This window comes from Chiloscyllium punctatum, chromosome 35 (genome assembly GCF_047496795.1).
Source record: "Chiloscyllium punctatum isolate Juve2018m chromosome 35, sChiPun1.3, whole genome shotgun sequence".
NCBI lineage: Eukaryota > Metazoa > Chordata > Chondrichthyes > Orectolobiformes > Hemiscylliidae > Chiloscyllium > Chiloscyllium punctatum.
Window position 1 is genome coordinate 5117506 of NC_092773.1, and position 139266 is coordinate 5256771.

General features: G+C 45.0%; 5 protein-coding genes across 12 annotated transcripts; 1 reads left to right on the top strand and 4 right to left on the bottom strand.

Annotated features, from left to right (window-relative positions):
* The first annotated feature begins 2407 nt into the window (after positions 1-2407).
* LOC140459587 (uncharacterized) lies at positions 2408-7901 on the top strand. Its single transcript, XM_072553835.1, has 4 exons — positions 2408-2681; positions 2874-3691; positions 6792-6875; positions 7004-7901. The coding sequence occupies exons 1-4, from the start codon at positions 2624-2626 to the stop codon at positions 7007-7009; spliced, it is 966 nt and encodes a 321-aa protein (XP_072409936.1). The 5' UTR covers positions 2408-2623; the 3' UTR covers positions 7010-7901.
* Positions 7902-23498: 15597 nt separating this feature from the next.
* LOC140459588 (caspase-3-like) lies at positions 23499-30533 on the bottom strand. 2 transcript variants are annotated; one of them, XM_072553836.1, is made up of 5 exons: positions 29906-30533; positions 29203-29322; positions 28680-28852; positions 25755-25902; positions 23499-24074 (listed from the first exon to the last, which is right to left on the bottom strand). In XM_072553836.1, the coding sequence occupies exons 1-5, from the start codon at positions 30021-30023 to the stop codon at positions 23833-23835; spliced, it is 801 nt and encodes a 266-aa protein (XP_072409937.1). In that variant the 5' UTR covers positions 30024-30533; the 3' UTR covers positions 23499-23832. The 2 variants fall into 2 exon arrangements, with proteins under 2 accessions (XP_072409937.1, XP_072409939.1); XM_072553838.1 differs by lacking the exon at positions 29906-30533 and having other exon boundaries at positions 29203-29824.
* A 4822-nt stretch (positions 30534-35355) lies between these two features.
* On the bottom strand, positions 35356-105883 carry LOC140459589 (cell division cycle and apoptosis regulator protein 1-like). 5 transcript variants are annotated; one of them, XM_072553839.1, is made up of 23 exons: positions 105766-105883; positions 99007-99123; positions 98087-98157; positions 96010-96119; positions 95470-95584; positions 92734-92869; positions 90098-90221; positions 89028-89168; positions 81655-81880; positions 80731-80844; positions 78663-78829; positions 76716-76926; positions 73646-73729; positions 70424-70624; positions 65096-65287; positions 63871-64194; positions 55485-55596; positions 53994-54067; positions 53105-53251; positions 40860-40986; positions 39686-39877; positions 36691-36896; positions 35356-36113 (listed from the first exon to the last, which is right to left on the bottom strand). In XM_072553839.1, the coding sequence occupies exons 2-23, from the start codon at positions 99041-99043 to the stop codon at positions 36081-36083; spliced, it is 3144 nt and encodes a 1047-aa protein (XP_072409940.1). In that variant the 5' UTR covers positions 99044-99123; positions 105766-105883; the 3' UTR covers positions 35356-36080. The 5 variants fall into 5 exon arrangements, with proteins under 5 accessions (XP_072409940.1, XP_072409943.1, XP_072409941.1 ...); XM_072553842.1 differs by lacking the exon at positions 105766-105883 and adding an exon at positions 105390-105408; XM_072553840.1 differs by lacking the exon at positions 105766-105883 and adding an exon at positions 105295-105313.
* Positions 105884-107035: 1152 nt separating this feature from the next.
* LOC140459592 (uncharacterized) lies at positions 107036-115279 on the bottom strand. Of its 2 annotated transcripts, none has more exons than XM_072553850.1 (6): positions 113774-115279; positions 111417-111578; positions 111082-111298; positions 110519-110634; positions 109213-109328; positions 107036-107417 (listed from the first exon to the last, which is right to left on the bottom strand). In XM_072553850.1, the coding sequence occupies exons 1-6, from the start codon at positions 114104-114106 to the stop codon at positions 107396-107398; spliced, it is 966 nt and encodes a 321-aa protein (XP_072409951.1). In that variant the 5' UTR covers positions 114107-115279; the 3' UTR covers positions 107036-107395. The 2 variants fall into 2 exon arrangements, with proteins under 2 accessions (XP_072409951.1, XP_072409952.1); XM_072553851.1 differs by having other exon boundaries at positions 111417-111573; positions 113774-113966.
* A 4306-nt stretch (positions 115280-119585) lies between these two features.
* Positions 119586-133812, bottom strand: pdlim2 (PDZ and LIM domain 2 (mystique)). Of its 2 annotated transcripts, none has more exons than XM_072553849.1 (9): positions 133689-133812; positions 126998-127149; positions 125407-125476; positions 124462-124613; positions 123030-123099; positions 122539-122696; positions 120520-120665; positions 120235-120331; positions 119586-119860 (listed from the first exon to the last, which is right to left on the bottom strand). In XM_072553849.1, exons 2-9 carry the CDS (start codon positions 127063-127065, stop codon positions 119692-119694), a joined length of 930 nt encoding a protein of 309 aa, XP_072409950.1. In that variant the 5' UTR covers positions 127066-127149; positions 133689-133812; the 3' UTR covers positions 119586-119691. The 2 variants fall into 2 exon arrangements, with proteins under 2 accessions (XP_072409950.1, XP_072409947.1); XM_072553846.1 differs by lacking the exon at positions 133689-133812 and adding an exon at positions 133482-133620.
* Between the last annotated feature and the right edge of the window lie 5454 nt (positions 133813-139266).

The following is a 139266-nucleotide window of genomic DNA, read 5'->3' on the forward strand; positions in this document are numbered from 1 at the left end:
GGGGAGGGGGGGAGGGTGTTGGGGGAGGGGGAGGGGGAGGGTGTTGGGGGAGGGGGAGGGGAAGTTTCTCGAAGCCAACCTCTGGAGAAGCCCCGCCCCTGATTTGATTGGATCTGAGCCCAGGTTTCCCGCCAGCAGCCACAGGATGGGCCGAACGGCCTCCCCCTATCTCCCACTGCGTCGATTGTTCAGAGAAAAAAAAATTCATCGCTTTTATTATTAATTGAACAAAATGGTCGTTGACCTGAAGCAGCGATTATCGTCATTCCCACTTGCAGGCCTTCCGCTCCGCAATGTCGTCACATCCGGCCGCCTGCCCCTCATAAAGATGGCCGCCCCCAGCAGGTGATAAACTGTGGAGTGGATCTACATGGATCAGGAATAAGACCGAGCCCTTGAGGCAGGACAGAGAGAGAGAGAGAGAGATCGTTTCATTTGTTTTGGTCACATGTACCTAGATACATGTTTTGTTTTACACACAATACAGGCAGATCATACCATGCACAAGTGCATATGGCTGAAGAGAAGGTGCACAGAGAGTGAAGTCAATATTAAATTCAATATTTGAGAGTCTACCCAGAAGACCAATAACAGTGGGGAAGAAGCTGTACTTGAGCCTGTTGGCACACACCTCTACACTTTTTGTATCCTCAGCCCGACTGAAGATATCAGAAGAGATTATAACTGGGGTGGAAGGGGTCTTTGATGATCCAAGGCAGCAGGAAAGAAAGGTAGAGTCAATGAATGGAAGGTTGGCTTGTGTGATGGACTGGGCTGTGTGCACAACTCTGTGTGGGTTCATACAGTCCTGGGCAAAGCAGTTGCCATACCAAGCCATGATACATCTCAACAGAATGATTTCTATGGTGCACCTATAAAAATGGATCCGAATGTTTACAGACATCATGAATTTCTTTAGCCTCTTGAGGAAATAGAGACAATGTTGTGCTTTGTTGACCGTTGCATCAACATGGATGGACCAGGACAGATTGCTGGTGATTATTACTCCTAGGAACTTGATGCTCTCGATCATCTCCACCTCAGTTCTGTTGATGCATGCCCTCCACCTTGCTTCCTGAAGTCAGTGACCAGCTGTTTCATTTTGCTAACATGGAGAGATTAATATCTTTACCCCACACCACCTAGCATTCTAGCTCTTTCCTGTATTCTATCTCGTTGTTGCTTGAGATCTGGTGCACAACGGTGGTGTCGTCAGCAAACTTGGCGAAGGAGTTAGAATGACATTTAGCCACTCAGTCATGATCAGTCCCTCATGGGTCTTTGCTGCATTCACCAAGTTCATCATATTCCATCATTCCCAGTGCTAGGCTTTTTTTTTATGAGTTAGGAACACTGAGGCTGATTCTCCTGGAGAAGAGAAAGTTGAGCAGAGATATGATCGAGCTGTTCAAAGTCATAAGAGTTCTAGCTGGTCTGGACAGGGATAAATATTTTCTGCTTAAAGTGAATCCTCATCAGAAGTAATGAAGAGAGGATGAGAAACTTTCTTGAATGGTTAAGGTTTGGAAGTCACTGCCTGAATTAGAAATAAACGGATGAAGAGAAACATATTTGTGCTGACTGGGAGAAAGCTGGATAAGAAAGTGAATTCCTCATTTCCTCCATTCATGGGACATGTGTGTGGCTGGCTAGGTCACCATTTGTTGCTTCATTTCTAATTGGCCAGAAGGCAATTAAGTGTCAACAACATTCATGCGGGACAGGAGTCCCATGTAGGCCAGACCAAGTAAGGATGGCAGGTATCCTTCCCTGTCAGACATTAGTGAAATGGATGGTTTGTAATGACATTTGGCAGTAATTAGATGGTTGCCATGAGATCAGCTTCAATTTCTTCTTAATTTAATTCAAATGTAGCCACCTGCCATGGTAGATTCCATCCATGTCCGATAGCATTAACCTGGGGTTCTGGATTACTAGCCCAGTGGCATTCCCAGTGGCATTAGAAAGTTCATCCCTGACTTTGAGGAAATGTAAGATAAAAGCCCAATCAGACTTGCTTGTTCATACTGATTTATGTTCCATCCAAACCTCTCCAGATATTAACTGGACTGCTCTTGAAGATGAAGAAATACACAGATATCCCATTCCCCTTTGGACGAACAGATATCCGCTTCACCTTGATCTGAAGTCACCTCGGGACTGAGACCATAGTTCATGTCTTGGTGGACTTTCTTGAGAAAGGAGCTGACATTTACATGATGGTACAAGGAACCTAATTTATGCCAATACCCAGGGTCCAGTCCACTCATGAAACCACATTGCTCCAGGATCTGCTCCATTCCAAGTCACACTCTGCTTCAGGATCCACTACACTCTGGAATTAACTCTGCTTTAGGATCCACTCTGTGCTGTGATGAACACCACTCCCCAATCAAGTCTGCTCATGGATTATCCCACGTTGGGGTCGATTCCATTGTGGGATCCACACAATGTCTGATCCATTCCGCTCTTAGATCCACAGAGCTCCGAGATCCAGTCCGTTGTGTCATTCATACTGCTCCAGAATCAACTCAGCTCCAAGACACACTACATTTTGAGATCGACTCTGCTCCAGAGCCCACTCCACCCCGGGATCTCCTCCGCTCCGGGTCTGTGCGGAAGGATGGGGCCGGTGCGGCTGCTGCTACCTTTGCTGTGGATCACAGTAATCCTGGATTCCGGTGAGTAATCTACCCCCCGTGTCCCAATCGGAGGGACAGGGACCTGAGGGCAGACACTGAGCCATGTCCCGGGGGTGGGGGGGGGCCAGGATCCTGTAGCCCGTGTATTCCCGGCTGCAGCGTTCCCCAGGCGGCCGGGCTCTCCCACTTCCTCCCGATGGTACATTCATCTCTTGTTTCTTTTCTCATCAGCTCCGCTGGCACCAAATATAACACGGGAAGGGGCCCTTCCAAAACTTGACAGCGACACCGGCAATGGCACCACCAGGAATGGCAGTGTCGTGGTTGGGAATGCCAGGAATGGCAACATTGGGGCTAGCACCACCAGGAATGGCAACATTGGGACTGGCACCACCAGGAATGGCAACATTGGGGCTGGCACCACCAGGAATGACAGTGCCATGGCTGGGAATACCAGGAATGGCAACGCCAGGGCTGGCATCACCGTGAATGGCAGTGCCGCCGCTGGAAATGCCAGGAATGGAAACGCTGGGGTTAGCACCACCAAGAATGGCAGTGCCGTGGCTGGGAACGCCAGGAATGGCAAAACTGGGACTGGCGAGGCTGACACTGGCAATGGCGGAACAGGTAACATGGACAAGCCTGAGGACAAGGCAGGAGCTCCTGGCACTAGAATCCACAGTCCTGCTCCAAGTTCAAAAGAAGCTGAAAATCAAGGTACCGAGTCTGAGAATGGAAACACTGAGGGGAGGAGCAGTGAGAACCCAGCAGGCAGCCAAAGCAATAAGGGGGAGGACAAGGAAGATGATGCTAAGCCAGTTGAGGAAAATGAGGAGACACCAGAAGCAAATAGAGACGCAAAAACCCCCAAGGAGGCTGGGGACAGCGCAGCAGTTGCTGAAGGATCAGTGAAGGCTGGAGCTGGGACGAACATTGATACTGAGTCAGTGCCAAGGGACGAGCCAGAGAGCAGCCACTTCTTTGCCTATCTGGTGACCACAGCAGTCATTGTTGCTGTGCTCTACATTGCTTATCATAACAAGCGCAAGGTAAGAGGTGGGGGCCATCCTGACCTGTTAAATCCCTACAATAGAACAGGTTATAGCAGACTATGAACATGTTTTTTGTATCAGTCTTCCCAGCTAAAATGTCTGAAGAGTTTGTAATCATGAGACAAAGGGAGGGAGGAATTTAAAAAGGATAATCTTATCACTATTAGCTGGGATAATGAATGCAGCTGAAGTGCCCAAGTTCTCCTGCCCTGTGTCCTGGCTCTTAAAAGAACTGGGTGCATTAGACTTAATATTCCAAAATTCAGGAACATCTAACAGCTCTGTAGAAGAAAGTTTCCTCCTTGCTGCCTAACTGTTAAGCCAACAAGGAAATGCTCAAGTCCGTTTATAAAGAGATTGTAGCAGACATTTAGAAAAAAATCATAAAATACAATTAGCTAAAGTCAACATGGTTTTGAGAAAGGGAGATCATGATTATTGCGGGCTGGTAGTTAACTGTCAGTCATCACTAACTGGCACATTCTTCATGAAAACAACTCATGCACTTACCAACCACTCTGCATTCTTATCAGTGTAAACAATAGTCTTCCCTTAAATTGGTATTCTTGTGAATTGTCTTGAGCGCAAAATAGAAAGCTTCCACAAAATATGTCTCCATTCAGAAAGATTGTAGTTTTTTCTGATTGTAACAACAGCGTGGATGAATGAAAGAGAACCAGTAAATGTACTGTATTTAAATTTCCAATCAGCATTTGAAAACATCTACATAAAAGATCACTGCACAAAGAAGAGCTTATAGTGTTGGGCTGTTATTTAAGCACGCACAGAGGACTGGCGAAGAAACAAGAAACCAAGAGTGGAGGTTAATGTCTAATTTTCAAGTTGGCAAACTGTAAGCAGAGGTCTCAGCTATTTATGATCCACATTGACGATGTGAATAAAGGGTCTGTTTTATGTAGTCAAATGTACTGGTTCTACAAAGGAAAGCATGTTGGTGAGAATGACACACAAAGTTTGCAAAGACACATTATTGAGCAAATCATGGAGAGAACACCAGGTTGTTCACTTTGGCAGAACGATTAGGAAGGCAGAACATAATATAGGGACTGGTGAGTGAGTATCCTGGTACATGAATCACAAAAAGTTAGCCTGCAGTTTAAATCACTAGAAAGAAAAATGGGACATTGCCTTTTTGCAAGGAGTGACGGAGTATATCAGTGTAGCGTTGCCTTGCTACCACCATACAGGACATTGATGAGACAATGCTATGTACTGTCTTGGTCTCTTAACCTTAAGGAGATATAGAGTCTGTTTCCGTGTTGTATATATCTTCAGTCCAACTCTTCCATGCTAACCAGCCATCCCAAATTACTCAAGTCTTATTTGCCAGAATTTGACCCATATCACTTGAAACCCTTCCTATTCATCTACCCATCCAGATGCCTTTTAAATGTTGTAATTGTAGCAGCCTCCACCACTTCTTCTGATAGCTCATTCTCAAGCATCACCCTCTGTGTGACAGAGTTTCCCTTCAAATCCCTTTTAAATCTTGCCCCTCTCACCCTAAATCTATGCCCTCTAGTTCTAGACTCCTTCACTTTAGGGAAAAGCCATTGTCTATCGACATTATCCATGCCCCTCATGATTTTATAAACCTCTATAAGGTCACCCCTCAGCCTCTGATGTTCCAGGGAAAATAGCCCCAGCCTATTCAGCCTCTCCCTGTAGCTCAAACCCTTCAACCCTGGCAACATCCTTGGAAATCCTTTTTGAACCCTTTCAAGTTTCACAACACATCCTTTTGATAGGAGGGAGACCAGAATTGCACACAATCTTCCAAAAGTGACCGAGCCAATGTCCTGTATGGTCTCACTAATTACCTCCCAACTCCCTGTACTCAGTGCACTGACCATTAAAGAAAGCATATCAATTGCCTTCTTTACTGTCCTATCTACCTGCAACTCCACTTTGAAACCTGCTCCAAGGTCTGTCTGTTCAGCAGCATCCCCCAGGTGCTTACTGTTAAGTGTATGACTTCTGACCTGACTTGCTTTTCCAAAATGCAGTACCTCGCATTTATCTAAATTAAGTTCCATCAGCCACTCCTCAGCCCATTGGCCCATCTGATCAAGATCCTGTTGTAGTCTGAGGTAACCTTCTTCGCTGTCCACGACACCTCCAATTTTGGCATCACCTGCAAACTTACTAAACATATCTCCTACGTTCTTGTCCAAATCATTCATATAAATGAATAAACCCATCGTAAAACACCTCTTCAGGGACCCGGACACACAGTGTTGTATATGTCTGCAGAAGTTTCACCGTTTCAGACTAATTTTAAAAATGGATATCAATAACTATGACGCAGTGTTTCTTCATTGGATACTGTTCAGAGAAGATTGATTTGCTGACTCTGAAATGAAGGGGCTGTCTTATGAGGAAATGTTGAGCAAGTTTGGGTGTACTGATGGGAGTTTGGAAGAATGAGAGGGGATCTTTTTAAAATAATACTCAGAAAGAGGGTGACAAGATAGCTGCTGTTTTACTCTCATGCGGGGGCAGGGGGAATTGAGAACTCGGGGACATGTTTTAACAATAAAAGTTTTATCTAGAAGACAGAGATGATAAATTTCACTTGGGGGAAGTTAATCTTTAAAAATCTCTACCGGGGAGCAGGGAATGCTAGATCATGCAATACATTTGAGGTTCAGTTCGACAGGGTTTTTGATTGAGCAGAGAGTTGAAGGTTCCAGAAGAAAGACAGGAAAATGAAGTGGGTCAAATGGCCTGTTCTTATTTCTTAAATTGCCTGGGTCTCAGGATGCAATAGGGCTTCCAATAAGAATCACCCATTGGTCCATGTTCCCATCCTCTGGCAAAGTCAAACTTCTGAAAAAGGGTGACCAGACCAGAAATGTTAACTCCGATTTCTGACCACACATGGTGACAGTCCTGCCAACATTTTCCAGCAATTTCTGTTTTTGTTTCAAGCTTGACTTTGGAGAATGGACAGGGAGAGAAAGAGAGAGGAGGAATGTTTGTCCCTGTAAGCTTGGGGTGAGGTTATTCCAATGTTTGGGGGAAGGGGACTTTATTTCACAACAGGGCTGTACTTAATTCTGGTTTTCTGTTGCAGATTATTGCTGTTGTCATTGAAGGTCGAAGGTCAAAGACCAATCGACGCCCAAAGTCAGCAGATTACCAGCGACTGGAACAGAAGGTACTGTTGCCCTACCCAAAACCCCTTTTGGCCTCTGTCCACCAACCTTTCTGTCCCCTTCGCCCTCTGTTTATACCTTCCCCCACTGAAGGCTGCAATTTAATTTCCAATTCTTTTTGTCTCTCCAGCTGTGAAGAGCCTTTGGACAAGGCTGGACCCCCTGCAGAGGAACTTTCTTTCCACTCCCTCCCCACCATCGATCCATCTTCTCCTCTAAACTACAAGGACTGTCTCTTTAAGCACACCGAATATCAGATCAAAAGACAGTTTGACCCAGAACCACAACCGCACGACTCCAGATCGCAGTCTGCTCAATGTGAATAATGGAATTTCCCTGTTTGTAAAATGTTTCTGTGGGAGAAGGGGATGCAGAGGGAGACAATCCTGATTTAACTGATGACTATCTGATTATTTTCAACGTAGGGGGTTGGTTAGGAAAGGGTCAGGTGCTGGGGGCGTGTAGTGGGGAAATGTTGGGCTGGTCAGGGTCTGGGCTGGGAGTAGGTTTGGGCAGATTTGATGGGTGCGTGTGGCTGGGGGTGGGTGAATGGCGGTCACTCGAGATGAGTGGAGGTCAAGTGAACGTGTTTCTCTTGAAAATAATACTGCGGTGAGAGAAGGTGTGACTGGAAATTGTTCCCAAAGGCCAGGTCAGGCCAATTGTGGAGATTCATTTAGAGGTTAATTTCTGACCCAACTTTGGGAATATCTCATGCTCCCTCAAGCCTCTACCCAGGTGGAGGGGGGTTGAGGGGTTTGTGCAGGAGCTGAACCATAAGTCCAGGGGAGGTTTGGAGTATCTTTATGTGGGTCTGTCAGCTGGTCCTTGGCGTATGTCACTGTGACAAGTAAAGGACTAATCTGCACACGGCCTAATCTCCTCGGTAATACTCAGTCTCTTTCTGCTTACACTGTGGAAATGTTTGTAAATTCTTGTAGCAGAAGGCTGTACCCAACATGGGGTGACCCAGCCGCACTATCATGCAATCCCTCTAAAGAGCATTAAACTCAATGGCTATTCAATCACTTCCTGTTGTCTCATGCCTAGTTAGTGCTCCTGTTAGAAATCAGATCATGGAAAATCTATACTGAGACTTTAAGGAGAGGAAGTATTACATACTCTCTGATGATCGATGAAATGCAGTATACTAAAATCTAAAGCAATTTCCAACATAAAAAACAAAATACCCTGGAGAAACTCAGCAGGTCTGACAGCATAGAACATAGAACAATACAGCACAGAACAGGCCCTTCGGCCCACGATGTTGTGCCGAACATTTGTCCTAGCTTAAGCACCTATCCAAGTACCTATCCAATTGCCGCTTAAAGGTCACCAATGATCCTGACTCCGCCACTCCCACAGGCAGCGCATTCCATGCCCCCACCACTCTCTGGGTAAAGAACCTACCCCTGACATTCTCCCCCCCCCCCCCCCCCCCCCCCCAATCTCTTCCACCCTTCACCTTAAATTTATGTCCCCTTGTAACACTCTGTTGTACCCGGGGAAAAAGTCTCTGACTGTCTACTCGATCTATTCCCCTGATCATCTTATAAACCTCTATCAAGTCACCCCTCATCCTTCGCCATTCCAATGAGAAAAGGCCGAGAACTCTCAACCTATCCTCGTACGACCTATTCTCCATTCCAGGCAACATTCTGGTAAATCTCCTCTGCACCCTCTCCAAAGCTTCCACATCTTTCCTAAAGTGAGGCGACCAGAACTGCACACAGTACTCCAAATGTGGCCTTACCAAGGTCCTGTACAGCTGCAACATCACCTCACAACTCTTGAATTCAATCCCTCTGCTCATGAACGTTTCTTTGGAGGAAGAAACATTTCAAGTCTGATTGGACTCTTCATCATGTGGTGTTTTCATCATGATTCTTCCTCATCTAGAGGCGGTTGTTCAGCAAGAAACATGAAAGTGAGTTTTGATAGATACCGCAATTAAACATCAAAGGGAAACAGTAAGCGATAAAGTTGAATAAGAGAGAAACTGAAATCCCATAAATGATGAGCAGAACTTGTACAACTTAAGCATTCTTGGAAGAAATGACAGGAAATTAACATCACGACAAAAACATGGATAGAAAATGGAATTGCTGGAAATATTCAGCATCTGTGGATTTCAGTGCATACTTTCTGATCTAGTGAGTATTTCCATTAATTTCTGCATTGTTTTGCAAAGTATTCTTTTCCTGAGTGGTGTGAGAATGTGTAATATGAGAGATTGAATATTTCAAAAAACACAGTGGGTGCTGTCTTTTCAAAATGCAGGTTTGTATCACTTGATCCCGAGTTGGAATCAGCCTAGACTACGCCCACTCTGACACTGGCTGCTGTCCCTCAGTTTCTGTGAAGTGACCAAGTTGTGGAAAGCAACACCACCTTTTAGCAGTTTTAAAAGTGTCATGGTTGCCATGAACTATCACACATCACCTGAACCACTTCTGTAAACACCACATGAGCACACATACAAACTGACCAGTCTGGACACTTTTTCACCAATTAGCAAATCTCCTGAACTCAGATGGTCAGTACTGAAGGAGTGGGCTGAAGGGTCATGTGATGATATGGCTTTAAGAGATCTATTTTGTTCTGGTTTTTATTGTGAAGAAAGGTTAATGCAGAGGTGCTGATGTATCTATTTAGAGTCAGTAAATAATTTGAGAGACTTTAGGGTTATTTTAAGAAGTTGGAACAATAGAAACAGCTTGAATGGGTGGGGTGAAACTCCCAAAGAACCAGGATTTTTAATTTCAGTTTTTTTGGTAGTATTTGCTAGGGTGTTTAAGCTAGCTTTGGAAACTGCAGTACATCTTTCCCTGCTACTCTGTCTCTGAATTTTTCCTTCCTGGCCTGGAGAATTGTATGTGAGACAATCTGCTTTACTGAATTTGCCTTTGCCAAGGCATATTACTATATTGGAATAATTGCTGTTTATTAGTTAAATAATCTATTACTCTGTTAAGCTTTCCAATAGAGTTCAGTTATTCCGATTTCTTCTTTCTTTTGTTGTATTTTAACTACAGTGTATGAATAAAGTGTGTTTTGCTTCAAGGCTCATAGTTTGACCAATCAAATTCCAACTGGCACATAACGCCTTGCAGTGGCCTTTAAAATAAGTAAAAGTTAGGGTCTCAGCTAGATTTTTAATTCTGAGGTTTGGTTTGGTCCATAACAAATTGGGGGTTTTTGTCAGGATCAAAATCTCTAATTCTAGGTTGGGTTTAGGATTGTTGGACTCAGAGGCAGCGAGTGATGAGTGTTGGTGGTTTTCTTATTTTGGGTGTTGCATTCGGTTGGTTTAAACAGGGTGTGCCGCGTGCGATAATGGCTCTTGCAGTCACTAAGAGTGCCTGGGGGTGGAAGAAGTCACTTAACAAGTTTCATAGAAAGTGAGCAAGGCAAAGCATTTGGAATTGGTAAACAAGCTGGAATTGAGTTGCCTGTGTCTGGCAGGAAAGGAGAGATAATTGTGGCAATCACACAGTATTTGTAATGGCCAGAAATGTCATTGCAATCTTTGGAAATAGCCAAAATTCAATTGCAACTTAAGCAGCTTCAACATGAAAAGCAAATGAAACAGTTTGAATTACGATTAAAAGCAGGAGAAAGGGAGAGAGCTTTTGAACTTCAGAGGTTGGAACTGTAAATGGTGGAGGTAAAGCAAACTGTCGGAGTACTGCCGAGGACAGTGATGGAGCAATCCCATCGTAGCCACAAGCCTGGTGGGACTTTTGCCCGAAACATCGATTTCGAAGCTCCTTGGATGCTGCTCTTCCAGCACCACTAATCCAGAATCTGTTCAAATATGTCCAAGCATTACCAAAGAAGGATGTAGAAGCCGTTTTCATTTCATTTCAGAAGTGACTAAACTAATGTAGTGGCTGCTGACCATGTGGGTATAGTTGATCCAAACAAAGGTGATGGGTAAAGCTAGTGAGAGATTTGCATCACTATCAGAAGAGTTACCTAGGGAATATGATTAGGTGAAAAATGCACTTCAAGTGCATCTGAGCTAGCAGCAGAAGCCTCCAGACATTTTAGGAATCTAAGGAGGGAACCTGGTCATATTGAGTCGAGATCGTGCTGCTGGCAAAACACAGCAGGTCAGACAGAATCCAAGGAGCAGAGTCGAGGTTTCGGGCATTAACCCTTCATCAGGAATGACAGAATCCTGAATGGCCTGGATAGAGTGGATGTTGGGAAAATGTTTCCAATGGTTGGAGAGACTAGGGCCCCAGGCCTTAGAATAAAGGGAAGACCTTTTCGAATGATGATAAGGAGAAACTGCTTTAGCCAGAGAGTGGTGAATCTATGGGATGCATTGCCACAGAAGATAGTGGAGGCCAAGTTATTGAATGTATTTTAGACAGAGATAGATAAGTTCTTGATTGTCAAGGGTTACAGGGAGAAAGTGGGAGAATGGGGTTGAGAATCTTATCAACCATGGTGGAGCAGACTCAATGGCCTAATTCTGGTCCTGTGTCTTATGGTCATCTGACCTTGCTACCACATAGTCAGGAAAAATCCCATGGAATACTTTGTGTAACACCTCAATTGAGTTATTTTCCATTGGCTTTTCAAACATAGTAGGCATCACTCCCTCCTGTGATTCCGCTATATCATGACCAAGGATAAACCGTATTCCTGGAATCCAGAATTTCTCTCTTACTCTTACCACCACTTCACCATTTTTCATTCGATTCTCCAAACTCACTTTATATAATGGAACATTGTTCTTCTCATTGTGAATTCCACATATTACCACCTTTTGTTGTAATACTCCTGAATTACACACCTCTCATCAAAGATTGACTTAACTCCCACATCTCTTCAAATCTTCATTTTTTTACCTGATCCTCCTGGCGTATATGAGTAAACCTTAACCTCGTAAAGCAAATAATTTCAAGGGGTCTGGCATTTACTTCTCAACCAACCCTTCATGAGATTGTACAGTCTTTTGCAGATTCTTGGCTTCCTTTGTATTTTCAACAAAACTCACTGGTGTATCTTGTTTTCCCACATCCATTTTCCCAGTGCTTTTTCTAAACCACCAACACTGCAAATTTATGCGGCCAACGTTATTGCAGGAAAAACATTGGAGCTTTTTTACTTCTCTTTTGCTGAAATGGGATTTCTTTCTACCCTGCGATTTAAAATATCTTCACGATCTTCAGTGAGATCTCATTTTCCCTTAATACCTGAGCATTTCTCTTTTCCCAATGTCTCATCCCTCACAGATTGAAGTTGACGTCAGAAGCCAAATTTTGATTTATGAACCAATTTATAATCATCTGCCATTTTGGCCGCTAATCTTGCAGTCTTAACTCTCTGCTCTTCCACGTGAATTCTCACTATTTCAGGGAGTGAAGTTTTGAACTGTTCTAAATTAATAGTCTCCAAGACCAAAAGACATAGGAGCAGAAATTCGGTCACCTCCTTCAAAGAGCACAATTTCCCCTCCCATGTGGTCAACAATGCCCTCCAGTGCATCTCTTCCACTTCCCGCAACTCCACCCTCAAATCCCTCCCCTCCAATTGCAACAAGGACAGAACTCTCCTGGTCCTCCCCTTCCACCCCACTACCTTTATTTTCCCTCCCACCACCTTATCCCAGATCTAACCTTACAACTCGGCAACACCCTCTTGAACTGTCCTACATGTCCAAGTTCCTTCCCACCTATCCGGTCCACCTTCCGTTCCAATCAATCAACTCCACTTTCATCTCCCTATCCAATTCCTATCTACCTGTTTGGGGAGTATTAAGCACAAGGAAGGAATTTGAAGTACAGGACCTTGAGAGTCATAATCTCTGGAGGTAAGATAATTAGGGAAATAAACACATGGCTAAGTGATTGATGTGGGAAAGAGGGATTCCATTTCATGGGACATTGGCATCAGTTTTGGAATCGGGGGGGGGATCTGTACCGATAGGACGATCTCCACCTGAACCAATCTGGAATCTGTGTTCTAGCGCAAAGGATAAATAGGGTGGTCACTTGAACTTTAAACTTGTGATTCGGGGTGGAGGGAAAGGGAAAGCGACAGGGAGTATGGAGTCAAGCAGAAAGATAAGCAGCAGGTTAGCATGTGTGCAGGCTTTAAGTTCAAGGGAAGACTAGGAATGAAGCAAAAAAGAAGGATAACTTAGGACATATTACAAGAGATGTTGGAAATCATGAGGATAAGAAAACTAGCATTAAGGTGCTTTACCTGAATACTTGTAGTATTTGTAACAAAGTAGATGAATTAACAGCACAAACCATCATGAAAAATTACGAAGTGGTCGGCATCACAGAGATGTGGTTGCAGGGGGTTAAACATTCAAAGATTTACAACTTATTGAAAAGATAGCAAAGTTGGGCAGAGGGGATGGGGTTGCCTTGTCAGCTAAGAATGAAATTAAATCTATGGCACTGAATGCTTAGGGTCAGATAATGTGGAGTTTGTGTGGGTGGTCCACGTTGGCACCAACGTCATAGGTAGGAAGAGGAGTGAGGATGTTAGGCAGGCTTTCAGGGAGCTAGATTGGAAGCTCAGAGCTAGAACGAACAGAGTTGTTGTCTCTGGTCTGTTACCCGTGCCACGTGATAGAGAGTCGAGGAATAGGGAGAGAGAACAGTTAAATGCGTGGCTACAGGGGTGGTGCAGGAGGGAGGGATTTCGGTACTTGGATAACTGGGGTTCTTTCTGGGGAAGGTGGGACCTCTATAAACAGGATGGTCTCCACCTGAACCTGAGGGGCACCAGCATCCTTGGGGGGAGGTTTGCTAGTGCTCTTTGGGAGGGTTTAAACTAACTCTGCAGGGGATGGGAACCTGGACTGTAGCTTTAGGGTACAGGACCTTGAGTGTAGGGAGGTTAGGAACATGGCATCGATCTCGAAGGAGGGTGCCTGTAAACAGGAAGGTGGCTTGAAGTGTGTATACTTCAATGCCAGGAGTATAAGAAATAAGGTAGGTGAACTTGCAGCATGGGTTGGTACCTGGGACTTCGATGTTGTGGCCATTACAGAGATGTGGGTAGAACAGGGACAGGAATAGCTATTGCAGGTTCCAGGGTTTAAATGTTTTAGTAGGGTCAGAGGTGGGGGTAAAAGAGGGGGAGGTGTGGCATTGCTTGTCAAGGATAGTATTACAGTGGTGGAAAGGACGATGGAGGAAGACTTGCCAACTGAGGTAGTTTGGGCTGAGGTTAGAAATAGGAAAGGTGAGGTCACCCTGTTAGGAGTTTTCTACAGGCCTCCTAATAGTCCGAGAGGAGTAGAGGAAAGTATTGCGAGGATGATTCAGGAGAAGAGTGAAAGTAGTAGGGTGGTTGTTATGGGGGACTTTAACTTCCCAGATATTTACTGGGAAAGCTATAGCTCGAGTTTGTTAGATGGGTCGGTGTTTGTCCAATGTGTGCAGGAGAGTTTCCTGACACAATATGTAGACAGGCCAACAAGAGGTGAGGCCATACTGGATTTGGTTCTGGGTAACGAACCAGGCCAGGTGTTAGACTTGGAGGTAGGTGAGCACTTCGGGGGCAGTGACCACAACTCGGTGACTTTTACTCTAGTGATGGAGAGGGATAAGTGTGCACTGCAGGGCAGGAGTTATAGCTGGGGGCAGGGAAATTATGATGTGGTGAGGCATGACTTAGGATGTGTGGATTGGAAAAATAGGCTTCAAGGGAAGGACACAAATGATATGTGGAGATTGTTCAAGGAGCAGCTAATGGGTGTCCTTGATAAAGTATGTACCAGTCAGGCAGGGAGTAAAGGGTCTTGTGAGGGAGCCGTGGTTTAATAAGGAATTGGAATCCCTTGTAAAAGGGAAGAGGGCAGCCTATGTAAAGATGAGGCGTGAAGGTTCAGTTGGGGCGATTGAGAGTTATAAGGTAGCCAGGAAGGATCTAAAGAGAGAGCTAAGAGCAGCGAGAAGGGGACATGAAAAGTCCTTGGTTGGTAGGATTAGGGAAAACCCAAAGGCTTTCTAGAGGTATGTCAGGAATAAAAGGATGGCTCGGGTAGGTATCGGTCCAGTCAAGGATAGTAGTGGGAAGTTGTGCTTGGAGGCAGAGGAGATTGGAGAGACACTAAATCAATACTTTTCGTCAGTATTTATTCAGGAACAGGACATTGTTGCTGATGTGAATATTGAGACACAAGTGATTAGAATGGATGGCTTTGAGGTATGTAGGGAAGATGTCCGGGGAATACTGGAAAGGGTGAAAATAGATAAGTCCCCTGGGCCTGATGGCATTTATCCTAGGATTCTCTGGGAAGCAAGGGAGGAGATAGCGGAGCCATTGGCCTTGATTTTTATGTCGTCGTTGTCTACAGGAATAGTGCCAGAAGACTGGAGGGTAGCGAATGTGGTCCCCTTGTTCAAGAAGGGGAGTAGGGACAGCCCTAGTAACTATAGGCCAGTGAGTCTCACTTCTGTTGTGGGCAAAGTCTTAGGGAGAATTGTAAGGGATAGGATTTATGAACATCTGGATAGGAATAATGTGATCAAGGATAGTCAGCATGGTTTTTGAAGGGCAGGCCATGCCTCACAAACCTTATTGAGTTCTTCGAGAAGGTGACCAAGGAAGTGGACGAGATTAAAGCAGTAGATGTGGTGTATATGGATTTTAGCAAGGCGTTCGATAAGGTACCCCATGGTAGGCTACTGCAAACATTACAGAGGTATGGCACTGAGGGTGCATTAGAGGTTTGGATTAGGAATTGGCTGGCTGGAAGGAGACAGAGGGTAGTAGTTGATGGTATAGGTTCATCTTGGAGTGCAGTTACTAGCGGTGTACCACAAGGATCTGTTTTGGGACCATTGCTGTTTGTCATTTTTATAAATGACCTGGAGGAGGGGCTTGAAGGCTGGGTGAGCAAGTTTGCGGATGATACGAAAGTCGGTGGAGTGGTGGACAGCGAAGAAGGATGCGGCAGGTTACAGCGGGATATAGATAAGTTGCAGAGCTGGGCAGAAAGGTGGCAAATGGAGTTCAATGTAGCTAAGTGTGAAGTCAATAACTTTGGTAGGAGTAATAAGAAGATGGATTAGTGGGCTAATGGTGGGTTACTTGGTAATGTCGATGAGCAGAGGGATCTTGGTGTCCATGTACACAGATCTCTGAAAGTTGCCACCGAGGTAAATAGTACAGTGAAGAAGGCATATGGCGTACTGGGCTTTATTGGTAGAGGAATTGAGTTCCGGAGTCCTGAGGTCATGTTGCAGTTGTATAAGACTCTGGTGCGGCCGCATCTGGAGTATTGTGTGCAGTTTTGGTCGCCATACTATAGGAAGGATGTGGAGGCACTGGAACAGGTGCAGAGGAGGTTTACCAGGATGTTGCCTGGTATGGTAGGAAGATCGTATGAGGAAAGGCTGAGGCACTTGGGGCTGTTTTCATTGGAGAAAAGAAGGTTTAGGGGCGATTTGATAGAGGTGTACAAGATGATTAGGGGGTTAGATAGGGTTGACCATGAGAACCTTTTTCCACGTATGGAGTCAGCTGTTACTAGGGGACACAGCTTTAAATTAAGGGGAGGTTGGTATAGGACAGATGTTAGGGGTAGATTCTTTACTCAGCGGGTTGTGAGTTCATGGAATGCCCTGCCAGTATCAGTGGTGGACTCTTTATGGTCATTCAAGCGGGCATTGGATAAGCATATGGAGGTTATTGGGCTAGTGTAGGTTAGGTAGGTTTCGGTCGGCGCAACATCGAGGGCCGAAGGGCCTGTACTGCGCTGTATTTTTCTATGTTCTATGTTCTATGGAGTTGAGGAACCACAAAGGCAAAAAACCATAATGGGAGTTATGTAGGGACCTCCTAACAGTGGTCAGGAGGACCAGGGGTACAAGATGTATCAGGAAATAGATAGGAAGGCAAGGTCACGGTGATCATGGGGGACTTCAATATGCAGGTGGACTGGGTGAATAATGTTGCCTGTGGATCCAAAGAAAGGGAATTTATGGAACGCTTACAGGATGGCTTTTTGGAACAGTTGTGATGGAGCCCACAAGGGAGCAGGCTATCCTGGACTTGGTGCGATGTAATGAACCAGACTTTGTAAAAAATCTGAAAGTAAGAGAACACTTAGGAGACAGCGATCATAATATGGTTGAGATCAGTCTGCAGTTTGAAAGAGAGAAGGCAAAATCGGATGTAATGGTGGTACAATTAAATAAAGGTAATTACAGGGGCATGAGAGAGGAACTGACAAAAATGACTGGAAGCAGAGCCTAGTGGGGAAGACAGTAGAGCAACAATGGCAGGAGTTTCTGGGTGTGATTGAGGACATAGTACAGAGGTCCACCCCAAAGAAAAGAAAGATTATCCAGGGTGGGTGGGAATGAGACAGCCATGGCTGACAAAGGAAGTCAGGAAATGTATCAAAGCGAAAGAGAGGGCCTATACAGTGGCCAAGAACACTGGGAAATCAGAAGATTGGGAAGACTACAAAAATAAACAGAGTCATAGAGTCTATGACTCTAAATGCGAGAACTTGCATTTTGGAAAAAAAGAATACAGGCATGGACTATTTTCTAAACGGTGAGCAAATTCATAAAGGCAAAGTGCAAAGGGATCTGGGAGTGCGAATCCAGGATTCTCTGAAGATTAATTTGCAGGTTGAGTCCGTGATTAAGAAAGTTGTCATTTATCTCAAGAGGGTTGGAATATAAAAGCAGCGATGCGCTTCTGAGACCTTATAAAGCTCTAGTTAGGGCCCATTTAGAATACTCTGTCCAATTTTGGGCCTCTCACCTCTGGAAGGACATCCTGGCACTGGAGCATGTCCAGTGGAGATTCACATGGGTGATCCCTGGAATGGTAGGCCTAACAGATGATGAATGGCTGAGAATCCTGGGATTGTATTCATTAGGGTTGAGGGGTGATCTAATAAAAATTTACAAGATAATGCATGGCTTAGAAAGGGCAGACTCTGGGAATTTGTTTCTGTTAGGCGGGGAGACTAGGACCTGTGGGCACAGCCTTAGAATTAAAGGAGGTCAATTTAGAATGGAAATGAGGAGACATTTCTTCAGCCAGAGAGTGGTAGGCCTGTGGAATTCATTGCCATGGAACACCATGGAGGCTGGGGCATTAAATGTCTTGCAAGGCAGAGATTGATAAATTCTTGATCTCGCAAGGAATTAAGGGCTATGGGGAGAGTGCGGGTAAGTGGAGTTGAAATGCCCATCAGTGATGATTAAATGGTGGACTCGATGGGCTGAATGGACTCACTTCCACTCCTATGTCTTATGAACTTACGATCCTTTTAAACTCCATCGAGTAAAGTCCCAGAGTCCTCAAACCTTCCTCACGTGTTAAGCTTTTCATTCCTTGGACCATTCTCATGAATCTCATGTGAACATGCTACAGGGCCAGTACATCTGTCCTGAGGTATGGGGCCCAAAATTGCTCACACTACTCTAAACATGGTTTGACCAGAGCTTTATAAAGCCTCAGAAATACACCTCTGCTTTTATGTTCTAGTCCTCTCGAAATAAATGCTAACATTGTACTTGCCTTCCGAACTACTGACTCAACCTGTACGTTTACCTTGAGAGAATCCTGGACTAGAACCCCCAAGTCCCTTTGCACTTCAGATTTCTGAATTTTCTCTCCATTTAGAAAATAGTCCATGCCTCTATTCTTCCTACCAAAGTGCATGACCCCACACATTATATTCCATCTTTCACTTCTTTGCCCATTCTCCTAACTTGTCCAAATCCTTATGCAGCCTCCCCCACCTCCTTAATGCTAGCTGTCCATCTACCTATCTTTGTATCATCTGCAAACTTAGCCAGAGTGCCCTCAGTTCATTCATCGAGATCGTTAATGTATAAAGTGAAACGTTGTGGTTCCAACACGGAGTCTTGCGGAACACCACTTGTAACTGGCTGCCATTCTGTGAAAGAGCCTTCTATCTCCACACTCTGCTTTCTGACAGTCAAGCTTCTACACAGGGGAGCACCTTACCTCTGACAGCAGAGGTCCTTATTTTACTCAGTAGACTCCTGTGTGGGACATCATCAAAGGCCTTCGAGATAACATCCATTGGCTCTCCTTGGTCTAACCTGTTTGTTATGTCCTCAAAGAATTCTAGAAGATTTGTCAGGCATGACCTCGCCTTGATGAATCCATGCTGACTTTGCCCTATTTTATCATACTCTTTCAAGTATTAAGGAATCTTATCCTTCACAATGGATTCCAAAATCTTATCAAAAACTGAGGTCAGACTAATTGGCCTATAATTTCCTATCTTTGACTTACTCCCTTTTTAAATGGGGTATTACATTAGCAATTTTCCAATCATCTGGGACCCTCCCTGATTCCAGTTATTCCTGGAAGATCACCAGTAATGCCTCCACAATTATGTCTGCGTGGGTTTCCTCCGGGTGCTCTGGTTTCCTCCCACAATCCAAAAATGTGCTAAATTGCCCGTAACGTTAGGTAAAGGAGTAAATATAGGGGAATGGGTCTGGGTGAGTTGCGCTTCGGCAGGTCAGTGTGGACTTGTTGGGCTGAAGGGCCTGTTTCCACACTGTAAGTAATCTAAAAAAGTAATCTAATCTCTTCAGCTATCTCCTTCAGAGCTCAGGGGTGTAGTTCATTTGGTGCAAGTCATTTCTAGCACTTTGGTCTTGGTGATGGCCACCATACTCACCTCTGCCCCTGACTCTTTTAAATCTTTGAGATGTTAGTCGTCTCATCCACCGAGAAGTAAGTGTTCAGTTCCTCAGCCATTTTTTGTTCCTCTTTCCTACTTCTCTAGTGTTATTTTCAAGGGGCCCAGTGTCCACTTTTGTCCTTTATATATGTAAAGAAATTTTGCAATTTTCTTAAATATTACTGGCTAGCTTATCTTCATATTTAATCTTCTCCCTTTTTTGTTGCCCTCTGTTGGTCTTTGTAAGCTTCCCAGTCCTCTGGTTTCCCACTGCCCTTCGCTGCAATATATTCTTTCTCTTTCACTTTTGTACTGGCCCTGACTTCTCTAGTCAGCCATGGTTGCCCCGTCCTCCCTGTATCGTGCTGCTTTTCCTGCTGTGTCTCCTGAATTACTCCCAGAAACTCCTGCCATTGCTTTTCACTGTCTTTCCTGCAGGGCTCCTCTCCCAGTCAATTCTTCCCAGCTCCTCCCTCATGCCTCAGTGGTTGCCTTTATTCAGCTGTAATACCATTGCATCTGATTCCACCTTCACCTTCTCAAATTGCAGAGGAAATTCTAACATGTAGTCACTGCCTTCGTAACGGTTCCTTCACCTTAAGCTCTATTAGCAAGTCTACCTCATTGTGCAACACTAAATCCAAAATTGCCTGTTCCCTTGTGGGCTTCACCACAAGCTGCTCCAAAAAGCCATCGCGTAGACATTCCACAATTTCCTTTTCTTGCAATCCATTGCCCACCTTGTTTGCCCAGTCCATCTGTGTATGGAAATGCCGCATGATCCCTGCAACCTTGCTTCTCTTACCCATCTTTTCTATCTCCTGGTATGTCTTGTGCACCAAGTCCTAACTACTGTATGGAGGCCTGCAAGTAAGTCCAACCCTGGTTCTTTTACCTTTGCTGTTTCTCAACTCTACCCATACAGATTCTGCATCATTTGACCCTACATCATTTTGTACTATTGATTTAATTTTATTTGTTACTAATAACACAATCCCACCTCTTCAGACCACTTGCCTGTCTTTTCGATAGGATGCATATCCTTGGGTATTTAGCTCCCAGTCCTGATCCCCTTGCAGCCACATATGGAGCCCACCACATCATTCCTGCCAATTCTGAACTGTGCCATAAGCTCATTTACCTTATTTCATACACTCTGTGCATTCCAACATAACATCTGCAGTCCTGTATTTAATGCCCCTCTTCTCATTGTCATCCCTTTAGCCAGTGTGCCTGATGTTAGATGCCTAACCCTTTCCAAACACTTCCATCCTATTTTGTGTTCTGGACACTTTAATAACTGCTCCTGAGTTGTCCTTCCTTTTCACTTTTTGATACATTTTCATGCAGTCGAATCCAGCCCCATAGATGTTAATCTGCAGCTTTGTTTCCCATTGGCCATTAAACTATTTGGCGTATAACCGAGTTTTGAGAAGATTTGTAGCTCAGGTTGAGGTTTTGGATGGAGGTTTGCTCGCTGAGCCGTAAGGGTCGTTTCGTCACCCTGCTAGGTAACATCTTCAGTGAGCACCCAGGCGAAGCACTGTTGATGATTACTGCTTTCTATTTATGTGTTTGGATAGGTGGTCATTTCCTGTTTTTTTCCCAGGGGATAGTAGATGGGGTCGAATTCTGTTTGTTGATATTACCTTTTCCTTCCCTCCCACTTTCTAGTTTAAAGTCGTGTTGACCACCCTATTCGCCAGAACACTGGTCCTAACCTGGTTCAGGTGGAGACCATCCCAATGGTACAGATCACTCCTGTTCGAATACTGATACCAGTGCCCCATGAAAAGGAAGCCCTCTTTTCAGCCACGTGTTTACTGACCTTATTCTCGTGCTCCTCTGTCAAGGTGCACATGGCTCAGGTAGTAATCCAGACACTATAACCCTTGAGGGCCTATTCTCTGATTTGGTTCCTAGTTCCTGATGATTCCTAAACAAGTCCTGTTTTCTAGTCTTGCTTTTGTTGTTTGCCCTGACATGGAGCACAACTGGATTCCGCCCCCCCCCCTCCCTCTCCAATATCCTTTCAAGCCAGTCAGACATGTCCCTTCCTCTGACACCAGGCAGGCAACAGACGGTGTGGGATTCTCTATCCTGCCTACAAAGGATCCTATCTCCTCCCCTAATTAAAGAACCCCCTACAACTACCACTTGTCTTTTCACTCCTGCTCTTGAATGGTCTCCTGTATCACAGTGCCATGGTCAGCTGGCTCATTCTCCCTACAGCTCTGTTCCTCATCCACACAGGGAGCAAGGATCTTGTATCTGTTGGACAGGTTCCTCTCTTCGTGAATACAGGATCCCTCAGACCCTGCTGTCCCTGGCCACTGACTGAATTTGTGGTACTTAATCTCCCAGGCATAACCACCTCCTGCAACAAAACATTCAGGTAACTCTCCCCCTCATTGATGTGTGTAGTGTGGACTCCAGCACATCCACGCTGAGCCCAAGTTCCTCCAGCAACCAACACTTGCTGCAGATTGTGGTCACTGCAGCTCACAATGGGATCAGCCAGCTGCCACATCATACAGCTGGAGAACATCACCTGCCCAGCCAGCTCTACTTTGTTAGTTAAATTATTACTTAGTTAATCCCTGATAAGTTACACATTTATGAACTAGTTTTGCAGTGTTGCTTGTTCAAATTTAGGCCAGATTTCCTATCAGCCCATCTGGTCACCAAACCTCCTGTGAAGTTACTTTTTCAGTTTGGTTTTAGTATGTGTACTCCTCCCTCTGACTCTGCTCCTGGAAACAAAGCATATAGTTGAGAAAAAATTAAGAACAGGTGAGGACAAAGTGCATATTGATATTTTTAGTTCAGAGAAATTTTCTGAATTACACCTGAAAGATGAAAAAACTACTGAACAGAGACCTTGGAGTGCAGGTTCATAGCTCCTTGAAAGTGGAGTCGCAGGTAGATAGGATAGTGAAGAAGCCATTTGGTATGCTTTCCTTTATTGGTCAGAGTATTGAGTACAGAAGTTGGGATGTCATGATGTGGCTGTACAGGACATTGGTTAGATCACTGTTGGAATATTGCGTGCAATTCTGGTCTCCTTCCTATTAGAAAGATGTTGTGAAACTTGAAAGGATTCAGAAAAGATTTACAAGGATGTTGCCAGGGTTGGAGGATTTGAGCTCCAGGGAGAGGCTGAACAGGCTGGGGCTGTTTTCCCTGGAGCGTCGGAGGCTGAGGGGTGACCGTATAGAGGTTTATAAAATCACGAGGGGCATGGATAGGATAAAATAGACAAAGTCTTTGCCCTGGGATGGGGGAGTCCAGAACTAGAGAGGATAGGTTTAGGGTGAGAGGGGAAAGATATAAAATAGACCTTAGGGACTTTTTCACACAGAGGGTGGTACATGTATGGAATGAGCTGCCAGAGGAAGTGGTGGAGGTTGGTACAATTGCAACATTTAAAAGGCATTTGGATGGGCATATGAATAGGAAGGGTTTGGAGGGAAACGGGTCAGGTGCTGGCAGGTGGGACTAGATTGGGTTGGGATATCTGGTCGGCGTGGACGGGTTGGGGACTGAAGGATCTGTTTCCGTGCTGAATATCTCTATGACTCTAAAGCAATTGAATCAAAAATTATACACCAAAGAATCTGAGTGTATGCTGGAATGTTACTATCTTAAAAATTAGTTCTTGATAAGGAAATGGAGATCATCACATATTCAGGTGATCAAGAAATGGGCAGAAGTTCAAACTGTATTACACGTGAGTTATAGAAAAGTGGTGTTGAGGGTGGCACGTGAGTTAACAGTAGGAGATCATTTGGGAATAAGGAAAGCTAAAGCCAAAATACAAAATTTTTTTTTTTTGGCCTGGACTGCACAGGGATGTGGGTGAATTTTCCTGGACATGCCATATGTGTCAGGGAATTAGAAAATCTCAGGCAGTGATAAAATCAGCACTTTTAATACTTATTCCCACATTTGAGGAATCTTCTAGAGGTCTTAATTGATTGCATAGGACACCTATCTAAAACAAAAAGTGGGAATCAGTATTTGTTGACCGTAATGCACATATCTCCTAGACTTTCTTAACAGTCAGTACTGAAGGAGTGTTGCTCTTTGGAATTTTGGCATTAAGGAAGCACTGTCCTTACCCTAAACTTCTTAACAAAGTTCTTAAGTCACCTTGTCCAATGTCTTCCTTTATTGTCTCTTTATTTGATATGATTCTGTCAAATGCTTTGAGATGTTTTAATTGATTAACAATGCTGTGTATAAATGAAACATTAGTACAATTAGTGGTCATTCATTGGAGACAATGGTTATCAGGCTGGAGTCAGTCTGTCGGAAAATGGAAAAACCTCATGTCGCATCCTACTAACGAAGCAAGGCATCTGCTTTTTGCCCCCGAAATTCAGTCCTCTGGACTCAAAACTCCAGGCAACCAGCCCATTAATCCGAGTCATGATCCGCAGGAGCTCCCAGTGTCTCTGTTCCCCCATCAGCATCTTACATAAACTCTGCAGGAAGATGGAGCCATATCCAGGTCGGAGGAAAGCAGCATGATCTGTAATTACACAGACGTCATCTTAGCCTGGTTTGTGATCATAGGTTGGCGAACAGCACAAATGTGAACATTTGTCCCCCCCATCAGTTTATTATCATCACTCAGCTTTGACAAAATTCTCAGAGGCATAAGCAGATAGAGAGAGAGAAAATGGAAGCACCTAATTCCAGTCAGTGGCTGGTAGCCATATCAGATGAAGTTCAAGGCCAATTCAGAACAATGACCTGTAATGCTCCAGTCAATCTAAGAGTCTGTGTCAGAGATAGTAGAGGAGCCTGGTGATATACCAGAGGCCAGCACACAGGGCAAGTTCCAGCCTTGTTTCTGTAGTTAAGGCTTTGGGCAAGTCTGGGGTGGGATTCACATTGTGTGATGGTGGTCCTGTGACTGTGACCATTGTTTAGAACTAAAATGTTTCACAAGATGCTGATAGTGAGTTTTACATTGCAAGATACCTCACATCTCACTCTCTATGCTTCCCCTCCAATATGGCAGACTGCAATGCCTTCCATGCGAGAGTACCTCCAAATCTCTACGCTTAGTCCATTGTACCCTGAAGGTTGCTGCACAGGTGGATAGAGTAGTAAAGAAGGCCTGTAAGTATGCTGGCCTTCATCGGACAGGGTATTGAACATACGAGCTGGCAAGTCACGTTAAAGTTGTACAAGACATTGATTCGGCTGCATTTTGCACAGTGTGTACAGTTCTAGTCCCATATTACCAAAAGGATGTGGACGCTTTGCAGAGAAGGTTTTCGAGGATGTTGCCTGGTATGGAAGGTGCTAGCTATGAAGAGAGGTTAAGTAAGTTTGGTTTGTTTTCATTCAAACAAAGGAGATTGAGGGGGGACCTGATTGAGGGCTACAAAATCATGAAGGGTATAGACACGGTGGATAGAGAGAACCATTTCCCAGGGTGAATGATTCAATAACAAGAGGTCACGCTTTCAAGATGAGAGGTGAAAAGTTTAAGAGGGATACACGCGGCAAGTACTTCACACAGAGGGTGTTAGGTGCCTGGAATGCATTGCCAGCAGAGGTGGTAGAGGCAGGCACGGTAGATTCATTTAAGATGCGTCTGGACAGATGCATGAGCAGGTGGGGAGCAGAGGGGTAGGATGATTAGGATTTGGGTGACGGGTTTAGACAGTGGATTTGGATCGGCTCAGACTTTGAGGGCCGAAGGGCCTGTTCCTGGGCTGTAAATTTTCTTTGTTCTTTGTTCTCCCTCCCCCACTGCCTTCCTCACCTGCAAAGTAGCATGTCCTCAGGTAGGACAACACTATTAGCTGCTAGTTCCCCAACATAGTTTGGGGACACCAAGAACTCCATTTGAAACTGATTCAGAAACAAATCCTGCTCATCATCTCCATTTGATCAACCTACTGATCGAAAGGACCAGAAGAACTACTAACCCACAGCCCAACGAGTGAGAGAGAGAATACAAATGTGTGTGCGCGTTTGAATAAAGGCTGAATGTTGGACGGACTGAGACTGGGTGTGAATGCATGCGAGACGCTGTCATCTATTTGCTTTACTTTGTATTCAAGTTTCTCTCTCTTTCTTCCTTTCATTCTCCCAATTTTTTCCCCTCTCTCTGTCTTTTTCACTTTGTCCACTGTTGCTCTTGCCCCCACTGCAGTTTTTGTTGAATGTGTGTATTCTACTCTGAGACACCCACCTGAACTGGTAGAGAAATGGACCGTGGTGTCTTCAGGCACTGCTTCATAATGTGAGTAGGCACTCTGTGTGGAGCAGCCACTGTCTGTTTCCATTACTCCATCAGTTTCGAGATAGACACCGTCATCAAGCTGCAACCCTCTACAGGCCTGAGACAAGGACACACAGATTAGAGCAACCACTGGAGAAACAAGCCAATAAAGCAGACTTTGGGTTACAGGATTAATGAGGCACGTGGGATTTAAAACAACATTTAAAGAGCATAAACCATTCATTTGGTCCAACAGCTCCATGCTCGGATTGAATCCCCACATCAGCTTTGTCCCATCTTCTCTGCTCGCTTTGCCCCCACCACCCCTCCCCCCCCACTCCATCTAGTCCTTTCATCCTCTTACCTAAATTTCCTTCAAATGAGTCTAAATTATTCACCTCACCTACTCCTCATGGTACTGAGTTCCATATTCTCACTAATCTTTGGGTGAAGACATTTCTCCTGAATTCCCTGTTGGATTTATAGAATCATAGAGATGTACAGCATGGAAACATATCCTTTGGTCCAACCCGTCCAAGCCAACCAGATATCCCAACCCAATCTAGTCCCATTTGCCAGCACCCAGCCCATATCACTCTAACCTCTTCCTATTCATATACCAATCCAAATGCCTTTTAAATATTGTAATTGTACCAGCCTCCACCACTTCCTCTGGCAGCTCATTCCATACACATAGCACCCTCTGCGTGAAAAAGGTGCCCCTTAGGTCTCTTTCATATCTTTCCCCTATCACCCTAAAACTATGCCCTCTAGTTCTGGACTCGCCCACCCCAGGGAAAAGACGTTGCCTATTTACCCTATCCATGCCCCTCATAATTTTGTAAACCTCTATAAAAGGTCACCTAGTGATGGCCTTGAATTTCATGCTTTCTCACAAGTGAGTGGAAGCACCTTCGCTGCAGCAACTCCATCAAAGTTTTTCACATTAGTTGACAGATCTCGTCACAATCATTCCCTACCCTACCCTTCTCCATTTCTGGTAATACCTGTGTCGACCTTTGTGCATCATCTCCTGGACTTCCAGATTCTTTTCGCGCAATTGTGACCAGAGCTGAATACTATACCCCAGTTGTGATTGAACCAGATTTCACATCCACAGCACCCTGTTTTTAGTTTTGTGATCTTTCCGAGGTTCCATATGCTTTGAATAATTTTATCCTTCTTTCAATTCTCTCCACCTCAAAATTAACCAGAGCGTTTGGTTGGCTTTTTTTCATGTCCTGCATCACAATTAATAGGGAATACTATATTTGTTCTCCCAGATCCTCATTTATATTCCCCTTTTCTTCATAAAACAAAATATGAAGTGAAATACTAAAAAGTCACATTTATGTATGTTGAAACCGATTTCCCAGGAGTCTGTCCATTCTGAAATTTGATGAATGGGCTTGTTGTGGTCCTCCTCAATAGTATTATCATGTCACCCTCCCTCAATACCCAGTGACTTGTTGTCATTGACATCTTGTTGTCAATTTGAGAAGTGGACTTTTGATTCTGAAGTGTGAATCCTTCAGCTAAATAGCAAACTTCTGTTTGGAGAGGGCAATGAATTGATCAAGAAAGATGTTCCCTTTCAAAAGCTGATGTGTTTGTGTTTTCCTTTTACTTGCTCACTATTTTTCATTTCACTCCTTCAATAAACTTTTGCTGCTAAATTGCCTGATCTATTAATAAGAACAAAATAGCACAGGAGCAGGCCCTTTGGCCCATCGTGCTGTGCTGAACTTGACACCAAATTTAATAGACACCTATTGTCTATTGATCTATAAACTAATCCCTTCTGCCTACCTTTGGTCCATATCCCTTCATTCCTTGCATATCCATGTGATTATCTAAAAGTCCCTTTAATGTCCCTATGGTATCTGCCTCAACCATCTGGCAGCATGTTCCAGACTACTACCACACTGTGTAAAAATTGTGTCCCTTACATTTGCTTTGAACTTTCCCCCTCCACGTAAGTGCATGCCCCCTTCTTTTAAACATTTCAACTTGGGAAAAAGACTGACCATCAACCCTTTCGAAGCATCTCATAATTTTATAGACTCCCAACAAGTCTTCCCTCAGCCTCCACTGCTCCACAGGAAACAACCTGAGTTTTTCTAGCTTCTCCTTATAGTTCATACCAGGCAGCTGCTCAGCGACTCTGCATTGTTGTGTGTTTCGAAGTCAGCCTTGGAGGACAGTTACCCAAAGATCCAAGGCCAAATGTCCTTGACTGCTATCTGATGAAAGAGCAGTACTCTGAAAGCTTGTACTTTCAATTAAACCTGTTGGACTATAACCTGGTGTTGTGTGATTTACTTCGGGTCAGACTGATCCATGCTAACTGATGGATTCAGGAACTTGGCTCTATCTTGTTTGATGAATATAGCACCACCATTTCAGGTCAGTTTGTCCTGTTTTAAGAAGGACACATAAATCTCTAGTACTGAAGCCAAGTGTTGAAAGTCAAATAATGATAGTTGACATTTGCCATGATCACATCTGATCATCTCAGTGACCTCTTTAAAGTTTTTTTAAGACCCAAAATCACTCCAAAACAGAGCATTCCATACCTTCTCTATGACCAATCCTTTAAATACAGCTTCGCATTCACTTTTAAATAAAAAATTTCATTCCTAATGTCATATCTACCTGTTAGTTCATTGACAAATCCTTCAGATATTAATATTTCTACTGTTTTACCATTGCTACCTGGAATTTTTATTGAATCTGCTTCTTCAGGGGCTCTATTCCTATCCCAACTTGTCTGTTCTATCTGGTGGCTGTAAAATATTTTCAGATTTGGGACAGTGCACAGAGATGCGAGACGGCGCAGGATAGTGTGACAGGAAGAGGAGAAATGGTAGGTGTTTGACTCTGTCACACATGTACCTGGATGAAGAAGATCTTCGGTTTCCCAGCCAACGTGGGACAGCTCTGTGGTGTAAACATGGAATAAATCTCTGGGAGCCTTATAGGACAACCGTCTGATCCATAAATTACTCCTTCTGCACCATGGCTGGAGATTACTGAGATAAAGCAGGATCCATGAATGCGAAAGCTTTCTGAAGAGAGAGAAAGCTATCTTTGAAGCATAATCCCAAACAAGATGCCTTCACCATTTCAACTCATTCCTCTCACTGCCCACATCCGCTAAAATCCCACTTGGTGTTATCCTACTCACCCCCTTGCACCCTGGATCCTTTAATTTCCCACCCACTCCCTTTCACTCCCATGAATGTCTCATCTCATCTAATCCCACTCTCCCTCTCACTACATATTAATATCCCATTCAGTCTTAATACTGTTCGCCCTCTGACTTGTCACACCCATTAATGTACCACTCTGTCTAATCCCACTGTCCACATACATTTCAATATCCCAACCAGTTTAACCATTTCTTCTAGCCACTGACCTTGCTTGTACTCCTGCAGGATCTCTTCTGCTGTGCAATCGATCTTAAACGTCACCTGGAAGCCCAGTTTGGACAGCACTTTGTGAAGTTCCTTAGTGTCCCTTGAAGCTCCAACCCTTTCTGTGAAGTTTGAGTGTGAATTGAATTTCTGTATTGTTATAATCAGCACTCTGGGTTTGAGGCAATGCCCTGAACCAGTCGGAGAATCTGTCATTTCAGCCATTAACAGGAGACAGTTTACAGTAATCAATTAGTTCAATGTGGTGCAATTCGGAAACACAGGAAACAGGTAATTTGTGGCTCCGCCCTGTACATTGCAATTTAAAGGGATACTGCTGACAACAGGATAAAGTTTAGTCAGATGTTGGTTTTTTTTAAAAAGTTTGTGAATAGAGAAAATGCAGCCCTTGTTTCTGCAAATGTCCAGGTGTGTTTCAGCAGTGGTTAAGATAAACTATTCATCAGATGTTTCAGCAAAACATGCTACTTTAAACAAACATCTCGAACTAGCAACCTGAATATTTAAAAAAAACATTCCAGAAGAACCTAGAACACGGAACCTATAAAATAGAAAGCTGCTTACACTGAACAGGTCAGACAGCTCAGTGGAGAGAGAAAGAAGTGTTCCTATATCAAACTAATGCTTAACGCTTAAGTTCTGACGACACCAAGTCTGATGCTTTCTTTGTAGCTGCTACTTTACCTGCAGTGTATTTCCAGTCTGTTGTACTCTTTACAAAAAAAATCTGGATTGGCAGAAACCATGGCATTTTTACCAATTGCTGGTTTTGGTGTGATGGGGGCCTGTTGGTCTTGACCATTTGATGTGGTAATATGTTGCACTGAGACGTTGACTCACAGACAGGGTGCAGTTGATAAGGTTAGTTATTGCAGATAACAACTGCATTACTTTATGACCAAAATTGACTGCTTGCAGACACGTTTCACTTTTGGTTACGTGAAGACTCTGCCCCAAATCTTACTACTACTGTGGCAGCAGAGGTCATATGATAACACTGTGATTAACCGGGCCAAGCAGTCAACAGCCCAACAGTTCAATCTCTCAAACTGGAAGGGTCTTGAAGTGTCTCTATCCCAAACACAACAGTATCAGTGTCCTCAAAATCATCAATACTGTTAGGATCATCAGTATCACCAGAATCTAGATCAATACTCATAACAATATCATTTGTCCATATCGATATTGATATTCGATGTCGGTATCCTTAGTATCATCTGGATCAACATATCACTAAAACTGTTCAGTTTGGGAAGCTGAACCGATTGGACAGCATTGGGAACCATGACCCAGTTCAGTGCTCAGTGTCCTCTAATGTCCAGGAGTATGGAGACTATTCCAACTTGTTATGAGCAGGTTCACATGTTCTACTCTCTCAAACCATCTCAACCACTTCCTGTGTCCTCAGTGACACCAAACACTTATTCACCCATGGCTCTGGGCTACTTGACCTCCTCCAGATCCCCTTTGGCAATGCCTACCTCAATTAGATTAGATTAGATTAGATTAGATTAGATTACTTACAGTGTGGAAACAGGCCCTTCGGCCCAACAAGTCCACAACTCCCCGCCGAAGCGTCACCCACCCATACCCCTACATCTACATTTACCCCTTACCTAACACTATGGGCAATGTAGCATGGCCAATTCACCTGACCTGCACATCTTTGGACTGTGGGAGGAAACCGGAGCACCCGGAGGAAACCCACGCAGACACGGGGAGAACGTGCAAACTCCAAACAGTCAGTCGCCTAAGGCGGGAATTGAACCCGGGTCTCAGGCGCTGTGAGGCAGCAGTGCTAACCACTGTGCCACCGTGCCGCCCACACCACTGTGCCACCGTGCCGCCCACACCACCGTGCCGCCCACACCACTGTGCCACCGTGCCGCAGCAATTGTGAAATGTTCATCCTTTTTGTTTGCAGGTTCCTCGATGGCCTCCCCTTCCTTCGTGTTACCTCCTCCAATTCCAGTGCACGTTGGCCTCCCATTAATAGGGAAATGCATTTCTGAAATTTAGACTTTACAAATTCCTGGTTGGCAACAGCACATGCTTTCAACCATCCAAGAATTCCAGACCTGACCCCATTATGTCTACCTCTTTCCTCCTGGAACATGTTCTTTCCCCATCGCCTATCTTTTAAAAAACAGGTTTTCGGCAATCTGCTCTCATAGCTCCTTACATGGTTTGGTGTTATGTTTTACTTGAACCTTGTGAAACATGTTACGATTTTTTATTACCTTAAACTTGCTGTATAACAGAAATTGTTCATCACCAACGCGTAACCACAGTCGCCCTGCTGATAGTTCACAGTTCAACCTGATAAGATTACCTTCTCTCACAGTCAGGCTGATTGTGTGGAGAAACACTGATGATTCAGATCCTACCCCTGTAATTCAGCTATAAAAGTGCAGGTAATTGCACTTCTGAAACACCTTTCACAAATTGGATATGTCAACGCACCATACAGCCAAACTGCATGTATCAAGCTCCCTCAAATAGCTAATTAAATAAATGATCAGATCAACTGTTTGGATATCAATTGAGAGATGAATTTACCCTCTCCAGGGAGGAGTGGCAATGTGATATTTCACATCTATCTCAAATTAGGCAGTGCCTCAGTTTTAACATGCCTGGCAGCACAGGTGTCCTCAAGTGGTAGTCAAGCTCTATCTAGTGGGATCTGAATCAGAGTCAAAAAAAGGACAATGCTTGAGCCACAGCGTCGGAGGTTTGACTCTGTATGTGGGGCGCTTTAAAAAGTATTGGCATTGCCTCTCAAATGTTCCTGAAACTAGACACTGTTTGGATAGGATGGCATCACATTGCAAAACATCATAATATGACCATAAGACATAGGAGTGAAAATAAGGTCATTCAGCCTATCGAGTCCACTCTGTCATTTAATCGTGACTGATGGGCATTTCAACTCTACTTATCCGCACTCTTCCCGTAGCCCTTAATTCCTTGCAAGATCACGAACTCTGCCTGAAAGACATTTAACACCCCAGCCTGCACTGTGCTCCGTGGCAATGAATTCCACAGGACCACCACTTTCTGGCTGAAGAAATGCCTCATTTCCATTCTAAGTTAACCTCCTTTAATTCCAAGGCTGTGCCCACAGGTCCTAGACTCTCTGCCTAACAGAAACAAATTCCCAGCATCTACCCTTTCCAAGCCATGCATTATCTTGCAAGTTTCTATTAGATCTCCCCTCAACCTTCTAAACTCTAATGAATACAATCCCAGGATTCTCAGCCATTCATTGTATGTTAGGCCTACCATTCCAGGATCATTGGTGTGAATCTCCGCTGGACACACTCCAGTGCCAGTATGTCCTTCCTGTGGTGTGGGGTCCAAAACTGAACACAAGTATTCTGAGGTATGGGGCCTAACTAGAGCTTTATAAGGTCTCAGAAGCACATCGCTGCTTTTATATTCCAACCCTCTTGAGATAAATGACAACATTACATTTGGTTTCTTAACCAGACTCAAACTTGAAAGTCAACCTTTAGAGAATCCTGGACTACCACTCCCAGATCCCTTTTACACTTCTGCTTTATGAATTTTCTCACCGTTTAGAAAGTAGTCCATGCCTGCTTTCTTTTTTCCAAAAGTGCAAGACCTCACACTCCCTCACGTCGAATTTCATCAGCCATTTCCTGGACCACTCTCCTAAACTGTCTAAATCTTGCTGCAGCCTCCCCACCCCCTCAGTATTACCTGCCTGTCTAACTTTGTATCATCGATGAACTTCGCCAGACTGCCCCCAGTCCCTTCATCCAGATCATTAATATATAAAAGTGAACAGCTGTGTCCATTGTTAAACACCAAAACCATGCTGTCCTGATTGAATTTCTGAAGAAGTGTTTACGCCCAAAACAATCGATTCTCCTGCTCCTCGGATGCTGCCTGACTTGCTGTGCTTTTCCAGCACCAAACTCTCAACACTAAAAGCATGCTGTGTTTACTGCTGAATGAAGCAGGAAGAAATTCAAGGTGCTTCTTTTCTCCAAGAATGGTATAAATGTATTTACAGGGAAACAAGACAAGCCTCCATTCGGCAAGAAAAGACAGGGTTAAGATATTAGATTCAGATGGCAAGAGTGGAGATGCAACAAATGCTGTGTAAACACCAGCAAGCATTGGTTGGGCTGAATGGCCTGTTTCTGGATACCACATATTTGCATTAGTTTGTATGATAGATGAAAGTAAGCAGCATTGTGTGATCAAAAGATCCTTTGTTACCTTGAAATATCTCAGGATGCCCCAAAGTATATTAAAGCCAATCACAAAATTAGAATGGTATTTCAATACTGAAGAAAGTTGGCAGCTGCTTAGTGCACAGAAAGATCCATAAACAGCAGTGTGGTCATTACATCAGCACCACGTTTTGTGATGTTGATGGAGTGGAACTATCAGCAGAACACAATTTGTGCAACGTGGTCCTTTGCATCCACGTGAAGGTGAAAGCAAGCTGAATGACAGCACCTCTGACAGCGCAGCACTGCCTGACGTATCGGTCTGGCTTACAGACCAAAGACTCTGGAATGGGACCTGTACAAGCAGTTTTCATTCTGAGGAGACTGTGCTCAAAACTGAGCAGGGCTGCCTGGCACCAACTTACATGAGTAAATAGGCATCATTTACAAAAAGACTGTTAACAGCCACTATTCTACAGTGGAAGCAATCACATTCTCCACAAACATCATCTTCTCCCCCAAATGTCCTCAATTACAACATACCAATACCCCAGGTAGCTTTTTATCAGCACTCTGTCGTGACAAAGGCATTATATAAAGGAAGCTGAGTAAATCCATAGTTGGAGACAAAGGGACAATTCCTGATGCCATACAAGAGTGTGATATCAAAGATCCACCCAAGCTCAATGTACTGGCAGTTTAATATTTGTGTGAGCTAGCCTGAAGTCAGAGCACAGAATCCGATCAGCTTTGAGTCGAAGGTTAAGGTACAATCCACCATCTGGAAGGAACACCTCAACCTGTCAACAGCAACGCCCAAATTTGCAATTGGTGAACACATTCATATTTAATCCCAGTGCCAGCTGTTACATAACCTAAACTCACTGCTTAACACTATTGACTGACCCACCTTGTGCAATCACTATCTCATTAACGTCATTACTTACATACTGTCAACTGAGCTCTCTTTTTCTGTGAGGCAGCTTTTGCACAATAACTCCAAAGGAACAGGATGTTTAATGTTTAATTGTTTAAATACTCAAAATGCAACAGCCCACATGACACAGCTGCACTGGAAGCCATTGATGGCTTGCAAGGGTCACTGGCAAGTCCACTATTAACTACCCATTTCTAACTGTCTTTTAACAAACTTGCAGCTGCCTTCTTGAACCACGACAGCCCATCTGCTAAAGGTCCTCCCATACACCACTGGTTCAAAATCTTGGAATTATGATGGAATGACAAAGAAATGTCCAGTCCACAGTGGTGACAGCAGAAGAGGTGGTATTGCCCATTCCTTTCACACGAAGAAAATCTGCACTTCCAGACTATTTCTCAATGTTCCACCACATTGCACAAACAGTGAAGCACATCAGAAATACAGCAGGTTACTCATGCAAAGCAAGCTCCCACTGACATTAATTGGATGGTGCTGTGATTGCACATATCACACAGCGCAGCCGTTAGGAGCTGAGGAGGAGGATCCTTGATGACTTTGGATCCCAAGTTCAGCTGAGGTTCAGGGCTCTGGCTCTGGACCTGGACTGTTTGAAACGCTCGGTGAACATTGCTCCACCAAAGATCAGACTAACCAAGACCGGTGACTGCAATCAGTACCCACTCACCAATCTATAACGCCCAGACCAGTAGAGTGTCACCCAGCCCTGTAGAGAGGTGGGATTTATGTCTCTCGTGGAGCAGTTGTTCCACTCCCTGCCCAGAATGTACAGACACTGTCACAGGGAGAGACAATACTTGTGTGAACACAAAATGAGTCTCTCTTCACTGTGAGCCAAAGCTACTGCAGGCACCCATGTTACCACTGTTCTGTGCTCAGGTGCAATTGACAGCATATGGTCAAGCAACCTCAGTCTGCTTCTATTTTTTCATCAATAACAAACCTTGGAATAAATGGACACAACACACACCAAACATTTTAAAAACAGTGAAGAATCTTTATATTGTAAATACTGTGACATCCTGATAGAGGAAGGGGCAACAAGAATCTAAAGGAAGTCAGTTGTGTAGGGAAACAGATGCACACAAGCCTCAGTCTAAAGGGAGAAATGGAAAGGGGTTGAAATTGATTGCTTTGTTAACTTGCCAACTGGCCAGGGCCAACAATCAATCACCTGCACTCAGGAAGAGTTCAGGGAATGATGTTTTCTCCGATGACCCTGCCATGTGTTAGACAAAGAAAGGAAACTTGAACAGACTCACTTTGACTGGGCAAAGCCCAGACCATGCCGTTACCCCCTGGCTCCAACAGTAGAAATTGGAGTGAGTGGAGAAAGAGAGAGAGAGAGAGAGAGGGAGAGAGAGAGAGAAAGAAAAAGAGAGAGAGAGAGAGAGAGAGAGAGGAGGTCCCTGTCAGGACGCTACTACAACATGGATGTTTACACACAAATATACACATCGGTCTCTGTTCCCCAATTGTACATCCTGAATATGATGCACAGGACCGATGTAAAAATTAAAACACACGGCACAGTTCAGCAAACTTGCAGTTTGTGGAGTCACTTGGTATGAGAGTTAGGCCTTTAATAAGATTAGGAAAGCAAGGGTTCAAGCAGGTCACAATATACGAATCTGATGCTAGCTCACTGTATACTATCAGGGATTCCACACTCTCAACCTCTGGGGACGAGGCCCTCTCCTCACTTCTCCTTCTTCTCTGTCACGGCGTTGTTCTGTGAAATTAAAAATAAAATCTTCAGATTTACTCAACAAATACTCACCATCAAGATAATCCACCACCCACCTCAGTCAGATATACCTCTCAGACACCCCACTAACTCCACCCCCAAAATACTCCACTCCAACAACCCACCAACCTTCTGAAACCCTCCCCCTCCCCACAATCTCTCTCCAAAGCACACAACCCACAGACTCTCCAATGATACACTTCTCCTGTAAGTGTCCCCCAGCCCACAGGCCCTCCTGACATCTCCAAGATAGCCCATTAATCCAAATACCCCAGTGATCACACCCAAGCCCACTGTGACACCCGCTCCCACAACTCCATTCCTCCCCCCACCCACCTTCATTCAAAACATAGCCCCTATCAGTGAGCCCCACTGGCAACCAAAGTGCTGCTGACATTGTGTTGTCACCAGAAGAACCAGCCCCTCTGGCACAGACCTACTAAATGATTACCCATTGCAGTGTATCAAGGAACTGGGACCAATGAGGAAGTTGGATGAGGGGGTGATGGACAACACAAGGGGATTTGGGCAAAGAGCTGGACAACAGCTCAATGTCTTTCACCTTTTTAATGATGCGTTGGATGTCCTCAATCATGGAGTTAAGATTCCTGGTGTTATCCTGAAGCCGCAGTTCATAGAAGACCTTCAATTTCTCTGCTGCCTTGACCCGATCCTCCAGCTCAGAGACCTGTTTCTGCATTTCTTGCATCCCTGAGCTCAGCGACTTGTTTACACTGTCATTTGAGGATAACTTGCCCAAAGTGTCAGCTGTGTAGGAAACATTTCTCAACAGTTAATCACAGCACTGTATTCCTATGTCCAAACCCTGCTCACTGCCCTTATCTGAAACCTGACTTAATCTAACATCTGCATTCTAACTGCATTATAGCATCTGATTGTAGAAAAGAGGGCCATTTGGCTCAGTGCCATTCATGTACTAGTTCCAGAAAAGAATCAAAACAATCAGCCCAATCTTCCTATCTTATTCCAAACCCCTTCAAGCGCCCATCTCGTTTTCAACTATTTATCTAACTCCAACTTGTAAGTTATTATTGAATCTGCTTCCATGGCCCCTTGAGGCAGCTCATCGCACAACAGCAATCCCTGCATTAAAGACACTCTTATCACTCTTCTCGTGTTTTGGTTTAAACTTCTAAAGCAGTTCCATATTTAACATTTCACGGAATTCTTGAATTTTGAAGAATTTGAAAACCGGGATCCATTTTGTGTCATACGTGGATATCTGGACCAGGTTCAAATAAACTTAAAAATCGCACAACACCAGGTTATACGTCCAACGGTTTTAATTGGAAGCACAAGCTTTCGGAGTGCTGCTTCTTCATCAGGTGGTTGTCAAACCTAGTGCTTCCAATTAAACCTGTTGGACGTATAACCTGGTGTTGTGCGATTTTTAACTTTGTACACCCCAGTCCAACACTGGCACCTTCAAATCAGGTTCAAATAATACACTGAAAACTCTGTGACACAGATTTTTTTGGTGAAATTAACAAGTTTCTTGGGAATAAAATGACTTCAGATAATTTAGATGTGGCCTGCCTGCATTTAATAGCTTACTGTTTGCGACAGTCTATGGCTTGAAGAGCTGTTTCTGTGTGAAATTAGTTGGGGACAGGAATCCAAATGGAAAGCTACCCAACTGACCTCTCCTGTTTCTGACAAGAACCTTCAGTTGAGACATCAGGGTGAAATGTAACCCGTTCTTCTGAGAGAGGGATTGAACTTCTGAACATCAGATTTCTTAATTTGTGTCTGTTAAGATTCTAGAGTCAACTGTGTGTGATTTGTGACTTAAGCGTGCATGCCAGAAAATCAAAATGAGGCATTCTGGAACATTCTACACTTTAACGTTGTTGCGTTCAAGAACTTGGTCAGACAGTTTATTTCTTCTTGAAGTATCACTTGCGATAAATCTGTTCCTCGCCTTTATCGGAAGTGCGTATCAGAGAGTGAGAGTGCACAAGATTATCACTGCACATTTATACTGCGCCATTACAAATTCTGTGTTAACCAATGTTGCAGTTACATTGGATAGGTTTTACTTGAGAAAATCAACAATTTTGTTTCTGAAAGAAATCGCATTGATAAGACAAGATACAGGAGCAGAATTAGGCCAATGCTCCCCCATTCGATAGTGACTGAAATGTTTCTCAACCCCATTCTCTTGCCTTTTCCCTGTAACGCTTGATCCACTTACTCAACAAGAACCTCACTCTACCTTACTGACACTCAATGACTTGACCTCCACAACCCTCTGTGGCATGAATCCCACAGATTCACTGCCCTCTGGCTGAAGAAATTCCTTCTCATCTCAGTCCCAGACGGTTATCCCTTCATGGAGGCTGCACCCTCAAGTCCTAGTCCTACTGGTTGAAACATTTTCTCAATATCACTATCTAGGTCTCTCACTATTAGTTTTAATGAAATTCCTAATCCTTTGAAACTCCATTAAGTACAGACTCAGAGTCCTCAACCTTTCCTCATATGACAAGCCATTCTTCCTTGGGATCATTCTTGCAAATCCCCTTCAACTCCAATTCATGTTTTTTTTGAATACGGAGCACAAAACTGCTCACAATATTCCAAACGCAGTATGATCAGAGCCTGAAACAGCCTTAGTAGCACATCTTTTAATCATAGAATCACTCCAGTATGGAAACAGGCCCTTTGGCCCAACAAGTCCACACCAAACATCCCACCCAAACCCCTCTTACACTGCTGCCCTCTTGAAACATAACATTTGCCTTCCTAACTGCCAACAGTACCTGCATGTTAACCTGAACAGAATCCTTGACTGGGACTCCTAAGACTGAGCTTCAAATTTCCAAAGTCTCTCCTCATTTAGAAAATAGCCATTCCCTCTGTTCTTCCACCAAAGTGCACAACCTCACACTTGCTCACACTGTACTGTCATTTCTTTGACCACTCTTCCAACCTGTACAAGTCCAAGTCCTTCTGCAGTCTTTGGGCTTCCTCAACATTACTTGTCCCTCCACTCATCTTTGTATCATTTACAAACTAAGCAACAATGCTCTCAGTTCCTTTGTCCATCTCGTTAATGTTTAACGTGAAGAAGTGCCGTCCCAGCCTGGGCCCCTGCAGACGTGGTCCCAACTTGTCACCGGCTGCCAACCTGAGAAAGGATCCCTTTACCCCACTCTCTGCCAGTCAGTCAACCCTCGATCGTGGATGGATATTGTTATGCAATGAGTTGGGAAGAGAGAGTAAGGGAGGGAGGGTGCGTGCATTTGTCTTGGTTGTAACTTGAATTCCCTTCAATCTGTGTGGCGCGGTGAATGACCCTCCTCCCAGTGATAAGACCTGCTCAACTGACCCTTCATGTTTGAAAGATCTTGGTTAAATCTTCCTCTGTATTTCTCTGCTCTCAGGAAATCAACTTGAGGTTCTCCAACTTCCCTGGAGAAGATCTCTGCCATCTCCCCTGCAGCTCTCTTAGCTTTTGCCTCTTGGTATGTTCCTATCAGCTGCGGGCCCCAGAGTATCACATCCCTCTCACCCAGATTCCTTTATGTGCTCACCAAGCTGGGTCTCCATTGATTGAAGTTTGTTTTCCATGTCTGCACGGTTTCTCTCATCTCGCTCTAGCTTCTGAATCAGGTTGCCAACATTGACCATGTTACCATTGTACTCCACCAGGGTGTTGTCTCCAGACCGGGTCCTTGGCTTACTGGGAGGGACACTGGGACAAGATGGCAATAGATACTGGTTCCCTGAAGGAGAAGCACAACAATCAAAGACCTTAATTCCTCCCCTCTCTGAACACGCAGTCAAGGTGCACAAGTATAACCCACCATGTTGGCCCAGCAACAGGACAATAACAGGAAGTGAACAAGTGATTTGAGGGGTGGGGATGAGAAAACTTTGGTTTGACTGAATTCAGCAGCTTTAAAGTACAGGATGCTTATGGACTCTGATGGACTGACCAGCTATCCAGCTGCCTATTCTTCCAGAGCAATGGAGGACATATTGTGCCAGGTCTCTAGCAGACACAAGCATGAATCAAAGAGGAAAAGGCTAGGCAGGCCCTTTGGTCTGAATTCCACTTTCCTGCCTGATGTTCAAATCCAGTGAATCCTCAGATATAAATGTCTCAACTTTGGCCCTGAACAGCTTCAATGACTGAGCATTTTTACTGCAGGATGCGAACTGCAGTTAAATGGGGAAGCAATGGCCTAATGGCATTATTGCATGACTATTAATCCAGAGACACCCGTATGCTCTGGGGGAATCCAGGTGCGAATCCCACTGCAGCAACTGGTGCAATTTGAATTCAATAAAAATCTGGAATTAAGAGTCTAATGATGATCATGAAACTATTACTGTCAGGAAAACCCATCTGATTCACTAATGTCCTTTTGGGAAGGAAACCTGCCAACCTTCTCTGGTTTGGCCGACATGAGACTCCAGACCCACAGCAATGTGGTTGACTCTCAATTCTGGGCAATTGGGGCTGGGTAATAAATGCTGGTGCAGCCAGGGATGCCCACATCCCATGAAGGAATATGGGGAAAAAATATGGGGAGCACAGAGACTTGAAGCACAGTCCCATTTGTGCTGATTATAACTGCAGGTAGCAGTTGTTTTGAGACCAGTGAAAGACAGCAAGGCAATTAATTAAACTCCTGCAGTCCTTCATTTTTCTAGCAGCGATCCCATTGTCAAAACCACACACAGCAATAGTAAAACTCTTACCGAGCAGCATGTCCTCAGTTATGAGGCTTTTATTCTCCAGTTTCTCCAGATCTCCTTCCCAGCCATCAGTGAGGGTTCGATAAAGACACATGTTCTGTGAGCACACCTTGCTCAGTAGCTGCTTAATCTGTAATACAAACATGCAACTTCAGTTCTTCGGTATGGGTGCCCCAGCAATCTGGACTGATTGTAATCACTTACCTAGCCTTGTCTCTGCACCCTGTGCAGTTTCAGAGACAGGCCCATGATCACTGAGGCACCAATGCCTCATGGGACTCATGTCCTGAGAGATATCAGAGGCTGACCCACTGTATTGTGAACAATCCACATCTGTCACAATAGCTTTTCTGAGTTTACCAAAGGAACAGAATGTGTGAATGAACCTCAATAATCCACAGTGACAAGATGTAATGACACCAATGTACCTTTGCACACTTGTGATACCAAAGCCATAGTGGTCAGGTCTCTGGCACTGACCCTGGCTCTGAAGGGGAGAAAATAGAATAACACTCGTGGTAGGACACTCAATAGTTAGAGGAGCAAGACAGGAGATTCTGCGGCAGTGAACAGGATTCCCGTAAGGTAGGTTGCCTCCCAGGTGCCAGGGTCCGGCAAATCTTTGATTAAACCTACAAGATTCCAAAGGGGCAAGGTGAGCAGCCAAAAGTGGTGCACATTGGCACCAATGACATAGCCAGGAAAAGGGATGAGGATCTAAAAAGTGCTTTCAGGGAGTTAGGTTGAAAGCTAAAAAACAGGACAAGCAAAGTAATCTAAGGAATACGACTGGTGCCATGTGCTAATAAGCTGAGGAACAGGGAGAGCGTGCAGCTAAACACGTGGCTACAGGGTTGGTGCAGGAGGGAGGGCTACAGGTACGTAGGTTATTGGGGAACCTTCTGGGGAAGGTAGGACCTGTACATGAAGGACAGGTTGCACTTAAACTGGAGGGGCACTCGTGTCCTGGGCGGGAGATTTGTCAGAGCACTTTGGGAGGGCTCAAACTCATTTGGCAGGGGTATGGAAACCAGAGCTATAGACTCGAGGTAGTTGTTGAACAGGCAGAAATAGAATGTAGAGAGTATGTCAGAAAAGAGGCACAGTTGATAGGGCAAAAGGGATGGGTTTAAGTGTGTCAGTTTCAATGCAAGGAGTGTCAGATTAACTCAGTACATTGAGGGGAGAGGCCATTCCAGACTTAGTGCTCGGAATCGAGCCAGGGCAGGTATCAAATCTTGTGGTGGGAGAGCATTTTGGAGATAGTGACCACAACTGCCCCACATTCTACACAGCTATGGAGAAGGAGGATTAGGCAAAATGGGAGGAAATTTAATTGGGGAAGAGGAAACTATGATGCGATTAGACTTGAGTTAGGAAGCATGGACTGGGAGCAATTGTTCCATGGTAAAGGCACTATGGACATGTGGAGACTGGTTAAGGAACAGTTGTTGCAAGTGATGAATAAATATGTCCCTCTGAGACAGGCAAGAAGGGGTAAGATAAAGGAACCTTGGATGACGAGAGCGGTGGAGCTTCTCGTCAAAAGGAAAAAGGTAGCTTATATAAGGTGGAGGAAGCTAGCGTCAAGCTCAGCTCTAGAGGATTACAGGCAGGTGAGGAAGGAGCTCAAAAATAGTCTGAGGAGAGCCAGGAGGGGGTACAAGAAAGGCTTGGCAGAACGGATTAGGGAGAACACAAAGGCATTTTACACTTATGTGAGGAATAAGAGAATGGTCAAAGAATGAGTAGGCCCGATCAGGGATAGTATAGGGAATTTGTGTGTGGGGTCTGAGGAGGTAGGGGAAGCCCTAAATGAGTTTTTTGCTTTTGTCTTAACGAAAGAAACAAACTTTGTAGTGAATGAAACCTTTGAAGAGCAGGTGTGCATGCTGGAATGGATAGAGATAGAGGAAGCTGATGTGCTGAAAATTTTGTCAAAAATTAGGATTGACAAATCGCCAGGCCCGGACCAGATTTGTCCGCGGCTGGTTTGGGAAACGAGAAATGCAATTGCTTCGCCACTTGCGAAGATCTTTGCATCCTCGCTTTCCACTGGAGTCGTACCTGAGGACTGGAGAGAGGCAAAAGTAATTCCTCTCTTCAAGAAAGGAAATAGGGAAATCCCTGGCAATTACAGACCAGTCAGTCTCACGTCTGTTGTCTGCAAGGTGTTAGAAAGGATTCTGAGGGATAGGATTTATGACGATCTGGAAGAGCATGGCTTGATTAAATGCAGTCAACACAGCTTTGTGAGGGGCAGGTCATGCCTCACAAACCTTATCGAGTTCTTTGAGGACGTGACTAGAAAAGTTGACGAGGGTCGAGCTGTGGATGTGGTGTATATAGACTTCAGAAAGGCATTTGATAAGGTTCCCCATGGTAGGTTCATTCAGAAGGTCAGGAGAAATGGGATACAGGGGAACTTAGCTGTCTGGATACAGAATTGGCTGGTCGACAGAAGACAGTGAGGGGTAGTAGAAGGAAAATATTCTGCCTGGAAGTCTGTGGTGGGTGGTGTTCCACAGGGCTCTGTCCTTGGGCCTCTACTGTTTGTAATTTTTATTAATGACTTGGATGAGGGGATTGAAGGATGGGTCAGCAAGTTTGCAGACAACACAAAGGTTGGAGGTGTTGTTGACAGTATAGAGGGATGTTGTAGGCTGCAGCGGGACATTGACAGGATGCAGAGATGGGCTGAGAGGTGGCAGATGGAGTTCAACCTGGATAAATGCGAAGTGATGCATTTTGGAAGGTCGAATTTGAAAGTTGAGTACAGGATTAAGGATAGGATTCTTGGCGGTGTGGAGGAACAGAGGGATCTTGGTGTGGAGGTACATAGATCCCTTAAAATGGCCACTCAAGTGGACAGGGTTGTTAAGAAAACATATGGTGTTTTGGCTTTCATTAACAGGGGGATTGAGTTTAAGAGTCGTGAGATCTTGTTGCAGCTCTGTAAAACTTTGGTTAGACTGCACTTGGAATACTGCGTCCAGTTCTGGTCACCCTATTATAGGAAAGATGTGGATGCTTTGGAGAGGGTTCAGAGGAGGTTTACCAGGATGCTGCCTGGAATGGAGGGCTTATCTTATGAAGAGAGGTTGACTGTGCTCGGACTTTTTTGATTGGAGAAAAGGAAGAGGAGAGGGGACCTAATTGAGGTACACAAGATAATGAGAGGCATAGATAGTCTCTGGCTATCGACTCTATTTCCCAGGGCAGAAATGACTAACACGAGGGGTCATAGTTTTAAGCTGGTTGGAGGAAAGTATAGAGGAGATGTCAGAGGCAGGTTCTTTACACAGAGAGTTGTGAGAGCATGGAATGCGCTGCCAGCAGCAGTTGTGGAAGCGAGGTCATTGGGGATATTTAAGAGACTACTGGACATGTATATGGTCACAGAAATTTGAGGGTGCATACATGAGGATCAGTGGTCGGCACAACATCGTGGGCTGAAGGGCCTGTTCTGTGCTGTACTGTTCTCTGTTCTAAATAAGAGTGACAAACTTAGAGCATGGATCTGTACTTGGAACTACGATGTTGGGGCCATAAGAGAGAAACGGATTTCGCAAGAATGGTTGCTCGATGTTCTAGTGTTTCGATCTTTTAAAAAGAACACAGAGGGGGAATGGTGGTCAAAGGGGGGAGTAGCATTGCTAATTAGAGAGTACATCACAGCATCAGAAAAGGAGGTTGTTGAAGAGGGTTTGCCTACTGAGTCAGAATGGGTGGAAGTCAGTAACAGGAAATGAGCAGTCAATTTTTGTAGATCTCCCAACAGCAGCAGAGACACAGAAGAACAGATTGGACAGCAGATCTTGTAAAAGGGGTAGATATACCAGAGTTGTTATTATGGTGACTTCAACTTCCCCAATATTGATTGGAACCTCCTTCATACAGATGGTCTGGACAGAGCAGATTTTGTCAGGTGTGCCCAAGAAGGATTCCTGACTCAATGTGTAGATTGGCCGACTCGAGAGGAGGCCACGTTGGATTTGGTGCTTGGCAACGAATCGGATCAGAGTCAGATCTCTCGGTGGGACAGCATTTCAGTAACAGTGACCACAACTGCCTCATCTTTACCATAGCCATGGAGGATAGGAACACAGTTTGGGAAGGTATTTAATGGGGGATGGGGAAATTATACTGCTGTTAGACAGGAACGATGGAGTATAACATTGGATAACTTTGTTCCACTGAGACAGACAAGGAATGGTAAAGTGAAGGAGCATTGGAATCAGAGGAAGATGGAAGCTTACTTAAGGTTGAGGAAGAAAGGATCTGGCATGGTTTTAGAAGATCCCAGGGTAGTTAGAAAAGAACTCAAAAAATGGTCTGAGGAGAGCTTGGAGGGGTCACGAAAAAGCCTTGGTGGGAAGGATTAGGGAAAAGCCAAAGGCACTCTACATGTACACGAGGAATAAGAGAATGATCAGAGAGAGGGAAGGGCCAATCAGGGATAGTGGAAGGAACTTGTGCCAAGAGTCTGAAGAGGTAGGGGAGACCTATGTAAGTTTTTTGCTTCAGTATTCACCAAAGAGGGGGATCTTGTTGATGGCGAGAACACTGTGGACCAGGATAATGGCTGGAACAGATTGAAATTAATAGTGGATGTGATGGAAATTCTAGCAAGCATCAAGATAGGTAAGTGCCCAGGGCCAGACCTATTATATCCAAGGTTACTACGGAAAGCAAGGAATGAGAATGCTGCACCTCTAACGATGATCTTTGTATCCTCACTTTCCCCAGGAGTAGGACTTGCTGATTGGAGGGAGGTGAATGTTGTTCCTATTCAAGGGAATAGGAAAACCCCTGGGAACGACAGACCAGTTAGTCTTACGTCTTACCTTGGTGAGCAAGGTACTGGAAAGGATTCCGAGAGTTAAGATTTATGACTATTTGGAAAAACATAGTTTAATTAAAGATAGTCAGCATGGCTTTACGAGAGGTAGATCATGCCTCACAAGCCTCATTGAGTTCTTTGAGGATGTGATGAGACAAGCTGATGAAGGTCGAGCAGTGGATGTGGTATATGTGGATTTCAGAAAGGCATTCGATAAGGTTTCCCATGGTAGGCTCATTCAGAAAGTTAGGAGGCATGGGATACAGGGACATTTGGCTGTCTTGATATAGAATTGGCTGGCCGAAAGACAGCAAGTGGTAGTGGATGGAAAGTATTCTGCCTGGAGGTCGGTGAACAGTGGTGCCCTGCAGGGATCCATTCTTGGGCCTCTGCACTTTTTATAAATGACTTGGATGAAGAAATGGAAGGGTGAGTTAGGAAGTTTGCTGATGTTACAAAAGTCAGTGGCATTGTAGATTGTGTCAAGGGCTGTTGCAGGCTACAACAAGACATCAGGAGAAAGGGAGGACTGCAGATGCTGGAGATCAGAGGTGAAGAGTGTGGTGCTGGAAAAATATCTGAGGACTAAGACAGTCAATGTTTTGAGCATAAACTCATCATCAGGAAAGGGCAGAAATAGCTGTCAGAAGGAGTCATAATTTTAAGGTGGTTAAAGAATGTATGGGGAGATGTCAGAAGTAGGTTATTTCCTGATTAAGAGCTGATGCGCGAAATGTCAACTTTCCTGCTACTCAGATGCTGTCTGAACGGCTGTGCTTTTCCAGCACCACACTCTTCGACTACAACAAGATATTAACAGGATGCAGAGCTGGGCTGAGTTGTGGCAGATGGAATTCAACCTGGATAAATGCAAAGTGAGTCATTTTGGAAGGTCGAACTTGAATGCTGAATACAGGGTTAAAGACAGGATTCTTGGCAGTGTGGAGAAACAGCGGGATCTGAGGGTGCACCGACATACATCTCTCAAAGTTTCAACCCAAGTTGATAGGGTTGTTAAAAAGGTGCATGGTGTTTTGGCTTTCATTAACTGGGGAATGAGTTTTTAAGCTTCTTTTACGAAGCTGCAGGTCTCGAAAATCCTGGCTAGACCACATTTGGAATATTGAGTTCAGGTCTGGTCGCCTCATTATAGGAAGGATGTAGATGCTTTAGAGAGGGTGCAGAGGAGATTTACCAGGATGCTGCCTGGACTGGAGTGCTTGTCTTACGAAGAGAGATTTAGTGAGCTAGGGTTTTTCCACACTAGAGAGAAGAAGCAAGAGACGTGGCTTGATAGAGGTGTTCAAGGTAATGAAAGGCAGAGAGAGTAGATAGCCAGAGACTTTTCCCCAGGGCAGAAATAGCTGTCAGGAGGAGTCATAATTTTAAGGTGATTGGAGGAGGATGTGGGGAGATGTCAAGGTAGGGTCTTTATGCAGAGAGAGGTGGGTGCATGGAATGCACTGTGTCAGTGGTGGTAGTAGAGTCAGAGACATTAGGGACACTTAAGTGACTGCTGGACAAGTACATGGATGACAATAAATTGACGAGTGTGTAGGTTAGGTTGACCTTGGTGGGCTGAAGGGCCTGTACTGCGCTGTATTGTTATACGTGATAATTATTCAGTAGCTCACTTGCAAATTTAGGCCAAGTGCCTTGCGGACAACATGGGTGAATACCAAGATTGCTCCATAAAAAGCAAAAGAACAAAAGATGCTGTAAATCAGAAACAAAAACAAATATTGCTGAAAATGTTCATTAGGCCAGGCAGCATCTGAGAAGAGAAGTCAAAGTTAACATTGAGTGTCCGGTGACCCTTCCTCAGAACTGATGGTAGCAAAGAAAATGTCTGTTTGCATGAAGATGGGTGGACAGAAGGGATAAGGAGTAAATGCTAAGTGGGGATACTGCCCAAAGAGAGAGAAGACAGTTGGAAAGACAAAGGAGTAGATAATAATCTGACTGGGAGAGTGAATAGCTGTTAACGGATACAGTTAGTGTGTTTGCAGCGGGAGTAGTGAGAGCGAGGACAGGAGCTGCCGGAAAACGTACCTCATGAATAGGCGAAGCAGACATGGGACGGCTGAGTAAGTGAGGTAAGATATTTGAGTGGCTGCTTTACCTGAAACCCTGCTTCGGTAGTGTCTCTCAGCCATCCTTCTCCTCTAACCAAAAAAAAGGTTTCTGCATGCCGATTTAGTAAGGTTACTGGGTTTTTTTTCAATAGTCTCTTTGGGAATTCAGAACAGTAGGTATGGATGTTAGGGCAGTTGCATTCTCCTTCTGTAGGTGGGAGGTAATGGTTACCACGAGGGTCCATGCTAATTTCATCTGTGGGAAGTGCACCCAACTCCAGCTCCTTGGAAACCACGTTAGGGAACTGGAGCTGGATGAATTTCAGATCATTCAGGAGGCTGAGGGGACAATTGAGAGAAGTTACAGGGAGGTAGTCACACCTCTGGTACAGGAAAAAGTTAGATGGGTTACAGTCAGGGGACAGAAAGGGAACAGGCAGACAGTGCAGGGATCCTTGTCTCCATTCCCCTCAATAACAAATGTACCTTTTTGAAAACAGTGGGGGCGGACAACTTACCAGGGGTAAGCCATAGGGTATGGGTGTCTGGCACAGAGTCTGTCCCTCTTGCTCAGAAGGGATGGGGGGAGATGAGCAGAGCATTCGTCATTGGGGACTCCAGAGTTTGGGGGACAGATAGGAGATTTTGTGGGCACGAAAGAGACTCGCAGTTGGTACATTACCTCCCAGATGCCAGGGTTTGTAATGCCTCGGATCACGTTTTCGGGATCCTTAAGGGAGATGGAGAGCAGCCCCAAGCTGTGGTCCTCATAGGTACCAAAGACATCGGTAGGAAAACGGATGGGGATATAAGGCAAAGATTCAAGGAGCTAGAGTGGAAGCTTCATGCTAGAACAATCCATTATCATCTCTGGTTTGTTACCCGTGCCACATGCTCGAGGGGCGAGGAATAGGGAGAGTAGTTGAACACTTAGCTACAGGGATGGTTCAGCAGGGAGCGATTCAGATACCTGGGTACATGGGGCTCATTCTGGGGTAGGTGGGCCCTCTACAAACAGTATGCTTTACACCTGAACCAGAAGGGTACCGATATCCTGGGGTGGGGGAGATTTAATAATGCTCTTTGGGAGGATTTGAACTAATTCAGCAGGGGGGTGGGAACCTGAATTGTAGCTCCAGTGTACAGGAGGTTGAGAGGGGTGAGGTCCTGAATAAGGTTTCAAGGTCACAGGAGTGTACCAACAGGCAGCAAGGTGGTTTAAAGTGCGTCTACTTCAATGCGAGGGGCATCCTGAATAAGGTGGGTGAACTTACAGCACAGGTTAGTACCTGGGACTTCAATGTTGTGGTCATTTCAGAGACACAGACAGAGCAGGGACAGAAATGGCTGCAGATTCTGGGGTTTAGATGCTTCAGTCAGAATAGAGAAGATGGTAAAAGAGGGGGAGTGTGGCATTGTTAGTCAAGGACAATATTATGGTGGCAGAAAGGATGTTTAATGAGGACTCATCTACTGAGGTCGTACAGGCTAAGGTTAGAAACAGGAAAAGGGAGGTCACTTGGTTGAGAGTTTTCTATCGGCATCCGAATAGTTCCAGAGATGTAGAGGAAAGGATAACAAGACCATTCTGGATAGGAGCGAGAGTAACAGGGTAATTATGATGAGGGTCTTTAACTTTCCAAGCATTGACTGGAAATGCTATATTTCCAGTGCCTGAGATGGGTTGATTTTTGTCCAAAGTACACAGAAGGGTTTCTTGACACAGTATGCAGGTAAGCCAACAAGAGGCAAGGCCACTTTGGATTTGGTACTGGGTAATGAACCGGACCAGGTGTGAGATTTGGAGGTAGGAGAGCACTTTGGTGATAGTGACTACAATTCGGTTACATTTAATTGCGCAATGGAAAGGGATTGATATATAATGCAGGGCAAGAGTTATAGCTGGGGGAAAGGCAATTATGATGTGATTAGGAAATATTGAAGATGCATAGGATGGGCACAATTGAAATATGAAGCATTTTCAAGGATAAGCTACTGTAGGTTCTTGATAAGTACATACCTGTCAGGCAGGGAGGAAGTGGTAGAGCGAGGGAACTGTGGTTTACTAAAGAAGTTGAATCTCTTGTCAACAGGAAGGAAGAGGCTTACGTGAAGATGAGACATGAAGGCTCAGTTCGGGCACTTGAGAGTAACAAGTTAGCCAGTAAAGACCTAAAACGAGAGCTAAGAGGAGCCAGGAGGGGACATGAGAAGTCTTTGGCAGGTAGGATCAAGGAAAACCATAAAGCTTTCCATAGGTATGTCAGGAATTAAAGAATGACTAGAGTAAGGGTAGGGCCTGTCAAGAACAGTAGTGGGAAGTTGTGCGTGGACTCCAAAGAGGTAGGAGAGGCCCTAAATGATTATTTTTCATTGGTATTCACACTGGAAAAAGACAATGTTATCAAGGAGAATACCAAGATATAGGCTATTAGACTAGTTGGGATGGAGGTTCATAAAGAGGTGGTGCTAGCAATTCTGCAAATAGATAAATCCCCTAGGTCGGATGGGATTTATCAGAGGATTCTCTGGGAAGCTCAGCAGGAGATTGTAGAGTCTTTGGCTTTGATCTTTATACCTTCATTGTCTATAGGTATTTTGCCCAAAGAGTGGAGGATAGCAGATGTTGCCCCCTTGTTCAAGAAGTGTAGAGACAATCCTGGTAATTATAGACGTGTGAGCCTTACTTCGGTTGTGCATAAAGTGTTGGAAAAGGTATAAGAGATTGGATTTATAATCATCGAGAAAGGAATACTTTGATTAGCGATACTCAACACGGTTTTATGAAGGGTAGGTCGTGCCTCGTGAACCTTATTAAGTTGTGAGAAGGTGACTAAATAGGTAGATGACAGTAAAGCTGTTGGTGTGGATATGGATTTCAGTGAAGCGTTTGATAAGGTTCCCCACGGTTGACTACTGCAGAAATTACAGTAGTATGAAACTGAGTGTGATTTAGCAGTTTGGATCAGAAATTGGCTAGCTGAAAGAAGACAAGAGGGTGATGATTGATGGGAAATGTTCATCCTGGAGTTCAGTTACTAGTGGTGCACCACAAGGATTGGTTTTTGGGGCCACTGCTGTTTGTCATTTTTATACATGACCTGGACGAGGGCGTAGAAGGATGGGTCAGTAAATTTGCAGATGATTCAGTGGAGTTGTGGACAGTGCAGGTTACACAGGGATAGACATAAGCTGCAGAGCTGGGCGGAGGTGGCAAATGGAGTTTAATGTGGAAGCATGTGAGGTGATACACTTTGGAAGGACTCATAGGAGTACAGAGTACTGGACTAATGGTAAGATTCTTGGTTGGGTGGATTAGCAGAGAGATCTCTGTGTCCATGTGCATAGATCCCTGAAAGTTGTCACCCAGGTTGATAAGGTTGTTAAGGCAGTATATGGTGTGTTAGCTTTTATTGGTCGTGAGATTGAGTTTAGAGCTATGAGGTCATGTGGCAGCTGTACAAGACTCTGGCGCAGCAGCACTTGGAGTACTGCATACAGTTGTGGTCACCACATAATAGGAAGGACATGGATGCATTGGCAAGAGGAGATTTACCAGGATGTTGCCTGGTATGGAGGGAAGGTCTTATGAGGAATGGCTAAGGGACTGGAGGAAATTTTTGGTGGAAAGAAGAAGGTTATGAGGTGATTTAGGGGAGACATACAAGATGATCAAAGGATTAGATAGGTTGGAGAGAGCGAGCCTTTTCCTCGGATGGTGATGGCTAGCACGAGGGGACAGAGCTTTAAATTGAGGGGTGATAGATAAAAGACAGATGTCAGAGGTCGGTTCTTGAGTAGTAAAGGTGTGGAATGCCCTGCCTGTAACACTGGTAGACTCGTCAACTTTAAAGGCATTTAAATGGTCATTGGATAAATATATGGATGATAATGGAATAGCGTAGATTAGATGGGCTTCAGATTAGTTTCACATGTCAGTGCAACAGCTAGGGCCAAAGGGCCTGTACTGCACTGTTATGTTCCATGTCCTTTGTAATGGCAGATTGTATCAACAAAGCCTGGTGTGAGGGGTGGGGGGACTTGGACACAGGAGAGTTCAAGCCCTAAAATAAACAAAATCGACATTGAGTCCAGAAAGCTGCAGAGTCCCAAAGTGGAAAATTCCCTTCCCTGGTCCTCCTTCCAAACAGGCCATTCCTTCCAAGAAACCCTGGTCTCCTCTTGCTTCACTCCCAACAGCACCTTCCCCTGCAACTGGCAAAGGTCCAACACTTTCTTGTTTGCATCCTCCCTTCTCAGAATCCAACATCCCTTCCAGGTGAAGCAGTGCCTGACCTGTTCTCAACACCATCTACTTTACTGCATTCGCTGCTCACCATGTGGTCTCCTCTGCACTGGGGGACCGCTTCACAGAATATCAAAGATCGGCCCACAGTAAAGAGTCTGAGCTTCCAGCTGCCTGCCATTTGAGAACACTGCCCTGTTCCCTGGTCAACATTTTTGCCTCGAGCTTGCTGCAGTACTCCAGCAAAGCTCAGCGCAAGCTGGAAGAACAGCACCTCATTTTTCACATGGGGACCCTGCAGCCCTCTGGACGCAAGACTGAATTCGATAATTTTAGGGCTTGAACTCGCCTATGTGTGAGCCCCCTACCCCACATACCAGGTCTTATTATCACAGTCTGCTATTACACACCACGTACTGATAGTCATAAACAGTGGCAATGAATAGCTATCCCAGCCAGATCACTGTCCACTCCTTTGGCCTTCCAACTGTCTTCTCTCACTTTCGGCTCTATGCCCAGCTATCATTTACTCCTGAGTCCCTCCCTACCCTATCTTCTGGAGATAAACCACCATTTTTCCAGCTATCATCAGTTCTGAGACAGGGTCACTGAGACATTTACTCTAATTTCTCTTCACAGATGCTGCCAGACTTGCTGAGAAGAATGCTCGAGTCAGGTATTACAGATGCCTCAGAATAAATTCTAATTGCCTGCTCTGTTCAAACTGAACAGAGAGAGTTTAAACTTTGAGTGCTTGCTCAGTTAACTGATTTAAACTAGGCATCCTTTGAGGAGCTGCGATACTCAACATGGGAAATCAGACAGGGTTCCCATTGCCAAAGACATGATTTCTGATTTCAAAAGATGACAATTTGGCTGATGCCTCTCAGTGAAAAAAATCACTCCTCCCATTCATTCTCAAAGCAAAATCATGACGAGAGATGATAAGAGTACACACAACTGTCATTTGAGAGGAAGGCAATCTAAACTGGATTAAGACCAGCCTCCAGTGGGACCAGGAAGCTATAATAGGCCTGTGCAAGTGCCAAAGGAAACTTATATATATGGTGTAAACGTGGTGTACCTGAACTCTGGACAGATGAAGCCCCAAAGTGGAGATGATTTGCTCCATGTCTTTTTCCAAAATGTAGTTGCAGAGGTTGCGGTCAAAATAGACGAAGGCAAGCAGCACATCCTTGCGTAGTGAGACCATTTGACTGATATCCTTCTCCTGTGCCATAAACACAGATTAAAACCAAGTCATGTTACAATCACTCCAATTCTCAACACCAAGAATGTCCTTACATAAGCCAGTTGCACCATCTGGGCTGGGGCCATGGACCAGGAACACCAAGTCCTACTTGATGTCCAGTTCCGTGCTTAAGTTTACACCAAGTATAGGTTGAGGCCTGCAGTCACCCGTCTACCAGAAAATCCCTCACCAACCTCACTGCTAGCTTCTTGGAACCCTCTCAGATTCTCCCTTCTTCACACTATGAACACACAGCTTGTACTGCACCATCACATGCTACAGCCCTCTGCACTGACAGTCAGCAGAAGGGAGGTGGTGACAGTGTGTTAATACTGGACTGGTAATCCAGAAACCGTTTCAAAAAAAGCAACTCAAATTTGTAAAGCTACCTTATGGTGATCACATGATTGCTGTCAAAATTCATCAGGTTCATGATGAGTCTTTAGGGAAAGAAATCTGAACTATTCCCACTTACATATGACTCCAGACCCAGAGCAATGAAACTGACTCTTAAAATTGCCCTCTGCACAATTAAGGATGGGCAAAAACTGGTGACACCCACATCCCATTACTTAATATTGGACTGCTCCCAAATCACTGTTCCTCATGCTGCCCCATCCCACTAATCACTGCTCTCCATATTAAACAGCTTTTGCACTGTCTGCAATATCCACAAAGCTCCAGGTTGCCCAGTGTGTCTCATGTTGCAATATTTTCTTACCATCTCTTTAACTGATCCACTTTCCGCTTCATTCCCTTTGCCAACTGACTTTTTCTCATCAGTGCTGGAGAGACCTGCAGGAGACAGAACCAAACATTAGCTTAAACTCAAGAGATGCCACTGTGGCTCTTTCACCTCACTGGGAAAAATCAAGTCCCACTATTCCTGAAGTTGTTGCAGAAGTCAAAGATTTTAAGTACACACAACTGCCCCATGTACTCTTTTAGAGTTAGGTTGACAGAAAACATAAACCAGGATTCTGTCCTTAATAATGACAGTTTTATTACAAACAAATAGATTCCAGTTACAGATAAACAATTAGTTAAAACTCCAATCTCCTTACAAACTCCCCTAACACACACACACATTATAGGTTGAGAGGATTCTCAGAAATAGTCCTTTTGGTAATTGAGTGTTCAGATCTATTCAGATGGTCAGCCGGAACTTGAATTTAGATTAGATTGCCTACAGCGTGGAAACAGGCCCTTCGGCCCAACAAGTCCACACCAACCCTCCGAAGAGCAACCCACCCAGACCCCTATATTTACCCCTGACTAGGCACCCAACACTATGGGCAATTTAGCATGGCCAATTCCACCTGACCTGCACATTTTTGGATTGTGGGAAGAAACCGGAACACCCGGACGAAACCCACGCAGACACAGGGAGAATGTGCCAACTCCACACAGACAGGTGCCCGAGGTGGGAATAGAACCTGGGTCCCTGGTGCTGAGAGGCAGCAGTGCTAACCACTGAGCCACTGTGCCACCCGTTACATCAACAGTCTGAAATTGTAATTGTTGGATTAATAAATGTAATGTTTGTCTCTGCAATCAGAACTCCAAGTGAGAGAAAATTAGGTTCCAGTTCCACACTTCATTGCCTGGCATTCTGGAGCACAGTTCGAGGAAGGAGTATAGACCCCATCTGTCTAAATGACAGTGCTTCAAGAAGCCACAGTGGCCTCATAGCGTTGATTTTGTTCAGAAATGGCAATTTATTGATAGCCAATAGTATGGCATTGGCAAGATCAAAGATTGGCACTGAGTGAGTGTTATACATCTGACAAGAGGAAGACAGATGGAAATGGCAATTTTCACCTGATTTAAATTAATTTGTGAAATGAACAATGACAACCCATAATTCCGAAGTTAAGGGTCTTGTGGCACAGTGGTCAAGTCCCTCTAGGGTCAGAAGGTAGAGGTTCAAGTCCCACTTGTCTCAAAGATGTGCCATGATGAGTTTGAACAAGTTGTTTGAAATATAAACCTCCTAACTTGACCACATGAAAACATCATTGTGTTTCTGTTTATGTACACAGGTGACAAACCAATTACTGTCCTCAAATTCAATCAATTGCTGATCTGAGAGCGGCTTACACTTCACCCAGAAGCATTTACAACCAGTTGGTGGACTGTCTAGCAGTTGCCACGCTGCTTTGTAGGCTGGCTGGGACTATGTTGCATTTTTCTCATAGTAAATGATCCTCACCAAAATCCTCCTCGTTTTCCTCCAAGAACAGAACATCGTCAATCTGCAGGAGTGTGTCATCATCAGCATCCTTCCCTTTCACATCCTTTTCTTTAGTCTCGCCCTCATCTGGCTGCAAGCAACATCAGAAAAAGCTGGTAAACCATACTTCGAATGAGAAATGGCTATGGAGGAGAGGTATTTGTGGGTTCATAGAACATAGAAAAGTACAGCACAGAACAGGCCCTTTGGCCCACGATGTTATGCTGAGGTTTAATCCTCATGTAAAATATAGTAACTTAACCTACGCACCCCTCAACTCACTGCTATCCATGTACATGTCCCGCAGTCGCTTAAATCTCCCCAATGACTCTGCTTCCACCACCACAGCTGGCAACACATTCCATGCATTCACAACTCCCTGCATAAAGAACCTACCTCTGACGTCTCCTTTATACCTTCCTCCTAATATCTTCAAACTATGACTCCTTGTACCAGTCAATCCTGCCCTGGGGAAAACCGTCTGGCTAATTGACTCTATCTATTCCTCTCATTGATTTGTACACCTCGATCAGGTCTCCTCCGTTCCTCCTTCTCTCCAGAGAGAAAGTCTGAGCTTATTCAACCTTTCTTCATTAGGCAAGCCCTCCAGTCCAGGCAGCATTCTGGTAAACCTTCTTTGCACCCTCTCCAAAGCCTCTGTACCTTTCCTGTAGTAGAGGAACTGGACACAATATTCCAAGTGTGGTCTCACCAGGGACTTGTAGAACTGCAGCAAGACCTCGCGGCTCTTAAACTCAACCCCCCTGTTAATAAAAACCAAAACACCAAATGCTTTCTTAACAACCCTATCCACTTGGATGGCAACTTTGAGCGACCTATGTACTTGCACACCCATCTCCCTCTGTTCCTCCACACTGCCAAGAATCCTGTCTTTAATCCAATATTCAGCATTCGATTTCGACCATCCAAAATGCATCACTTCGCATTTATCCAGGTTGAACTCCATCTGCCATTTCTCAGCCCAGCTCTGCATTCTGTCTATGTAGCGCTGCAGCCTGCAGTAGCCCTCTATACTATTGACGACATCTCTAACCTTTATGTCATTTGCAAATTTACTAACCCACCCCTCAACCTTGTCATCAAAGTCATTTATAAAAACTACAAAGAACAGAGGCCCAAGAACAGAGCCCTGCGGGACCCCACTCAACAATGACCTTCCAGGCAGAATACTTCCCATCTACAACCACTCTCTGCCTTCTGTCAGCCAGTCAATTCTGAATCCAGGTAGCCAAATCCCCCTGTATCTCATACTTGCTGACTTTATGAATGAGCCTACCACGGGGAACCTTATCAAATGCCTCGCTGGAGTCCACACACACCGCATCCACTGCTCGACTGTCATTGACCTGTCTTGACACCTCCTCAAAGAACTCAATAAGATTTGTGAGGCATGACCTACCCCTCACAAAGCCATGCTGACTGCCTTTAATCACGCTGTGTTTTGCTAAATAGTCATAAATCCTATCCCTCAGAATTCTTTCCAAGACTTTCCTGACCACAGACGTAAGACTGACTTGCCTTTAATTGTCAGGGATTTCCCTATTACCCTCCTTGAAAAGAGGAACAACATTCGCCTCCTTCCAATCCTCCGGTACGACTCCTGTGGAGAGTGAGGAGGCAAACATCCTTGCCAGCGGCTTAACAACCTCCTTTCTCGCTTCCCGGAGCAGCCTAGGATAAATCTGGTCTGGCCCTGGGGACTTATCAATCTTAATGTTTCCAAAGTTCCTAGCACATCAACTTCATCAACCTTGATCTGATCCAGCTCCTCTAAGTTTTCATTTCCAACAAGTTCCCTTTCCTTGGTGAAAACTGAAGCAAATAACTCATTTAGGGCTTTCCATATCTGCTCTGACTCCACGCACAAGTTCCCTCCGCTATCCCTGATCGGCCCTCCCTTCTCCCTGATCATTCTCTTATTCCTCACGTATTAGTTCTAGTATTCAAGGCATTTTACTAAGAGATTAAGATATAGCTGAATCATATTCAAAATCAAGGAAATCATTGGGACTGATCAAAGCAGCCTGCCTCTCATAGCAAAGAATCCTTGAAGACATTTTTTTTCAAACAGTGCAGGAGACTCATCGTGTTCACAGTGGCTGTTTAATATCCATCTATTCTAATCCCACTTTCCAGCACTTGGCCAGAAGCACTGTATTCTGTGGCATTTCAAATGTCATCACAATATCGAGGGTTATGAGGGTTTTGGCCTTTATCACCCCTTTCAGACAGAGAGTTCCCAAAACATACAATTCTCATTCAAAACATTTTTCTTCAAATTCCCTCAAAACCACCTACTCCTTACCTTAAAATGGTGCCTAATTAGAGGAAAGGTTTCTCCCTGTATTTGCGGATGAGAGTTTTGTACACCTCAAACAGATACCCCCCTCAACCTTCTCTGCTCGAAGGAAAACCACTGTAGCCTAACTCCTCTCTCAATGACTGAATATCTCTAGCCTAGAAAATATCCTGGTGAATGTGCACTGCACCCCCTCCAGTTCAATAACATCTTTCATATAGTGTGGTGACAAGACCTGCACACCATTATCCAGCTGGGGGCAAACAAATGTTAAACACAGCGCCATCGTGACCTACTTACTCTTTTAATCATAGAATCTCTACAGTGTGGAAAGAGGCCCATCGGCCCAACAAGTCCACACCAACTAGCCCACCCAAGCCATGCTCCATTACTTTACATTTACCCTTGACTAATGCACCTAACCTACACATCCCTGAACACTATGGGCAACTTATCATGGCCAATTCACCTAACCTGCACATCTCTAGATTGTGGAAGGAAACTGAAGCATCCGGAGGAAACCCACACAGACACGGGGAGAATGTCCAAACTCCACACAGACAGTCACACGAGGCTGGAATTGAATCGAGGTCCCTGGCGCTGTGAGGCAGCAGTACTCGCCACTGAGCCACCATGCCACCCAGTGTATTCTAAATAATTGACATATAAAGGCAAGTATCCCATATGGCTTCTTAACCTGGCTGCCTTCAAGGGTCTATGGGCACACAAACCAAGGTCCTTGTCATCCTTTTCGGGGATTATATCAGACCAGGATCAATGGACTGAATGGCTTACTCTTGTTCCTATGTTTACACAATTTGATTTGGCAAACAGATGGGAGTCTGTGGAATTCACTCCCAGAGTTAGTGACTGAAGCAGTGATCAGGGCAACATTTAAGAACAGGTATGATTTGTATTGAAGGAGGGTCAAGGGACATCTGGAAGAGCACGAGTGGAATAGACTTGAACGCTGACTCTGTGGGAAATACACACCAATATGGGCTGAATGGGGTGAAGGTCTTACCATCAGTGAACTACCACAACTCACTGGAGAAACCATAGTCCCGAATACACTGGGTCACTGGGAACAGAGTGCCTGCTGTCATAGCGAATTTAAGAATTTGCATCTCTGCTTTGGTTGCGTGGGAGTCTGCAATACAGTTGTGCTCATATCTGGGTCTCAGGTCAGGATGTCATCAGACATGGTGGTGACGGCTTGCATTTGAATGAGCAACTACATAATTCTCATGTCACCAAAATTTGTGATACATGAATGAGAGTAAACTGGAACTGCACTTCCTTCAGAGTCAAAATCTTCCATTAAACATGGAGAGTCACATCCAAGGTGAAGAACACTTGAACCCAGAGACTTATCCCCACACCTCAATTAAATCTATATTCACTTATTGTAAAATGGCAACATTCAAAAAAGATACACAATTTAGCAGAAAATCCTGAACTTCACAAAAACTCAGCAGCTTCATTCTTTAGGAATTGCTGAACGTGCCAGAGTATGACAATTGTTAGGAGACAGAAGGAAGCCATTCAATGCCATCTGTCTGCCCTGGCTCTCCAAATGAGCTTCCCACTCTGTCATTCTCCCTGTCAGCCTGCACAGTCCTCCTTTTGAAAGCCTCACTTGAGTCTGTCACCATCCTCACAAGACAGTCCATTCTGGAGCCTAACCACATATTTCATTAAAAAGATATTCTCATTTCACTTTTGTTTCTCATTAATTACTTCAAATCCTCACCCTCTCATCCTCAATCCTTTCACCAGAGGGAACATTTCCTCCATATTTACTCATCCCAGACCTCTCATGATGTTGAAGGTTTCCGTTCTCCCCAAGTCTCATCTTCTCCAGTCTGTCTCCATATCTGAGATTACTCACTTCTGGAACCATTCTTGTAAACCTGTCCTGCACTCTTGCCATTGTCTTCACATCCTTCCCTACACAGAGCTCTGAAAACAGGATATAATACTCCAGCTGAGACTGAACTAGCCTTTTAAACAAGTTCAACATCACTGCCTTGCTCTTGTGGTCTAGGCCCCTATTTAAAAAAAAACCCAAGGACTGTGTGCTTTATTAACTACCCTCACCAGCTTTCCTTTTAAAGGAAAATGTGAAGATGCTGGAGATCATAGTTGACAAGTGTGCTGTTAGAAAAGCACAGCAGGTCAGGCAGCATCCAAGGAGCAGAAGGATCGACATTTCGGGCATAAATCCTTCATCAGCAAAACTGGAGGGGTGGTTTGAGGATGCTGAGAGATAAATAGGAGGGTGGGCGGCGGGGGAAGGCGGCTGGGGAGGTAATAGACAGATGCAGGTTGGGGAGGGGTAAGAGTGATATGTCAGTGGGCAATGTGGGGCAGATTGGTGGGAAGGAAGATTGGTCAGGTCAAGAGGGCGGTGCCAAGTTGGAGGGTTGGACCTGAGATGAGGTGGGAGGAGGGGTGATTACGAAACTAGTGAAGTTGACGGTGACGCCATATGGTTGAAGGGTTCCTCGGCAGATGAGGAGGCGCTCTTCCTCCAGTTGTCGGGCTGCTTGGATTTGGTGTTGGAGAAGGTCCAGGACTTGCATGTCCAGGGCAGACTGAGAGGGGGAGTTGAAGTGATTGGCTACAGAATGGTGGGGTTGTTTGGTGCATATGTCCCCGAGATGTTTCAACTGGTATCCTGTCTCCCCAGTGTAAAGGAGACCACACTGTAGATCTAATGAGGGAGTCACGGAGGGAATGGTTTCTGAAAATTGCAGATAAGGGTGAGGAGGACAACAGCTAACCATATATCTCTGATGGTGGGTCTGATTGTAGGTGGTGGAAATTGTGGAGGATCATGTACTATTTCCAGAGATTAGTGAGGTGAAAGGCGAGGACCAGGGGCTTCTATCCTAGTTGCAGTTGGCAGAGGTGTTGAGTTCAAGAGCGGAGGTGCCAGGGAGATGCGCTGAAGGGCATTGCTGATCATGGGAGGGGAAATTGCAGTCCTTCACGTCTTGGAGTGAAAATGCTCCTCCTGAGAGCAAATATGGCTGAGGTGGACAATTTGGTCATAAGGGATAGTGGTTTTACCGGGTGGGAGGGGATTTTGTTTTGGTGCTATGGGGTCGGTGGGTGTCGATCAGGGCAGTCAGGTTTGTGGATTTTGCCTAAGAGGTAGAACTGGGGGGTGTGGGCTTCTGGGACTATGAGGCTGGAGGCTATGGATGGGAGATCCCCTGAGGTGATGTGGTTGTAGATGTCTGGGAGATGATTGTTTGGTTCAACCATACAACATCAATACTGAGTTTACTAGTTTCCTTATCTCCCCTCCCCACTCCTCATCCCAGATCCAACCCTCCAACTCTGCACAGCCCTCTGCTCCACCTTGCCCGATCTATCACTATTACCCCCAACCTGCATCTAACTATTGCCTTCCCAGCTACCTTTCCCTCAGCCCCCTTCCCACCCCCAACATTCTCGATGAAGGGGTAAATCCCAAAACGTCGACTCGCTTGCTCCTCAGATGCTGCCTGACCTGCTGTATTTTTCGAGCACCACGCATTTTGACTGCTACCTTTAAAGACTTGCACACAATATACCCAAGTGTACTGCGCCTCTCTAACCTCTTGAGAGATGTTTTATACTATAATTCACACTTCCCCACGACTACTATCTGTTTGCCCAGTCCAACAACAGGTCTTCTCCTTTCAAGTTGGCCACTGTCCTCCTCAGTTTACAAAGCTTCCAAATTTTATTTCAACTACACAGTTTGAAATGTATCCCCTGTACACCATGGTTGAGGTGACCAGGACACATTAGGAAAAGCAAGGGTCCCAAACTGAAGCGTGAGGAACTGGGCCACAAACATCGCCCCCATGTAAAAAATCAGCAATTAGCCACTAATCTCAGTTTCCTGCCACTCAGTCATTTCTGTATCTTTGGAACCCCCACTCTCACTTCCCCAGCATCCTTGTTTGCATCTCATTCAGTTCTGCTGACCCATCAAATGTAAATCCAGACAACTTGTCCACTAACACCACCACTGTCATTTTAAACTAATCTAGCATCTGCATTGTCATCTGTCTATGGCCTCGGGAACAAATTCTTCTTTTTGAGTTGAAGCTTCAAAGATACAGCATTGAAATGGGCAGAACCATGTAATTTTGCAAGGTAATTCCATAGGTGCACATTCCAAGGGGGAGTCACAACTCGTTTTATTTTTTGAGTGGTGCTGTGTTGTCTGGAAATTACTGTTCATGCATTTAAATGTGATTTTTAATACCTTTGTGATCAACAGTTCAATGTTACAAACAAGAGAGCAAAAAAAAGCCTGCTGCCCAGCATTAAGATAGCAGTCTCTCTAACAGTCAGAGCTAATGAAACAGAGTCTTGAATAGTTAAATGCCAGGAAGAAATCAGAAACAGACAGCTAAGGAAGGAGTGTTTACTGAACCCATGTAGAGAAAAAGGCTAATTACATAATCAGTTTGTTAAAGGGTCTCAGCCAGACATCAATTACTAAAGAAGTAGCAACAGTAATAATGAGGTTTGCTAAAATTTGCCAAGGACCTTCAAAGTGAATGACAATTTCAATGAGGTTTGAGTACCTTTAAGGTGATGGGGTAAGATTGTTATGGGTAAAATAATTCAATCTTAAGTAATTCCTGTATGGTACAAGTTGACTCAATTTTTTTCCTTGTGTATGCAAACTGGAGGTGCTCTTGTTTATAATTACTGTGGTAGCTTCTTGAAGATTTGCCTAATCCAAAGCCAGGTTACACACTGAGCCTGAATGGCCAGTATTACCATTAGTGTGGATGATAACACTTGGCAAATCTAAATTTGGATAATTGAAATCCCTGATTGTAACTCAGCTATCATTCTTGTACCTTCCTTCAACTTCCTTGCGGATTTGTTCATCCTTCCCATTATCTGGTTGCCTGTCGACTACGTTGGTGTACTACGTTCGCGCCAAATCAATTCTTCCCTGGATCCCTTTGAGTTCCCCTCTATCTCCAACACTGCAATGCTCTCGTTATTTATCACCACCACTTCCCCTTAACATGTTTTCCTAATTTTCCTGAACAACTTGCATCCAGGAATATTTAACACCCACTCCTGTTTAACTTCAGCAAGATCTCGGTTATCACGACAACATGAGAAAAATGTTGGTCTCCCCTTTGATGCTGACTGCTCGTTTCTTCTCATTGTAATCCATACCTATAACAATCCGAATCAGCACACTGTGTGTATTCACATATGGTCACGGTAACTCTGACTTATATTTTGTCACTGACCCTACAAATTCACTTGTTATCCCCAAAGTTTGTGCTCTCCATCTCTCCCTGAACTTTTGTCCACTTTAATATTCCTCTCTGGTATTATTGGCAAGTTCCCAAACCTCTGCCAAATTAGTTTAAACTTACCCTAACAGTACTAACTAAATATCCTGGGTCTGCTCAGGTGCAAGATGTACAATCTGTAGCTGTTTCAGCTTGCCCACAATCATTATCAACGTCCAAAGAATCAAAAGCTCTCTCTCCTGCACCATCTCTCCAACCAGGCATTCACTGTCTTAAACCTATCTTCCTAAATGCACTTGTGCGTGACATAAGGTTGAATCTGGAAATTACAACTTTTGAGGTCCTGAATGATAATCTCCCACGTAGCTCTTTAAATTCGGACTGCAATATCAGATCCTCTTCCTACCCATGTCAATGGTTCCAATGTGGACTACGGCTGCTGGCTGTTAACTCTCCCTTCTATCTCTGCTCTGTAACCTTGGCACCTGCGAAATAACAATTAATCTTGGATTTATAACTGTGTCCACAGCATTTATGTACCTATTCCCCTTTCACAAATCTCCCACCATTAGGGATCTTCTGGTTTTCTTTGTGTTTGCTGACATTGCTGAGCTAATCCCATTGCCATGAACTTGGCTCTGGCTAAAATCATGATGTTCCAATCAGACCCAGTGAGTCTCATCCATGGTGGTCTCGTCCACTCAACATTAACACACTGGCTTCCTGGAGAATTCCTTTTCTAATTGTATATTCATACCTTTGTCAGCTCCCAATCCCAATTCTCATCCTCTTCCATTGAGGTGGCTTTAGCAGGTGCATCACTTGGCTCCTTTATCTCCTCTGCTTCCATCAACTCTTCCACTTCCTTCACCTCTTCAGCTTCTTTCTTCAGTTCATCTGTCTTTTCTTCTTGCTCCATTTCCTTTTGATCTTTCTCCTTCTCTTGGTTGGCACTGGTTGCCTTTGGCTTCTCGACTACCTCCTCTGGCTTCCTCTCTGGGAATGCAAGCAGGGCCTTGTAGATGGTATAGCCAAAGTCCCTCTGTAGCATCTCACCAAACAGCTCCGCAAGCCACAAAACCTACGAACAAAACACAAAAGCCTAATAAATCTTCCTTCTCCAATTCATACACCACCCCAAGCAGAAAACCGAGATGGTAAATCAGTTAAAGCATGGGGTTAGATATAGAGTAAATGCCCCTCTACAGTTCCCGAGCAAACACTCCCAGGTCAGATTCAGAATGGCGATAGATATAGCATAAAACCCCCCTAAAACAATTTCCAAGCATTCCCAGGAAAGGTACAGCATGGAATTAGATACAGACAAAAGCTGCCAGGAGAGATTCAGCACAGGGTTGGATACAGAGTAAAAATCCCTCAATTATGTCGATATGAAACATTCCCAGCACAAGGGCAAGGTGAGACAATGTAAACCTCCCTCTTCTCTTTGAAACTGAAAATATAATTCCCTTCAAAACACCTTCACCAAACACTCTTTGGAGAACGACAGCAAAGGGTTAGATGAAGAGTAAGACTCCCTCTAATCTTTTAAACCAAAATTAAAGCTGCCTCCACATTGTCACTATCATACCCTCCCATGACAGTTACACCATGAGATTAGATACAGAGTAAAGCTCTCTCTACTGTTCAAACTGACAGTAAACATTAAGTAAAGCCCCCTCGACACTGTCACCACCAAGCTGGGAAAGCATGGAGTTCCTGACAGATTAAAGTTCCCAGTACTACTTTAAAGTGAAAGTAAAGTTCTACACACACAGTCCCCATCAAACACTCACACGACAGAGACAGCATGGCGTAAAGCTAATTCTAAAAACATCCCCATCTAATACTTCCCAGGACAGAAACAGCACGGAGTTCGATACAGAGTAAAGCTCCCCCTACAAGATATGAACATTATACCCTAGTGTTGATGTCAGAAGCCATAGAAAAGTGCAGAACATTTTCCACCACAAACTGATTACCTCAAAGGAATAGCCTTTGGAATCACTGCGGTAGCTTCGTAACATACTCAGGGATAAGACTGAACAGCCAAAATTACCCCCCATGGCAGAGCAATTAGGGCGAACAAGCACAGCGGGCTCAGCAGGAAGGGGGCAACGGGGCTCCTGCTTCGACGAGACAGCAGGATCTTCAGGCTGCTTCTCCTCGACATCCTACATGAAGTGCAACAAGATTCAGGTTAGCCAAGTATAAATAAACAAGCACAATTTTCAGGACAGAGGTGGGGGGCAGGGGAGGAGAAATAGGGACAAGATAGAAAAAAGGGGCACAGTTGTGAGGGGGAGGGGCAAGAGGAAGCGAGGGTTTGAATGGGAGAGAGTACAGGCAAGGAGTGTAGAGGGGAGGGCTGGTGCTCAGCTCTTGGATGATTTTCGGTAAGAGACCCAGAAACATTCCATTCAGCATATCTCATGTACGTTTGCACTTCCAAAGAATAATCTAGTTCAAGTGCACATAGAATTTCATATGTGGGAGAACAATCTACTTTACGCGAACTGACTTTTAAAAATTCCAACTAGAAGCGTTTTAGGCATCCTTTCAGGAGTAACTTCAAAATCCTGTGAGACTTTGTATTAGCTCAGGTCACTTCTAATTCTCTTGCTAATAAATGCCCGAAATGTGTCTACTCCATGTAAACATTGTATCTGTTCTGCTTCTGTATTTTTGACTATGCAGTGAAATAGATAAAGAACTGATTCAAAAGCTAACGAAAGGATTGCTACAATTTTTAAAAGTAAGCTGCTAGCACTTTAGGTGCTGTTTACACTCTTCTTGCTTCAAGCAGTGGGGGCAGTTGCTGCATTTCATTTCCAGGTTGACAGATAGAGTCACTGAGTCGATAGGAGGGGGACGGGCCCTTTGAACCAAACTAGGCCATGCTGACCAAAAAGCATACTTATGCGAACACCATTTACTTACACTTGGTCCATATCCTTCCAAACTTTTCCTTTCCATGTATTTGTCCAAATTCCTATTAAATGTTATTCATGTACCCGCCTCAACAACTTCTGCTGGCAGCTTATTCCAAAAGCACACCATCCTCTGTACAAAAATTTTCCCCTCATGTTTCCTTTTATTCTTCCCCCCCCTCCAACCTCAAACCAATGCCCTCTTGTTCTCGATTCCCCAACCCTGGGAAAAAGACTGAGTGCATTCACCCTGCCCATGCCTCTTATGATCTTATACATTTCAAAATGATCCCCTGTCAGTCTCCCATGCTCGAAAGAAAAAAGTCCTAACTTGTCCAGTCTCTCTGGATAACCACTGAGACCTGGCAACATCCTTGTAAATTTGTGCTGCACTCTTTCCAGTTTACTATCAAGCTTTCGACAGCAAGGTAACCAAAACTGAACACAATACTACAACATCCTGTACAACTGCAATATAACTTCCCAACTTCATTACTCAATGCCCTGACTGATGAAGGCCGGTGTGCCAAAAGCCTTCTTAACCGCCCTGTCTATCTGTGACTCCACTTTCACAGAAATGTGCACCTGAACTCCAAGGTCCCTCTGTTCCACTACACTTCTGAAGGGCCCATCATTTGCCATGAAACACTGACCTTGAGTTGTCTTTCCACAATGCAAGACCTTGCACTTATCGAAATTAAACTCAGTTTACCATTTCTCAGGCCACCTTCCCAGCTGATCAAGGTCAGAGTACATGGAACATTACAGCACACCTTAGGCCCTTCTGCCCTCGATGTTGCGCCGACCTGTGGAACTAATCTGAAGCCCATCTAACCTACACTATTCCATTATCATCCATATGTTTATCCAATGACCATTTAAATGCCCTTAAAGCTGACGAGTCTACTACTGTTGCAGGCAGGCTGTTCCATGCCCTTACTACTATGAGTAAAGAAACTACCTCTGACATCCATCCTACATCTATCACCCCTCAATTTAAAGCTGTGTCCCCAAATGCTTGCTATCACCATCCGAGGAAAAAGGCTCTCACTGTCCACCCTATCTAACCCTCTGATCATCTGGTATGTCTCAATTAAGTGCCCTCTTAACCTTCTTCTTTCTGACGAAAGCAGCCTCAAGTCCCTCAGTGTTTCCTCATAAGGCCATCCCTTCATACCAGGCAATATCCTAGTAAATCTCCTTTGAAACCTTTCCAAAGCTTCCACATCCTTCCTATAATGCGGTGACCAGAATTGTACGCTATACTCCAAGTGCTGCCGCACCCCCCCCCCCCAGTTTTGTACAGCTGCAACATGACCTCATGGATCCAAAACTCAATTCCACTACCAATAATGGTCCTGCTGCAATTTCTGATAATCTTCCTCACTGTCCACGATTCGGCCTATTTTAGTGTCTTCTGCAAATTTACTCATTATGCTTTGCACATTCTCACCCAAATCATTGGCATAGATAACAAACAGTAATGGGCCCAGCACCAACCCCAGAGGCATTCCACAAGTCAACAGACCTCCAGTCCGACAAGCATCCTTCCACTATTGCTCTCTGCTTCCTACCATCAAGCCAATTTGACAGCTCTCCCTGGATTCCATGCGATTTGACCTTCCAGAGAGCAGCCTATCACGTGAAACTTTACCAAAGGCCGTACTGAAATCCAGAAAGACGACATCTACCGCCTTGCCCTCAACAACCTTCCTCATCACTTCATCAAAGAACTCCAACAAATTTGTGCGGCATGATCTCCCATGCACAAAACCCTGCTAACTGCTCCTCAACAAAGCCCATCTTTTCAATGCATGTATACTCTCTCAGAATCTTCTCAAGTAACTTACCCACCACAAATGCTAGGCTTACTGATTAATAGCTCCCAGATTTTTCTTTGCAGAATTTCTTGAATAAGGGCACAATGTTCGCTACCCTCCAGTCTTCCGGGACCTCACCTGAGCCTAACAATGATTCAGAAATTAATCAGCCAGGGCCCTGCAATTTCTTCTCTCGCCTCTGGCAGTGTTCTTGGATATATCTGGTCAGGACCAGGAGATTTATCTACCTGCGTACATTCTAACAGATCTGACATCTCCTCTAATGTGATATGGTCTGTCTCCAAGCTATGACCACTAACTTCCGAAGTCTTCATGTCTTTCTCCACGGTAAACACAGGAGAAATATTCATCGAGAACCTCACCCATCTCCTGTGGTTTTACACATACATGTTCACTTTGGTCCTTAAGGAGCCCTATTTTCTCTCCCTTTCTCGTCATTCTTTTTCCTTAAATAAGCTCTTTGCATTCACCTAATCTTCTCAGTCAAAGCTGTTTCGTGCCCCCTTTTCGCCCTCCTGATTTCTTTTTTCAGTAAGTTCTTGTATATCTATTTACCTCCAGCTGCCTATACCTGAGCCATGTCTCCTCTTTTTTTCTGGTCAAAGCCTCAATACCTCTTGTCATCCAGGGTTCCCTCTTCCTGTCAATCTGGCCCCTCACCCTCATACAGACCTTGAACTCTAGCTATCTCACTCTTAAAGGCCTCCCACTTGCCGGAGACCCTTGATCTGCCAACAACCACTCCAATCAACCCCTCCAAGCTCCTGTCTAATTCCATCAAAATTCACCTTGCCCCAGTTTAGAACCTGAGGGCTAGTTTTGTCCCCCTCCATAACTATTTTGAAATCAATGTGACTATGGTCATAGTTCCCAAAATACTCCCTCACTGACACCTCCAGCACCTGTCCTGCCCTATTTCCCAAGAGTAGATTGAGTTTTGCCTGTTCCTGAGGAGGACCCTCGCTCGGGGTGGCACAGTGGCTCAGTGGTTAGCACTGCTGCCTCACAGCACCAGGGTCTCAGGTTTGATTCCCGCCTCAGGTGACTGTCTGTGTGGAGTTTGCACATTCTCCCTGTGTCTGTGTGGGTTTCTTCCGGGTGCTCCGGTTTCCTCCCACAGTCCAAAGATGTGCAGGTCAGGTAAATTGGTCATGCTAAACTGCCCGTAGTGTTAAGTGCATTGGTCAGAGGGAAATGGGTCTGGGTGGGTTACTCTTCAGGTCGGCGTGGACTGATTGGGCCGAAGGGTCTGTTTCCACACAACAGGGAATCTAATGTAATCATCACACTGCCTGAGGAAACTTTCTTAAATGCACTCAACAAAGTCTACCTCATCTAAACCCTTAAAGCCACGGCAGTCCAGTCGATATTAGAAAAATAAAAATCACCTATGACAACTCTATTGTTCCTTCAAGTGTCCCCAGTCTCCCTGCATATTCGTTCCTCTAATTTTCATTGACTATTTGGGGGTCTATGGTAAAACCCCAATAACGTCACCTGTGACCATGCTGCCCCTTTAACAAGGTCATGTTGCCCTTGGTTTTTTTTCCAAGAGGGGTCATAAAGGCGGAGGTTCCGATATGTCTGGAAATATCTACTTGAGCAAGCTTTTAAGTCTTTCTATGAAAAGATTTGTACAATGAAAGGGGAATGGCCAAATTCTCCCAGTTCAGATGTGATTTGGTTTGGTGTTAGCAAGCGGTCTGTTTGAAGCTGCTGGTCAAGTTTGAGCTGGGGAGAAAAGTTCCCAGATTCAACAGAGGTTTGGTTTTCCCATTTTTTACTCAGCGGGAGTTTAAGTGGATCTTGCAAATATTTGGAACAGCATCATTATGTTGCCATAGAGTCAACACGGGTTTCACTTAGATTAAGTTATTCTAAATTCGGTTCTCTTTGGTTCACGATTCATTCAGGAGTCTGTAAATCGAATTGGATTGAAACAAAGTGAGTGCTTGGGTCAGCTGCATCACTCCTGGAACATCCACTCTACACACCAGCTTAAAACAACTTGAAAAGTTAGGGTCTGGGCTGCCGTCTTGCAATATTTTGAGGGGGTCTGGGTTAGTCCAAAAAAACACCATCCTTTTCTTATTTCTTATCTCCACCTACAAAGCATCAGTGGATGATTCTTCAGTTATTTCATTTCTGATTAGTGCTGTGATACTAGCCTTAAAAAACGCAACTTCCCCATTTCTCTTTCCACCACTTCTGCTGACCTGCAGTTGGAATCTATTTATTTGCAATAAGCAGTAATTATTACGTACAGGAAGCTGATCTGTGTTTTGTTAAGCAGGGTTGAAAGAGTGTTTTAAAAAGCTTCAGCACAGCCCCTAACTTTGTGCTGTACCTCCATTAATAATGCCTGTACTCCAACAAATGCCATGTGAACTACTCAGTCATGTTCGAAGGTTTGTGCATTCAGGTGGTGTTCATTTCTTTTTATACTTTTCTTGTTCAAGATTGAATACACTTTTAAATTAAGAACCATGTGCAAAATTTAATTTGTGTCCCATACATACAAGCCAGTCAATATTCTCACCTCCTTCTGCTCCTCCGCAGGTGAACTATCTTCTTCCGTAGCTTCCATTGCTGCCTCTTTCTGTTCTGCAGTTTCATCCTTTTCAATCTCTTCCTTTGCTGCCTCCTCCTCCAGCTCTTTTTCCAGACGGCTCACAAGCTGAGCCTTTGTTCCCTTGGAATTCAGATTCCTTGCTTTCAGCTCTCGACGGAAATCTTCCACCTAAAATTTTGAGAAAAATTGTCAGCGCCTGATTGATGTTTGAATCCAGGAAAGCAGTCTGCTGCTCGTGCACTGATACCCATACAAGTTTCATCTCATACACAGCAAGTAACTTTACTTTGGAAACCTCTACAGAGAAGACAGAAAGTAAGGAACCTGTAGAGGTTGACACACTCAATGCACCTGACAAGGTGTCACCACAGAAGTTATTTCTCAAAGTAGCAGCTCACAGTGTTGAGTGGAACATGGATCAGGGATGGGTTAGCTAACAGCAATCAGTCAGGAGGCAGAAGTGGGTGATTTTCAGGTTGGCAATATGTAACAAATAGAAAGCCAAATGATCACGGCTGTGGCCTCAAAGCAACACCCATTACTTTCCAATAAAGAGACCAGATGTACAGTATCTAATGGAACAAAGACAGTTGGAAAAGGAAGTTAGAAAGAGGATACAAGAAGTCTACAAAGGGATATAAATATGGTAAATGAATGAGTAATAATTTGGCAGATGAAATATATTGTGACAAAATGTCAACCTGTCCATTGTGGCAGAAAGCAAGCATTTCATTTAAAGTGAATAGAAGGGGATCAAATAGCTTGGGAAACAAATCACTGTTATTTACGCACGTCTAGCAAGTAGGGAGGTGTATTGCAAGGGAATTAGCATTTATAGTGATCATTTGCTAGTTATACTAGATCTTAATGAACCCAAATTTTGGTAAAACTGCATGATGCTCAGTTTAGACAAGATTGACTTGACTGATTTTTTTCATTTGTGGAAATTAGGCATTGCTGGATAGGCCAGCAATTATTGTCCCAGTTGGCCTTGAGGTGATGTGAGCTACCTTCTGAACCACCCTGATGCCATAAAACAGGGAAGCCCAGGTTTTTGAGTCAGTCAAATATTTCTAAATCAGGATGGTGAGTCCCTTGGAAGGGAACTTGCCGGCGGTGGTGTTCCAATGTGCCTGTTGCCCTTGGAAGGGAACTTGCCGGCGGTGGTGTTCCAATGTGCCTGTTGCCCTTGGAAGGGAACTTGCCGGCGGTGGTGTTCCAATGTGCCTGTTGCCCTTGGAAGGGAACTTGCCGGCGGTGGTGTTCCAATGTGCCTGTTGCCCTTGGAAGGGAACTTGCCGGCGGTGGTGTTCCAATGTGCCTGTTGCCCTTGGAAGGGAACTTGCCGGCGGTGGTGTTCCAATGTGCCTGTTGCCCTTGGAAGGGAACTTGCCGGCGGTGGTGTTCCAATGTGCCTGTTGCCCTTGGAAGGGAACTTGCCGGCGGTGGTGTTCCAATGTGCCTGTTGCCCTTGGAAGGGAACTTGCCGGCGGTGGTGTTCCAATGTGCCTGTTGCCCTTGGAAGGGAACTTGCCGGCGGTGGTGTTCCAATGTGCCTGTTGCCCTTGGAAGGGAACTTGCCGGCGGTGGTGTTCCAATGTGCCTGTTGCCCTTGGAAGGGAACTTGCCGGCGGTGGTGTTCCAATGTGCCTGTTGCCCTTGGAAGGGAACTTGCCGGCGGTGGTGTTCCAATGTGCCTGTTGCCCTTGGCTTTGGCTTTCGGGATGGAAGAAATCGTGGGTTTGACAGGTGCTATCTCTGGAGACTTGATAAATTTCTGCAGTGCATCTTGTTGATGCTAAACACTGCAGCTATTGATCACTGGTGGCAGGAGGAGTGGATTTGGAAGGTGGTGGATGAGGTGCCAAGCAAGGGGCTGATTCAACTGAATGCTGTTAATCTTAGTGTGTTGTTGCTAAAGCAGCGCTTATCCAGTCAAGTAAACAGTGTTCCATCACATTCCTGATGTTTGCCTTGCACTTGGCAGACTGACACTGGAGAAATCACGAAGTGAGCTCTTCACTGGCTCTGACCTGCATTTGTAGCCACAGTACTTGCACAGTTCAGTTCTAAACTGGTCCAGTTGAGTTTCTGGTCAACAGTAATACCCACAATATTAATATAAATAATATTAAAAGATGACCACACTGAGGTGTTCAAAATTATGTACAATTTTAACAGGGTCAAGAAGGACATTGCTTTCACCAGTTGGTATGTCAGTGATGAGAAGGGGGGTCACAATTTCAAGACTGTCAGCAAGAGATTAGGTGAAAAGTCCTAACTCGTGAGTTGTTTGGACCTGGAATGTGCCTGCTTAGGAGTGTGGAAGTGGATTCCATACGAGTTTGAAAAAAGAGCTATATATATATATTTCAAAGTGATGAATTTACAGGGCTACAGAGATAGTGCTGGACGAGCCAGGAAACTCTTGGGGAAGCCGGTACAGACATGATGGGTCGAATTAATTCATCCTGTACTGTAACATTTTAGCATTCCACGATGCCAATGTCATGGAGAAATGATTGGATTCGCTCTTGTTGGGAGGCCGGCACTTCCTTACCTTCATGTGGCGCTAATGTCACTTATCCAGGTCCTGTAGCCAACAGACCCACCAAATGTGGGTCAGACATTTCATAGGTTGCTGAAGATGAAGAAACATTGGACAGGTTGGGCTGTGTTGATTTAGTGATTACCGGAATGAGAGGTGGTCATACTGAAATATGCAAGGACTGAATGGACTTGACAACAGTGGATGCCCAGAGGACGCTTTCTCTTTTGGGCAAGACTAAGACAAAGAGGAACAGTTACGAGTGAGGGGACTTCCATTTAAAATGGAGATAAGGACTGCTTCGAAAGCTCGTACTTCCAAATAAACCTATTGGACTATAACCAAGTGTTGTGTGATTTTTAACTTTGCATTCATGGTACTGGATTGAAGCTCGAATCCACACCTTCCTGACTTGAGAGTTCTTCGCAATTAGCGGTGACATAGGTTGAAACTGAACATTGTGTGTTGTATGCTATCAATGCCATGAAAGACAGGGTTTCAGGGTTAGGACGTAAAGACAGGATTGAACAAATCAAAAGGGATTTGAAGCAAATACACAACAAAAAATGATGACAGCATCATGAAGTGGCACGTGCAGAGAGGAGTGTGACAGAGGGTTGTGATACAGAAGCACATCTCACTTTCATCGTCTTCAGGTCCAAACTGCTCCACTGGGTTGGAGTGGGAAGGGAGTCTTCTCCCTGTTCTTCCATCTTCTCTTCAGGCTGAGAAGAGAAACATGCCTTACATTACTCCGAGCAGTCATCAATATCGACTAAGTTCCTTCTTTTATCAAATATCACAGACTAGATTGTCATTGCACCAACCAGCCACATACAAGACTTGGACGTGTCCCTGTACTGCGCACGGTCTGGAACAGCCATCACCTGGAACGTGAGATCGTCTGCATAATCATCCTAAACAAGGAGATCTACTCCCTCGTGAAGAGGCCCATTACAGAAATGGAAGGGAAGATTCATAACTTGAAGTGCTCACACAAACACAAACACACACGCATGCACACATAAGAATGAAACTCCATGTCTTTATCCAATCAATAAAGCAGCCTGCTTCTCACATTTTCCTCCCCATCTGCCCTACCCTGTAGTGGTGCACATCAGGGAACCAAGCCCTCTTTCTGCAATTATGCTTCACAACTTTGCTCTTCAAAGCGAAGGAATGAGACATATTTCTAACAGCTGAAATGTCAAACACTTCTCGGACAGGTACAGCACAGGGTTAGATACAGGGTAAAGCTCTCCATGCACTGTCCCCAAACAGACTGAGGACAGATCTGCAGTTATCAGGGTGTTCATTTCCCCATACCTGCTCTGGCTTCCAACTCCTCCATTGCTTCCCAGATGCAGATGCGCTCCCAGAGCACTAATTAGCTGGGTCATGGAACACAGATCATAACAAAGGAGGACACATTTGAACTGCATCACTGAAATCTTTCTGTGCATGGGGCAGAGAGGATGCTGCCATCTGCTCGCAGCACTGAGACAGTCAGGGAGAACTTCGACTGTTCGGAATTTTAGGTCATATGGTCCAAATAGCATTCAGCAATTCTAGTAGTTACACCCATATCGGCATGATACTAGATTGCTACACAGTGCATTTCAACAATGCACATCCACAGCTTTATCGCCTGACAAACATCTATCACCATTTGATCTCATGTAGAGCAAATCCTAACTTCAGGCTGAGGTGTAGGCCTCACCCAACTACAGCCTGAGTTGAACATGCTGATTGTGTAACAGTGGGGTACAGTAGTGGTTGTAACAGGTCGGTCACTATATAACCCTGGGGTATAGTGCTGGTGGGGACAAGGCTGTATAACATTAGAATATAGTACTGGTGGGGACAGGTCTATCACTGTATGACACTGGGTTACAGTACTGATGGGAGATGTTGGTCACTGTATAGCTCTGGGTCGATATACAAGTGGGCTGTCTCTGCTGATCACTGTGATACGGTACTGATGGGGCAGTCTTTTGCTGTTATGAATACTGTACCAACAATTGCTATGCCACAACTGAATTTGCCAACAGATGACCCCACACATTCATTATTACTTTTCCTCTGGCTGCTAAGCTCAGAGCCAGTGTTCAAATTTTGGGTGAATGAACTTCCTTCATCTGCCAACATGCCATTTTCTCATCACTGCAGAACTCTTGTTGTCAGGTCATATTTTAATTATGCATTAAATCCCGAGTCCACGGGATGTTCGTCTATAGTTTCTGTGAACACTACAACAGGACAAGCTTACTTGTTCCCAACTCACTACTTGCTCTACCAGTATAAAGCTCTGTTCTGAATGGACACCAGCCTGGGAGCAGGATTCTTTTGGAAAAACTGAGTAACAGTCTTTGGAGTGTTGGTTCGTCGAATGAGATGGAAATTACACTGCAAGTGTTGGACTGAAAATCCAATGTGGAAATGGGCCACACACACAGAGAGCAGTTGCTCCTTACATGGATGGAAGATGGGGAGCTGAAAGGATAGAGCCCGTCAGGGGAAGGAACAATCAATTGTCTGGAAAACTGCATCATAAACAGTGTTAAAGAAAGTGTTGAGGATGTCACAGATATAGGTTTGTATGTGCGCGCGTGTGTGTGGCAAAGGTGTGTGTTTGTGCATGCGTATGTTCTGCACACATGCCACCTCACATTTCCTTAAACAGAGCTTTTTGGAAGTTGAAATGTTTGTTCTCTAGTCTTCAGGCAGAAATACACAGTCTGGTATTCAGATTAGACAGTATGTAGTCACGGCACTAAGACAGTGAGTAAATGTTGACTTTGCCTTCTCTAACTAAAACAGTTCTGAGGAACAGTCACTCAATCTAAAACATTAGCTCTGATTTCTCTCCATAGATACTGCCAGAACTGCTGAGCTTTTCTAGCAACTTCTGTTTTTGTTGCTGATTTTCAGTATCTGCAGTTCTTTTGGCTTTTATTTACATTCTCTGTGCAGATTTGCTATTACCCCACTGTGCACCAACAGTACACTGGACAGATATAACATACCTCAGTTCGTGTCACATCATGGCAGAAGACAGGCAAATCATCTACGTCCTCTTACGTTGTGAGGAACCAGAGATTGACCCTCACCTAATTTCCCTGGGGAAACACAGATGAACCATGTTCAATCCACCTGCACTGCCACATCCTGAGAGCTGAATGAAGGTGCTGAGTATAACTGTTACCCTTAAATTCAGTTTCAGCTCCCTCCAGAAACAGTGACAAATTGTGTTAGCATTGAGCATTACTGGGAGTTCCCTTTACGTTTCCTTCACGACATAAGAGTCACAGGTTGACAAAGTACAAACGTCAACCTTGTCCGGGAATCTAACTCCAGGAAGGAGGGTTCAAATCATCCTTCAGGTGGTGTTCCGTGCAAATTACAATGCTAGCTGTTACCCTGACTCTGTTTAAGGAAGTGAGACGTGGACAGTTGCTGTGTTTGAGAATGACACCCCCCTCCACATTCACACAGAGTGCCGAGAGGAGCTACAATAATTTTCCGCTCCATCATTTGAAAATTTCAGGGAGAAAATCTTTTAAGGACGTCAAATGGTCACGTCATCTGAGTGCTACTGGTCATCCCTGCTATGGTAGTGGAGGGGTACCACTGTGCACGTGTGTGTATGAGTGGGAATGTTTGTGTCAGTGTTTGTGTAAGAGAATGGAGTAATAAAAAAAGATTAAATGCCTCATCTCGGTCCGTGTCCTTGTGCTCTGCCTGGTCCCTGTCAGTCAGCTGTTGCGTGTATCCCAGGGACAGTGCGTCCCACTCCAAGCGAGTAGGGAGGCAATGCCAAACATCCGGCAGAAATACAACCACAGTCTCCACGCGGGCTGGGAGCAGCCGCCCTTCACGGAGCTCTCCAGGCTGATGGTAGCGAAGCTCAGCAAAGCGAAACCTGTCACAAGGGAAGAGTGTTACTGGATATAGCAGCACACACGACCAGAAATCCAATGCTCACAGTCGACTGTCCCGCATCATCTCCCCAGCTTTCAAATTCACCCCCTTTTCCCAGAAGTGTTCACTTCCTGCTGCACTCTTGAGCTGAGTCTGTCTGCAGCTGCTGAAGAGTTACTAGACAGTTCAAGAGATAGTGAGCACAAGTGGGACCCCTGACTTCAGAGTTAAGCAACAGCTACTTGATGAGAATCTGAGGACTTGATTTAGTTGCACGTGGGCTAATCCTTGTCCATTCTCAACAGACTGGGAACTCTGGCTCCCACCCTCACAGAACACAGACGTGAACATGAGTGAACACCATCCATCTCTCTAACACACACTGGGTTAGGGATTGCGGTCAGCAAGAGAGAGAGCGAGAGCGAGAGACCACACACGCAGTTGGAAGAGGCAGGGACAGAAAGAGACAGAAGGTGGGGGGAGGGAAAGAGAGAAGGCAGGGAAGGGAGAGAGAGAGAGAGGGAGAGAGGGAGAGAGGGAGAGAGGGAGAGAGGGAGAGAAGATGGGGAGGGATGCCGGGGGAGAGGGAGAGGTGAGGAGGGAAGACTGGCAGGGAAGGGAGAGGGGACAGAGGCAGGGGAGGGAGAAGGGAAGAGAACATGGAGATCGAGAAAAAACATGGGACAGAGGGGTAGAGAATATATGAAGAAAACTAGAAGCAAGCAAAAGTGATGTAGACAGTGCAAATACACAAGAGAGAACGGAAGACTGGGAAAATAAGAGACGGTGAGCATGGGAGAGAGAATAAACAGACAGCGAGAAAAAAAAATGAACAAGTCAGTAAATGAGACAAAGAAAAACAGGGATGGTGCGTGAAATAGAGAGAGAGAACAAGACAGCCCATGCCATTTTCACCTGCTGACCTGAACCATCTTGCACTGCTGGGCAAATCCAGCAGGGCCATCAAGTGAAGCAACATGTTCTCCTTGTCAGAGCTCCTTTCAGTTCTGGATTTACAAACACGCAACTCAGACTCAAAGTAGGTCGGATATATTGAACATAACAGAAACAAACTGGGCTTTTCTTTTGAAGAACGTTTGGGATTTCCTCAGCATTAAACAATTGTTTATCATTCAGAATATTGACAGAGACTGTTCAAACAAAGGTCACAGCAGCAAATGACCAGAGGTAAGGGGTCAGCCTCCTGGCTGCTTACAGCACAAACATCATACATCAGGTGACAGGACATCAGTACAATTTCATATCCCACTGCAAGGCTGGCCTTGTGTTCTTCCAACCAGAAAACATGAAATTCTATTTGATGCCTGTTCGGCTAATGGCTCTGAAGAACTATCATCACAGCTGCCCATGCTTTAGTTGATGCTTTTATCCGACTTTACTCTAAGACATGGCCCCTCTGTGGTGTGTATGTGTTACCCTACAGGACACACCTCTCCTTGATTCTGTGCCATATCATGAGCAGACTCTGCATCTTTCCTGTTAGCTTCACATTTGAATGTGATGTTGAACTGATGGGTGAAGCTGGTTCATTCATCAAACCCTGCAATGCCCCAGCACTGAATGATTGAGTGCACAGTTGAACTAGCTTTCCTCCTGCGATTCAACATGATGGACTGCGTTCATTTCAATGATCAGGGTGACCTCACCATTACTTAAAGCAGCATGCAGCTATGCCCACCATGCTCCCCACCCTGCTATGCTTGGATGCAAACTCACCATTGAGTGCAGGCACTCAGATCAATGCCAGTCAAGGATTTGGTGGTTCGAATGGCTGTCTTGATGAGTACCCTTGGATCCTTCTCTGGACAGAGGCCATCAAGGGATGGAGACCATGACCCTCCAATCAGTACAGCCTCCTCTTTGCCCTTCATCCCCACCAAAAACTGCATAATGAAACAATAGAGAAATAATGACAAGAATGAAATCCGCCAAAAAACAGAGACTTTGAAGAAATGGCAGCTCAACTTGCACCCTGGTGAATAGACTATAAACTTGCACTTATACAGCAACTTACACATCTTGAGATATCCGCAAAAGCTTCACTGTCAATGAAACATACCTGAAACTTAGTAGCCATTGCACTTTTCACGACCTACCCAGGAAGAGCGCACGAATAATCGTACCTCACTGTTTCACATCACGTCCCAAAATGTATAAAATACCAATCACACCCCAAGGGTGACCAATTTGTATGACTGACTGGAATTGTAGACAAAAGATTCACACCAGGTTTTGTCATTCATAGAAAATGATACACACAATTTCAATCAATTTCAGAACAAAGATTATTAATCTATTACGGTGACTTAAACAATACCCTTTAAGAATCCCAAATGTACATGCACTTTCAGATATATTCATGATTAAAACAGATAAAAGACTCAGTCTCAAGGCTGATATAATGCAGGACTAAACAAAATTTCAAAGATGAAAAGTCCAGACCACAAGAATGAATAAAAACTGTCTCTCATTTCAGCCATGGTGACACACTATGTCTGTGAAATAATGGTTGTTCTTCACTTCATCGGTGAGCCTTGGTCTTTTCTGGTGGAATGCCTCTTTTACATTCTTGATGTTTCTGTCATTGCATTCACACCAGAGGGGTACAGAGAGACGTGTTTTTTTGTTTGTGGATCTGGAAGTTATGGGCTGCTCTGAAACAAACAGCTCAAACAATCTGAGACCCATCATCAGTGTTTCCATAGCTACATAAATCCTGGTGCCACTGATTCAGTAATGTAACAAACTCACTCCTTCCACAGTAAAATTGACTTGCATAGACAAAAAAACATTTTATCTCCCCACAAGTTAGAAAGCTCTCCTGATAACACGGTGCTGACCCTCTGACAGTGTGGGCCTCCCTCAGTGCTGACCCTCCAACAATGTGGCTCTCTAAGTGCTGACACTCAGAGTGGTGGATCTGTTGTCGTAGAGTACAGACCATAAGACATAGAAGCAGAAATTAGGCCATTGAGCTCACCAATTCTGCTCTGCTATTCAATTATAGCTGCTAAGTTTCTCAACCTCATTCTCCCTGTAACCCCTGACCCCTTTGATACTCAAGAACCCATCTATCTCAGTCTTAAATATACTCAATGACCGGGCCTCCACAGCCTTCTCGGGCAGTGAATTCCATAGATTCATCACTCTCTGGCTGTGCCCTCAGCTCATAGTGTCTCCTGCCAACGTAAACATCTTCCCAACTTCCACTCAGTCCAAACTGTCCACTATTCTCTAAGTTTCAATGAGCTCTCCTGTCATTCTTCTAAACTTCATAGAGTATATACCTCAAGTCTTCAAAAGTTCCTCATATATTCAGCCTTCGATTACTAGGATCATTCTTGTGAACCTAATAGTGTCAATGACCTGTTGTTAATGACAACTGGTGGCACTGAACTATGCACCTCAATTAGCAATATCAGAAACTATTGTATCTTGGTAAGGAATATCCAAAAATGTGTACCAGTGACTTGTGGGTGGATTGATCTGGACAGAAATTGAATGCTGAAATTTACCTCTCTGCCCAGAGAGTATGACTTTGCTTTTTTACATCTTATCCATCCAGTATCAAGCCTAAGCAATAGGATATGGGTGATCCACAGGACTGGAGTTAACACCTGACTTAAACATTCCTGCTGTAAGAGCTGATAGCGTTAATTTCACACAAACATAACCTTCCATTTACTTCTGATGCAAAGGAGCATATGCCCCAGCAGGCAGTCACTATCCCCACGAGATCACAGGAGAGAAGCCCTTTTGCAAAAACACATGACTGTTAACCTACCTTGATCAGTTTGTTAGGATGTTGAGGAACATCAGCTGTCTCTTTTGGGACTTCAGCCAATGTGCATGCCTGGCTATACAGCTTCTGGAGGTCAGGGCATTGCAACAGTATCACCTAAAATTTCAATCAGACTCAGCAGTGAAAAGGCTGGAAGCAACAACACTCATTTCACAGTTCAAATTCGGACTAGGTTATCAACACAAATTACAACACAAGAAACAAACATTTGGTTCTTCAAACTGCATTAACTCTTCACTTGGAGCAATCTGCACAACTTGATGACCATGTACTTGCTCTGTTTTCCTGATAGATAAACTCAATACTACTGAATAGTTTTGTGAGCTAATGTTCACATAGTGATGTGGCAACCTTCAGTTTCAATTTCATCTTGAACAGATTGGGAACTTGTGCTGTCTGTGTTAGTGCTTCTGAGGGAGAGACAGGGAACAGCACCGTGCATGTGTGGGGCAGGCAGTGGCCTTGTGGTGTTATTGTTGGACAGCTAATCCAGAGACCCTGAGAATATTCAGGGGACGTAGGTTCAAATCCCACGATGGCAGATGGTCAAATCTGAAGTCAATAAATATCTGGAATTAAGAGTCTAATAACGACCACGAACCCATCACCGATTGTCCGACAAACTCATCCAGTTCACTCATGCCCTTCAGGGAAAGAAAATGCCATTCTTACCTGGTCTAGCCTACATGTGACACTATAGGCCCAGCAATCTGGGTGACACTTAACTGCGCTCTGGGTAATTAGGGATGGGCAATAAATGCTGCCCTAGCCAGGGATGCCCACATCCCATGAATGAATGAAAACTAGCCAACAGACAGAAATACCGTAGACAAGTGCACTAGGATATGTGCTCACTTCATATGCACTCTGACGGACAATTAAAGTGTACATTGCCAGAGATCTCACCTTGGCACTGTAGGTGGAATCTGCATCAGCAGGTTCCACTTGAGTCTCTTGTTCCTCATCCAGGCTCGATCCTTCCTCCATCACATGGAAAACGCATTTCTGTCCCAATTGTAAAGGCTCACTCAATGGGAATGTATTCACCCAGCAAATCTTGCTATCAAAGAATGTATCAGGGATGTGGAGACAGGGATATCGACGCTGGACCTCGATCGCATCACAAGAAGAGCTGGAAAACAAAAGAGAAAACACTGCGACTACAAAGACTGGCTATGCGATTTAAACATAGCACCAAGACCTTAGTGCAGCTTTCTTCCATCAAAATACTAGTAACAATTGAAGACAATGCTCCAAATACACTCACTCACAATAGCCCTCTCCACAAGTCCAACCCACTGGTCATTCAACGGTACACAATTCATTCACATTCCAAACCAGCAGCTTTGAACTCTCAAACTTGTTTTCTGTCCTCCTGTAATGACTCATGTCCCAACATTCTGTGGGAAATCACACTGATCATCACCTAACCATCATATAGAGCACTGCTTGGAATATATATATTTCTTGATAAGCTGGGGAAAAAAGGAACATTTTAAAACAATTTGGACATTGTCTGAATTGGAAAGTTTTTAACCATGCAATTTATTGGAATTGAAGCTAGTAGTGTAAAGTGCGCAGTGGTTTATCTGTATTTCCTGGAAATCAAGTGACTTTGGATAAACAATTAAGCTACAAGGAATTAAAAGGTGGGGCCGATCACCTTATTTCCTGCGAAAGCTTGGCTTTAAAAGGACTGGCGACCTCTATGCTAATAATGGTTTCTCAACTCTCTCTGCACTCAATGGGCAATGTAACAAAGATACCACGGCAGCCTCAAGAGTCTTCCCTGAAATCCTCCTCTTAGCAGAAGTCTCTGGGAAGTGATACAAGTTCCCAAATAACACTACTTGCCTAACTGATAAACCCTGAAAATTTGGACTGTGACCGTGTTTAATAGATAATTACCATCAATCCACAGCAGTCAGCAATTCAGCTTTTGCCAACAGGAAACAGTTGGTGTGAGAAGTCATTACATGCAAAGTTACTGGTGAGATAATCAACATATTGATTCTAATTCTCCAAAATTCCTATAATTTGTGGATAGTCCCATCTATTTGGAAGGCAGCAAATGGAACTTGTTTTACAACTGGAGAGTAACAGGCATTGTGGACAAATAGGAACTGGTGAATGTACTGTATTTACATTTCCTGAAGGCATTTCATAAGGTATGCCGTGAAACATTACTGTAGAAAGTAAAAGACTCACAGTATGAACAAAGAACGACACAGTACAGGAACAAGCCCTTCATTCCTCCAAGCTTGCGCTGACACATGCTGTGCTTCCATACTAAAACTGTCTTCACTTACAGGATCCGTACCTCTCCATTCCATTCCTATATTCATTCTGGTGCTTCTTGAATGCTGCTATTGTGTCTGCTTCCACCACTTCCTCTGGCACCATGTTCCAGGCATTCACCACTCTGTGTGAAAAACTTGCCTTGCACATTTCTTTTAAACCTTTCGTCTCGCACCTTGAGCCTGTGTCTCCCAGTAAATGACCTCTCCACCCTGAGAAAAAGCCTCATACTTTCCATTCTCTCCTATCCATGCCGTTCACAATCTTATAAACGTCTATCAGGTTGCCCCTCAACTTCATGTCTCCCAATGAAAACAAACCCAGTTTATCCAACCTTTCTTCATCCCTAAAATCCTCCGTACCAGGCAACATCCTGGTAAACATTTCTGTACCATCTCTGGTAATGTGATGACCAGAACCAACTAAAGTTCTGTAAAGCTGCAGCCTAATTTATCAATCCCTATACTCAATGCCCCTTGCAATGAAAGCAAGCATGCCACTGGACTTTTTTTTACTACCTTGTCCACCTGCGCTGCCACCGTCAGTGATCTGTGGACCGGCACACCCAGATCTCTCTGCATATCATTAAATTTTTGCCATTCACTGTATAATTTCCACCTGCACTTGACCTTCCAAAATGCATCACCTCATATTTGTCCAGATTAAACTCTGTCAGCCGTTTTCCTGTCCATACCTCCAACTCTATGCCTCCGGCTGTGACCTTTGACAATCCTCTTCAATAAATGTAACTCCACTAATCTATGTATTGTCCACAAACTTAGTCATCAGACCAGCTACATTTCCTCCAAATCATTTATTTCGAACAAACAGCAGAGGTCCCAGCACTGACCCCTAAGGAACCTCAAGTCACAGCCTTCCATTCCTAAACGCATCCTTCCACCGCTATCCTCTGTCCCCTATGATTAAGCCACTTTTGTATCCATCTTGCCAGCTCATCCTAATACCATGGAGACAGCATATTGAAATGAGAGTGTAGGGATAAATGGGCCTTCCTCAAGTTGGCAAAATATAATGAGTGGTGTGTCACAGGGATTACTGCTGCAATCCCAAGAGTTTATAATTTATACGAAGCCAAATTTGGTTCATGCTGACAACAGTACAGCACAGGAACAGGGCCTCATGTCCTCGATATCATGATGCTTTTCTAAACTGATCCAGTCTTCCTGCACCTCTCTGTTGACTGCCTGTTCGTGTGCCTTTCTAATGCCTGTGAAAGTTTGCTATCTACCACATTCCCTGTTAACACACTCCAGGCACCTATTACCCGGTGTGGAAAACACTTTCCTAAAAACATAACTTATTTAAACCTCTCCTTCTCATCTTAAGTCTTTGTCTCCTGGTATTTCACATTTCCATCTTAGGAAAGAGACTCTGACTGTCCATCCAACCAATGCCTTTCATAATTTTATATACTTCTATCAGGTCACTGCTTTGTTGACATCACTCGAACAAAACCAATCCAAGCATGTCCACCCTCTGCTTTAGTTAATACTGCAGGCAACGTTCCAGTAAACTTCTTCAACGCCCTTTCCAAAACCTTCCGATAGTGTGGCAAACAGAATTACGCACAGTCCTTCAAATAAGACCTGACCAAAGTCTCAGAGTTGCAGGATGACTTACCTAAAAATAGATAGCAAAATCAGTTTTGAAGCAGATACTAATAGGCTCCAAAAAGGTACTAGTAGGGCATAGGTTAAGTGAGCGTTTAAAAATAAATGTTTGGTTATCCACTTTGGTGGCAAGAACAGGAAGGCAGATTACTACCTCAATGGAATCAATTTAGGTAAAGGGGCGGTACAGAGAGATCTGGGTGTTCTTGTACACCAGTCAATGAAGGTAAGCATGCAGGTACAGTAGGTAGTGAAGAAATCTAATAGCATGCTGGCCTTCATAAGAGGGATTGAGTATAGAAGCAAAGAGGTTCTTCTGCAGCTGTACAGGTTCCTGGTGAGACCGCACCTGGAATATTGTGTGCAGTTCTGGTCTCCAAATTTGAGGAAAGACATTCTGGCTATTCAGGGAGTGCAGCGTAGGTTCACGAGGTCAATTCCTGGAATGGCAGGATTACCTTACACTGAAAGACTGGAGCGACTGGGCTTGTATACCCTTGAGTTTAGAAGGCCGAGAGGGGATCTGATTGAGACATATAAGATGATTAAAGGATTGGACACTCTGGAGGCAGGAAACATGTTTCCGCTGATGGGTGAGTCCCGAACCAGAGGACACAGCTTAAAAATAAGGGGTAGACCATTTAGGACAGAGATGAGGAGAAACCTCTTCACCCAGAGAGTGGTGGGTGTGTGGAATACTCTGCCCCAGAGGGCAGTGAAGGCCCAGTCTCTGGATTCATTTCAGAAAGAGTTGGATAGAGCTCTCAAGGATAGTGGAATCAAGGGTTATGGGGATAAGGCAGGAACGGGATACTGACTGAGGATGATCAGCCATGATCATAATAATGGGTGGTGCAGGCTGGAAGGGCAGAATAGCCTACTCTTGCACCTATTGTCTTTTCATGTCAATTCTCCTGAAGCTGAAGAAGGGCCTATGCCCGAAACGTCGATTCTCCTGCTCCGTGGATGCTGCTTGACCTGCTGCGCTTTTCCAGCAACACATTTTCCAGACCTATTGTCTATTATCTATAAAAGATGGCAAAGGCAGCATAATAGGCAAGACATGAAACGATCAATTTTGGTAGGAATAAAAAAAAGGACTGAAAACAAAAAAATGCTGGACATCACAGACTTCAGCTCTAGCACAAGTCATCTGGACTCAAAGTTAGCTTGCTTTCTCAGCACAGATTCTATCATTTGCAGTAATTTGCTCCTATACAAATAAAAAGCATGCTACCAAAATGGAGAGATTGCAGAACTCAATTAAATTTGGAAATGGGTATCCGAGTGCATGAATCACAAATAATTATGCAAGTACAACATGTAATCAGGAAAGCTAATACAATGTTTATCACTTGGGATACTGAATACAAAAATTGAGAGGTTATGCTTCTATTACACAGTATACCAGTGAGACCACAACTGGATACCAGTGAGACCACGTCTGGTATATGATATACAATACTAGCTACCTTATTTAAGGAGGGATGTACACAGCAGTGGCAGGATCTGAGAGAGTAAACATGGATTCATGAAAAGGGAAATAATGCTTGACAACTCAACTGGAATTCTTCAAGGATGTCGCTTATTGATCAGGAAGCCAATGAAGGTGGTTTGTTTGGATTTTCAAAAGGCTTTCAACAAAGACCCACATGAGATGTTAAGGTATAAAATGAAAGTGTATGGGATTTTTTTGGAGAGGGAGCATGACATGCCAATTGAACTGGATAGAAAATTGGTTAGCACTTTCAAAACAAAAGAGCAGGGAAATCCAGGACTTATTCCAAACAGAACACAGTGACTACTGGGTTAATGCAGAGATCACTGCTGGAACCCCAGCTATTCACAATATGTAGAAATGATTTAGACAGGAAAACTAAATACAATATCCCCAAATTTGCAGATGGTATAAAGGTGGGTGAGAGGGTGCGATGTAAACAGGATTTCAGACATACTGCACTGTGGTTTGGACAAAGAGAGTGGGTACATGCATGGCAGATGCAGATTAATGTGGATAAATGAGGTTGTCTACTTCGTTAGCAAAAATAGGGAGGCAGATTATCTGGATGGCTATAAATTCAGCACGGAATGTACAATGAGACCTGGGTGCCCTCGTGTAGAAAGCGCAGTAGGCAGCAAAGGCGGCAAATGGTATGTTGATCTTCATAGCCGGTTCAAAAGCAGGGGTGTCTTGCTACATTTATATAACGCCTTGCTGAGACCACACCTGGAATCATGAGTGTGGTTTTGGTCTTCATGTCTGAGGAAGGACACTGTTGCTATAGAGGGAGTACAGCATAGGCTTACCAGACTGATTCCTAGGCAGGCAGGATTGACCTGTGAGGACAGGCTGAATCAGTTAAGATTATATTTGCTCGAGATAAGAGTAATGGGGAGGGGAATCTCATCAAATATAAAATGTGAACAGGACTTATCACAGTAGATGTAGGAAGAATGTTCCAATAGTGGAGAAGTCCAGAATTGGAGGGTATGGGCAAAGTATTTAGGACTGAGAGGAGCAGAAATTTCTTCACCAAGAGTAGTTAGCCTGTAAAATTTGCTACCACAGAAAGATGAAGCCAAAACATTGCATGATTTTAAGGAATTGGATTATAACGGAGTAAACTGATTAAAGGATATGCGAGAAAAGCAGGAATAGGCTACTGAATTGCTCCAATCATTTATGCTTCCGTGCAAATTGGAGGTCGTTCAGTGAAGTTTTAGCAGATTCATGCCTGTGACGTGCAGGGTTTTTTTGAAAATGAGGAAAGGTTCGACAAGTTCAGCTTGTAACCACAGGAGGTTACATGAGCAAGGTGCAACACGATTGAAACCAAGCGCTGGAAAGTCATGACAGGGTGAATATGGAGAGGATGTTTCTGCCTATGGGAGAATCAAGAAATGGAAGACATGGTTTAAACATTACATGTCATCTGGTTAAACAGAGGTGGTGAAGAGAACTTTTTCCTATTAAAAGGATCCATGACCTTTTGGAACACACTTCCTGAAAAGGAGGTGAATTCAGTGTCATTGAATATTTTTAATGCAGAAGCACACCCTTGTTCAAGGGTTTGAAAGCATGTGGACTCAAGTGAACTAAAGGCTGCAACAAACCAGATAGACAGATGGAGAAAGTGAGAAGACAGCTCTTCAGCACCACTGTTATCACTGAGCAGGCAGGAAAGCGGACTTGAGGTTATAACCATGTCAGCCACGATCTCAGAATCAGAGATATACAACACTGAAATAGACCCTTTGGGCCAACTTGCCTATGCCAACCAGATATCTTATATTAATTTGGTCCTACTTGTTGCCATTTAGCCCATATCCCTACAAACCCTTCCTATTCATATACCCATCCAGGTGCCTTTTAAAAATTATCATTGTACCAGCCTCCATCACTTCCTTTGACAAGCACCACCCATGTTTCCCTTCTCACTTTAATCCTATTTCTTTTAGTTTTGGACCCCTCTACCCTGGGAAAAAGATCTCTGCTACTCACCCTATTCATGCTCATGATTTTATAAAGATCTCTAAGGTTACCCCTCAGCCTCCGACACTCCAGGGAATATAGCCCCAGCGAATTGAGTCTCTCCCTGTTGCTGAAACTCCCCAAATCCAACAACATCCTTGTAAATCTTAGCTGAATCCTTTCATGTTTGAGGAGACTCGAGGAGCCAGATGGCGTTCTCCTGTTCCTGATTCATATCCTTGTATATGTTCATAGTCTGTGCTGAGTTTCCAGCCCCATGGCCAACAAGGTTTTGTCCTCTCCGCTTGTTTTTTTTAAAAACAATCCATTATCTCTGCAGAAGCTTGTCATTTTTTGAATTGTTTAAAAGTGTGCCTGCAGTGGGACTAAGTGGATATTGCTTTAATCCAGAATCAATTCGCTGTGAACCAGAGTTTGCTACTGGCTCTAAATGTAGGTTTTGTTAAAATAAACAATTATTTTCAATTTATTCAAGATTCTTTCATTTTTGTTAGTGGTACAGAAGAGAAGCAATTGGCCATATGGGAAACAGAATCGTTTTATAACATGCAGCAACCTGGGGCAGAAGTGGGGCTTCATTATGAGCAAATTGGTCCCATCGCAATTGACTCTTGCCCCATTACCATGTGAGGAATCTGACACTGAACAGTGCAAAGCTTTCAGGGATTTGACAATTCACAATGAAAAGAGGCGATGGGCTGTGAAAACAACGGTCCATACAAGTGAAAAGCAGCTGTACAAGTACGAAGAAAGATACAAAAATACGCTGGATCAATGCTCAATAGCTGCAGCCAGATTAACTCACCTTCTCAGCAAAATCAATTCTACACACACGGTCATACTTAAAGAGTTAGTACCTGTCCAATGAGAAGCGGGAGTACTGCACACTGTATGAAGGGATGTAATGCCGTGCTTTTTTCGCTGGTCCTTCCCCAGAGCCCATATCCTGGTATCGTTTGTGGGAACCACCCTGGCCACCGAGACGCTTGTAATTGTCTCTGTACAAGAAAAGAGACAACGTAAAAACCCAAAGACAGATTTCAAATGTAACACACCTCTCTTCTGGCTAACATGAAACCACAAAAACAAATCTGCTGAAGTTTGTCAAGACTAAGTCCTGAGAATTGCTCAGCAAGTTTAACTTCTGTATATAAAAAAAACCTTCACATCCCTATCAGTTTCAGCACAGGCTAAGCTTATGTCCACACACCAAGACAGCAGCTCAAAAGTGACAAGCACCTGTCCCTGTTACCATCATACTTTTTGAGCAATGTTTTGTTAAACTAACATTAAATCAGGACAGATCCAAACCTTTTCAAATTCTTTTCAAGAAAAATAACATAATAGTGGTGACTAGGTCAGCCAAGAGCACATCCAAACTCTCAGATGCTGCCTTCCCACAGATAACTGATGCTTTGAAGCAATCACCTTTCAGTCCTTCACCTCCTCAGCTATGATGCCAGCCACAATCAGAGAGCTGTCAAGGTTTGGTGCTGGAAAAGCACAGCAGCTCAGGCAGCATTGGAGAAGCAGGAAAATGCTGAAGAAGGGTTTTTGCCCCAAACGTCGATTTTACTGCTTTTCTGATGCTGCCTGACCTGCTGTGCTTTTCTAGCACAACACTCTTGACTCTGATCTCCAGGATCTGCAGTTCTTACTTTCGCCACAATCAAATAGCTGTCTAACACAAACCACCCAAGTGCACTCATGACCTGAGCCATTGACAGGATCCGGTAGCCCAAACTGCTCAACAGTCAACAGTACAGAAATCACCTCATTGGTCTCTCAACACTTTCAATCCATCTAGGCACAGAGGACAGCAGGTTTGGAAGAGCGCCCCAACCCGCCTTATCCCACCCTATTCCATCAGCAAATCCTTTCAAAATAACACACGTACTTGTCCAACACACAATGTAGACCCTCTTACCTCCTGTCACCTCTTCGACCAATGTCCATTCGTCCATTGCGGCCCATTGAACGCAGTCCCAAATCCAGCCTCCGGCCAAGCTGGGCATGTGGACCCAAGTGAACTAAAGGCTGCAGCAAACCAGCTGGAGAGATAGAGTGAGAGAAGACAGCTCTTCAGACACCATGGTTGTCAGTCAACACAGGCCACAGTACAGCGACAAGCAGCCAATACATGGAGCTGTTCTCACACCATGCAGACTTGAGAGTTGTCACGGTTTTTTCATTGTCAGGAGGTCCAATTCCAATGCACTGTGGATGGACCTCAACCACAAGACTGCAGCTCATCACCATCTGCTCACCAGCAACTCGGGATGGGCAACAAATATCTTTCCAGTCACAGCTAACATCCAGGAATCAATTTGAAAAATGAACAGGTAAAACAAAGAGAATCTGAAACTCAACCAATTCTCAGTTTTATGTTTTGAGACCAAGCTAGCATTTCAGAGCTGAAGGGTCATCCAGACTTGAAACACTGGCTTGCTCTCTCTCACTGCGGATGCTGTCTGACCCACCGTAATCTCTAACATTTGTTGTTTTCAGTACAGATTCCAGCACCTGAAGGATTTTGTTCCTATTCTGTCAATTCTATGTTAACACTTACAACTGAACATCCATATCTACTCAATAAGAAATCAATTTGACAGCAATGTCACAGATTGGATGACTGCTGAATGGTGCACTGAGTCAATGGAACCCAACCTGCAGACACCACAGAACTGATTTCTGAACCACGTGTTGGTATTTTAATGGACAGGATTTTGACTACAAAGGGAAAATGGGTGAACAAGAGAGATGGAAAGTGATATTGTGAAGCATTAAACAATGGAAGTACTATGTAAGGACAGAGGATTGTATATTAAGAAATACACAAACACAAACTCAAACAGCTTAATGCTAGTTTTTAATTTGTGCTCTATCACATTTCCCCATCCTTATTCTCTCTCTTCATGGAGTCATACAACACACAAGAGGCCCTTGGATCCATCGAGTCTGAATTAGCCTATCTACATCAATCTTACTTTGCAGCACTTGGTCAATAGCCTTGAATGTTATGACATTTCAAGTGCTCATCATATACTTTTTAAAGCTTCTGAGGTTTCCTACCTCTGCTGCCCTTCAAGGCGGTGCTTTTCAGATTCTCATCACCCTCCGGTGAAAATTAATTTCAAACTCTCTCTAAACCTGTCCTTCACCTTGAAGTGTCCAATGTGCCTCTCAACCACCTTAACTAACTTATCCTGCTGCCAATAATGCAAACTAATGCTCATTATTGACTATCTCTGCCTCAGCTTCTAACTTATTTGAGGTCGTCATTCACAAAACATTGAAGGTAGCACCTCACATTGAGGGAAAACTTCACGTTATCTCCATTTGATTAGGAAGACGACAGAGCCTTGAAATAGCAGTTTAAATTATTTCTCCCAGCCTGATTGAGGCTTTAGAGATGTTACAGAAGAAACAGCTTGTTTCTGAACAAACACAAATAGGAAGGAGGATGAGAAGAATGGGGGATTCTAAAGACCATTGGCAACAGAACAATATGATACAAGTGCTTAAAATAGAGTCATTGAGAAATACAGCACGGAAACAGACCCTTCGGTCCAACTTGCCCATGCCGACCAGATATCCCACCCAATCTAGTCCCACCTGCTAGCACCCGGCCCATATCCCTCCAAACCCTTCCTATTCATATACCCATCCAGATGCCTTTTAAATGTTGCAATTGTACCAACCTCCACCACTTCCTCTGGCAGCTCATTCCATACATGTACCACCCTCTGTGTGAAAAGGTTGCCCCTTATGTCTCTTTAATATCCTTCCCCTCTCATCTATGCCCTCTAGTTCTGGGCTCCCTCACTCCAGGGAAAAAGACCTAAGGTCACCACTCAGCCTCCCTCTCTCCAGGGAAAATAGCTCTTGAGGATGATGAGGGTTTTGGCCTCGATTACCCTTTCGGGTAGTGAGTTGTTGAAAGGTTAAAATGCACAAACAGAAGACTGTCTCCAAAATTTGTGAACGAGAGGCCGCTAATACAAAATTAAATCTGAGAGACTTAAAATACAGGGTAGAAGTCTCCACAAAGAAAGCATGTTAATGGGCAATGGGGTTCACTTGCACAGGTAGATGCATAAATGATGCAAAACTGTTCAACACAAGCTTAGATGAAGACATGATGAGAAAGGAACTTAAAGAACACAGCAAGTATGATTTGGACTATTTCATTGTGACAAGGGATACTGACTGTTTGGGTTAAAGACCTGCTTCTGTGTTGTAGTTGTGTTTACACGAAGACAGAGAGGAGAGATAATTGGATGTCGCCATTCCAATGATGTCCCAAAAATGCAGCACCTTTTTTCATGCTAGATTGAATTATGTCCCTCTGTTCACATCTGATCCTTGCATCCCACCTGTGAGAAGGGCATCAGCATCTTGTCTCCTTTCAGCAATGTTTAAATGAGGTTTCTGTGAATGGAATTCATGGTCTCCCTCAAAAACGGGGTAAGTGGACAACACCCTTGGGCAATGTCTGAGTTGTCGACAACAGTGGGCAAAGCAATCTCTTGCAGTATATCTGCATGACTTATGCATACTCACGTTTATGAGAAAGCTGAGACAGCAGTGGCTGGGAGGATAACAAGGAGGGAATGCGTGGAGCTTGAAGCAGTGGCTGAGGCTGTGGCTTAGCTCCAAGGATGCCTTGCTTCTGACCAGACAACATATGCGATGGACTCTGCAAAGAAAATCACAGAAGTAGTCAGTATGAAGGAGGAACTTCAGGTCCCTGATATATAGAAAGCCTAATCCAGGAAGGTTTAGCAAGTGCCATGGAGTCTCAGTCAGCTATGGTGGGCAGTGATGAAGGATCTGATCCAGCTCAAATGGTTGGAAATCCAGTACCTCAGTCCTTTAGGAAGCACACCTGAGACCCCACAAAATGGAGGGCAGCCCATCAAGCCCAAATTGACAGGTTGTAGAGGGCCTTCCAGACTAGAGTGTTATAGGGTGATGGAGCCAGAGATTCCCTGCAGTAACTCTAATGATGTGAATGGGGTCAGAGATCATCGTCAGGTAACGTGGAGGGGAGTGGGGAACAAATGGACAGCAGTCCCAGGATCTCAGCTGGGGTGGAGGTTGGGCACAGTCAAGCCTCAGGAGAGTCTAGCAGCCTGTATAATGATGACACCACAGGAAGAGACACAGAGACAGCGAGAGAGAGACAGACAGACAGAGACAGCGAGAGAAAGAGACACAGCAACAGTGAAGGGGGTGGGGGGGGAAAGAGAAGAGACAGTGAGGGGCAGGGCACACGTGGGGGAGCGAGAGGTGGGAAGGGGAGAGAGAGAGAGGGAGAGAAAAAGACTCCGTGTCCAGAGAATAGTGTGTGACTGGCCACCAGTATCTCAAAGCACCTACTCTAGATATATACATTCCATTTTCCTATCCTGATCAGACAAAGTTGATTATATTGTAATTTGTCACCTCACAAAACACAGTTTGACATGGAACCAAAAGTGGACATGAGGTCAGGTGACCGAAAGCTTGGTTAAAGAATTAGCTTTAAAAAAATAAGGCACTTTTAATGGAGAGCTGCTGGGATGGTATGCCAGAGCGCAGGAGAGCTGGAGGCATGACGCCATTCGGAGAGAGGACTTAATGCACAAGTGGCCAGAATTCAAGGAGCATAGAGATCTGCGAAGGTTGACAGGCTGAAGCAGATGACAGAAATGGGGATTGGTGAAGCAATAGAGGGATTTGAAAACAAGGATAAGAATTTTATGATCAAAGCAATAATTGACAATTAATGAGTATAGGGATATCAAGTGAATTGGATCTGTGCTCAGTTCAGATACAGGCAGCAGAGTTTTGGATAAACTCCAGCAGAATGTAAAGACTAGCTAAGGGTGAATGGGAAGAGTAAAGTCCCAAGGAGGCTGAGCAATTCAGAGGCTGCAAAAATATTCTAAGTAAGGGTGATGACCTGGAATTTTGCAAGTGCAGTTCAGAGGTAAATTGGGGTATAGTGCTTTGCAAGATGCAGGAGGTGGTGGGTTGGATTTTGGAAAGAGGATGCGAATTATTAACACCAGGAAATGATCAGAAATGACCATATCAGTCAGAGTAGTGAGATAATTATAAATAACAAAATCAAGGCAGTGGCTGAAAATAAAGGAAGGGGATTTCCAGGCAATAAGACCGCAGATGACAGTAAACATGATATAAAACAGAAACTGATATCAGGACAGATTACAAAGATTAAGGCTGATCAAAGCAGAAATGCAATGCGTTGGACAAGGTGAAACATTCAAAAGAGAAGGAAGGATGTGCCAGATGAGTAAAAGCCAAAATATGATTTCCAAATGCCTTCCTTTTATTTATAGCTAGGCATTGCTAGCAAGAACCAGCTTTTATTAATCAAGGTTAAATTATATGAGCTGCCATGGTCAGATTTGAACCACTACCCCCAGGGAAAGGGGGGGGGGGGGGGGGTGGGAGAGAGAGAGAGCGAGAGCGAGAGAGCAAGAGAGAGAGAGAGCGAGCGAGAGAGATGGAGGTGTGGGAAGGGAAGCAGAAGGAAGGAAATGGGGCAGTGAGGGGGAAGCAAGAAAGATAGACGGGTGGGGGGAAACTGGAGAGGCAGACAAGGAGAGGGCGAGAGTGGGAGAGACAGAGACAAAGGGTAGGCGAGAGACAGAGACAAGTTGGAGGGAGTGCGTGAGGGATCGTTGGGGGCCGCGAGATAAAGGGGGGAAAGCAGATAGACAAAGATGGGGGAGAGAGATGGACAAAATGGGAGGGGAGAAAAGACAGAGAGACAGATGCACATTTAGGTAAACAGATGGACACACAAATCAAGAGACAGAGCAAGAACGAAGCTGGAAATTAGCTGAAAGAGAGTGAAATGTGAACAAACTCCAAGAGAAACTGATTTCACATCCCAGGAAAACCTGGGTCCCAATACTGAGGTGAAACTGTGCAGTTTGTCACAATGTGACGATGTGTTCCCGCCTGCACACTGCAATTTGAGAGAGAGAGAAAAAGATGGAGAGACACAGGGAGAAAAATGATGGAAGCGCGCACAAGTGTGCTCACAGAAAAAACGTCAGAGCAAGTTCACAGACGGGAAAGCGGGGAAGGGGGCTCAGAGAGGAAAAGCCTGCAGAGAAAAGGTCTTTGGGGGATGGGGAATTTTAGAAAATTCAGTATCATGCCCTGCCTCACTGCCTTCAGAGCTCTCTACATTGGGAAACTGAAGCAGCAAAGTACACTGATGTTGACAACCTGTCCTACACTTATTTTCTGGTTCCCTTACTACTACACTAAAGCCTGTACCTGCGTAGGCTGCACCTGGACTTTCAGTGCATTCCACTTCACTGAGTGACTGGGGTTGTAAACAGCTTTGACCAGCACTCGCTCCCCAGTCTGGGGTATCCGTCCCTTCACCACACTGCAACATAAAGACATAGAGATCAGAACTCTTCCACACGCTGCTCAAACTGCTCAGCACTGCCAGCACGTGTCACACACAATTCAGAGATACCTAGGACATTCCCAAGTGGGAATGGAACAGGAAGTGCTGGGAATACAGGTAGGAGGGCTTCTGGCACCTCACCAAAGTGGTTATTCCTCATGGGAATGATATGATGACAGAATGCATCACCAGCTGAGGTTAACTAATAATAAACTAGTTGTTACAATAAGGTGGAGCAGGATTTGAGGGAAATAAAATTCACCATTTTCACCCAGCAGCACTGGGGCAAATTGTGGTTGAGACCAGTGACCAAGCAACTGTCACCCACACAGCTCCATAGGAAATAATAATTCATGGAGAATTCAATCAGTGCACTCTCTATTGATTCGTGCATCACTTACTTCAGATGGAACAACACTTCATCATCAATGAACCCAAAGTAGTCGTGAAGACTCGTGACTACTCCCGTGAACACACGCTGCTTCTGCGACTGGCCCGCCTGCCCATGGCCCTGCCAACAGCAACATAACCAGTGTCATTATGATTACAAGGGACAGCAAAACCCCAGCAGGACCCCCTATTGGGACAGATACAATGTAATATCTTTCCTCAGCCAACCCACACCCTTGGTCTGTACAACACAATGGCACGACTCCACGTTTACCTTCCAATAGAAGCCTGCTGTCCAACTGGCAGCAAGATATTCAACTGCAAAAACATTTCCAACTGAGTCTGATCCTACTCTCACCCAACAACAGTAACCAGCTTGAAACTTAATCCAAGACATGATATCTCAAGGCAATGAATCCAACAAGACTCCAGGCAACATTTGTCTGTAATTCATGATCTGGACACTAAGTGTAGACCTCATAACCTGACGAGAGCTAGTACACGATTTGATAAACATTCAAAACTAAGTTTCGACACAAATCAAAGTAGGCACTGAATCGCGATCTGTGCAGCTCAGCTGATACATTAGGGCAAGGTCCTCAATGCACATGCAACTAAGTGTGTAGGATCCAAATCCACTGGTGGAACAGCTCATCAGTTCTTCGTGGTGTAATAACCAAGATTGATCCCTCAAGTAACATAACAACAAAATACCTGAATTCATTGTGTGTACCTTGTAGTGCACAAAGGATCTGTAAAAGGAGAGGCTACACTCATCAGCAAATAATTGGTTATGATGCTGTTTATGGTCTTGAGGACTTGACAGTGCAATTTTATTTCAACAACTTGCATTCACGCAAGGTTCCAAGGTGCTTCACACAGGAGGGTAACCAAATTAAATGTTACTAACTCACATCAAAGCACTTTAGCCTCAACAGGAAGCTAGAAAGTCGAGGGTTTTGTGGAGGAACTCTCTACTTGAGGCCAAGGCAACTGAAGGCTATTGGCTCTAAATGGTCAGCTAAAGGAAATGGGAATTAGTCAATCGGCCAGAACCGAAGAGCTCAGAGATTATGGATGATTCTAAGAGTCAGAAGTGGGTGGATGGGTGGGGTGGTAAGACAGAGAAAAAGAGAGAGAAATGGACACGGTCACAGAGGGATGTGAAGAAGAGCTTGAGAATTGTAAAACTGAGTTCCAAGACAGACAAAACAGGTCTGGATACACAGAACTTCACAAAGAATGAGAGACAGGGAACCTGTTAATACATCACTGAAATAGTTGAGGCTGAGGCAAATACCAGCAACAGATGAGCTAAGACCATCACAGCTCAAATATAATAATCTTGTTAGTCCTGCTTTAATGCAAGGATCATTAACTTGCAAACTATCGACACAGAGTTGCATGCTTCCAGTGAAATGGCTGACTACAAGGGTGGAATTCAGCATGCTTTAATCTGACAGTGGCAGTTGGCACATTGAGACCTACATCTTTGTGAAAATCAAACAGAAACCAGTCAAGTGAAGCGCATTCTGGCGAGGGAGTACGGTCAGACAGAGAAGGTGAAAGATTGCGAAGAGAAATGGCATAAGAGAATCTGTGGCGACGAGCTGTGTCTACTCCAGCCCAGTGTAAAATTCCTATCAGATAGCCACTGCATTCAGGGTCTGATGCTAAGGCTAGATGCCTGAAAAGGGAGGAATCCCATGACCCAAAACCAGCACCTCATCCCCTTGTTGAACACAAAAACCTGGAGAGAAAGGAAACACAATTGAAGCAGAAAATCATATCTTTTCACCCACTCAAAGACACAAAGGATCCTTCTGCATTTTATCTGCATGCAGTAAAACTGGGAGAACTCAGTAATTCCAGTGTCCGGGAGCCTGAACGGCTTCTGAAGTCATCCTGTGGCAGCAAAACAAATTTGTTCACAAAACAGACAGTATTCCCCAACATTACATAACCCACCTCTCCCATCCACCTCACAGTGACTATGGTTCCCTCCAATCCTATCTGTGCACAGAAATGACATTTCTCAACCTCCCATCCTTCCACTTTCCACGTCACTGTCAGTACAATGTCTCTCACCTGCAGCAAGGCCTGTTGTAAGGATGGTGGCCCAGGCCCCAGAAGCGACTGTTGCTGGCCGCCATGAACGCCTACAAGGAGGAACACAGGATTTTAATTCCAGTCACTGTCACAGAATTTTAAGACAAATATAAACAAGGGGCAGCACTGGTGTTGGGGTGTGAAGACATGGCTGCATCATTTCAGCATCCACCCTTAAATTTGCAATCTTACGGAACAGCATCCATTAGAACCTAGAGAGGAGGACAGGGTTATCTGGGCAGGCTGCAAGGTTGATAGTCATAATCAGATCAGCCATGACTTTCTCGAATGGTACAGCAGGATTGAGAGGCTAAGTGGCCTCCTCCTGTTGTTTTATGTCCCACAATAGCTACTTCAGGTCAGCACAGCACCTGGTATCCACAGCTTATGCCTCAAGTGTAAACACACTGAAGCAATCAGTTTGCCCAAGAGAACAGGACAAGATATTAGCGGCAAGAGTAGGAACCAGGAGTTTGGCTGTGACCACTAATACCTGGCCTGGGGGACATTAGCCAAGACAGTAGGACAGCACGGCACAGAAGCCAGAGTCAAACAGGAAGATGAATGACAAAACAAGGGGATGCAGCATGTCAGGGTGGACCCTGGGGGCTAAGTCAAAGCATGGAGAGCCTGGGACAGGGAGGGAAAGGAAAAGGAGCCTGGGACCAGAATCTGACAGGCATGGAGGACTCGGCAGCAAGTCAGGCTCAGGGTGAGACGTGAACGAGTAACTAAGAACTGGAGATCAAAATGGGCCAGTGATGCTGGATTGGAGAGAGATAATTTCCTGATTTAATGAATTAAAAATGCTACACAGTGCACTCTAGAGTCTATGTTAATATCAATCATACAGAGCAAGAGCAGATCACAGAAGCGCAAACTCACTAGCAATGACCTACCTGCTTTAGTCGCAGACTGAAACTGATTTCCCCACATTGATCTAGTAGAGTCTCTTCACCAACTAAGCACAGGATTTAATCCTTCAGAAGCTCGTGTTTAATTCAGCTAAAATTCACCTGGGTAACAGAAGGAATCAAAGACAAAAGTAAAACAAAGCACTGCTGATGCTAGAATCTAAAACCAACAAACACAGAAATTGATGGAGAAACTCAGCAGGTCTGGCAGCATCTGAAAGAGAGAAACAGAGTCAACATTTCAAGTTGAGACCCTTCTTCAGAACTGACAGCAGCTTCGAAAGGGTGGCATTGATGCCAATGATGACAGTGGTAGGGTGGGGTAGGGAGATCACTCAACCCAAAACATTATCGCTGATTTCTCTCGACAGATGGTGCCAGACCTGCTGAGATTTTCCACAAATTTCACAATTACCAGGATGTTGCCTGGGCTGAAGAAATTCAATTAAGAAAGAACCTGGACAGATTGGTTTCCTGAGGAAGGCCAGAGGAGATTGAGATGGGATATGAACGTGTAAACTTGAGAAGCATAGGTAGGGGAGACAAGAAAAAACCCTTCCTCTTGTCGGAGGAATCACTCACCACAGGCAGAGATTTAAACTAAGGGGTAGGACATTTCGAGGAGATGTGAGGAAAACCTTTTCCCCCCAGAGAGGAGTGAGAATCTGGACCTCACTGCCTGTAAGGGTGGGAGAGGCAGAAACTCTCATCATGTTTAAACAGTGTCAAGATGAGCACTTGCAAAGCCTAGCACACAAATCTAATGGTGAAATGCTGGACAATGAGATTAGAATCGTTCAGTGGTTAGTTTTGACCAGTGTGCACACAATAGACTGAAGGACCTTTTTTATGCTATAGATCTCTATAACTCTATAAAGGAACAGTGTATATCACAGAGAGAGGTACAAATGCAAAGTGAGATCAGTTAACCTAACCAAGAACCTAACAACACCTCTGACATTGCCTGTGTCAAACCCTGAATATCTCCATCAGATTTTTGTCAAAGATATCAGCAAAACAGCTCAATTGCCAGAATCAGGGCAGACAAGCTGCACAAGGACAAAGTGAGGACTGCAGATGCTGAAGATTAGAGTAGAGAGTGTGGTGCTTGGATGAGCCCTGATGAAGGGCTTGTGCCCAAAACCTCGACTTGCCTGCTCCTCAAATGCTACCTAACCTGCTGTACTTCTCCAGCACCACACTCTAGGCAAGCTGCACTGGTCAAATCAAACAGAGCAGAAACTTCAAATATCGCCACCTTGGAATAAGAACTTTCTGCTGTCAGCCCAACAGGGGTTGTGTGGGAAACAGGATCACTGGCACAGCCAGGAGGGCAGGTTTCAGTCTCAGTGTACACCCCAGCCTGCTGGCCATCCTGCTCCAACCTCTGGGGATAGGCTCAGCAAACAAGCCATCATCAGAGCCTCAGGTTATTCTGAACAAAATTCTTTTTGCTTCTCCTAGCAAGAGAAAAATCCTCTTGACGCCTTGAGCAGGACTGGACTTCAAAAACGATAGGTTTGAGAGAGTGGGGGGTCTCCCTGAAGATACAGAATAAGTTACAAATTAATATTTGGATTATGCCCAGTGCCACGCACCATTGAAAATATAGGAAGGAAGATAGTGAGGATTTAACATGTGGATTGAGGCATGGTAAAGATGGAAGGCTTCACATTACTCAACACAGGACAGTGAGTGTACACCTCAAAGAGACTGGGACCAATGTCCTTTCAGGAAAGTTCACTTGATTGGTGAAGAGGGGCTTAAACAAGATAAATCAGAGAATAAACAACCTAGAAGGAGGAATATGTGTTGAACAGTCAAGAGAAAGGAAGGAGGACATTTTAATACTGGAACAGATGGAGGAATACAAAAACAGGTTCTGATTGCACTTGTATAACTGGACAAAGTGTGCTGAATTCAGTTTATGAACTACAAGCACAAAAAGCAGAAAAAAATGGAAACAGGGTGAAACACAGTGAGGACTGGGAACTTCATATCTTAAGACAGAAAATGTTTCAAAAAGATAATTACGGTAGAAAAAGAAATGGGGTGGTAGCACTGATGAGGAAAGTCAGTATAATGTTGGAAACAGTGTGCCCTCAAAGGGCAAGGGCAGATCCATTTTGCTAGATTTCAGAAAGCAAGGAGGACCACACCACTGGGATCTTTGCTGGGCTTCGATTAATGAGAGGGAGAGAAATAAAGGAGCATTTCTGCAGGGAAATCAAAGACATGCACAAATGATACCTTCTGAGAAATTCAAAGAGGAATCAGTTTTTTTTGTGGATAGAAATGTTGTGCATGGTTGTTGGAAAGGAGGAGATGAGCATAAGATTATGCTTCTGTTTGAAGAGCTGGTGTAGGTATGACAGATCAAACGGTCTCCTTCTGCACCATAACAACTCCGAAATCCAGAATATTGGAAATCTTTGTCAGAGCAGCATTCAAGGGTAAGGAGAGCAACATTGCTGGATATAAAGGAAGACTGGAAGAGTTTCTTTAGATATATAAAGGGGAGAGAGGCAAAGGTGGACATTGGATCACTGGATAATGACTCCAGACAGATATTAGTGGGGAACAAGGAAATGGCTGAGGAACTGAGTCATAACTTTGTATCAGTCTTCACGTAATATCACACAAATTTAAGAGAGTGAGGGGGCAGAGCTGAGTATGGAGAAGGTGCTAGAAAAACTGAATGGCCTGAAGGTAGATAACTCACCTGGACCAGATGGACTACACCCAAGGTTCTTAGGGGGATAGCTGAAGAGATAGTGGCGATCTTAGAGATACTGGAGATAGTTAGTAGTGATCTTTCAGGAATTGCTAGAATCAGGTAAGGTCCCAGATGACTGGGAAATCGCTAATGTGGTTAAAAAGGGAGTATGGTAAAAGATGGAAAATTATAGACCGATTATCCTGACCTCAGCTGAGGGCAAGATTTTGCAATCCATTGTGAAGGATGAGATTTCTGAATACTTGCAAGTGCATGGTAAACTAGGGCATGGTCAGCATTGTTTCATCTTGGGGGGGGTGGTGGTGGTTAGAATTCCATCAGAATTCTTTTTTAAATTGCGAGAAAGTTAGACGAAGGAATGCCGATGGATGTTATCTATCTGGAATTGAAGAATGCCTTTGACAAGGCGCCGCACTGGAGGTTGCTTAATAAGATAAGGGCCCATGGTCAGAGGCAAGGTGCTCGCATGGATAGATAGCCTTGCAAAAAGCAGAGAATGGGGATAAAAGGGTCTTTCTCAGGATGGTAGCCATGACAAGTGGTGTTCCACAAGGCTCAGTGCTGGGACCACAACTTTTCACTTTATATATTAATGAACTAGGTAAAGGTACTGAGGTCATTCTGGCTAAGTTTGCAGACAATAGAATCAAAAGACAGGTAGAGGGACATGTCTTATTGAGTAGGTGGGGAGACTGCAAAAGGATTTGGACAGGTCAGGAGTCAAGGCAAAGACATGGGAGATGGAGTACAACATGGGAAAGTGAGAGGTCATGCACTTTGGTAGGAAGGATACAAGCACGACTACTTTCTAAATGGGGAGAAATTTCAGAAGTCTGAAGTGCAAAAAGACTTGGGACTTCTCGCCCAGTATTCTCTCAAGGTAAACTTGCAGGTTGAGTCTATAGTTAGGAAGGCAAATGCAACAATGGTATTTATTTTGAGAGGAATTGAATATAAAAGCAGGGATGGACTTCTGAGGCTCTGTAAGGATACAGTCAGATCACATTTGGAGTATTGTGCACAGTTTTGGGCCCCATATTTCAGAAGGATGTACTGGCCCTGGGGCCTATTCAGAGGAGGTTCACGAGAATGGTCCCAGAAACGAAAGCTTAACAGATAAGGAACATTTGCGGACTCTGGGTCTATACTTGGGAATTTAGAACGATCAGGTGGGGTGGGTGTCAGAGAACACCGAGTGGCCTGGACAAAGTGGATGTTGGAAACATGTTTCCAATGGTCGGAGAGACTAGGAGCCGAGGGCAGAGCCTCAGAGTGAAGGGAAAACCTATTAGAATGGAGATAAGGAGTAATGTCTTCAGCCAGATAGTGGTACATCTACGGAATTCATTGCCACAAAAGGTTGTGCAGGCCAGGTCATTGAGTGTTTTTAAGACTGAGATAGATAGATAGATTCTTGAGTATCAAGGGGATCAAGAGTACTGGGAGAATGGGGTTGAGAAACTTACCAGCAATGATTGAATGGGGCAGAATAGACTAGATAGGTTGAATGGCCTAATTTCTGCTCTTATGTCTTATGCTCTTACCTGGTGCTGGCAAATCAACAGACACTCCAAGAGCTACAAGCCCAAGCTGCACAACAGTTCCTCCCAAGCCAGCCCCTTCACTCCACAAGTCGTGCTTAGGAACTTTCTCGGAAAGTTCTACTGAAACTACTTACCTTCTCAAATGAGGAGAACAAGACAGTACTCCAGGTGTGAAGTCACCAATAGCCTTGCTACAACTGTACAATACCCGTACTGTTGAGGCAAGAAAACCATTCTTTAGTACTAACTGTTTGCAATAAAAGCCAACATTCACTTCAATAGTTCTCTGCTTTTCTATTCTCCCTGAACAATGTGCACAAGATTACATTCCCCAACATTATACATGTCTTTCAGCTATAACATGTGTTTTGTCAAGGCAAATTCGCTGTAACACGATTGATGAATTGGGAATGTTAAAACACCAAATTTTGAAACTTGTGTTGGTTGTAACATAATTACATCGCCGACACTGTAAGCGCTGTTTCTAAAAAGTGATTTTTCTCTTACACGGGGTCACACGAAAATGCAACCATCAACTGTATAAAAACTACTGTGGTCCACCTGTCAAATTCTGTGCCCTCTCAAATTTTGCTCTCTACTCTTTCTCATCCTCAAATTTGTCTGATATACAGTCAATCCATTCATTCAAGTAGCAAACACAGTTTGGAAATTGCAGTGGCCCCAGCATGAACTCCAACAACAGTTCACTTGTCACAGTTTGATCCATTTATCTGGATTCTGTTTGCTGTTCTTTCACCAATCCAATATCCATGTTCCTATATCGAGCACCATTGGGAAATCTGAATCAAGACTTCTACTGGGTCTCAGTCACCCCTCCACTGCTTATGTCCCCCCATAAAACCCTCTCATAAAACCACAGTGACACGGCCAGATTATACAGTGATTGTTCCATACATTGTACCACTACCTCCTTCCTAAAAGATCCTGGCATTTTCAAATGATAAAGGCTCCGATTTCCACTTCATTCCTTCCAGGAACATAGGTGCTGCATTTGGGCGTTTCCAATCCACTGGAACCTTACCAGAATATAGGGATTTTAAGATGATTACAGCCAATGCACTGATTTCCTTTCAGACCCTCACACATGGGCCATCAAACATTTGGACTTGTCAGCCTTCAGTGGCAATTGTGCTCCTAATGCTCATTCTCTATTGTTCACAATTATTCTAAAGTCTTCCCCGTTTCTACCTCTTGACGATTCTCTGGATCTTATTGGGTCTATGACTGTCAAAATTTCAGTAATTTCCTTCGTTCCAATCATTAATTCCCCAGAAATTAAAACAAATCTCAGGATTTATTTTAATTGCTCCTATGTTCTTGGAAATTTCTAACTAACCATTTTTATATCATTTGTTTTGTCTTATTTGCTTGCATTTTTTTTTAATCATTCTTTAGTAGTTTCTGCAATTTGCCCAATCCTTTGACTTTTTTCTTGACACAACACATTTTTCAATTTGATGTCACCCAAAACCTCAATTAGTTATCCTTTTCACACACCTTTCTTTTTGCTTGGGCTGCATCTTTGCTCAAAGTCCCAAAACAGCCCCCGAAATATCTGCCACCGCCCTCCCTACCAATTTACCTTTTAACCTATTGTCTCGTCCCTCTTCGGACTCTTTCTTCAAAACCGCCCGAATACCTTTATTAAACACGTAATTTCCCACCCCCCCGACAGTCCTCGTTCTCAAACTGGGTGCGAAACTATGTTATGATCACTGCTGCCCAAAGGGAACCCTTTACCAAGAAATCATCAAGTCACCCTCCCTCATGAGGTAGTTGCTGAGGAACTGTCCCAAATGCATTCGACGAACTCATATTACCAATTTGGTGAGTCTAATAGAGGTGAAGATTACCACTTTGCACCAATATTACAATGATCTTGTGAAGCCCACACCTTACAAATGCTGACCTCTGCAAACCATGTGCCTTTTAGCTTCATTTACCCACCAGATCTTTCCAGATCCCCCTTACCTTTACTTCTCCCTTTGATTTGATTTGATTTGATTTGCTGGGGGAAGGAATGACCATCAGCCCGCGCTTCCTTTGTTAACTCTCACTAATCCCACCTTCTATTATAACTCCGCAGCCTGAAGGCCCCGGCTCTGTGTCTGAGGGAGAGGGGAGCTCGGGCCAGGCCTACACCGGGAAACACTGACGCCGTGGTCGGGAAGAGAGCCTGGGCCCGGCAAGCGCCTGACTCTCCTCCTCCTCCTCCGGCGGCGGCGGCGGCGCCGTGGGCTCGGGCGGGAGGCCGCAGGCGGGGCTCGGGCTCGGGCTCGGGCTCGGGGCCCCAATTCTCGCGCCCTTTTCCCCGGGGGGGGCCTGAGGCTTCTCTCCACACCTCCCCCCCCCGTCCCGAATAAAACCGCCCGAGGCCTGCTCCCTGCCCGCCCCAATCCCCCGCCTCCGCCGAAGGCCCGGCGCCTGGAGGCGGCCTCTCACCTCCCGAAGCCGATCCGTCGTCGTCGTCGCCGCCGCCGCCTGACGCGCTGCCCGCTACCGCTGGAGGACTCCTCCAAGACCGAGGAGTGTGCCCTGCGCCAAGCAGGACGCCACGCCTCCTCCGTCCCGGAGCGTACCAGCACCACCTGCACCTCCCTCTGGTGGCGCCTAAAGCTACTGCAGGTCACTCTGCAGAAACCACAAGAGGCCAAAAGCAAGTTAACTGTCCATATGTCCAAGGCTTCATTTCTTCCTGCAGGGGCTTTGGGTGTCACTGCGAGGGCGAGCATTTGTTCACTATAATTACTTGCATAGAAATGATTTGGAGATGCTGGTGTTGGACTGGGGTGTACAAAGTTAAAAATCACACAACACCAGGTTAGAGTCCAACAAGTTTATGTGGAAGCACTAGCTTTCAAAGCGCTGCTCCTTCATCAGTTGGTTGTGGAGAATAAAGATCGTAAGACACAGAATTTATAGCAAAAGTTTACAGTGTGATGTAACTGAAATCATATATTGAAAAAGACCTGGATTGTTTGTTCATTCTCTCATCTTTTACAATGATTGTGCTGGTTTCAGTTCTTTCATTTGTAAATCCCAGAATTCAGTCACTTTTGAGAATGTAAAAAAGTTTACTCCACCACCACCTGATAAAGGAGCAGCGCTCCGAAAGCTAGTGCTTCCACATAAACCTGTTGGACTATCACCTGGTGTTGTGTCATTTTTAACTTTGGATAGAAATGGTTTGCAGGGTATGGGAAAAGCCAAGAAATTGGCACTAGGTGATAGAACCAGAGTAAGCTGAATGGCCTCCTTCTGTGCCAGAACAATTCTATTCTTCTGTTTCACCCATCCCTGCTTGGCCCTTGAACTGAGTTACCTGAGGCCACTTCAGAAGAAAAGACCCCAGCCGCATCTCATTGGATCCGTGGGTCTCAGGTACCAGTTGATAGTAGACCTGAATATTGAGTGATTCACTTCATCATTCTAACATCCCCCCATCAGCCCCACTATTCCACAAGCCTGTCCCAAATGTGGGAATCAATATTTTCTCATCAACCTGTTCAGAAATGTTATGACACACCCTTTGAAGTAGGTGGGATTAAACTGTGCCCCCGGCACACTACCACTATAGCAGCAAGCACCCCTTAAATGTATGAAAACCCAAGTAACCCACACAAATGAGCAATCTACCTGAATGACTGCCATGTAGGTAAAAAAAATTCACATCAGGTTTTACCTTTCACAGAAAATAACTATTTATTGTGAACCATGATGTGGAGGAGCTGGTGTTGGATTGGGGTGGACACATACAACTTTAATAAAAGAGAGAGAAAAGGATTACGAATCTACAACAATGTGATTTCAATCATATTCTACAAAAGTCCTAAATATACAAACATACATAAACAGACATTTATGATGACAACAGACAAATCACAGACAGTTTGACACAGCTGTTATGGGTAAAAAAAATACAGAGGGGATGAAAGTCTGAAGATGAAAAGTCCAGATTACAAGAGTGGGTTAAATTGTCTCATTTCAGCAATGTTGTCTGTGAAATGATGGCTGTTCTTCACTTCCATAGTTGATCGGTGGACCTTGGTCTTTTTTGGTTGGAAGCCCTCTTTTAAATTTCTTGGTTTTTCTGTCTATTTTTTCCACATGGAGAGATAGAGATAGAAGAGATATCACTTTCCAGGGCAAGAGCATTCCAAACACTCACTACTCTCTGAGAAGTTTTAATGAAGTATGCCCTTATTCTGTCAGTGGCTCCCCAGAGCCCCAGTGGTGGAAACAGCCGCCCAGAATTGTTTCTGTTACAGGAAGATCACTTCTCATTTTTATGATCTTTGATGACTAAAGGTCGAACTTGTTTTACCATTCTCTCTACCAAGTCAACTTCTGCACACCAGGAGTCAACCTAGTTCTTTCACCTCCAATGCTAGGACATCCTGTCTGAAATACAAGGACTAAAATTATACGTGCTACTCCAGGTGTGGCCTCATCATCTCCCCAGACAGTCGGATCAAAACTTTTCTGTTTTTAAATTCCAATCCTAGAGCAAAAAAAGTCAACATACTATTTGTCTTCCATATTACTTTCTGTAGCTGCCTAACATTTTGAGTTCTGTGCACAAAAACACCAGGTCGCTCTGCACTGCACTTTTTGGAGTTTCACTCCATTTAAATAATATCACCCGTGTGATTCTTCCCATCAAAATACATGACTTCATTGTTTCCTATATTAAACTCCATTTGCCAAGTTTTTGCCCTTTCACAACCTTTGTAAGTTCCCCTGTAGATGTCTCATGGCCTCATCACAATATTCCTACCACCTATTTTTGTATCATCAGTACACGTAGATACATTACACTCTGCCTGTCCTTCAAGTCAGTAACACAGATAGTGACCAAGGGAGACCTGAGGACTCAGACAACACTTCGGAGGAAGAGGAACTGTTCATGGTATTCGTTTCCTGAACCTCGGGGTCTCTGTCGAGTGAATGTAGCTTTGGAACTGAAATGGAGATTGCGGAGGGCCATACTCGCAACATTCATCAATTTCAAAAGGGGAGGGTGAAAGATCCACCGATAAAGTGCCCTGGAGCTGTACTCAGCAGGCAGCAATGTGTTCCCCACAATAGGTACAGCTCTGAAATCTTGCCACAGGATGGTGCCAGTGAGAGACCTGTGATATTGAATGGGACAAGGGTCAGGAAGGTCAATTATTTTATCAAAGGAGCCAAGACAGACACAATGGCTAAAAGGCCTCCTTCTGTGCTGGCTCATGTTATCAGAACCTACAGCATCATCCACTACACACTCCCTTGTTCCTCTCAACCTGTCTGCAGCTTTCGGGACATGGGTTCAAATTTCACCAAGGCAGCTCATAGAACTTCACTTAAAATCAAAACTGTTAGCAAAGTCTCAACTTGGTCACTATGGAACTCTCCAATCGACTGTTGTAAAAACTGCTGAGTAAGGCCAAACATGGTTCATATGTTTGCGGCTGACACCAAAATTGGTGGGATAGTGAACATTGAAGAAGGCTATTGAAGATCAATTGGGGAACTAGCAGTGAGATAGACCTCTGCTGCTGGAGAACGACAAGAGAGGCAGCTGTCTCTGTGCCTTTGATTCCCACAACTGGGACTGTTCAAACCTGCATTACCTACACTCTACTGCCAATTAATAGTGGATTTTGCCACTTTTTCTGAGGTCTGTTCACAGTGCTCTCCTAGAGCTTCTTTCCTTTTCTGCAAATTATTATCATCTTCAGTTCCCTCACTGAAGTGAAACACAAATCTCCTGAAGAGAATTCTTTCTGTTGTTCCAGCAGCTCCTGACTATGGGACTGAACCCAAGCCCAGCACCACTCCGAGAGCCTGTGTATCAAGCAATGGGAACTCTCTGGAGCTGTGCTGTCAGCTTCCTTCATATCTTACCGGTGCTTCTGATGAGTAGAGCCTTTAAACCTGGTCGCAAAAGTCCTCCTTGTCCTGGACGTATCCGTCAGACGATGCAGGATTTCCCTCATCCGACCCCAGCCAGCCTGGGGAGCCTGATACAAACAAATGAACATTGAGAGAACAATAAGTAACCTCAATACAACTCAAAGTGGGTGAGTGCTCCTTGTAATGATTGGAACAAGGTCAGTCAGGCAGACCTCATAGAATCTGAGCTCCCCAATTGTTAATCTGGTCCAATAAGAAGCCTTGGCTGGCAGAATCAATAATGTCTCAATGTGCAGATTGGAGGGAGGAGGGGAGAGAGGGGGAGAGAGAGAGAGAGACAGAGAGAGACAGACAGACACAGACACAGACAGAGAGAGAGAGGTTTTATGTCCACGTCCATGGATTATCTGAATGTATTTGAGATCTGTGATTCATGGCTTTGTCATTCACACACAGGAAAGATCAGGCAATGATGTGAGAGAATGGCAAAGTAGGTCGGAAGGGTGAAGTGGCCCAATGCTGCTCCTTTATGGCAAACAGGGTGGACTGGGCAAACAGGAGGTAGGTGCGGTTCAGTATAGGTGTGAAATCCAAGCCTCTTGGGTAACGGACAGTTAAAAGGATAGCATTGGAAATGGGGAAATAGGAACAAAGAATAGAGAGTAACAAGAGAGGGACAGGAATACAAAATCTTCAACTCTGGCATTAGGGAAAGCTAACATAATTCTGCCGTCCAGACATGAGGATTGGATAGAAAATGATGCAATTCCTGCATGAGTCTTTGCGGCAGCATCAGCAGTAGTATTGTGCACTTCAGGCCACTGTGTTATTGGAGGAATATTCCAGAATTAGCAAAGGTGGGATTTTAGCATTGGATCGACAGGAAGGGAATGAACATCAGCGGTGATACTGGGGAAATCCAGAACTGTAGAACCTGAGTGAGAGAGTTCATACAGGAGTTGAACACTCAAAAGGATTTTGTAAGGGGACAGGGAAGAAAAAAAGAGGTCCCATAGAAGGGAAGGTCAGTGCCAAGGAGCAAATAACTGAGGAGAATTATTGGAGGAATGATTTCACACAGGTCAGTATTCAGTTAGAAAAGGGGTAATGACTAGTGGATTACGAAAATGGAGCATTTATTAAACTGGACATAAAAATCTGAGAAGCCAGTTTGTAAAATGGTCCACAAAAGGGCTGAGAAGAGATAGCAGCAGAGGTACAATGGGCAGAATGGTCACAATGTCTGTGAAAACCCGGCAGGCAGGTGGGGAGTTAAGGTGAGTTATGGAGACGTTACCTTAGTATCTTGTCCAGTGTTGTGTGTCTGTGATCCTTGATGAACATCACTGGTCAGATGTTCCTTACTCTCGGACTGACAGGAATCACATTCATCGAGAGGGAACACACTGCTCCCTGTGAGGCAAACATAATACCAGCAGAGAGTGACCTGACAGACAACACCCTCCGGCCTTTAGTTACATTCCGATAGTGTAACATTCCCTCAGTACTGACCCTGTGACAGTTTGCTGGTTTCTCTCTATTCCATTGGTACTGTGTGGAGTGTAAGGAGGCTGTGTGCAAGGTTGAAGGTGAGGTTGTGGGCACGTCACATTGAGATAAGACCAACAGCTTTGAATTTTCTGTAATGCTTATCGGGAATTCAATGGCTTCCTCTCCACCCCACCCCACCCCCTCCACCCATCTCGTCTCGTACATCCTCAGACTCCTCTGTCCTCAGGCACAACCTTCCGTCCAACATGGCTGCCCAGTCTCCGATCCCTATGACCTGCCTCCAAATCTAGGCAGAGTGTACTAGGAGGAAGGTCAGCATAGTGGGACAATGACACATTCACCTCTCACCATTGCCTGGCCACAGCGTGCCCGAGTCTGACGCCCACCTCTTCTGTAAGGAGGAATGTTGCTGGAGCCTGGGATGTTGCAATGAGTCAGGGAGTTGGCATTGGACAGGGCTTGTGAAACTGTGGGTGTGCAGTTGAGTGTCCTCTTGCCCAGGTTGTCCTGCCCATTGTAGGAACACTGCCGCTGAGCCACAGCTGCAGTAATGTTGAAGGAGCTCCTAGATGGAAGAGAAAACATCACAAACTGTATTGAATGCAAACACACCAAGCTCAGCAAAGAACTGAACTCTCCCTCTCGCCTGGCCAGTGCTTGCTGAGGACTCCTGTATGTCTTACCAGTTGTTTCTCTTTCTGCCTCAGTTTCTCTTCTATCTGCAGTTTGTCTTGTTTCAGCAGTGAGTTCCTTTCCTGAAGATCAGCGATTTTGTCCAACAGACGACAAACTTGCTCCAGATACTTTTGGCTGGGAACCCTTAAGGCAGATCCTTCCCTTCTGCCCTGAGAAAGACAGAAAGAAAGAAAGAGACAGAGAGCAAAGATTGAGAGTGTGAGAGGGAGAGGGGGTAAGTACAGGCAGACAGACAAGTACTGGCCTTTCTCTAGCCAGCTCCAACTAGGAGAGACTAACATATGAGACCCTGAGGTGACCGATCTCTGAATCCAGCAACTAAACTTGCATTCCCAGATACACACCCAGAAAACAACAGTCTGACGATTGTGGCACAGACAGCCCCACACAGGAAAGCTAACACCTTCAATACGTTATCTGGGCCGACATGACACTAATTGTTAAAGTTCACTTGAGAATGTAACTTTAAAAAAACTTTAGCAATTTACATATGAAAGAACTGAAACCAACATGGTCATTCTCAAAGATGAGAGACTTAAAAAACAATCCAGGTCTTTTTCAATATATAATTTCATTTACATCACACTGGAAACTTTTGCTATAAATTCTGTGTCTTACGATCTGATACTTCACAACCACCTGATGAAGGAGCAGCACTCTGAAAGCTAGTGCTTCCACATAAATCTGTTGGACTATAACCTGGTGTTATGTGTTTTTTAACTTAATACTGAATGGACTCACAAACTCTTAACATTTGCTTGCACCTGTGTTTTTGTTTTTGCCGCTGTCTACCTATTTTTATATTATTAGATTATTTACTATCTATGCTACTTTACTCTGTGATCTGCCTGTATTGCTCGCAAAACAAAGCTTTTCACTGTACCTCCGTACATGTGACAATAAATTCAATTCAATTCAACTCATTTGCTATTCAATCAACACTTGTCCTATCTGATTGATACGTGAGACCAGAGCCACGGCAATGACTGTTATCCTGCTGTCTGAAATGGCTGAGGGAGTCAGTGGGCTATAGTCAAAAAGGCAGCTCTGCAAAACAGAGCGATTGAGGGGAAGGAAATGTTGGCGTGTTCACGTCTCGAGAACAAATAAGAGACACACACACTCTCATACAACACTGATCTACCAAAACATTGGCTCCTGCACACATCATTACATATCAAGGTGGAATCAAAGCATGGAGTAAATGTCATAGTGAAGGGTTAACACAGAGTGCTGTGGGAGACACTCTGTTAGACAAAGTGCCATTTGAAATTCCTAACATTTCTCCTGGTTGAGGTCGTGTCTTTGGAATGTGAACCATGCAAGTTGGGATCAGATAAGATTCCACAGTCTCCCATATTCCTTCCAGAGGGGTCAGTGTACCCTGTTTGAGGGGTTTGGATTAGTCAGAACTCCAGCAATCAGGGACTGAAACAGTGTGAAGCTGGTTCTAGCAGGGAGTCACTCTCACACAGTAGGAATAAATCTAAGATTTGAAATGTTAGCTTGCTCACTCTCTCTGTGTGTGCTGGCTGACCCACTGTGATCTCCAGCGTTTGTTGTTTTCACTCTCAGAGAGCATTTGGTTTCAGGGCTCTCTCTTGGCACAGTTTGGAAGAACAGTAAGTGAAATATACTGGACCAAATAGTTATCCCTCAGTCCACACGACACAAAAAGTCAGATGATATGTTCAATTGCTCTTTCTGGGATCTTGCTGTATGTAAGCTGGCTGCCTTATTTGTTGTATTCGGGACCGCACTGAGAAACGTTTCAGATCTTAAATCCTTACAGACTTAAGGAACTCACTGACGGTGCTCTGGAAATGTTAATTTCTCAGCAAGAGTTCACCATTATTGAGGTTTTGACCTTAAAGAATTTCAAACGGGGGGAATTAAAGCAGGTTTTATGCAGTGTTAATGATAGACAAGAAGTAAGATACAAACCCCTTCTTTCCGCCAGCCCTGAAAATGTTTATATTCTCCCTGCCCTGCCTACAACAACTTTGAGCTGGGCATCCAAACTTCTGCATAGTGCCATCAGCAGTTTTGGTGTTGACCTCTCCTATAGGAAGCAATTTTCTCAGCTCAGTTCTTAGTGAGCCCTGTGACTATGCTGATTCTGAACTCACCATCTGGGACTGCCCTGGGAATTGCCAGGTTTGATGACCCTAGCCCGCTCAGCCCCTCACCTTCTAACAATTCAACTTCTCCCACACCCTGATGCCGGCTCCGAATTCACATCAAGTCCTGCACCTACCCATCGCCTGCTGTACCCGCCCATCTACTATTGGCTGCTGGTCCAGTGTCGCTTCCATATTTTAACATCGTTACTCGTGGTACTTACCTCAAGGTGACGATTGATGCTGTTAGTGCCTGGGGTCCTCTGAAGGGTATAATGAGACCTCCACACAGCCCCATTACCGCGGCTGGACAGTGCAGGCTGTGACTGGGCCAGGGGCCTCAGTAACAAGAGTGAGTGTCGGTGGTTGACTCGGCCAAGCTCAGGCTCCCAGGGTTGAGCTGCCTCTCCCCGTTTCCGTGATAATGTTCTCTGGAGCACTCGCTGCAGGTTCGGATGGACCGGCTCCAGAGGGGGCAGAGGGCTGCTCTGGACACCCCCCTCTGTGTCTTGGCTCATCTCCAGCTCCGACTGGTACTGAGTAAACGGGGTGGCCATGGGATCCTGGGGGATTTACCACAGACTGACAACTTGTACTGTCCCGTGCCTGAGCTTCACTCCAGACTCTTCCAACTGGGACTTGATGGTGACTAAAGTCTCTGTCAGATCACTTCTGTCTGAGCCGCTCTAGGGATCCATCAGACAGAGGGTTGATGTGTCCACCCAGGGCCCTCCCATCTAACAGTCCTCCTTCGAGGGACAAGAAACAGCAGAGGGCTGGTAGGCACCAGGCTGTCAATACATGCAGCTCCAGTCAAATGTTGTGTCCTGAAGTCACTGCAACCTGGAGAATGTAAATTCCTCAAGGCTGACTGAAATCTTCTGAGCAGGCAGGTCACACCCACAGCATCTTACACAACCCTCCTGCTGTACGAGAAACACACCCTCAGAGCTGGTTAAACAATCGCCTGCTTCATTCACAACCAAAGACTAAGGTTTAACTTCAGAAGTTGACAGGGCAGGGAGCAGGTGTAGACATGTGACAGTGTCACGGAGACAGAAAAGGGGTCAGGGCTGACAAAAGGGACACAGTCAAACAGTAACACGGGGCACGTCTGAGAGCCAGAGTAGAAGTTCAAGCCAGGACAGATTTTTCAAGAAAGCCAGAAAAAGAAAGAATCAAACAGTGTGTGAGGGAGAGAGAGAGAGAGAAAAAAAACACAAGAAATAGTCGAATGAAAATGTGAAGGAAGAGACAGGGAATGTGGGAAAGGATATAGTGAATGATATCCTGTTGATGGATTGGTTAATAGGCAGAAAGCAGAGAGTAGGATTAAATGGGTCCTTCTCAGGTTGGCAGGTTGTGACCATTTGGCTACTGACTGGATCCCAGCATATCCCCATCTATACCAGAAGTCAGCTGGAATGTGAGGATGTGAGATTGAGACGAACTGAGATAGAGCAAGATCATGGTCGATGGGTCTTGGCGTGTATGTACAAGAGAAGGAATTTGGAATCATACAATCCCTACAGTGCAGAAAGACGACGTTTGGCTCATCAAGTCTGCACTGACCTTTCCAAAAGCATCCCAACCCAGATCTACCCTATCCCCATAACCTGCATTTCCCATGTCACACCCACCTAGTCTGCACAATCCCTGGACCCTCCGGCCAGTTCAGCATTGCTAATTCACCTAACCTGTACATCTTTGGACTGTGGGGAGAAACCGGAGCAAATCCACGCAGACACGGGAACAACATGCAAACTCCAACACAGTCACTCAATGCTGGAATCCAACCCGATCCCTATTGCTAGGAGGCAGCACTATTAACTACTAATGTTGAAATCATCCAAGTCTTAGAGCTGTAGCTTATTTAAATTAGTGTGACAGAAAGTTCCTGAGGGTGAATGGGAATTTGATTTCATTAGGAAAGTTTTACGAGAGTACAGGGTAAACATTGATGACCATCATCCTGCTCTCAAGTTGGGAAGATCAGGATTGGTTTTTCTTTGGAGAAAACAAGGATGTAGATGCTGGAGATCAGAGTCGAAAGTGTGGTGCTGGAAAAGCACAGGGCGGGGGGAGGTTTGGAAAGTTTTTGCTTTCAGTTTACAGAAGTCCTGGTTGAAGTTGGACGCACAATATAGTTTTGCGGTTAGCACTGCTACCTCACAGCGCCAGGGACCCGGGTTCGATTCCCACCTTGGGCAACTGTCTGTGTGGGGTTTGCACATTCTCCCTGTGTCTGCGTGAGCATCCTTCAGGTGCTCCGGTTTCCTCCCACAATCCAAAGATGTGCAGGTCAGGTGAATTGGCCATGGAAAATTGCCCGTAGTGTTCGGTGCATTAGTCAGGGGTAAATGTAGGGGAATGGTTCTGGGTGGGTCACTCTTCGGAGGGTCGGTGTGGACTTGTTGGGCCGAAGGGCCTGTTTCCATACTGTTGGGAATCTAATCTAATCTCGAAAAGGAGTTAGTTCAGAGAAGTTAGGAAATAGAATACACCAGTGCAAGGGATGTTAGTGTGAAAGTTCCAGTCCTGAAGTGTTTGGTTTGAACCTGGAGGGGGTATTTGAATCTCAATGTCTAGAATGGATTGTGCATTCAGGGAAACAAGCAACATTCCTGATGAAGGGCTTATGCCCGAAACATCGATTCTCCTGCTACTCAGATGCTGCCTGACCTGCTGTGCTTTTCCAATACCACACTTTTCAGCAAAGGAGCAATCAACGTTTGACAGTCACCTTTGATGCAAGTTTACTTCCAACATGTGGTCATATCTGATGCAATGCTCATATTCTCATTTGTAGCATCAGAATCTGAGTGTGGATATCATGGTTTTGAAGATTCCAACAGACATTTATTGCAGCTTACTATTGTACATAAAAATTCCATGCCTTGAGCACCCAGCGACCTGGTGAACTAGCAGGTTACACAGAGTGACCAACATCCAATCGGGTGTCATGCTTTCTGTAATCTGGCGACTTTTTGAGAAGGCGACTCAGATCTTGAGACCCTTGGGTCATGTGCTCTCACAGGTGTACTGACCTTGAGACACAATGCAACAACATTGAAGTGTAGAGACATCAAGCTGGCCTGGAGAACTTGCCGTGTATTCTTCACTTACTGTGCAGGTTCCAGGCAGGCTGTCCTGTGCTGTCACCCTCTTCACTCAGAAACAGGATGTTACGACAGCTCACCTGACAGAACCGTATGGAATGTGAAACCTGCTCCAAAAGACAATGGAGCTAATCTCAGTTGATGACACCATCTGCTGCAGACAATGGGCTCCGGCAATTTAGCACAAACACTTCATCATTCAAGCACTCAAGTCTCTTTATAGCAGCTCTATAATTAGATGAAACTCGACAATGAATCCTCGATACAGGTGACTCAGCTCTTACCCCAGTCACTGAGCATTTGCTGTATTGTTGGTATTTCCTCTTTGTCACCTTGTTTATGGGATTGTGATTGCTGCATGTTTGTACCCAGACTATGCTGAGGATGGGAAAGGGCAAAATAGAACCTTCACCTCTCTCAACGTGAGAAATATGATCATCACTACAATCAAGCATTTGATGGTCAGAGTGAGAAATAAAACAGGGATGGGGTAGTAAATTCAGAGACAGAGCGAGAGAGTGGAAGCGGGTGTGAGGGTGTGCATGAGTTTGGGAGAGTGAGTGTGTGCGCATGTGCCAGAGACTGAATGTATGCAAAGATCATACAACACCAGGTTATAGGCCAGCAGGTTTGTCTGGAAGTACAAGCTTTCAGAGTCCTGCTCCTTCGTCTGGTAGTTGCCTGACCAGTACTTCAAAATGAACCTGTTGGACTGTAACCTGGTGTTGTGAGATTTCTAACTTTGTCCACCCCAGTCCAACACCAGCACCTCCACATCACGAGTGTGTGAAGACAATGTGAGAGACTGTTTGTGTGTGTGTGTGTGTGCGAGAGAGAGAGAGAGTGTGACAGTGAGTGAGTGTGTGAATGTGTGAGTGAGAGAGAGAGAGAGAGAGAGAGTGTGAGAGTGAGTGAGTGAGTGAGAGAGAGAGAAAAATGAAACGTGTGCTCAGTCTGACTCTCATGAGCCGCAGTTGTAGTCAGAAGTCAGACGACACCAGGTTATAGTCCAACTGTTTTATTTGAAATCACAAACTTTCGAAGCGCTGTCTCTTTGCGCTTAGTTTCTAGCTTCCTTCTCCTCTGAACCTGCTCTTAGGTAATGAGTCGGATGTGAGTGCCCGCAGGAGCAGAGTTTCTGAGACACATTCAAAGTGGGAAGGGTGTAAACAGCACTTGAAAGGACAGAGAAGGAAGCAGGTACAAACACCCTCAGCACCTCTCAATCAGGAACCATGTAACAAATCCAGTGTTCTTGTTTTGTGTGTAGACATCAGAGGACAGGCCCCAATATCAGATCCTGAACACAAGCTTCTCCTATAACATAAATCCAACTTCAAAAACTCAATGATGTGATCATACTGGGATTCATGTCGCCATGGAGATGATGGATGTTCACGGCGCAACACGAGGATTACTGTTCCTTTACTGTCACTGGGTCAAAATCCCAGAATTCCCTCCTGAAGGGCACTGTGGGTCGGTCAACCTACAGCACATGGACTGCAGTGGTTCAAGAAGGCAGCTCACCCCCACCTTCTCGAGCAACAATTAGGGATGAGCAACAAATGCTAGGCCCAGCCTGTGACACGCATGTGTCACGTGTGAGGAAGAAAACAGTACCCTGCAGTCCCAAAATGTGCCAGCAGAGGCCGATAGCAGCCAGTGCCATATGCTGGCCCCTATCAATGCCCAGCCACTGGGAGGCGCAGGACTGCAGTCGAATAGCCCACGTAGAAACTATCATAGTGAGTAATTTAGGGCAGATTTAGCCAGCGCCATCCCGGGGATGAGGGGGTAGTACATTGGGCCTGTGCTTTCTGCAGTTTAGAAGAAGATGACAGTCTCAGAGATACATATCCCTGAAGGAGGCATGATACAGTAAACTGTAGAGAGAGAGGCAATGAGAGATTACAGGGAAATCGAGAACAGGGAGGCAGGGTCTTAGGATGATAGGGACAATCACTGCAGATGGAGATGAAGAGAAATCCCAACAGTGATAGGGAGCCTTCCGAATTCTGACACCAAAGCTGTGCAGGGTCACAGAGTATATGGAGATTGACAGAATGTGGAGCACAAAAAGACAGCAGATGTGGACCAAAGATTAGCCATGATCTTACTGAATGGTGGTACAGATTCAGGGGACAGAATGGCCTGCTCCCCGCTGTGTTTTTCTAACCCTCAGTGTTGTTGAGTCTGTAACCAGTGAGTCTTTCCTCAGATAAGATTGGCTGGATTCATTTTGGAGAATGAAACACAGAGTTGGGGTGTGTTTGAGAAGACTCAGACCAAGGTATTTAACTCTTTTTCTCAGAGACACTATTTCCAATTACACTTTGTAATAAAGCAGATCTAAGCTCATGAGTATGGGCCCTGTATCTTGGTGAGGTGCCAAAGCTCAGGGAATGGTCCTGTCAGACTGTTCCAAGCACCCGGTGTCTAAAGACCCAGTCTAGAAGCTGTAATAGCTGACCGAGGCTGACCCTCCCAGTATAATATCACAGGAATGTTGTCCTGCCACATTTCTGGAGAGGACACAAAAACGTACCACCTGCCTCAGGCACATAAATTAACCTCCCAGTGGCAATGGGCAGAATAGGGGAATTAAAGGCTGAGTGCAGATTATCTGGATGCTATTGCAGTGTTGCCTGTGGGATCTTGCTGTGCGACCGTGACTGCTGTGTCTCTTCAGTGACAGCAGTGCCTGCAATTTGAAGAGGTGCTACAGTCATGAAAGGCCCAAGTGAACGTACATTTCCCTTTTAAATAAAAAAGGTGACACTGTTCACATTCTGCGAGGGAAGAATTACTTCACAATGGCTAATCTAAAAAGAGCCCGAAACAAATCCAGGTCGAAGATTCAGAAAACCTGCAATCTTTGTTTTGTTGTTTGGCTGGGGTCAAAGATTAATCCACAAAATGCCATCATTCCTTTATTAAATCAATCAAATCAGCAGGTATTTGACAAAGGGGATCCACACTGGCTGTCTGGAGGGTTTCAGAGGTCAGCCGTGTATCTGGCCAGCTCATGAGCTCCCCTCTGCTTCCTGGAACCGTTTCTGAGCATGTTTCTCACAGTACATCTGATCTTGAAACCAGAAATGGCCTCTCATGCTGAGATTCAGGCCACAGTCAGTGCAGGCGTAGCACTGCTGGTGCCGGTAACAGCCGTCTCGAATCTTCACCACCTCCGTCCTGTGACACGATAGAAATGACACAATGACAGAATCTTAAACTGCTGTCCCTCCAGTCACACACCCCTACAGAAGGTCAGGAAAAGTGGGACACCTTCCCTGGCTCATCCCATACAAGTCAAATGGATTGATCCCAGGCTGCGAAGACAGAGTGGTTTAGTCTGGGATCCAGGAACTACGGGAGAGAAAAAGGCAGAGGTTTGGGTGTGGGATTCATAGGGTCCATTGCTGATGTGTTATTGAACTGGATCTAGAACAGGCAGCGTGGGTTTCTTGCTGTTCCTGTGTAGCTTTGTCTTTTGCGCACCCACCTCCTCTTGCCCCTTCCACCTTTGGCTAATTACAAACCCTCGAGCCAAGCTGGACAATACTCACGTAATGCTTGATCCACATTTCTCACAAACACGATATTTGGGCACTGGTGTGTTTGGGGTGGAGGGAGAGAATCTTCCCGGGAACTGAACTACTGCTCCTGGTCAGGGTAGAAGAGAAGGAGAAAAGGAGATTTTGTCACACCCAGCGAACAACTTGCCTCCCTCCCCAGCTCCACCATCTATCATATGCTCCCCAGCTCCTGTAGCCTCTCTCTGTCTCTTCCATACCATCTTCCTAACATCTCAACATCTCCCACCTCCACCACCCAGGCCTGCCCCTCCTCACCGTCCTGGTCTGCATCCAGTGCCTCCTGAAGCTGACGGAAACGATTGGATTGTCGAGGAGGTTCCTTTGCAGCTCGGTTCTCCTGAATCATCTTATAAACCTCCGAGTCTTTGTCGATATGATTTGAGGAACGCCGATCTGGGACCCTGGGGGCAGTTGGACAAATGGGGATGTGGCCAAAAATCAGTCAAAACCCATTTTAACAACAATCTCACCACCTGCCCCAGCACCCACCCACCCACCCTGGCAGCACCCACCTCACTGCCTGCCCACCCACCCACCCACCCTGGCAGCACCCACCTCACTGCCAGCCCACCCACCCACCCAGGCAGCACCCACCTCACCACCCCCCGCCCAGCAGCGCCCACCTCACCATCCACGCTGGCAGCACCCACCTCACCGCCCACCCACCCTGGCAGCACCCACCTCACCACCCCCCGCCCAGCAGCGCCCACCTCACCGCCCACCCACCCACCCAGGCAGGCAGCACCCACCTCACCACCACCCACCCAGGCAGCACCCACCCCATCGCCCGCCCACCCACCCTGGCAGCACCCACCTCCTAGGCCATCTGTTAAACCTGTTTGGATCAAGCAGCACACAAATAGCTGCAGGTTCAGGAGTAATGGGATTAAAAGTTTGAATCAGTATTTGCAAACTGCTTTCCTACAGTGTGTTTAATAGGAAAAGAGCACAGCTGGTCAGGCAGCATCACAGGAGCAGGGAAATCAACTTTTCGGGCCACAGCCCTTAATTCCTGATGAAGGGCTCCAGCCCAAAACATCGATTCTCCTGCTCCTCGGATGTTGCCTGACCTGCTGTGCTTTTCCAGCGATACACTCTCGACTCGGATCTCCAGCATCAGCAGTCTTCACTGTCTCCCATTTAACAGTAATACCTCAGCTGAAGTACTGTGAATAGTTGTAGACACCACTTTATAGGAACAATGTGAGTGCACGAGAGAGCAAGTAGAGATGCAATTTACAAGAATGGTTCCAGGAATGAGAAACTTCAGTGATGTTGAAAGAAATTGGGGTGTCCTCGTTAGAGAGGAGGTGGCTGAGAGATTTGAGAGAGGATTTTAAAATCACAAGCAGGCTGGACAGAGTAGATCAGGAGAAAGTATTCACACTGGTAAAAGGAACACGAACAAGAGGGTTATAGATTTAATGTTATATGTAAACAAAACAAGGGTGATGTGAGATAAAAAAAACTTGTTCACACAGCAAAGAGGAGAAAGTGAGGACTGCAGATGCTGGAGATCAGAGCTGGAAATGTGTGGCTGGAAAAGCGCAGCAGGTCAGGCAGCATCCAAGGAACAGGAGAATCGATGTTTCGGGCATGAGCCCTTCTTCAGGAAAGATTCCTGAAGAAGGGCTTATGCCCGAAACGTCGATTCTCCTGTTCCTTGGATGCTGCCTGACCTGCTGCACTTTTCTCACCCAGCAAGTAGTTAGGGTCTGGAGTGCACAGGCTGGAAATGTGATGAAGGCAGATTCTGTTGAAGCATTCGAGGGGGGGCGTTAGATGGTTACTTGGATAGAAATAGTGTGCAGGCAAATGGGGAAAAAGCAGCAGAATTGCAGTGTCATGATGTTCATTTGGAGAGCCAATGAAGACCTGATGAGCTGAATGGCCCCCTCCTGAATTCTAACACTTACGTCAAAAGACACTTCACAGGAACACAAACGATTAAAGTTTGATGTTCCCCACATTGAGACAGACGAGCAAACACAGAGGAGGAAGTCAGCTTTCCAAAAGAGCAAGGGATCAAATCCGAAAATGAAGTGCCCAAGTCTCTGACGGGAGAGGGAATATTGCCTGTGATGTTTTGCCTTACTCTGCTCATCGCAGCCTGCCCCCCAGAATACTATCTGAACCGGCTCCTTTCATGTCAGTCATCAGCTGCAAAAAGTCTTTCTCTGGGTGTACAATCTCCTGAGGTAGTGAAAGGTGCTATTGAAAAGCTAGTCCTTATGTTAATACTGTGTGGCATGCTGCAGACACATTGGCACGTACCTTTTGCTCAGAGCGGCGGAGCTGGGAGAGCGTGATCCTTCAGTCTGATGCCTTACCTCCGAGGGACTTGAGTCTGTGGAGTGGCTCACTCTGGGCACAGAGTAGGAACTGGAGACAGGAGAGGTGCTCCTGCGAACCTGAATCCCTGCTGGGATTCCCTGAAAAAGCAATCAGAAGAAGCAAGGATCAAGACACCAAAGCATCAAACCGACTGAGGGCAAGAGGAGAAAGGCCTTTCACCCCTCACCAGGAGACTGGGAACAAAGAGATATCCTCCATATAGTTGGGCCTTGATGCTCATTAAATTGCTTGGGTCTATGTTAAATCATCCTTCCTCACTGTTTTCAGTGTCTGAGCACCAGCAAGACATCCTGAGACTCAACAGGAGTCACTGAGATCCAGGGTTACCCCCACTGTGACATACACAGTCTCTGTGTCTCTCTCTCTCTCTCTCAGCAGTTCTGCACATCCAGGGTCCTGGGATCACTCACCTTTGGCACCATATTTCCCCGAAATGCTGTCTCCTCCTTCTCTTCTGAGCTCCAAGCTGGGGATACAGACCTGGAATCAAATGAGAACTCAATCTATGTTCAGCACCATTCGCAAGATTGCAGATACTGAAGTATTGAAGGGTATTGGGATCCTGGTTTTCCTGATATATATTAATGACCTGGATCTTGATGTGTAGGGGACAATTTCAAAGTTGGAAGATGACATGCACTTTGAAGAATTATTAACTTTGAGGACAGTGTTGAACTCAAGAAGATCATTGTCAAGTTGTTGGAGTGGGCAGATAGGTGGCAGATGAGGTAATAGTCATAGAGATACACTTGGGTCTAACTTGTCCATGCCAAACAGATATCCTAAATTAATCTAGTCCCACCGGTCAGCACTTGACCCATATCTCTCTAACCCTTCCTATTCATATACCTGTCCAGGTGCCTTTTAAATGTTGTAATTGTACCAGCCTCCACCACTTCCCCTGGCAGCTCATTCCATATGTGCACCACCCTCTGTGTGAAAAGGTTGTTCCGAAGGTCCCTCTTATATCTTTCCCCTCTCACCTAAACCTGTGCCATCTAATTCTGGACTCCCCCCACTTCAGGGAAAAGACCTTGTCTGTTTACCCCTATCCATTCCCCTAATGATTTTATAAACCTCGATAAGGTCACCCCTCTGCCTCTGACGTTCCAGGGGAAACAGACCCAGCCTATTCAGCCTCTAGGTGCAGCTCAAATGCACCAATCCTGGCCAACATCCTTACAAATCTTTTCTGAACCCTTTCAAGTTTCACTACATCCCTCAATTAGCAGAGAGAACAGAGTTGCATGCATATTCCGAAACTGCCCTAACCAATGTTCTGTACAGCCACAACACGACCTCCCAACTCCTACATTCAATGCATTGACCAATAAAGGTAAACACATCAAATGCCTCTTCACTATCCTGTCTGCATGTTATCTACTGTCAAGGTTCAATACAGAGAAGCATCAGGTGGTGCACTTTGGTCAGAAAACCATTGAAAGACAATAGAATAGTACCCCCTCTTTTATGAAGGAATAAAGGGACTGGATGTTTATGTGCAGAGATCGTTGAAGTTGGCAGATGAAGAGAGCAGGGAGGAGAAAGTGAGGACTGTAGATGCTGGAGACCAGAGCTGAAAAGTGTGGTGCTGGAAAAGCGCAGCAGGCCAGGCAGCACCCAAGAAGCAGGAGAATCAGAGAGCAAATAATGCATATTGTTCCTGGTTTTCTTAACAGCAGCAGAAAAGATGATGTAGATTTGAAATCAATGCCTTGTGTACAAGACAAAGGACAAACCCCTTACCCAGAGGAGACAGACATGTTCAAATAGAATTCCCCTCCAAAGGTTTCAACTGACTCGGAACAGTGACAGAGATTGGTCATGCAGAAGTGGACTCACCTCCTGTTAGTATTGGGAGAGATGGATTTCTGATCAGGTGCAGGAGAGAGGGATCGGACAGGTGTGAGGTTTGGGGATCGTGGACTGTTGCTTGCACTCCACCTTCTCTCGACAAGGTTCTTATTCTCATCCTTGTCTGTGTGTAGGACACTCTTGGAGAGAGCAAAGAGGAAAAGGGAAAATTAGTCCAATTTCTCAAAATGTGAGAATTTCCTCCCAAGCCTTAATTCAACATCTGCATTATCATATTCTAACAGTCTACACAGTCAATGAGCAACACACTCCCTTTTAAAATGTAGGCAATATCAGTCAACTCGCTCACAGCAACCTTCCTCTGACAGTGTGGTACTCCCTCCATACCTCCCCTCTGATAATGTGACAATCCAGTATTACTGAGGTGATATTTGGATTCTCTGAATGTACTGGTATGGGGATAGATTGGGAAGGGGGACTGAGGTGGCTCAGTAATGATCTTGCTGAATGAAGAGAAAACCCCACCGGCTACATAACCTCTTCCTGCTCCTGACGTTCCAGCTGAAGGTTTGGGGTCAATCCCAGGTCAGTACTGTCAGAGTGTTCCGAGATTCCTGAGAGGTAGATGAACAGAGAGAGGTAAAAGGTGTTTACGCTGCTTGGTACCATCCCTGCCTCTGAGCCATCAGGCTGTGGTTCATGTCTCACCTGTACAACCCCTATACAGGTAGATTCAGAAATATCTGGACAGAGACAGGGAGAGACACATGTCAGGGAGAGAGACACAACGTTACCATCTTAAGTTTGTGCAGGCCAAACACAATGCATATGAATCTAGAGGAACCTGGAGGCAGAGTAAATGCAGACAGTGAACCAGTGTGGCACTCAGTGCAATGGCAGTGATTTGGCAGTACTGTGGAGCAAGGCTGAAGCAGACTGGAACCCCCTCAGTACCCTACAACCAATACTCACCTCGAATCTCTGTGCAAGGAAAGTGTTTGTGGGAGATCCATCAAGGGGTCCAGGGGAACCTGCCTCTGGCCTTCAACAAACAAAAAAAAAAGCCACAATGAGACATCACAGCATTGAAAATCAAATTACTTCCATCGTTAGGAAGACCAGGCCATTGTAATTAAACTTCCCTACACAAGGCATTGATTTCAAATCTACAATTACCCCATCTCACTCAAGTCTATCAGTGCTACAATAAGGTGCTATTGTGGGGTAGCGGTAACGACTCTTGCTCTGGACCAGGAGGCCTGGGTTTATGTCCCATCTGCTCAGGGTCTGTAATAAGATACATGAACAAATGGTTGAGAGAACATAGAATAAGTATTGAGTTCATTAATGGACAAAACAAACCTATGGAAACACATGCTCAAATCCTGAAAGCTGCAGTTTGAGAATTTCACTCAGAGGTAAACCCGAATGATAGCGAGGCCCCAGGTTCTCATCACTGCCCCACTCCTCCCCTCCCAGGGAACAGGAGTCCTATTCTCGTCCAGAATGTCCCACTGTGACCGGGTGGACTCAGACTGGCCGGATGTCCACCTGACAGACCAGGTTCCAGTGATCCAGGAAGTGATGGGTAAAATGGACAGCAGTCCGACTCTTGGATCCGGCATATGGAAAACACTGAGACTCGGGTATGGTACAACAGGCCTGCTCGTCATTACCCTGTTTGTGCAAAAATCACTGGGACAGACCCTCTCACATCAACCCACATGCAATAGGGCCAGACAGAATTTACCACCATTTCTCGTAGGTACCAACTGAGGAATACTCCGAGACCATCTCAGTGTACATTACCCTCCCGACCCAACTCCCTCTTTGTCTCCCAGAACCCTTCATCCCTTTCCTCTCAACCCATTCCCTAAGGTCTATATTCTCCTCCCTCATCAGCTTGAACCATCTCCCCCTCTGGCCCTATTCCACCCCGTTACCCATTTCCCCCAAACCCTGAAGGAAGGCGCTGGGAGAAAGGGAGCAGACTGGCTTTTAAAGCAGCAGCCCCAGTTATAGCCAATCAGGTCAGTGGGAATTGAGAAAGGGTGGGTGAAGAGGAAGAGTTCAACAGACACACAAACACACATACAGACACGAACAGGTTTCGTACCCCCTGAAGCCTCTGAATGGGACAGAAAGAAGGGCAGGTCATAAAGTCGCTGAAACATTGCCCGATTCCTGCTCCATTTGTTGTAGTTACAGACACTGTTTACCCAAGTTACACTGAGCCCAACCTGGTTCCTCTCCAGCCTGGAACTGAGAAAACCTGTCCTCTCCTTTAGTCCCTGCATTAGCAGAGGTACTGGAACATACTCCATGTCCGTGCGCAGAGTCAGACTGAGGAACAGATGACCACCAGAGTATCCCTCACCCACCTCTCCTCCAAGAGGATCCTCAGCCACAGTCAACACTGGATTGATCGACAGACATAGCTGAGGACTTGCCTCACTCAGTGGCAGGCAGCAGCCTGTACACTGGTGTCGTTCATCTGAAATTTTCCACAGTTCGGCATTTCAGACCGCATTCCCAAATTTCTGCACCTCTCACAGCCACACACCTCTCAATGTCAAGGATGAGATCCCCTTCACACATTCTGATCCGGTTCTGAGCCTCCATGTTGAGCATGTCAGAGGTTTCAGTCCCATTGATGTTCGTGATCAGGTCTCCCAGCCGGAGATCCACTAAGTCTGCTTTGCTCCCACTGGTGACCTGTGAGTAGAGAAGGTAAAGAGAGGGGTTCACAATCTAAAAAAAAAGTTCTGTTTGTCTCTTTACTTATGGTGCCCAGTGCCAGCTGGATCGGTGAATTATGGACACCGGATAATTGGCAGGAGGAGCAGGGCTGTAGGGCGTGGGCAAGAGATTGAGACGCAGGGAGAATTTGTTTTCGTTTTGCAGAGGAAGCTGCTGTGATCCCAGGCATGTTGCCTAAAAGGAACAGTGATGGAAACAGCTAAAACAAAAACTTTCAAAAGAGAATTAGATAAATACATCATCACTGTCAGAGTTGCACCCATCTAGGCCAGTGGAGAGTATTCCATCACACTCCTGACTCATCCATTGAAGAGTGTGGACAGCCTTCACATGGGTCAGGACTTGAGTTACTCACTGTAGTATTCTGATCCTCTGAGCTGCTCTTGCAGTCAGGGTTTGTATAGTTAGCCCAGTCCAGTTTCTGGTCAATGGTAAACCCCAGGAGGTTAACGGTAGGGAATTCCGTGACAGTAATGTCAGTGAATGTGAAAGGGAAGTTTAAGAGTTGATTCCATCTCAGAAATGCTCGTTGCCTGGCTCTGCGTGGAGTCTGTGTAACTTTCCCCTCATCAATACAAGCTGGATATTGTCCAGCAAACACAGCATATGGACACAGGTTGCCTCAGGATGTGGGGCAGGGCACAGTGTGAGAGTGACAGAGGACCAGAGATCTTTATGGTGAAGGGACAGTAGTACAGAATGCTTGGCCAGAGCTGCAGTCTGTGTTGGGTGACATAATCACAGGTAGGCCAGCAGGAAAGTGTTGAAACAAACCTGGTTTCAGCAGCACTGCAGCAGACAGGATACAGACCAGCATGAGGCCCCACTCGTGCTCCACTTAACCGCATGGGCTTGCCAAAATATTAGATGTAAAGGCAGCCGGTAGGAGTCAGAATCCAAACTGGCTCACAACCAGACAATGGTAAGTTGGGAAATGTGAACGAATATCGAAGCGGAGACAGTATCAAAGGGCAAAACAGGCAAGGTTTTGTTTCAACCCCAGCTCAAAATTATACTGGCTCTTTACTGCCATTGATAGGGAAACAAGGTGTGGGAATATATACAGCAAAACTGAGGAGCCTGAATAAGGACAACGTGACAATTGTTCAGATTGGGTGGAACCCAGAAACCATTCCAACGTCCCACAGCAAGAGAGCTCGGTTTCCACATTTCAACAAAGGGTGGAACAAGATCTCAATCACCAAGAGTATGCGACTGACCAGACAAAGAGGTGGACGGCAAAAAGACACAAAGATAGCAAGGGGGCAGAGAGAAAGAACAAGGAAGGGAAAAAGTGAGAGAGTTTCAAAAGAAAACGTGAAAGCAGAGACAGGACAGAGAAGCAGATGGAGGGATAGCAGAAAGAGAGACGAAGTGACAAAAAACAGAGAAGCAGGCAGACAGGAAGTGAGAGAGAGAGAAGAGGGTTGGAAGGGGAAGGGTTAAAATGCTCTCAAAAGGTCAATGGTGTCGAGGGTTCTGATGGAATCTGGCTCTGAGCTCATCATCTCAACGCCCCAAGTATTAACCACATCCCAGTACATGAGCAAATGAACATGCAGTGACCGTCAACCAATGGGACTGCTGTTAAAACACTGCTGGTTGGTGAACTCCACCTGCTGTGAACACGTGACAGCAATCCCCATACAGTCCCAGACAACTGACTCCTGATACCCTCAGGGCTAATGCAGGGAGGGGGTTAATGAATGCCACTCTGCTAGTTACACCCATTTTCTGGGAATGAATTAAAAATAAACACTGGCAGCTGACGTGTCTCAGAAACTGGCTCTTCAGTGAGTGCAGGGCAGCAGTACGAGGACTCAGCTGAAACCACAAATGGGGCAACGTGCACAGCACAGCATTCAGCTCCAATCCTGCTTGAAATATCCTGACCCGAGAACTTGGAATTAAATCTCTCCTCATCCTTCCCAATCCCCTGGACTCTGGCTAGTTTCCCCAGCCGTCCACGTCGATGTAATTCCTCATTTCCAGCTCCATTTGAGGGAATCCCTCAAATGCCTGCTTCCTTTGATGGAGTATCTCTCTCCAGATGAGGTCCAGCCAGTATCAGTCAATGCTTTCCTTTACACACAACTACTTTTGTCGTGTTTGCCCAGAGAAGGAAAGCTGACAATCTCATCTTAAAACACTGACACTAAAATGCTGCTCCCCAATCAATAACATTGGTCTTAATGCACCTTCTCCTGCCAACACCCCACCATCACCCTCACTAAGGGTCACAGCAACACTGAAAACCTGATCTTAAGTTCCACTGTCAGGAAAGCATCAGACTGCTGCACGAACTGACAGATCCGTTCACATCCTTGAGGGAGGCAAAGCCTCTATCTTTGTCACCTCTGCATTGTGTGGTTAATTTTCAACTGCCTTCCCAATCAGCTTTAGGAGAGATGCCCACATCCAGGGAGTGTTTGACAGGGGACAGTGTCGGGGGAGCTTTATTCTGAATCTTAACCTTTTGCTGCCCCAATCCTGGCAATGGGACAGTGTTGACGACGCTTTACTTTGTGTCAAATGCCTTGTACCTTTTCTGACAGTACGTGATGATTAATTAATGGATTATTTAGTGTTTGGCCAGGACAGGACTAGGCATCGCCGGGGATGGGAGGATGAGACAGGGAGGCAGGCTTCAACAAAGCTCCCACCAAATTTCCTCGTTTGGAGCTGCAGAGGAGGGAAAAGGTTGAAGAACTGAGCGGGTGACAGACTAACCACTTTGACTACCAATCGGCAATAAGGGAAAATTCAGAGTGCGTTATTTAATGTCGAGCTGATTTGGAAATTGGAGAGAACGTATAAACAGGAAAGAGGAAGGAGACACAGCACAGCAAGAAACCCCAGAAAACTGCTCATTCGCAAGCAGCACGTCATTGTCACAAAGTCCAGCTCAACCCTCAATATCAGCACATTGGAAAGACTGAGTGAACACCCATACCCTCCCAATTTAGTGGGCCGAGATGTACCATCCTGCAACCAAAACAGGATGGGTCACGACACTGACCGCCAAAATCCAAATATCCAGCTGACCAACTCCAACACTGAGCATTCAGTGAGACAGGGAGAACCCATGTGGACAGGAAGGGATAGTGAATAGGGACAGAGCCTCAATGAGGCTCTAGTGGAATATGATTATGAGAAGCCTCTCAGAACAAGGGTTAATGTTGGCCATTCACTGCATCAGAGAGGTAGGGGGCAGGGAGTACTGTTCCTGTTGGTTCATGATTCAGGAAACAGAATCAAGCTTCCTCCCTGAAAATAGAAAGGAAAATATGAAGAAACCATTCAGCACAGGGGACGACAGAGGGACAGGATGGAACAGTATTTAACATGGGACTGGGCAAGAATGTTCAAGGCTGTTCAGAAATCATTTCTATTGACTTATTCCACATAGGCGCCAAGGCTTGAGCTGCTCTCTCTGTGTATCTGTACTCTCTGACTCTGCAGTTCAATGCCAAAGCTGTCATTCTGATGTCCCTCAATCATGTCCAACCCCATTCATCTCTTTTGTTTTAAAGGTGAAAAGTGGATATCACTGGCTGAGCCAGCATTGACTGCCTGTCCCTACTTGCTCTTCAGAAGGTGGTGCTGAGCTGCCTTCTTGAACCGCTGTAGTCCATGTGCTGGAGGTAGACCCACAATGCCCTAAGGGAGGGAATTCCAGGATTTTAACTAAGAGACACTGAAGGAATGGTGAGTGACTTGGAGGGGAACTTGCAGGTGTTGGTGTTCCATGTATCTGCTGCCCTTGTCCTTCTGGTTGGAAGTGGTCTTGGGTTTGGAAGGTGCTGCCTGAGGATCTTTGGTGAATTCCTGCAGTGCATCTTGTAGATAGTGCACACTGCTGTTACTCAGCACTGGTGGTGGAGGGAGTGAATGCTTGTGGATGTGGTGCTACGCAAGCAGGCTGTTTTGTCCTGGACGGTGTCGAGCTTCCCAAGTGTTGATGGAGTTGCATCCGTCCAGGCAAGTGGGGTGTAATCCATCATACTCCAGACTTGTGCCTTACAGATGATGAGCAGGCTTTGGGGAGTTATTCACTGTGGTATTCCAAGTCTCTGACCTCTTCAATGCAGGTGAGAGACATGGTGCCTGTCATTAAGGGTGGGAACGTGGGAAAGGGAGACAGAGACCATGGATAAATGAGTGTGGGGATAAAAAGACAATGTCTCACTGGTGGGGGTGAAGAGACGACAGAGTGAATGGGAGGACCAGAGGAACATCTGGAAATTGGAGAACTGAAATCTAAAGTGCTGAGGGGGGTGAGTGAGTCAGAGTCACAGAGATGTACAGAACGGAAACTGACCCTTCGGTCCAACCCGTCCATGCTGACCAGATATCCCAACTCAATCTAATCCCACCTGCCAGCACCCAGTCCACATCCCTCCAAACCCTTCCTATTCACAGACTCATCCTTTGAAAAGTTGAAATTGTACCAGCCTCCACCACTTCCTCTGGCAGCTCATTCCATACATGTACCTCCCTCTGTGTGAAAAAGTTGCCCCTAAGGTCTCTTTTATATCTTTCCCCTCTCACCCTAAACCTATGCCCTCTAGTTCTGGATTTCCTGACCCCAGGGAAAAGACTTTGCCTATTTATCCTATCCATGCCCCTCATGATTTTTTAAACCTCTATAAGGTCACCCCTCAGCCTCCGACGCTCCAGGGAAAACAGCTCCAGCCTGTTCAGCCTCTCCCTATAGCTCAAATCCTCCAACCCTGGCAACATCCTTGTAAATCTTTTCTGAACCCTTTCAAGTTTCACAACATCCTTCCAATAGGAAGGAGACCAGAATTGCACTCAATATTGCAAAAGGGGACGAACCAATGTCCTGTACAGCCACAACATGACCTCCCAATGCCTGTACCCAATACTCTGACCAATAAAGGAAAGCATATCAAACACCTCTTCACAATCCTATCTACCTGTGACTCCACTTTCAAGGCGCTATGAATCTGCACTCCAAGGTCTCTTTGTTCAGCAACACTCCCTCGGTCCTTACCATTAAGTGTATAAATCCTGCTCTGATTTGCTGTCCCAAAATGCAGCACCTTGAATTTATCTGAATTAAACTCCATCTGCCACTTCTCAGCCCATTGGCCCATCTGGACCAGATCCTGTTGTAGTCTGAGGTAACCCTCTTCGCTGTCCACAATACCTCCAATTTTGGTGTCATCTGCAAACTTACTAACTATACTTCCCGTGTTTACATCCAAATCATTTATATAAATGATGCAACGTAGTGAACCCAGTACCGACCTTGTGGAACTCCACTGGTCACTGGCTTCCAGTCTGAAAAACAACCCTCCACCACCACCCTCTGTCTTCTACCTTTGAGCCAGTTCTGTATCCAAATGGCTGGTTCTCCCCATATTCCATGAGATCTAGCCTTGATAACCAGTCTCCCATGGAGAACTTTGTCGAACGCCTCACTGAAGTCCATTTCGATCACATCTACTGCTCTGCCCTCATCAATCCTCTTTGTTACTTCTTCAAAAAACTCATTCAAGTTTGTGAAACATGATTTCCCATGCACAAAGCCATGTTGACTATCCCGAATCAGTCCTTGCCTTTCCAAATACATGTATATCCTGTCCCTCAGGATTCCCTCCAACAACTTACCCACCACTGAGGTCAGGCTCACCAGTCTATAGTTCCCTGGCTTGTCCTTACCACTTCTCTTGAATAATAGCACCACATTACCCAACCTCCACTCTTCCGGCACCTCACCTGTGACTATCGATGATACAAATATCTCAGCAAGAGGCCCAGCAATCACTTCTCTAGCTTCCCACAGAGTTCTCAGGTACACCTGGTCTGGTCATGGGGATTTATCCACCTTTACCCGTTTCAAGACACCCAATACTTTCTCCTCTGTAACATGGACATTTTTCAACATGTCACCATCTATTTCCCTGCAGCCTATATCTTCCATGTCCTTCTCCACATTAAACACTGAGCTAGCTCTTCAAGCCAGGAACACATACATTGCATTGCTGGTAAGTCACCTTATCCCAATCCAACAATTCCCATTTCCACAAATAGAGCTCTCCTACTAGCCATGAGAGTCCTGTTCCAGTTTTCAACCATGAGCCACACGGAGCAGAGGCAGAGAACTAGGCGCAACGCAAAGGCAGTAAACGTGACTCCCTCCCCAAGTCGCACTGTACCTGACCTTCCAGCAGAGCCAGCCAACAGAGTGTCCCCTCACTCAGCCTAACTCCACCCCACAAAAGGCTTCGGTCCGCCCCCAAGGTCCGCCGGGCACTCACCTTGGAGACGGCGATTTTCTTGTGAAAGTCTCTGCCGCCGGTAATACGGAATCCCCAGGGTCCGGGGCCACACAGTTTCACCGTCCGAGACATCTCGCTGCGCGTCTGCAAACCATCCAGACGGGCGTCCGCCCCTTAAACCTCCGGCTCCACCCTTCCATATCCCTCCCTCTGTCACACACACTCCCTCCCGCTGCTCCTGCTCACCTTTGTTAGAAATCCGGATCCTCTCAAACCTCCTGGCTCTGCTCTTAGAGAACTATCACTCACTGACTCAATTTGAGACACAAACCATCAACCCGGCTCCCACCAGGAGTACGGTGAGTCGCAGTTGAACTGTGCTGCCGTCCACAGTCAAATAGCCGTCCATTTCAGGCGTGTTTCCATTCAAGGGGAGTTGAGACGGAAGCATGGAGAGTTCAGACGGCCACTCGGCCTCCTCCTAACCGAGCCCTGTTGTAGGTGGAACACTTTCACAAAACCCAAAACGTTGCTTCATCATTAATCTCCTAAAAACCAGACGTCAATTCCTCAGTCCTCTTCCACTTCAAATACCACAATTCTTAAATGTTTGCTCTGGTGATGAAATCCCTCCATTGTCTCTCCCCTTCCCTGTCTCTGTTACTCAACTCACTCCCCACAGTTCTCTCTCTCTCTCAACATTTACTTGCCCAAGATCTTGGAGCACAGTTCAGCTACTCAGCCCATTGAGTCTGTTCTGCAGCCAGATGGAGTTTCTTCAGTCTGCTCCAAGGCCTTCTGAAACATCTCCACCAGCCTCTGAGTGTCCCCCGTTTGTGGAGAGGTTTTGTTCATTTTCAATGTGGAGAAACAGGGAGTGCTGAGGGCTAAACTCAGCTCAAAGCCAATCGTGAGCAGCTCCCAGTGCACCGTGATACTTGTCCCCACCTTCTAAATGCTGAACAAATTCAGACCTCAGTCAACATTTATTGCCCTTTGAGAAGGTAAGGTGAGCTGCTTTCTTGAACCACTGCAGTCCCTGTGCTGGAGGTAGATCTGTAATGTTCCTCAGGGAGGGAATTGCAGATTTTAACTAAGCGACACTGAAGGAACTGTGACTTCTGTTTTTGTCCCTGATTCACAGTGTGAGTGCTTCTTTCGGTTTTTATTCAGATCTTAGAAAGGTTGTAAAATTAAAATTCCACAGCCCTCCTGATCAAGCACAAATTGCCTTCTCATAAGATTGCTGGAAAGGCCAACTGTTTCCCAAAGCACCGTTGCATGAAGGGAACTTGGACAGGACTGGGCCTCACCTTGCTCCGGTGCCACACAATGTACCTGACTCCTTCCTGATGCCCTCAGGCTGTTAGGGAGGGGCAATGAATGTGGCTTTGCCAGTTCCACCCACATTCCAGCAGCCAATTAAAAACAAACATTAGGAAACCACACATGTGTCAGAGTTGTAAACAGAGAGTATTGGAGATCCTCAGGAGGTCAAGCTGTATCCATGAGGAGATAAACATTTCTGACTGCGGACATGTCCTCAAGACCAGGAAGCACATGAGTGGTGGTCTGTGATAAGGTGCAAGGCCTTATGGAAGATGAAATTCCAAAAAGGACAGTGGTGTGGCCCATCATGGGAATGGGACAATATAAGAAACAAGAGGAGTTTCGAGGAAAGGGCTAACAGGCAACAGCAGAATTGGCTGTTTACCAGAAGCTGCCATTGACAATGCTGATGGGGCTGGTCTTCAGCTGAAGTGGCTAGACCCCATGTTGACTCCAGAACGGTGGAAAGACGAGGGGGAGCTCTACAAACTGAGACTGTACCTCACTGGAAAAATGTGAGGACTGAGGAGAGAGAGGTCAGAGCAGGACTGAAAATGTCTCTTCAGAATTGGAGGTGGAGGAGTGAAAGAAGGGAAAGATTGAAATCAGAAATGGACCCTTGGAAGGTGAAGGAAGAGTAGACATTGAAGCAAAGTTGATAGTTTGGGTGAGGGCAGGAAATAACAGTGATCCTGACAGTCACTGATGTACCTGTCAGAAATCTCACAATACCAGGTTATAGTCCAACAAATGTATTTGAAATCATGAGCTTTCGGAGCGCTATTCTGTCGTCAAGTGAAGTACTGATGTACCTGGAAAGTATTCAGGGTCAACCTCAGGGAAGAGTTGAGGGGGACCGAGAATGTGTCTGTCTGCACCACAGTAGGTACTTGTATTTTCCCCACTGTAACATCATTTACTATAGTCCTTCAGCTCCCTCCAATTTCTGCTGAATCCTTTGTTCTATGTCTTAGTAAAGTACTTCACCCCATTGCTGCCTGGCCCCTCACATCCCACCCTCTTTGTAATCTTGACCCATCCATGAACTCTGTTACTTGTGTCTTAATTCACAGCAAATCGCCTTTCTGATCATCCTGTGCTCACTAACCTACACTGACTCTCACTACAGCAACTCCCTGATTTTTAAAATTCTCATCATTTGTTTGAAATTGCTCCTTGGCCTCTCCCCTCCCTACCTCTGTATCTGTTAGCAATACTGCAACCTTCAGAGACTGAAGTTCTGGCCTCGTGAACATTCCTCATTCTGAAGTACTGCATCAAGACTCCATCGAATGGTTCAATAAATGAGGGTTGTAAACAGAAGAGATGTGGTCAAACAGCTCCCATTGTCAGAGGACACAGATTCAATGTGATTGTCAAAAGGAGCAATGGCGGTGTGAACAATGCACTCTTTCATGCATCCAGTGGTGCTATCCAAATGCAATTTCACTGCACCTTTCAATTGTTGTTGTCCCTCCCACTGCCATTGCATTCAGTCAAAGAAGCAGAAAGCTAGAAGCGAGGCAGAGGAAATGGAGAAGTTCACAGATTGAGGAGGAAGGAAATTCAGCGATGTGTCTTCAGAGAAGGCTGAGAGTCTCAGTGACGATCACCACAACCCTGTCATTTGCAGTTTGACCACATCCTCTCGGAACACAATCAGCTTCTCTTTTATTGTTAAACCCCGACTGGGCCATCAGTGACAAACAACCTCGCCCAGATGCTCTTATTTGCACACACTGCCTGGAGATAGAGAGAAACAGGGATCACTCCTCTGACAAGGATCATTATTCCAGGTCTGGAATAGTGCCAGGAAAGTCCTACCCTCTTCATTGTTTGTTTCTGGGAGGGGTGTCACTGGCATGACTCGGATGTACTAGTTGACCTGGGCAGGTGATGATGTTGGTGAGCTGCCTTTTTGAATCACGGAGAGCAGGTTTGACACAACCGAGTGTCCCTCAAAGAAGCAGTGACAGGTCAGGGTCAGTGCCATTGAGGTGGTACTGGAGTTGTATTTTGGGTTGAGAGGGCAGGTTTCCTTCCTCAAGGATCTCAATGAGCCAATGGGATTTTGAGACAATTCCACAGTATTAGTGACTTCAGTTTGGAGAAGATTTTCTGTTTTGTTCTGAAACTGAATTCTAATTCTCAAAGGATTATCATAGGATTTGAATTCCCACAAGACTGAGAGAAATTATCAACCTGACTGCACCTTCCACACCATTCCCAATCCTTTCAATTCCCTTTATACCCAAAAATCTGTCAATCTGAGCCGTGAATATAATCAACTAAGCACCTATAGCTCGCTGAGTATGAGAATTCCAAAGATTTGGCACTTTTTGAGGAGGTTTATTTTTGTTACAATCCTAAATTGATTGAGATTGGACCGCCAGGGAACGTCTTTTTCCAGCATCTATCCTGACAAGTCCCTGCAAGTTTCCTGTTGTGAGATCCCTTCTTATTTTTCTGACGTCCACAGAATTGAAAAGACAATCTCTAGTGGTCCAGGTAGCAGTCAAGTGAACCAACCTTTCCTGTACTGCCTCTGGGTCAAGTGTGTCCTTCCTTAGGCAAATAAAGCATGCACGGGTTAGGTTTGATCTCACCAATGATTTGTATCACTGGAGTAAGATCTCCATCTTCCTAGATTCCAATACTCTTGTTAAAAATAAAGTACCTTTTGCCTTTCTAATTGCCTGCTGTACATACAATTGTGTGAGTCTGAAGTGAAGTCAAATGTAAACTCTGTTTCTCTTTCCAGAGATGCTGCCAAATTTGCTGTTTTCTCCAGCATTTTGCGTGTTAATTTTATGTCACTATGATCAGGTACAAAGTCACCCAGATCCGCCTGAAAGTGAACATTTCCCACTCTCTCTCTCTCGACCAGAAATACCCAAAGTGCAAACTTTACACTGCACTGCCACGTTCCTCTCCACCGACCCATCTATCACCCTTGACAGCTCATTTGGGAGCTGTTGTCGAAGAAGTCATCTTGGTAAAGGAATACACCATGAAGTTGAGCATGACTTCTGACAGTGACTTTTATTGAAAGGCAGATATTTGCAGAGTACCCTTCCCAAAGTGCTGATCAGATAATGCAGTGGTTACGATCATAGGAAACACAAACCACTTACATTGAGTTGATAGAGGGAGTGATATACATGGGAGAATATTCACTCTTTGCTTCCAGTTGTGGCCCTCAGATATTTAACCAAGAGCTGGTGCAGACTGGTTTCAGTGATTGACAGTGTCTCTGACATTGCAGCACACCCTCAGTACTCCCTCAGGAATGTTAACCATTCTTTCCTGTTCAAAATTCTCAAATTTCCACAACCATTTGATGCAAGCTAGAGTTCAGAGGTCAGCGAGTGAACCCACCCAGTCAGGGCATGTTATAGTTATAGTGTTAAGGAAGATTCCCTCCATCAGACTGTGGATATCAGGCCAGAGTCACCGAGTGAGGTACAGAATAATGAGCCAGTGAGCCACAAACACAAACACGCTGACAGACAAGATTAACTCACCAATCCTGTCAGTTCTGACAGCCTGAGAATCTGCTGGGATCCAGCACAGGGACTTCTAACCCAATTCTCTACCTGCTCCATGCTTCTCTCTGCAGAATGGCAGCAGACACACTTTGGATTACTCTTGTCTCTCTCTCTCTCTCTCTCCCCCTCTCTCCCTGTTCAAGTCAGAGATATTGAGTTAAAACTATAAGCTAAAGGCAACATCGGTGAAATGGTACAATTTTAAAAGGGGTACAGGAGCAGAGAAATTTGGGCCTACCTGTGTACAAATCTTTGAAGCTGACAACAAGTTGAACTGGCTGTTAACTAAAACAATCTTCTGGAGGTACCAAAGCAAGGTAATCACCTGTCAGTGGTTAGGTTTCTGTTGGGGTATCGCTTTGAATCCTGTACATCACACTTGAGAAGGGATTTCAAGGCCATGGAGACGTGAGGGATTGACTTCTGGTACTTGGAAAAGCTGGTACTGTTCTACATCAAGCAAAGAAGTTTCCAGGAGATCGAATGTTCAGCGTTAAAAATCATGAAGGATGACTTGGAAGAAACTGTTAGTTGTGGCAGCAGGTGTTTTTAACCAGATATACAGGGGAGATGGGAAGAAAATATTTTTTTAAAAATATAGTGAGTGGCTCTGATTTGTAACACACAACTGAAAAGGGCAGTGGAATAACGTTCTCCATGGTAGACTTCAGCAAGTCATTTGATAAGGTTCCCCATGGTAGGCTCATTCAGAAGGTCAGGAGAAATGGGATACAGGGGAACTTAGCTGTCTGGATACAGAATTGGCTGGTCGACAGAAGACAGCGAGTGGTAGTAGAAGGAAAATATTCTGCCTGGAAGTCTGTGGTGGGTGGTGTTCCACAGGGCTCTGTCCTTGGGCCTCTACTGTTCATAATTTTTATTAATGACTTGGATGAGGGGATTGAAGGATGGGTCAGCAAGTTTGCAGACGACACAAAGGTTGGAGG

Coding starts and splice junctions, on each gene's coding strand:
- LOC140459587 (XM_072553835.1), top strand. CDS start 2,624: ATGGGGCCGGTGCGGCTGCTGCTACCTTTGCTGTGGATCACAGTAATC. Junction 2,682..2,873: donor CACAGTAATCCTGGATTCCG/GTGAGTAATCTA, acceptor TTTTCTCATCAG/CTCCGCTGGCACCAAATATA. Junction 3,692..6,791: donor CTTATCATAACAAGCGCAAG/GTAAGAGGTGGG, acceptor TTTCTGTTGCAG/ATTATTGCTGTTGTCATTGA.
- LOC140459588 (XM_072553836.1), bottom strand. CDS start 30,023: ATGGTCAAGACCAACAGGCCCCCATCACACCAAAACCAGCAATTGGTA. Junction 29,323..29,905: donor AGACTGGAAATACACTGCAG/GTAAAGTAGCAG, acceptor CAAACTTCACAG/AAAGGGTTGGAGCTTCAAGG. Junction 28,853..29,202: donor CCTGCAGGAGTACAAGCAAG/GTCAGTGGCTAG, acceptor CTCTCTCTTCAG/AAAGCTTTCGCATTCATGGA.
- LOC140459589 (XM_072553839.1), bottom strand. CDS start 99,043: ATGTGGGGAAATCAGTTTCAGTCTGCGACTAAAGCAG. Junction 90,222..92,733: donor GTCTCAGCTTTCTCATAAAC/GTGAGTATGCAT, acceptor CTATCTCTCCAG/CTGGTTTGCTGCAGCCTTTA. Junction 78,830..80,730: donor ATCCTAACAAACTGATCAAG/GTAGGTTAACAG, acceptor TTCATTATGCAG/TTTTTGGTGGGGATGAAGGG.
- LOC140459592 (XM_072553850.1), bottom strand. CDS start 114,106: ATGGCCACCCCGTTTACTCAGTACCAGTCGGAGCTGGAGATGAGCCAA. Junction 111,299..111,416: donor GGCAGAAAGAGAAACAACTG/GTAAGACATACA, acceptor TCTTCCATCTAG/GAGCTCCTTCAACATTACTG. Junction 109,329..110,518: donor ACACTGGACAAGATACTAAG/GTAACGTCTCCA, acceptor TGTTTGTATCAG/GCTCCCCAGGCTGGCTGGGG.
- pdlim2 (XM_072553846.1), bottom strand. CDS start 133,574: ATGTCTCGGACGGTGAAACTGTGTGGCCCCGGACCCTGGGGATTCCGT. Junction 120,666..122,538: donor TCCGCCGCTCTGAGCAAAAG/GTACGTGCCAAT, acceptor AACTGCCCCCAG/GGTCCCAGATCGGCGTTCCT. Junction 119,861..120,234: donor AAATGTGGATCAAGCATTAC/GTGAGTATTGTC, acceptor ATCGTGTCACAG/GACGGAGGTGGTGAAGATTC.